The sequence below is a fragment of the Pleurodeles waltl genome, chromosome 1_2, assembly GCF_031143425.1.
Source record: "Pleurodeles waltl isolate 20211129_DDA chromosome 1_2, aPleWal1.hap1.20221129, whole genome shotgun sequence".
NCBI lineage: Eukaryota > Metazoa > Chordata > Amphibia > Caudata > Salamandridae > Pleurodeles > Pleurodeles waltl.
The window spans coordinates 577,632,665-577,776,843 of record NC_090437.1 but is presented as its reverse complement, the minus strand read 5'-3'; positions in this window follow the sequence as shown (position 1 = coordinate 577,776,843).

The window sequence follows — 144,179 nt, the reverse complement described above, 5'->3', positions numbered from 1 at the left end:
TTAAGCAAAAATAAGTACACTTTTTCCTCACATTTCTATGATAGAAAGTTCGGAAATCTGAAAGAAGCCACAAATGTCCTTTCACCCAGCATTTCCCCAAGTCTCCCGATAAAAATGGTACCTCACTTGTGTGGGCAGGCCTAGTGCCCGTGATAGGAAAAGGAAAACTTGGCTGTTTTTTGGAAACTGCCTACCTGTGGAATTTGGCTTGCTCAGCTGGCACCTAGGGAAACCTAGCAAACCTGTAATTTTTTTTAAATGAGACACCTAGGGGAATTCAAAATGGGGTGACTTGTGGGGCTCTCACCAGGTTCTGTTACCCAGAATCCTTTGCAAACCTCAAACTTCTGCAAAAAAACACTTTTTCCTCACATTTTGGTGATAGAAAGTTCCAGAATCTGAGAGGAGCCACACATTTCCTTTCACCCAGCATTCCCACAAGTCTCCCGATAAAAATGGTACCTCATTTGTGTGGGTAGGCCTAGTGCCCGCTACAGGAAATATCCCAAAACACGACATGGGCACATCACATTTTCCTAGGGAAAACTGAGCTGTTTTTTGCAAAGTGCCTACCTGTGGAATTTGGCTTCTAGCTCAGCCGGCACCTAAAGAAACTTAGCAAACTTATACATTTTTGAAAACTAGACACCTAGGGGAATTAAGAATGGGGTGACCTGTGGGGCTCTCACCAGGTTCTGTTACCCAGAATCCTTTGCAAGCTTCAAAAGGTGGCAAAAAAACACTTTTCCTCACATTTCGGTGATGGAAAGTTCTGGAATCTGAGGGGAGCTACAAAATTCTTCCACCCAGCGTTCCCTCCCGGTCTCACAATAAAAATGGTACCTCACTTCTGTGGGTAGGCCTAGTGCCCACTACAGGAAATGCTCCAAAACAAAACATGGTCACATCGCATTTTCACCAAAAAAACTGAGCTGTTTTTTGCAAAGTGCCTACCTGTGGATTTTGGCCTCTAGCTCAGCTAGCACCTAGGGAAACCTAGAAAACCTATACATTTGTGTAAAGTAGACAACTAAGGGAATCCAGAATGAGGTGACTTTTGGGGCTCTCACCAGATTCTATTACCCAGAATCCTTTGCAAACCTCCAAATTTTTCAAAAAACACACTTTTTCCTCACATTTCAGTGATAGAAAGTTCTGGAATCTGAGAGGAGCCACCAATTCCCTTCCACCCAGTATTCCCCCAAGTGTCCCAATAAAAATGTTACCTCACTTGTGTGGGTAGGCCTAGTGACCGCGACAGGAAATGCCCCAAAACAAAACATGGTCACATCACATTTTCCCAAAGAAAACTGAGCTGTTTTTTTGCAAAGTGCCTAGCTGTGGATTTTGGCCTCTAGATCAGCTAGCACCTAGGGAAACCTTGCAAACCTAAACATTTTTGAAAACTAGACTTTTTGGGGAATTCAGAATGGGGAGACTTGTAGGGCTCCCACCAGGTTCTGTTACCCAGAATACTTTGCAAACCTCCACATTTGGCAAACAAAACACTTTTTCCTACATTTTGGTGATGGAAAGTTCTAGAATCTGAGGGGAGCCACATCTTCCCTCTACCCAACGTTCCTCCAGGCCTCCCCCCAAAAAATTATACCTCACTTGTGTGGGTGGTCCAGGTGCTTGCAACATGAAAAGTCCAAAAACTTGTAGAGATTAAGGGGATAACACAGCAAGTTGATAAGCACAATTTTTTCTTTTATACATTTTTAGTCTGACTCTGCTGTGGGGACCCACACTAGTGAAGTATCGTTTTACTTGGGAGACTGAGGGGAATGCTTGGTGGTAGGAAATTTGTGCCGGCGCGGTGATCCTACAAAGAAAAGTGAGGGAAATATGCTTTTTTAAGCAAATGTTGAGGTTTGTAGAGGAGTCTGGGTAAGAAAATGTTGGGGGATACATGCAAGCCACACCTCCCTTGACTCCTCTGGGTGTCTAATTTTAAAAAATGTCTGGGTATGGTAGGTTTCCCTAGATGACAGTCGCACCCAGGACCAAAAACACAGGTGACCCCCCCCGAAAAACAGGTAGTGTTGTAATAGATCATTTTTATGTGTCCACATCCTTCTGTGATGTTCCAAACACTAAAATAGTGAAAATAAATTCACTTAGGTACTGTTAAGAAGACCCTTCACCCACCAACACAGTTGGTGGCATGCTTCATCTTTGGGGACCCACCTGAGACACCTAGCTTGTCACGGGTGTGCTCCGACGCCTGATTGCAGCAGAGCAGGTTTAGTCATTTTTACCTCACAGTCATTTTTACCACACATACTGGTTGGATTTGGCGTGAGTGTGAGTGATGGTTCAGCAGATCAAATTTTATTAACAAGAGATTTCACAAAAAGGAAATTCACTGTTAATAACTGAAAGGCCAAAAAATGGAACCAAGGACGCACAGCTCGTGAGCTGTAAGCTGCGTTAAGGCACCAACTGCTTTACAGTCCATTCACACACCTTTCATATATGACATGCACAAAACCATTCATGCCGCCACCTGTGGGTCCAGCACATTACAACACATGCATCAGCAGACAGCGCCATTTAAGGGCCCATCACTTTCATACACCCAAATTCCTGATACAGCAGTCACACCAGCTGATGGGAGTGTGTGTACTGGCGTTTGGCTGGCAGTGTGTTGCAGTGGTCAACAGCAAGTCACTATTTACACTGACAGCCAAGCGCCACTCCACGCACACTGCCATCACTTTTTTTAAACAAAAAACAGACCACTAGCTAATTACAAATAAGTACAAAACTACAAACTCAAAAGCTCTAACTAAATGCATGACAGTAATGCCAACCGTGAAACTGAACAAAAAATATAAAACAATACAGAACAGGCAGTTTTCACTCATGGTAGTTCCCAATAATTCTTTTGGGTGTGGTAACTTCTAAAACAGCCGGCCACACACAGCCCAGGCTTAGAAGGACAATCAAGTCAGTAGTTCTGAGTCTCTCTCCAGACACCTCTTTGGACACAGTCTCTACATTTCTTAGTGGGAAAGTCTTTTTTGGGAGTGGGAGGAATGTGATCAGGAAAGTGGCGATCTTTCAATCTAGCCACATCCTTCACCACTTCTACTCTCGAAACTCTTGCCTGTTCCACCACAATAAGGCTCTCTAACACTGTCTCCTGAAATTTAACAAATTTCATCCTTGACTCAGGGAAACAATCCTTGAGCACAATAAAAGCATTAAAAGTTGCTAATTGAAACAAATGGATGGCCAACTTTTTATACCAAACGTAAGACTTACGAATATCAGTGTAAGGTTCCAACCTCTGGTCTACTCTATCAACACCACCCATGTGTTTATTGTAGTCTAAAATGCACACAGGTTTGCTCACTTCAGCAACTTGACCCCAAACAGCCACAGATGAAGTACTCTCATCATGATTGGTAGTTCACATGTAGACATCCCTTCTGTCTGCAAATTTCAGAGCTGACAGCTCATCATTTTGCAAGGTGCTGCACTGTCGCCTCTCAAGTTTTTTACAGACAAGCTCCTTTGGGTAGCCTTTCCGGTTAGAGTGGATTGTGCCACATGCAACAGTGTCCACTCTTAACAATTCCTCAAACAACTGCACTCCAGTGTAGAAAGTTATCTACATACAAATGGTGACCTTTGTTAAACAGTCATCTACCAAGTTCTCACACAATGTTCTCACTAACTCCAAAAGTGGGCGGGCAACCAGGGGGGTCAGTACTGGAATCCCTACCAGCGTAGACCCAGAAGTTATACACCTATCCTGTACTACTTTCAGACAACATATACATCTTAATTCCATACTGTGCCCTACTTGCTAGGAATGTACTGCTTAAAAACCAAACACCCCTTGAACAGGACCAAAGACTCATCTACAGATATTTCTTTCCCTGGAACATGAACCTCTGAAAAACGATCTACAAAATGATCAAAGACAGACCTAATCTTGAAAAAGACGGCCACAATCAGGGTGATCTCGTGGCAAGGCTAAAGCATTGTCTACAAAATGCAGCATCCGAAGAAGAAGCAAATACCGATTACGAGCCATGGTTGCAGGATATATAGCCGTTGCCATCAAGGGACTAGTAGGCCAATAAGAAGCCCGCAATGGCTTCCTTATCAACCCCATCAAAAAAAGTCAAACACAGGAACTTTTTCAACTCTTCCAGATTTGTGGGAATCCACTGGGTAACTCTAGACTAAGGCATAAGTCTGGCACCGTTGTCCCTCAAATACTGCTCCGCATACAAATTAGTCTGCTCAACAATCTCTTCCAAAAATACATCGTCCATAAACAACTGAAACAAATTGACAGTCAAAAAGTTTTCTGTATCGACTCTACACCCTGGGAGACCAGTAAAGACAGGCAACTATGGCTGTTCCATGTTTGGGACAATCCAGGTGTCAGGTCTTCCAATCGAATACCTTTCAGCCTCAGGCATCTGCACTAGTGGCACATTAATGTCCTCCTCTAAAACAGGCCCTTCATCTGCACAGAGAGTGGCTTCCTCATCAGAAGATTCCTCTCGGACAGAAAACTCACTGCCAGAATGTCTCACTTCCTCCTCTGCCTCAGATGTAGAGTCAGTATCATAATCAACTCATAAAGCATGGCAACAACCTGCTGAGTGGTCACTCTGCGGCTAGCCATGATCCTTTCTAACAACAAATGGATTGCCAACAACAATCAGCATTGTCTAAAATAAGTAGTAAACAAAGTGTGGCTTTATCACAAATAGTTCTATACTAAAAAACGATACCAATCACTTAGCTAAAAAGGCTACTCACCAGAATCTACTCTGCCCAGACACAGCAATCACCAATAATATCCCACTAAAAAGAAAAAAATGAAAAGCAAATTAGACATAAGGCAACACAAATATGATTGTGCACAAATCTAAGGACAATTTCACACACAATCTTGCATTTAGTACACCACCTACAAACGTGTCATTTATGCATGTCAACAATACTACTTTGGAGTAAATTGCTTTTACTTACCTAAAACATGCAACTATGCAAACCCCAGGTCAACTATTGCCAAAACCTCAGGATCCACAGCAAAGCAAGCAAAAGCTTTGAACTAGAACAAAAAGGAGAAATAAATTGTTATAATCACAAACATTTCACCAGTTGACAAACACCCTGCCACAAAGCATTCACAAATATTTCATGATGCCTAAGTGGCTTCTGCCCCCCTTGGGAGTAGATGGGCCTACAAAAATTAGGGGTGCAGAAATGGGCATCAGTAATGTGCCCCCTTTGGGAGTGACCCTTGCCAAAGGGGCCACCCCTCACACTGAACACACACACACCCAAGATACCTGGGCCTACAAAAATTAGGCCGATCTGCCCCCAAGAGGTGCAGAAATGGCCATCAGTAATGTGTACCCTTTGGGGGTGACCTGTGCCAAAGAGCCCACCCGCCACACTACACACACACACACACACACACCCCTTGCCAAAGGGGGCACCCCAGCACACAAAAAAACAAAGGAGAACAAAAAAAAACCCTGGCATCTTGGTGGCAGATGGGCCTAAAAAAATAGGCTGATCTGCCCACAAGGGGGGCAGAAATGACCAACACTAATGTCCCCCCTTTGTGGGTGGCAACCCTTGCCCAAGGAGTGCCCCCAAAACACAAAAAACAAACAACACAATCCCTGGGGCCAAGGAGAAGGGCTTACCCTTAGGACGTCCTCTCTCCATTCGTGCTGGAAGCAAATGGCTTCCAGCGCATTCCCGGCAGCATTTGATGACGTCGGCGGTCTGTGAGTGTGCTGACATCATCAGATTGCCAGGAGTATCGGGGTGGAAGGGGAAGCGATTCCCCTTCCATCCCTAACAGGGGGTGCAGGTTGGAGGCTCATGGGGTGAACACTAAAGCTCCCCCCGTGGACAGGGTGCAGGACGAGCTGGGCTCGTCCTCAGCACACAGCAGCCGAGGGCGAGCCCACCTCGTCCAAGGCACCCAAGGAGTTAAACAACATAAGACTTATTAACAAACAAGTTAAAAAAGCTGTTGCTTCTTGCATGATTAGATCTCTAGTCACACACAATAATTCACCAGCTTCTATAGCGCACAATTTGACTTAGAAAAGGTTAATTTTGAAAAATAGGAGATTGTGAGTCCTACTAGTAAATTTATCATGGAATATTAAGGTTTAAACTTACCACTATGTCAATCAGTAGTAAAGAAACTAGAATCACTGGAGAAAACAGTTTCACGTACTTCTGGTTTAGAAAAGGCTCTGTAAAAGTTGTAGAATAATTTTGGGATGAAATCTGACCATCAAGGAGGGATTATGAAAAGGGAATGTGATAGACATCATTACATATCCAAACAGAATATTTTGATTACATTTGATCATATTAAAGAGCGTAAAAAAATGGAAGATGCACACTAGGTTTCTCTTGGTAAAAGAACTGAATGCGAAAAAAACAACTGTTTTCTCTCCTTAGCCTATGCTGTTGGGATTCCCAAATCTCAAGCATTAAGGGCCTCATTACAAGCTTGGAGGTCTGTGCACTGCCATGGCGGTGGTCCGACTTCCCTTGGCTTGGTGGTGGGAACACTGTATTAAGACCCTGGGGGCCTATAGTGCAGAGACTGCAGCCGTTCCACTGGCACGGCCAGGCAGAGCAGTTTGACACGATGATGAGGTAGGACAAACAAGCTGGCAGAGCCAGTGTTTCTGCTGGATACATTATGATGTGGCACACTACCAATATGACCATGGCGGTCCAACCACCACATCCCAGCAGGTGGAAACGGAGAGTATGAAGGCAGCAACTCACCTGCAGACCGCGTTAGATGTCCTGTGCTACCCTGGAGACCATCACACATGTTCTGCCTCTGCTGCTGCTCATCGAAGGTGCCCAAAATCCACACTGCTGTGGATGAAACTGACTGTAAGTACACACAAGTACCTCTATACCCTCAACCTTAACAACAGATCTACCCGCTGTCATCCACAGGATATGGGGTTTAGGTTACAGACACCAAGTTCACGTGTCATTCACAAAGAAGGAATGTTGGACAGAGGGTTATTGGTAAGAGCAGGCATGTACCTACACCTCGCAATAGGCCACTAACCCCCAATTTAGTTCCAGTTAGGTCTCAATAAATTAAACCCTGCTTAGCCCTTGGTAGCTTGTTAATCAGCGTTGAGGCTTAACTTAGGAAACATATGTGTAAACCATTCAATATCAAGAAAACACAATGCCTAATACCAATTTATATTGCTAAATTATCATTTTTATTTTTTAAATTATACCAAAACAATTAAAATCAGATAAGCGGAATAGGAGATATGAATTTTCAAAGAACTAATGTTTTCTAGTGCATAGAAGCAACTAACGCTCAAAGGTTAAAAAAGGTCACACTGGACAGGGACAAAGTCCAGAGTTCAGGCCACCCACAAGGCAACACTGTATCATTTACTTTCAGAAGGGTTTCTTGATTCACGAAAGTGGTCCACAGCACCAACCTAGGGTTCAGAGGCTCTGGTTTGCCTCTTGGGGTCTGGGACTAAAACTCTCACAATGGTACCTCTTCAACTTATGGAGTTGCTCCAAATGTCTCCAAACTTCTGGATCTTCTTCCAGAGGTCCTTTTTGTGTCCTTGAAGTGTCCACAACTTGATCCAAGGTTCCAGAAGCTCTGAGTTGCTCCTTGGAGTTGGGACTACAATTCTCAGAATGCACCTGGTCAGAATCCTCAAATGGCCACTGGATGCTGGTCAGCTGGGCTCTTCTTGCAGGACTTAATGCAGGGGACTCTGTGCAGCTCCTTCTTACCTGTAGCTTACAGGGAGTCCACATCTGGAGTTGCAGAAGCAAGGCAAAGTCCTTTTCTTGATGAAGCCCATAGTGTGCAGATAGTGCAGTCCTTGTGATTCAAGTATCCAGGTGCAGGCCAGGGGTCCAGCAGGACAGTACTTCTTATCCAGTAACTTCTTCCAGCAGTGATCAGAGGTGTGGGTACAGCTCTGCCATATTTATCCTTGCTCCTTGGGTGAAAAGCAGGGGGGCGACTGTCAAGTAACAGGCAAGCCACTTCTCCCTTGGATAATCACTTTCTGCGAAGTGTGGAAAAAATCAATCTCAGGGAGCAACAGTCTTCAAAAATCCAACATGGCAGAAACTGAATTTTGGAGGTTAGGTCTGGCTGAGCCCACCCACTGGTGTGGCTAAAAATCCTTAACACACCCTGTCCTGCCCTCTTCTAATCTTACCAAGAGTGCACCTGGTTGTCTGGGTTTGCAGGAAATGGGGGAGGTCCTGAGCTGCTCAAAATGTCCTTTCCTCCTTTGAAGGACAGTTTGGCTGCTCGCCCCTATCCTACTTCACCATCTGCTGAGACAGTTCTCCTCCTCCAGACACTTCCTTTGTGTTCAGCCCAGGCCACTTCACACCTCATCAATTCAGCCTGGCCAGGCTGCCGGAGGCTGGCTGATCAGAGAAAGGCACTAGAGAGCTGAAGTTCGCAACTTTCAGGTAGAGTTTTAAAACTCTTTACCTGAACTAGATATATTAAATCCAACAATGGCAAGTTGTTGGATTTATTATAACAATTAATTCGATACAAAACTCAAGATATCTGTTTCTTATGGGAACTTTGTTAATTAAAATAAAGTCTTCCCATTTTAGCCTATGGAGTCTATTCACTGCAGTGAGGAAAAAACAATCAAATGTATGTAAGGGCCCTGCCTATAGGTATATGGCACCCAACCCTAGGGGCTCTCAGGGCCCACCGTAACTTTAGTTTAAAAGCAGCCAGAAAGGCAGTCCTGCCTTTAAAATGACCCAGGGCACCTCAGCAGTGCACCTATGGGTGAACTACCTATGGTGGGGTCCCTAAACCTACAAGCCCTACCACATACTTGGGATTTATAGGTAAGTTGACATGCCCAATTATAATTAGCCTGAATTGCATGCTCATTTTACACAAAGCACAGGCCTGGGACTGGTTAGCATTACCCAGGTTACCATTAGAGTCAGGAAAACACCAACAAAAAGTAAAGAAATGGGGGCACAAAGTTAGGGGCCTCAGCAATCATCCCTGTTTTCTCACACAGACATATTCACAGTCATTAAATGCCCCTTTTTGGGCAGGTCACGCACACACTACACAAACATACACATTTGCATATCTTAGGCACAGGGAAAGTGAAGTGTACACAACATTGTGTCACACAACAGCAACAACACAGCAACATCCCAACTGACACCCTCACATTGCACACATGCCATGGACTGTCATCATATTCAACTCACATATGTATGGATGAGTAATTTAACACAAACAACCCTTTCATTAAACATCCCTATAATGGACTGACATATTCCCGCATGTTAACACAATGGAAGGACAATGGGATGCACAATAGTCAGAGAGAGACAAATATCCAAAGCTCACTCTGCGAACAATACCTGCAGAATAAGGATGGGGCATCAAAAGCACTCAGGGAAGGGTACTGCCCTGGGACACAATATACTTTGCATAATCCTCTAAAATAAAATTTGCACAGGAACTGGCCATTCAGGATTCTCAGGAAAAAAACAATAGTAGAGCCAAGTGACATGCCCATCTGCATAATGTAGAAGTGCAAATCAAGAAAGCACATACAACAGCAACAACATGGGCCATACATCGAGATGAAATAGCTACAAGGCACACATAGCAAAATGGACAAATGCAAAGTCACATGCAAAGCATGCTAGCACAATGGAACACCCTCCATGTCTGCACAAAACACCTCAAGTTGCCAGATATGAGCTGAGATAAATCTATTATCCATATCCGGGGAACACGTCTAACACCACATGTGCTGACATTGGATAACACAAGATTAAATAATTACCAGACCAAATATAACAAAATGCAGTGATACCACAATTGCATTAATACACCTATATCCATAATGTCAACATCTACCTTTTTCTTGGGTGACACCAGCACTGTCCACAAAGTCAGATATTGCAAACAACAGCAAATGGATCAGCAAGATGGCTGAGAACAGCACAACTGCAGGCAGACAACATTAATTACTCTTGAACAACATAAAGGAAGGAAATGAATTGCAGGAGAAATGTGTACCCAAATAAACAAGAATGTGGGTTCATTAAAGTGAAAATGCATTAGAGCAAAGGCCAATGGACAGTCCATTTTATAGTCTCTCCATAGTACTGTGCCCACACTTGACTCCTATTACTGCCAGGGAACCTCCACAGGAAGGGGCATTAAGTGGGCAGGCAACTACATCAGGGATCATCCTTGGTGAGGAGGTCAGATTTGAGATGGGTAAGTTTGGGTCTGGGAGTGGTGGACTGTTTCTTAGGAGGGGTGGGCTTTTTCTTGGGAGAAGGATTATGTGTGCTTCCAGGGGGAGAAGGTGTGACAGGGGAGGACTTTGATGAGGATGGTATGGGTTGGGATGTGGGTGGGGGCCTCTTGGGTTTGGGAGGGGTATTGGATGTAACAGGGGAAAGAACAAAGTAGAAAAGGAACCTCTCCTGTGGAACACGGGGATGGTCATCAGAATGGGTTGAAGATTTGGATGTTGAGGTAGTGGTCATATGGTGTGTGTGGGTGTAGATGTCTTGGGTGTGTGCATGTCTGAGTTATGCTTTTGCTTGGGTGGTGTCTGTGCATGTGTGAGTATGGGCATTTGCATTTGTGGGGGGACTGGGAGATGGAGGTGCTAGGTGATATGGGAGTGGTGGATGTGTTTGTGTCTGTTGGGGTGGTATCTATAGGTATGCTAGAGGTTGTGGATGTTTGTGTGTCTGTTGGGGTGGTGTCTGCGAGTAGGATGGATGTGGTGAATGTGTGTGTATTTGGTAGGGTGGTGTCTGCAGTATGGAAGATATGGTGAATGTTTGTGTGTCTAGTGGGCTGGTGTCTGTGGTTATAGTAGGTGTGGTAGATGTGTCACTGGCTTTTGTGGTGGTAGCTGTGGGTATGCTGGATTTGATGTGTGGGTTGGAGGTATCTAGGGAAGTGGTGGCTGATGTCATGTTGTCAGGTGTATATTGAGTGCCTTAATGCCACTGTGTCTTGTGGTGTTTGTGTTTATGTGTGCTGCTTGTGTGTGTTGAGGTGGGTGGGTGCAGATGTGTCTGTGTGCTTGGGATAGGTAGAGAAATTGAGAATTTGGACTGGGAAGAGAAATGTGTAGAGGGAAGAATGTGTGTGGGGAGGTGCGTTGCTGCCATAAGTTAGGAGGCCAGAGCCTGAAAAGATCTCTGCAGGCCAGATATGGCACTATGAATGTCTTCCAGGAAAGCTTTGGTCTACTGAAGTTGGCTTGCCAGTCCCTGGATGGCATTCACAATGGCAGTCTGACCCACAGAGATGCTCCTCAGGAGGTCAGTAGCCTCCTGACTCAGGGCCACAGGGGTAACAAGGGCTTAGGTGGAGGTGCTTACAGCAAAGAAGACGCCCACCCTCTTGTGTGAGTGAGCATGGCTGACTGGGTGGGGAGCAACAGAGAGGTTGGTGACAGAACTGGAGGTGGCAGACAAAGATGGTACAGGAGAAGGTCTTGATCGGTCTGCCACCACTAGGGAGTGACCACTGGAGGTTGAGTCTGATGATGAGGATGTAGATCCGATCTCCTCTGTGGCACCCCCCTCACCCTCCGGGCCACTGGGTCTCTCCGTTTTAGTGATGTCTTGACTGGAGGTACCATGATGTCAAGTAGGCCCCAGCAACAAAAATCATCAAAGTGGCTCCTTCATGTACCATAGCATATGTATGTATGCCATCCGAACTGTCAACAGTTGCCCACAGGAAAATCTGGATCACAGACAACTACAATTGCATGGCTTAGGTTGTGCAATCATAGTAACCATTGAACAGGTAGAAGACCACATCACCTCCAGAGCTTTGCCTCATGGAGCATACCTCAGTTACCTGTTCTCATGAAATAGTAGCCCATTGCCAACTTCATTCCCTCACATCCCACACAAGGTCATGAAGACATCTATTTGTCACATATACAATAACACAACAATGTTTAATGATGCTCACAGAAATATGTCACATGCCATGTTACAGAAATCATCCAATTAACACAGGTAGACCACGCATGAAACAGCATTATACACATTTTGTCAAAAGAGAAAGGGACACTTCCTAACATTTAGCCACAAGGAAGTTTGGCAACAGTGTTAGCACACAAATCATGTCAATGGGCATTCCCTACTTACCAAGGGAAAGTGTTGATATGTAGCTGACCCAAATACGAATGTGTGTTCTGTCACATGTATGATGGCCATCTTCACATTACAGACAGTAGTGAGGCACCAGCAACTGTCACACACTGAAGGCAAGCAGATGCCAATAAACTAATTTGACTAGACACATGGCTGAGGACAGTGATCCATCACTTCCTTTCCTTTGGCCTATAAGACTGAGGAGTAGTGGTCTGTAGCATTGAATGTACACTCATAACAACAACACACATTAGTTGATTGATCCATACACACAGCCATGTGTTTTCCCTGGAGATCAATTTGTTTGTGTATTGTACACAGTTGTGTCTTAGGTCACTGGGCCAATAGGAAAAACACATCTTTATGCACTACAGTCTGAACAAGCGGGGGAAGCCTGACCTGCCAGATTGATGAAACTCATCTCACAGCTTGACCAAGGTGGGGACTGAGCCAAGGAGTGCCTGGAGGCATTCAAATTGGTGAAGCAGGACCCACTGCAGTGAACGAGAGGGAGGAGGCCTGAGCTGCCGGACCTGCCGAACTTTATCTCCTTGCTTGCCCAAGGCAGGGACGGAGCCTAAGGTGCCTGGAGGACTTTAAATTGGTGACACAGGACCTGCTGCGTGGGATGTGTGTCAACGAGCAGGGGAGGCCTGATCTGCTGGACCGTCCGAACTTCATCTCCTAGCTTTCCCAAGGCAGAGCCTAGGAGTGCCTGAAGGCATTCAAATTGTTGATGCAGGACCTTCTGTGCGGTACGAGCCAGGAGGGGGTCCATCGGCGCCCATCCTGGCCATTTGTGGCTGGGCTGGGGCCCCCTATTTGTTTTTATTGTTTGATCTCCAGATTTGGTGAGTGCCGATCCTTTTCTTTCTCTTTTTTACCTCTGACTTTGGCAAAGCTGGTTTTAGGGGCAGAATCCAACATAGTCAGACTCAACTTCAGTAAAGGCATGGGAGCAGTCACCAACTGGATGCCTTCAACTCAACGCGAACAAGACAGAATTACTCATCCTAAGCACTCAACCTGATGCGTGGAATGACTCCTGGTGGCCACCCACCCTCGGAAGCCCGCCCACTCCCACAAACCAAGCCTGCAACCTCGGGCTCATCCTGGACTCCAAACTCAACATGGACTGCCAAATCAACTCAGTCACATCCACCTGCTTCCGTACCCAACACCTCCTATGCAAGACTTCAAGTAGATCCCTCTCGAACACAGAAAGACCGCTACACACGCCCTCATTACCAGTAGACTGGACTACGGCAACACGCTCTACGCTGGGATGAACATTAAACTCATCCGCAAACTACAGAACATACAGAACGCTGCCGTCAGATTGGTCCTCGACCTGCCTCGACACTGCCACATCTCTCAACACCTGCGCACACTACACTGGCTTTCCATAGAGAAAAGAATCACCTTCAAGATCCTCACCCACATACACAAGGCTCTCCACAACACCAGAAGAGCCTACCTGAACAGGCGACGCAGCTTCCACATACCCCACAGGACCCTACGCTCAGCCCAGCTCTCTCTTGCAAAAGTACCTCGCATCAGGAAAGCAAGAACAGGGGGTCGCTCTTTCTCCACAGCCACAGCTTGGAATGCCCTTCCGCTCCACCTCAAATGAACTAACCCTCTCCTCAACTCTACGAAGCAGCTGAAGACATGGCTTTTCGAAGAACCACCTCACTGATGGACACTACATGCCCCCCCTAAGCGCCTTGAGACCCTTGCAGGTAAGTCGTTGTGCTTAACAAGCACCTGATTGATGGATTGATTGGCCTTGGGCTGACATTGCAGTGATATCCAGGGGCTATTTATGATGAGAAAGAAAAGAGTTAGCCACCAGGGATTTGACCGTTGGCAACAAGGAGCCTATTGGCACTACCCTTGACTCCTCTATAGCTTGAACTGTGGAAGTCATCTCTAAAGAGATAGTCTTCGATGAGAGACGGCTCTCTCTTGAAATGAGTGAGCTCCAAAGAGTGTCCCCAATGTTTGATGATCCCATCAATATGCCCCCTAATGATTCAATAGCTTTCATCTCGCAGGCGGTTCAATCTAAGTCCCTTTGGCAGGAAAGTGCCAATGCCCTGACAAAGAGTGTAACAGAGCGTGTTTCAGGTACAGCATCAGGAGTTTATTCTAAAATCCCCAGCTCTTTTAGCCCGCCGTCTAAAAGGAAAAGATTATTGAAAAGTTCTGGGGAAAAAACAGCTGGATCAGGATCCACAGTGCACCCTATCCCTGTTTGCTCATATGGAAGTTTTGCACATGTCAGGATCATTTGTTGTGCGTGGGAAAATTTCTGGGTCACTTTAAAGAGTTGGTGGAATCCTGCCTGGCCATTTGAAAGATAAATTACATTATTTGGAGACTGCGATTTCTATATTGGCCTCCAAATTGGATGTTCGACATGGTCTTTCACATGACTCAAATTTACTTTGTTTCACTGATCCCTCGGGTCCTTTGTCTGAAAAGGTAGTACCTCGGTTTGTATTTTCAGCCCCTCAAGAGGGATCATCCCCTCCTTCCAGTCAGCCCACCCCCTTTGGACATGGGAAACCCGTCCTCTTGCATTTATCATCAAGTACCTATTGAGACAGTTGAGTCTGTTGTGGCTCCACCTATTTAAGAATGTTTCCAACTGCAATAGTGGGGAGATCATTAAGAGGGTTTTGCCTGCCACAGAGGACTTAAGGGTCGCTAATACACAGATTGCTCCAATTTCTCACCTGGAGCTTTCAACCTATTGTGCTCCCTATGTTGCTGTTCTTATCAATGTACGTTTGCTATCACCTGATGTATGTGAATCCACTGCTCAGTTAAAAAATAAGGTTATGTGTTGGCTGGGCAAAAAGTGTGACTTTCTTTTTAAAGATTTTGATGATATTTTACTTATTAGGCTGATTGGGTGGGTGGGATGGTCAGTTAAGATCGGGGTGGGGCATTGTATGGTTGTTAACTGTAGATTCCCAGGGTTGGCCGACCACTTTATTTCTTCCTGTTGTGTAGGTTCTTTTTCTAGCAAAGTGTAGGAGGCTGGCCCGGCTTGTAGTGGGTACCAGAGGTACTTACACCTTGTGCCAGGTCCAATTATCCCTTATTAGTGTAGAAGAGGTGTTTCTAGCAGCTTAGGCTGATAGAAGGTAGCTATGGCAAAGCAGTTTAGGCTGAACTAGGAGACATGCAAAGCTCCTACTATACCACTTATATCATATGCACAATATCATAAGAAAGCACAATACACAGAGTTACTGAAAATAAAGGTACTTTATTTTTATGACAATATGCCAAAAGTATCTCAGTGAGTATCCTCAGTAAGAAGGTAAGTTATATACACAAGTTATATGTACACAAACCAAAATTAGGTAAGTAAGAGCAAGGAAAGTAATGCAAACAGTGTAGAATTACAATAAGTTGCAATAGGCAAGCATAGGTATAGGGGCAACACAAACCATATACTCCAAAAGTGGAATGCGAACTACAAATGGACCCCAGACCTATGTGAGCTTGTGGAGGGTCGCTGGGACTGTAAAAAAACAGTGAGGGTTAGGAAAATACCCCACCCCAAGACCCTGAAAAGTAGGAGTAAAGTGCACCTACTACCCCCAGAGAGCACAGAAGTCGTGATAGGGGGATTCTGCAGGATGAACAAACACCAGCGGTGCACTGACAACGGATTTCCGGACCTGAGTACCTGTAAGACAAGGGGACCAAGTCCAATAGTCGCGACAGTGTCCAGGGGGGACAGGAGCCCAGGAAACCCCAGATGAGGGTGCAAGGAAGCTGCCACCAGTTGGAAGAAGCTTGGAGTTCTACAAGAAAAAAGAGGACTAGGAACTTCTCCTGTAGAAGATGGATGTCCCACGTTGCAATGAAGCTTGCTGAGGTATTCCCACGCAGAAATACCGCAAACAAGCTTTGCTAGCTGCAAGGGTCGCGGTAGAGGTTTTTGGGTGCTGCTGAGGTCCAGGAAGGACCAGGATATCGCCTTTTGGAGGAGAAGACAGAGGGGGTGCTCAGCAACTCAGTGAGCCCTCACAGAAGCAGGCAGCACCCGCAGAAGTACCCCAATAGGCACTTAAAAGAAGAGTGAACCAGAGTCCACGTGAAGTCACAAAAGGGGGTCCCATGATGTCAGAGGACAACTCAGAAGGTTGTGCACTGCAAGACAGAGTGCTGGGGACCCAGGCTAGGCTGTGCATGAAGGAAATCCTGGAAGAGTGCACAGAAGCCGGAGCAGCTGCAAATCACACAGTACACAGCTTTGCAGTCTAGCGTGGGGAGGCAAGGACTTACCTCCACCAAACTTGGACTGAAGAGTCACTGGACTGTGGGAGTCACTTGAACAGAGTTGCTGTGTTCCATGGACCACACTCATCAGGATGAGAGGGGACCCAGAGGACCAGTGATGCAGTCTTTTGGTGCCTGCGTTACAGGGGGAAGATTCCATTGATTCACGGGAGATTTCTTTGGAGCTTCTGGTTCAGGGTGAAGGCAGGCTACACCCAGAGCTTGCACCACCTGGAAACATTCGAGAAAGCCGGTAGGATTAGGCGCTACAATGTTGGTGGTAGTCGTCTCACTACTTTGTTGTGGTTTTGCAGGTGTCGTGGAGCAGTCAGCGGTCGATCCTTTGGTAGAAGGTGAAGAGGGAGATGCAGAGGAACTCTGGTGAGCTCTTGCATTCATTATCTGACGAATTCCCCAAAGCAGAGACCCTAAATAGCCAGAAAAGGAGGTTTGGCTACCAAGTTAGGAGGATTGGCTACCAAGAGAGGTAAGAGCCTATCAGAAGGAGCCTCTGGCGTCACCTGCTGGCACTGGCCACTCAGAGCAGTCCAGTGTGCCCCCAACACCTCTGTTTCCAAGATGGCAGAGGTCTGGGACACACTGGAGGAGCACTGGGCACCTCCCTTGGGATGTACTGGTCAGGGGAGTGGTCACTCCCCTTTCCTTTGTCCAGTTTCGCGCCAGAGCAGGGCTGGGGGATCCCTGAACTGGTGTAGACTGGCTTATGCAGAGATGGGCACCATCTGTGCCCATCAAAGCATTTCCAGAGGCTGGGGAAGGCTACTCCTCCCCAGCCCTTCACACCTATTTCCAAAGGGAGAGGGTGTAACACCCTCTCTCAGAGGAAATCCTTTGTTCTGCCTTCCTGGGCCAGGGCTACCTGGACCCCAAGAGGGCAGAAACCTGTCTGAGGGGTTGGCAGCAGCAGCAGGTGCAGTGGAGACCCCAGAAAGGCAGTTTGGCAGTACCCGGGTTCTGTGCTAGAGACCCAAGGGATCATGGAATTGTCACCCCAATACCAGAATGGTATTGGGGTGACAATTCCATGATCTTAGACATGTTACATGGCCATGTTCGGAGTTACCATTATGACGTTATACATAGGTAGTGACCTATGTATAGTGCACGCGTGTAATGGTATCCCCGCACTCACAAAGTCTGGAGAATTTGCCCTGAACGATGTGGGGGCACCTTGGCTAGTGCCAGGGTGCCCACACACTAAGTAACTTTGCACCCAACCTTCACCAGGTGAAGGTTAGACATATAGGTGACTTATAAGTTACTTATGTGCAGTGGTAAATGGCTGTGAAATAACGTGGACGTTATTTCACGCAGGCTGCAGTGGAAGGCCTGTGTAAGAATTATCAGAGCTCCCTATGGGTGGCAAAAGAAATGCTGCAGCCAATAGGGATCTCCTGGAACCCCAATACCCTGGGTACCTCAGTACCATATACAAGGGAATTATATGGGTGTACCAGTATGCCAATGTGAATTGGTCAATTTAGTCACTAGCCTGTTAGTGACAAATTTGGAAATCAGAGAGAGCATAATCACTGAGGTTCTGGTTAGCAGAGCCTCCGTGAGACAGTTAGGCATCACACAGGGAACACATACAGGGCACATACTATGAGCACTGGGGCCCTGCCTGGCAGGGTCCCAGTGACACATGGACTAAAACAACATACTTACAGTGAAATATGGGGGTAACATGCCAGACATGATGGTACTTTCCTACACAAAGCACTTAGGTTAATTCCTCTGAGGTTTTTTTACAGGCACATGTTCCAACAACATGTTATATGCCCACGAGGGCTCCCTAGATTACATTGTGCCCAAACTCCTTGTAGTCTTAGCAATAGATTTTCTGTTCTGGTCAGTCTGGCTAAAAATGATTGACTGATCAGTCCAGTCTGTTGTCCTGCACAAGATGCTTTTGATCCCGCATGTACAAAGGGGCCCCTGTAATCCCAATCTTTAAAATTGGTTCTAAATAAGGATTATTTGTTTATTTTATCCTTTATTTCTTGGAATATTGCAGAGAATGATACCAAGCTGCAGGATGAAATATGAGAGGAGTATATCTCTGCCTTTGATCTGATCCCGTTACAGGAGACCTGGTCAGAGGATGAAGCGGAATGGGATGGGTTTCAGAGGTTTGCAGTCCCTGCAGTTCCATTCCCCGGTCATAGGTCAAAAGGTGGGCTTGTGACGCTTGTCCTCATTTCCAAGGTTTTCAGTGCTTACCATGTCAAGCGTGACCACACGGGCATTTTATTAGTTTGGGTGTTTTTTCCTAAAAAAAAATTATGTTCCTATTGACATTTTTCATAAAGCGGTATGGGAGTCAGGATGTCAAATTACAGCATTTTTTTCTACCCTCCATATTTTGAAAGCTAGATTGGCACCTATCTCAAATGAATTCCATATTATTATGGCTGGGGATTTTAATGCTAAAATTGGTGCCTACCCTACACTAGGTAGTTCCTTTGAGAGGGAGGATTGTCTTGAGACTTTTAACGTATCTTTGGAAAAAAGGAGTGAGATGGTGATTGGTGCTCTGTTAAACCTGGAATCGATTAACACTTCTGAATTGCTGCCGGAATTAGGTGTTTGGACCCCTACTTTTGTGGGAAGGGGTTCTGGCATGCTGATTGATAACCTCTTTGTGACAGCATCAGTGAGTCAATTTGTTCACCAAGGTGGGGTCCAAAAGCAGGACTGTAGTGATCACAAACCTCTTGTTCTGACCCTTGATCTCACGTTAAATAGGCCCTTGCATGTTATTTTGGGTCTTACTTGCTTGGAAACCAGAGATCAAGGGCTTAAGGTCCTGGCCTCAGGTTTTTGAAGCTTTGGTGAAATGTAATTTTAATCTGATTATTAGGACCCTCCTGATAAAAAATCCCCCTGCCACAGAGGTTATTGATGCTTTGGACAGCTTAAATGTCTCTATTAGATTTAGAATAAACTCTGCTGGCAGACCACCCAGCAAAACCCGGGGTCATTGGTTTAATAAATCTTGACATGTTGCTAAGAATATCCTGCATAAGGAGCTTAAAACTTTGCCTAGAGTTAAGGAAAGTGTCATTTTGGGCAGGTCCCAGTACTAGCTTGCTCTAAAAACTAGAAAGTTGGAATTAAAAAAACTGATGTGGAACAACTTAGTGTTTGCCTGTTGCACAAAAAAAATTGTTTATTTTGGAGTATTGTCAATAAGAGAAAACTCTCTACAGGAACCTCTGAGGGGATAGGGTGTAGTATTCCACCCAATATCTGGGTCGAACATTTCCAAAGTATTTATTCATACGAGTCTACTAAGGTGGCAGAGGTGGTTATGGATAACTCTGCCCAAAGCTTGTCCATTAGGTTTAGCCTGGAAGAGGTGGTGCCATCATCTAAGAGAGTCCAGTTAACAAAGCCCCAGGGCCAGATGGCATCCCAATCGATTTATACAAAGAAAACTTGCACTTTTGGGCTCCTATTATTGTGAATATTCTCAATGCAGCAATTGAGACTGGGATTCCTGCCTTCTAGAAGTCTGCCTGCATAGTGTCCGTAGTTAAAAAAGGGAATTATAGTGAACCTAAATGTTATCATCCTATCTCACTGCTAGACTCATTGATGAAGATCGCATTGTCTTGCAACGAATAGAGAGTTGGATGGAGGAACAAGATTTATTGGATAGGGTCCAATATGGTTTTAGGAACAGTGCCTATATCTGTTATTGCTTATCAGTAAATACACAATTGCTAAAAAAAGACACTCTTTACTTGCCATTCATGGATCTTAGTAGCGCTTTCGACAGGATACATTTTGCCAAGCTCTGGTGGGTGCTTTCTAAGATGAGTTTTCAAAGCCCTATTGTTGATCTTTTGCATGGGCTCCAACATGGAACAAAGACAACTACAAGGTACTAACTTTTTCACCCTATATAGAGGGGGCGGCAGCAATGTATTGTTGCCCCAATGTTATTCTTACTCTATATTAATGGTTTGCATGACTTCCTTGTGGTGAGATGTAAGGACACCCCTAAAATATTATGGAAAGAGTGTGCCATTCCTGGTTTACCCCGATGACGCAGTGCTTCTGGCACCTACCATGAATGTGTAACGATTTGAAATGAACACCTTTGTGGAGTTCATGACTGGTTTAGATCTGGAAGTCACTATTGCAAAAACCCATTGCATGGTCTGTGGGAAGCCCCAGAGTAAAGTGGGCTCTTTATCTATTAGCGATCAAGTAATCAGCTGTGTGCATGAATTTCCTTACCTTGGAGTAACTTTTGATGATAAAGGTTTGTGGGCCCCCTGTATTTCTAGATGTTGTTTACACTTTCTTTCAGCGGTGGGTGCCAATTTTGAGTTTTCCTCCAGGGTAGGAAATAAGGGCCATATGTACGAACACATTTTCCAATTGACACAGAATGGGAAAAACCCTTTGCTACATCTGGCCCTAAGGGGGTCATTCTAAGTCTGGCGGGCGGCGGAGGCCGCCCGCCAGACTTCCCCCACCAAAATACCGCTCCGCGGTCGAAAGACCGCTGAGGGTATTTTGGGATTTGCCCTGGGCTGGCGGCCGACCGCCAAAAGGCCGCCCGCCAGCCCAGGGCAAATCAACCTTCCCACGAGGACGCCGGCTCAGAATTGAGCCGGCGGAGTGGGAAGGTGCGACGGGTGCAGTGGCACCCGTCACGTATTTCAGTGTCTGCAAAGCAGACACTGAAATACAGAGTGGGGCCCTCTTACGGGGGCCCCTGCAGTGCCCATGCCATTGGCATGGGCACTGCAGGGGCCCCGCGGCACCCCCTACCGCCATCCTGTTCCTGGCGGGAGACCCGCCAGGAACAGGATGGCGGTAGGGGGTGTCAGAATCCCCATGGCGGCGGAGCGCGCTCCGCCGCAATGGAGGATTCTCAAGGGCAGTGGGAAACCGGCGGGAGACTGCCGGTTTTCCAAATCTGACCGCGGCCAAAGCGCCGCGGTCAGAATGCCCTGCGGGGCACCGCCGGCCTGTCGGCGGTGCTCCCGCCGACCCTGGCCCCGGCGGTCTCAGACCGCCGGGGTCAGAATCAGGGCCTAAGTCTGTTGTTCCTTTACTAGAGGTTTACAGGCAATAATGCCTCATGGTATTATTGCACGGGCCCTGATTTGGGGTTATCATGGTTGTGTGTTGCCCCAGAAAGAAGAGGACCGGTTTTGTAGAAGGTTGGTGTATTTTGGGCCCAACAGCCCAGCGTTCTGTTTGCATGAGGAGTTGGGCTCAGGTTATGTGGAAGATAGTATTAAGATTGCTCCATCACACTTATGGATTTTCATATGGACAAATGAGTCTGCTTTACTTAATAGGAAAGCGATTCTCAATTGTTTGAGGAATGCCATTCCCTGGTTAGGCTATATAAAAAATATTGCTTCTGATCTGGGCCACCCAGATATTTTTTGTTCTCTGCACCTCTTAAGACGTGCAGATAAATGATGGGTCAAGGTTGAGTTTAATTATCTTGCTGCAGGCAAAAGGGAAACTGTGGAATCGATGAAGCTGACTGTGTGGGTTTTTGTTTTGATGAAGCTGTATCCTGGGACTGAGCCTTATCTAGCTATGGGTAATAGGTTGTGGGAAAGGGCGCTCATTGCTAGATTTTGTCTTGGTTCAATTAGATGCAATCTGGGTTTCCCTACAGGCCAGTATGATCCTAAGAGTATTTTTAAATGCCCGTGTGATGGTGTTTCTTCACAGACCCCTGCTCCATTTTATCTTTTTTTGTGAGTTTTATGGCCCTTTTAGATGTCGGTTTTTATTGCCCATTGTTATGACCAAGGGTTTTTTACAATGTCTCCCAGCTTTGTATTACTTGCTGATGAATTAGTTTGCTGTTGTGTTGGATCTTTCCTCAAATGTGCAATAAGTTGGAGAAATCACACAGCTTTCTAATTGCTCTTATGTTGTTTTAACCTTGGTTTTATGATCTTTTACTTATTATGTGTTGGATTTTAATGTGTTTTATGGTTGTATGTACAAAGGGGCCACTGTAATCCCTGTAATTTGTATAACTGGATAAAGTAAAGTAAGAAACGGTATGCATTACATCACATATCTACACAAACAGTCACTCATCAACTGTGTCACACATGGCTCATCCCTAATCATCAGGGGAGATGTCAGAACCTAACACATTAACTTTGTAATGTGACAGGCAGGAAAATGACCTGTACTCAGCCCCTTGTGACTGCGGTGCTCCCCTCAAATGCCCGTCAAGTTCTGGGGACACCACTGTCAGGATGCAAGGCATTATGGGGGTCATGGTCCTATGTGTGCTTCACCCACAATGAGAGGAAAGCCCCAGCTGGACCTCCGCGATCTTCAATGCCCAGCATCTCAGAGCCTACTACATCTTGCAATAGTGTGCGCTCTGCCGGTTGTGGACCTCCAGGGTCTGTACCTTCCGGGCGCTGGCTCTCCATATCTCCTTCTTCTTATGGGCATTTACCTGCATGGATGCAAGAGACAAATCCCAGGTTTTGGCACAAATAGTTGAATAACACATGTCAGAAACACCACACTAGAAATGGTCAATTTGTCGATACACAAGCTAATAAGTATAAGGACCTAACTACAGATGTTTGCATCCATCTGCAGACTGAACAGCTACCCTGCTCATGGCCTATAAGGACTAAGGACTAAGCAAGCCTACTGACATCAAGTAGTCTGAACTTGAGCAACATGTACTGTGATGTGACCACAATAAAACACTACAGACATATATGGCTTCTAAAGGGAAAACTCCTTAGGCCTGAATGGACCAATACATTCACACTCTGTGAGAGTGACTCACTGCATAGAGTCCCTATAGGCAACATCCATAGTATAACTTCAGCATTATACGTTGGTGACAATGAAGGGGCTGGGGTGGTGGGCACAGAAAGTGCCTTCCCAGTGCATTTGTTGACCTGTGGCCTAACCAATGCAGACTCATGCCACTTCAGGGGATGGTTTCTGTGGTATGTACCTGTACCACAGAACACTCCTTTGGACATATGTGTCTATCCTACATAGATGGCATCCAACATACAAAGGTAAGCAATGTACAATTTCTGTTATGTGACCAAGGTACTGACTCACTTATCATGGCCTCCCAGGAATCAACACACTATCTGCTCTGTTGGACTGTCATTCATATAATCAGCCTGTACTGTAAAATTATGACTTATGTGAAGGTGGCAACAGAGTTGTGAGAGTAAGGGACATGTCATGAGTCAAAGACACACATTGCAAATTATGCAAAATGCACATGTGGATTAGTTCTGGGATGATCCTCAGTACTCATTCCTAATCTAGTCAATCGGGTGAGCCATTCAGGGCAAGTTTTACCACTAGACCATCATACTGTCCACATGCCAGGATCTGCCGGTGAACAGGGAGTGGGCACAGTGCCACAGTTGCATAGCCACAGTAACTTTTCAACAGCCTGGACTAGGCCCCACACTGTGAGGTACATGTGACAGGGCCTGGTCTCTGGAGGCCGAGCATACAGATCCTACATGTCACTCACATTTCCATCACTTCCATGCATGACAGTACATCATGTGGTCTTCAGCAATTTGGCATGTGGTTTGTGTGGCAACCCGAAGGGCAGAGAGGGTTGGGATATGGCTTCCAGACAACAGTTTGGCAAGGCTAGATATGGGTTCTATTATCTATGGTTCTATAAACATTGCTTACAAGATCCTCAAATTACTCATACAAGATGCATACACAGCTCATGCTGTCATGCGCATACATGTTGTCCGACAATTGCAACAATCATGAAGAAAGAGATGTCATTAGATGACAGTTAAGTATCCTTGCCTTGTAATGTGCGTCCAATACGAGGAGAATCAAGGACCACAAAAAACCTCATACAACACACTGTGAATGAACACAACAAATAGTGCTTGTCACCAATGCCTGCACAATCTACATCCCATTCATGCCACACAAACTGCAACAACAGGCACACAAGAAGTCTAACTGGCACACATGGGCACATTGTAGCCTGTGAGGAGGGAAAGGATGGTGTTAAACAGACTCAATTGTCCCAATGAGGTTCTTACCTGATCCTCTGGTGAGCCATAGAGCTGTCCATTCATGGGAAGGACCTCACTAACAAGCTTCTCCAGCTCCTCTGGAGAGGAGGAAGGGGCCCTATCACCTGTTGGACGTGGCATGTTTGATCCAAGGGGTGGCACACAGCAGCTCAGGTAGTGGAGGTGTTGCTGGCATCAGTGTCAGGAATGAATTTGCACAACATGGTGGTCAGCTCTACCATGTATGCGATCATCACTGCCGAAGGCCACAGACATTGAGCTGCAATTACCACATGCAACATTAGCCTATGGCTATGTCCACCATGGGTGGACCCCCCTACTACACAGGTGACTTCCGCTGGTGGTCCCAGGTGTTTCCTAATGTCCAGTAGAGTAGATCGGGCATCTGCCATTGTGTAGTTGCCAGCTGTGATGTGTACTGGGTGTCATGTCTATCCAGTGTGAAATGCTTTGCCACATGATATTATTGGCATGCATCATGTATGTTGCTGTGGACACACTGACTAATGATACAAATCCTGCCTTGTCACACATAGGTACCCTGGGAGAGGGAGGGTGCCACAACCTCCTGTCTACCGTCTACTGCCAAACCTTCAGAACATGGAGCAATGGTATATATGTATGTTATAATGCCTGGATAAGCAAACAATAGTGGACTTTTGCTATCAGTTGGTGCCAGATCTGATGGCAGCTATTAGTCATCCAGCTTGCATACCACACCTTGTACAAGTGATGTCAGTATTGCACTTCCTGGCCACAGGGTCTTTCCAACATACAGTGGCCCTGTCTGCTGATATGTCCCAATTTATGTTCCGTCTGGTACTGAAAGATTTCCTCTAAGCAATGGTGAAACACATTGACAGCTATATCCAGTTCCCCCAGTGTGAGGATTTAGTCAATGTTGAAACTGACTTTTATGGTTTTGCCCACATCCCACATGTGGTGGGGGCCATTGATTGCGCACACGTTGCCTTGGTGCCACAGCAGGCCACTGAACAAGTCTATCACAACAGAAAGAACTTCCATTCCATCAACAAGCAAATTGACTGTTTGGCAAATCTCTACATCTCACATGTGTATGCCCATTATCGGGGATCAGCACATGATTCCTTCATAATGTGGAACAGCACCATACCCCAGCTGATGTCACAGCTGTATCCAGAGAAGGCCTGGTTGGTGGGTAAGTCACATCTGTCCTGATTGTGTGTGAGCAATGTCAGGTACTACAATCATGAAGTGAGGTACTACCCAGGGGAAGTCCGCTTCAACGAGGTGCACGGAAGAACACTGAGGTCAGTTGAGCGGTATTTTGGGCTCCTGAAGGCCAGATTTCACTGACTGGAGAGGACTGGTGGCGCCCTCCTCTACTCACACAGGAAAGTGTGTCAGATCACTGTGGCATACTGCATGCTCCACAACATCGACCTGCGGAGGAATATGTTGTGAGAATTTTCAGAGTTAAGTGTTTCCGATACAGTTAAGGAGCTAATACTCTATAGTAATCAGCCAAAGTCTGATTGATAAGATAGCTTTTGGCATATCCTCACCTTGATGATGTTGCTTTGTTTGTGTCAGATTTCTTGCAATGTACTTTCTTTTCCAGATGCTTGCTAGGTGAAATGTGTCATATGTATGGTTTGAAGTCTATAATTCTTGTTTTGCTCATTGTACAGGTACCTTCACCTTTGACATCTTCATGTTGGCATTTCAGAGTTGTGACATTGGCAGGTATCTGATGATGTTCTGACATACGAAGTAGACATGGATGGTTCCAGGAAATATAGGTCAAAGAGTTTGAGGGTATGATGCCTGGCCAAGACAGCTTGCACAGTGTTTGGGTGGAAGGTCAGAAATTCCCATTGGACTTGCTTTGTGTGCGGTGGTGGGTCGATTGCATCATGTGTGTCATCATTTGGGAATACAATATGGAGTCCTAGCTGACAACCAAGTTAGGTTTCCTTCACATTGGCTAAATACTCTTTTTGTTTGACATGTATGTAGCTGTAGATGACATATATTGGTGTCATACCACCAGATGCATGGGCATTGGATTATGATGACCCTGTGATCAGGAACTGTTAGACTGACATCTGTCTATATCTTGGTTTATGTGATGTTGGATTACTTTGTTGTGGTATGAGATAAGTGTCATGCTGCTGACATAAACCACATTAATGTTCATCTATTCTACAGGACAATGTCTGACAAATCTCTTCCTACAGTGGACTGGAGGTCTGTATATGTCACCATTTTCATTTAATCAGTATGAGTCAATCATTTGTGCTTTTCAATAGTCCAGACAGACTGACAGCCTATATGCTGCACACTGTAATACAAGTTTTCGTTTGAACAGACACTTGCATGTATGTGTTTGTTTGGGAGGGGTTTAATCCTGAGCTACACAGTATGCATGCAACATATCCCATCTTGGACAAGTAGCTTGGATCATTATTGTATGGTTCACATGGTTTGACATTTCTACATGGATAAATATGAAATCAGAATCAGCAAACAAAGAGTCAGAGAAGGGTGATTTTGTTGTGCAGCTATCACTGACAGAAAATATATGTGACACAATGTGAGAATCTGGCCTGGTTTGTAGTGGGTACCAGAGGTACTTACACCTTATACCAGGACCAGTGAGCCACCTTAATGAAATGTAGGCAGTGTCTAGAAGCTTAGGCTGTCAAGGGGTAGCTGTAGCAGAGCAGCCAAGACTGAGCTAGTAGACATGCAAAGCTATTGCAATACCACTATACTCACACAGTACTTATACACAATAAAAGACAATACTCAGTGTTACCAAAAATAAAGGTGCTTTATTTTAGTGACACAAGGCCAAAAATATCTTAGAGGCAATACTACTTCTGGAGGTAAGTATTATACACAATAGATACACTAGTAACCAAAATCAGGTAAGAAAACTGTCATAGAACAGTGCAAACAGTGAAAAACACAATTGATTGGAATGGGCCTACAGGCAACACAAACCATATACTAAAATAGTGGAATGCAAAAGTCGGATTCCCCCCAGGGCAAGTGTAGTGTGTAGAGGGGTGCTGCAAGTGTAAGAAAACACCAAAGATAAGTAAAGTACCCCACCCCAGAGCCCAGGAAAACAGGAGTAAGGTTCAGCAAGTTTCCTCAGAACACACTAGAAGTCGTGGTGAAGGATTATGGAAGAACCAAGCAAGACTGCAAGAAACCAACAATGGATTCCTGGACCTGAAGACCTGTGGAGAGAGGGCACCAAGTCCAGAAGTCGATGAAGAGTCCAGGAAGAACAGGAACCCCTACCAACATGGGTGAAGGTGCAAAAGTGGATTCTCCGGTTAGAAGAAAAGTACAGAAATGCACCAAAGGAAACAGCTGTGGATTCCTGCTTGGTGCAAGAGATGTCCCACGTCATGTTGTTGGATGCAGGCTGTTTGTGCCGCTGGAATCTGCAAACACGCATTGGTTCATGCAAGAACATGTTTTTTATCAAAGAGGCGCTGCCCGGACCCAGGAGGGACCTGGGGGTCTCAACACAGACTGAGGCGACAGAGGGGGCTCTCAGCACTTCAGAGTGCCCTCAGAAGATCAGGCCGCACCCACAGGATTCCCAGGACATGGGGACAAAGGAGTGTCAAAGTGCAGGCATCACAGCACTACACAAAGGGATCCCACGCCGCTGGAGAACAACTCAGGGAACTGAGCGTCACAGGATATAGTGCTGGGGACCTGAGCTACCCTGTGCACAAAGTACTTTTGGAAGAAGTGCACAGAAGTCCAAGAAGCTGTAGAAGACGCAATGCACAGGGGTACTGTCTGGCACGGGGAGGAAACCTCTTACCTCCACCAAATTTGTACAGCTGGACCTTTGGACAGTCAGGATCACTTCAGTCCACCACCTGTATTCCCGGGATCATGCTCGTCAACAGGAGAGGAGTCCCAGAGTACTGGTGGTCATTGCAGAGAGGTGCCTGCTGAAGCAGGGAAGTCACTCTGTCACTCCACGGGAAACTCCTTTGGTTCTTCTGGTGCAGGGTGAAGACAGGCAGTCCTCAGAGTGTGCACAACCTGGAAACTTTTGCAGTTGCTGGCTAGAGCTGAAGTTGCAGGTCACAGTAGCCTTCCTGGATACTTTGTTGCAGTTACAGTGGGTCCTGGAGCAGTCTGTGGTTGATCCGATGGTCAGAAGCTGAAGCAGAGGATGCAGAGTAGTGGTGGAGTCTTGCAAACCGAATCTGAGGAAACACCCAGAGGAGAGACCCTAAATATCCCGCAGAGGGGGATTGGCAACCTACCCAAGTATGCACCTCTCAGGAAGGGTCCCTGACATCACATGCTGGCACTGGCCACTCAGATGTTCCCAGAGGGTCGCCACACCTTGGAATCCAAGATGGCTAACCCCAGGGACACGCTGGAGGAGCTCTGGGCACCATACCCAGAATGTTGATGGACAGGGGAGTGGTCGCTCCCATTTTCTTTGTCCAGTTTTGTGCCAGAGCAGGGACTGGGGGGTCCCTGAACTGGTGAGACTGGATGATGCAAGGAGGGCACTGTTTGTACCCTTCAAAGCATTTCCAGAGTCTCTGGGAGGTTACCCCTCCCATGCCTGTTACACCTATTTCCAATGGAAAAGGGGTTAACACCTCTTTCCTATAGGAAATGCATTGTTTTGCCTTCCTGAAATTGAGCTGCAGAAACCTGTCTGTGAGGTGGCAGCAGCTGTGGCTGCAGTGGAATCCTCAGAGAGCTGGTTTGTCAGTACTAGGGGCCTATAGTGTAGCCCCCAGGGTGCATGGAATTGGCCCCCCAATATCGGATTTGGATTGGGGGTTCAATTTCACAATCTTAGACACCTCACATGGCCATATTCGAAGTTACCTTTGTGAAGCTACATACATGTATTGGCATGTATGTAGTGCATGCTTATAATGGTATCCCAGCACTCACGAAGTCTGGGAATCTGGTCCTGGACAACGTAGAGGCACCTATGCTAGTACAAGGGTGCCCTCGCACATAGTAACTTTGCACCTAGCCTTCAGTAATTGAAGGTCAGATATATAGGTGACTTATAAGTTACCTGGTGCAGAGAAAATGGTTTTGAAATAGTGTGTGCACTATTTCACTAAGGCAGCAGTGGCAGTACTGGAGGAGTGTTTGTATGAGCTCCTTATGGGTGGCAAAAGAAATGCTGCAGCCCATAAGGATCTCCTGGAACCCCAATGCCCTGGGTACCCAGGCACCATATACTAGGGACTTATAAGGCGGATCCAGTTTGTCAATCTGAATTGGAATATGGAGTCACAAAACCATAGTGACAAAAGTGGTAAACAGAGAGAGCATAAGCACTGGAGTTCTGGTTAGCAGAACTCCAGTGACACAGTCAAGCCTGCTGACAGTACATATGGGCCACAAACTATGAGCACTGGAGTCCTGACTAGCAGGATCCCAGTGAGACAGTCAAGACACACTGACAAACACTGGCAAACAGGTCAAAGATTGGGGTAACCATGTTAGAAGAAAGCCCCCTTCCTTCATATGACTTAACAAAAATTCAAATGTAAAGGGGTCAGTCATGGTGAATGAAGTCATTGGAGTAGATGCCACACCATTGGGAGTACAAAGTCCAAAGTACTACTCCCATTGGAAATTGAAAGTGGTTCATGGTCAGACCAGAGTGAATGTGTAGCACACAAAAGAGGTCCTTAAGGAAGAAGATTACTACTTGCAGTGGTGGGTGTCTTGCTATCCACACCTCCTGGATAATTTGCTGGACTTCCCCACTTGTGTGAGGGGGTCTGCTGCTACAGAGGCAGGGGAGTCTAGGCCTAGGTGTTCCTCTGGAAGAGCCCCACTTCCAGTGGCTGGCACCAATGCTGCTGTATGAAGGTCTGCACGTCGCCTCACACCTTTGACTGGAACACTTGAAAGAGCACCTGGTCTTCTGCTGGTTCTGGACTGACCAAGATAAAGGCAACCCTTTTTAGTAGCCACGGTGCTGCTTGACAGGAAAATGCCTGAACAAACCATACCCTCCAGAAGGAGTCCCAAAGGAAAACAACAAAAAATGCGGGAAAAACATCTACACAGGAACTCTGGCAAAAGAGGAAAAAAACAAATAATGAAAAAAGAGAAAAAATGGAATAACTAAAAATACTCAACTAGAACTGGAGAGAAAACACAAAGAAACAGGAGCGAGGATCACCACCAAGCAGAAATGTTTGCTGCGCAAAGAAGACCAGGACTGAAGGACTTATATACCAGGAGACAGGAAGTGACAAAACAGGAAAAAAGAGTGACACCATTTTGGCCTAATAGAAAAGAATAGGAAAAAAATAGCAGTATAAAAGAAAAGGGCATTCTGGGAAAAAGAACACTAAGAGGACAATATGGAGACCAGAATAAAGAAAAGGCAAAGTGAAAAGAGAAAAATAATATAAGAGAAGAAAAAAAGAGGAGTCCTGCCCACCAGGTAAGGAAAGAAACATTTCAGGGAAACATGTGAAATGGCGGCGCACCCGGGAGCACGAAATGTGCTTTCTGGAACGTGCCACCAAAAAGGAAATACAAAGATGCGGGCCGCGGTAATGCCGGTGCTCCGATACTAAGAGTGGCGGCCCTACCACGGTTTGTAAAAGGGAAGCTATGGTAAAGCGTGGCATCACATGCTGTGCCTCCTGTTGATTGGCCAAAGGAAGAGGTAGATGTGTGTTGAAAAGCGGTGTTCAGGATGGAATGTATGTCCCTCAACACCCATGTTAGGGAGGCTATGTTGTTATTGTGAGCCTCAAACTATTCCGACATGTCTCAATACATGGTCCCTCTGTAGCTGCTTGATTTCCCAGAGTTCAGTCAACATCTGTCCCATCATGCCTTGGGACTCCTGATAGACCCCCAATATGTGGTTGATTGTGTCCTGGCCCAGAGAAGCCCCAGTGGCTTCACCCTTCTGGCCACAGCACCCTACCCCCAAAGGTCTGTGTCCTTGCCACAAGGTGCCCCCTACAACTTGATACTGGACCCTCATAGTCTGAACTGTTGCGTTGTACCTCAGGATCGAGGACTGGGGGGTACAAGATGGTAGACACTGTGCTCAGAACACAGGTTGGTGGGCAAATGGTTGCCTGTGATGTTGTAGCAACAGTGATGGGTGGTGACATTGTGGGCACAGTGAGACTCACTGTTGCCGTCTGAACAGGTTGCCCAGATGGGCCAGAGCCATCCTCCAATTCCAGATGTCCAAGAGTGTTGTCATCAATGAGGGCTTCATCCATGGGGGTAGTGGCAGTCTGTTCAATGGCCTCGGTGTGCTCAATAGCAGATCCACCAGTTGATGTAAAACATACATTGTTACTGTTTGCATTTTTACATCTACCGCCAAAGGTTAAGAGTTACAGTAACTAGAGAGATTGTACAAAGTTATGTTGTAGTTAAATCAGTTGGAGCAAATAACCGTGGTATTGGGTGTGTTGATATGACGTGTGAAGTATTCTAAGTCATCTAGACTTGAGCACCTGCTGAGATGTGCAGATCAGTTGCACTTGGGAGGAGGGCCTGAAACTGGTGTCTTGCCACCAGCGAAGCCAACACAGTGGAGAGACAACATATTGCTTTGACCATTTGGAGGTCTAGTTAAGTGGGATGCAGTCAGACCTAGGGCTTGGTTGCATATGTGACTGGAATCATTAAGTGCACAGTGCTGGGTCAATGTGTCTGCTGCCAATCTGGTGATGCATCTTGAGACCATAGGAATACCTCTTGCACACACTGGGTAAGCTGTCTATCCTCTCCTCTAAAGTTTCATCTTGGGTTAGCAAGTCAGGATTAAGCTATGTAAACAGAAACATCTATGACTTGAGCATGATCTGTGTTTGCTCACTCCCAGGTGAGAACACTATATTTGTGAGTTGACAAACATATGTATTGGGGCATGAGATCACTGTGTCAAACAGTGGTCTTTGTACCAAAGAATACTGTGCTGGTGGTTGGATTTGCTGAAACAGGGTCTGAGGAGAGTAACAGTTAGGTACTACACACACTAGAGAAATGTTATCCCCTGGGTGAGTACACTTTATTTGAGAGTTCACAAACAGAACTGGGGCATGTGACCACTGTGCTGGTGGTTGGAGTAGCAAAAACAGGGCCTGCTGGGAGTTGCAGTCAGGTCACTCCCTGTACTACATAGCCTAAACCCTAGACACGTTTATGGCTTCTTATACCTCGTGTGCAATGTAAAATGATCTGACAGTCTGCACTGGGATGAGTGGTACTATAAAATTAGTAAGTAAAATAATAGTGGGTGCCATTTAAATCATCATTTGTGTAGTTGGCCATAGAGACAAATAAATCTTGCAGTCCTACAGAGCAAGCACATCTCTTACATAGGGAGCTCAACAAAGTTAAAACCCTGCCTCCAATAGTTGCTCTAGGTACTTGTGAAGTGATAACAAGCTGTGTGCTATTGCTCGCTTCCACTGTATTGGCTTTTAGGTGTTAGCCTCCATATACCTGCCAGCCAGAATGATACTTAAACAACAGAAGGGCTGATGACCCTTTAACTCACACTTTTGTTTTGGGCCAAGCTGGATTTTTATTTTTAATATGTTTATTGATTTTTCACATTAAAGAAAAAACAATGCTGCAGCATGGGAAAAACAATATAGTCACCCATGGTCCCCCAGAACAGACAGTATATCATGATGATCTAACTGTAAACATCTTATACAATGGGGACAAAATATAGCAGGAAACAAAGCAACAATGCAAAGGAAATGTAACTGTAACTGCTGCTGTAACTATCCAGTCTGCCATGAAGTTAGTGGTGTACACCTACCGTAATTACTAAGGGCCACTGATGAACCTCAGGCCTAATAGGTACTGCAAAGGAGTACTATAGGTGCTACAATGCTGCCACGAGTGGTGGGGCACTGCCTCTCAGGGACCAATTCAGGGAGGCAGCGTGGGGGGGGGCCTCCTTATATATTGTTGACCAGGTAGGTGCTTGCTCTATTAAGGACCCATTACTGACTGAAAGCATTTCTGAAGCAAGTCTAACTAATTTCTAAATAATTAGCTGAAGAAATGGGGTTATTGGTTGAGGGGGTGGAAGCCCCACTCAGGCAACAATCAGACTCCTTGTCAGAGTGAATCACAAAAAAGTCATCAAATTAACCTATGCTGAACCTTCTGGTACCTTAGCGCAAAGTAGTTAGGCTTATCTTAGAGGCAATGTGTGAAGTATTTTTGCTGCAGCCAATCAGTAATAAAATAAAAACACAACACAGGAAAAGTCCCAAACCAATTTAGAAAAATAGCATAATTTTAATTAATGAACTGAAACCAGAACAACAGAAGTCCAATCAGTAAAACCAGAGATATTGAATTTTACAGTATTTAGTGACTATAACGCCTATAAGTACAAAGCAACACTCACGATCATCCGGTCGTGGTAGATCAGGGGAAAATAACAAATTCAGGCCAACAGCGATGGAGCGCGGGTCAGATACAGGGTCAAGGTTAGTTTTACTAAAATGTTACCTTCTCAAGTCTGTTGATAATAGTTCCGTTCACGTTGGAAGAGACCCCGAATAGGAGGCTTTTGGCATGATGATCATTGCTGTACAGTGAACATCTGGTCATCGCTGGAGCTTTATGTTTGTGATCATTGCAGGCTGTTGTAGCTTTAACACAAAGGGGGTCATTCCAACCCTGGCGGATGACCACGGAAGCACCGCCAACAGGCTGGCGGTGCTTCATTTGGGATTCCGACCACGGCTGTAAAGCTGCGGTCGCCCAGCCGGGTCCAGCGGTTTCCCGCCGGATTTTCCCCGGCTGGGAGAATCCTCCATGGCGGCGCTGCAAGCAGCGCCGCCATGGGGATTCCGACCCCCTTCCCGCCAGCCTGTTTCTGGCGGTTTTTACCGCCAGGAAAAGGATGGCTGGAACGGGTGTCGTGGGGCCCCTAGGGGCCCCTGCACTGCCCATGCCACTGGTATGGGCAGTGCAGGGGCCCCCTAACAGGGCCCCAGCATGATTTCCACTGTCTGCCTAGCAGACAGTGGAAATCGCGACGGGTGCAACTGCACCCGTCGCACCCCTTCAACTACGGCCGGCTCCATTCGGAGCCGGCTTCTGTGTTGCAGGGCCTTTCCCACTGGGCCGGCGGGCGCTCCCTTGGCGGGTGCCTGCCGGCCCAGTGCGAAATTCTGAATGGCCCCCGCGGTCTTCTGACCGCGGAGCGGTCATTTGACGGGGTTAGTTTGGCGGGCGGCAACCCCCGCCCGCCAAACTTGGAATGACCCCCAAAGTGTCTCACATTGGTAGCTGTTGCTGATGGTTGCTGTCAGCTAGAAAAGCCAGTTTCAACAGAGCTTCTCATTGGCAGCAGAGTTTTAATGTCAACAGGCCCGTTCACTGTCATAAGGAACCCAAACTAGATGATTTTTACCTTTTTTGTAGAGGAGCTTTAACTGATGCCAGCCATGGGTCCAGGACTTGGGGGATACCTCTTGAGGAACAGGACTCACTCCAGCAGAGGCCAGCGGTGGGGCTCAGGCAGGTCCTGGCAAATCCAATTTCAGCTGATGAGGTAGGCAAATGCAGGGAGGCCTCTGAAGCTTGTTCCACTGTAGCTCACACAGGTCAGATAGCTGACCCTTGGAGTCTCTCTGGTTAGCCCAGGATCAAGGTAACGCTGTTCTTAAAGTAGTGGCAGTCCTCTGACAGCAGGGCAGTCCTTTTTCTGAATCTTCCACAGATCTAGCAGTGTTGTGAGGAGTAGCTCTGGAGATCCAATATATACACCAGGTGCCAGCATTTGTGTAAGGGTACTCCCTGACATAACCCCACAGCTAGTTCCGGAAAGTTCTTCTTCTTCCCTTGATCAAGGCTCCAAATTATCTGGGGTAACACAAGGCAGGGCAGGACAGGTGTCAGGTTCCTTTGTGTGTGCCTTACTTAAAGCCCTTTAAAGTGCAAGTGAGGCTGACCACAACTCCTACCAAGCCATCCTGCCAGCATGCCCATCCTAGCCACATCTAAGACCCCATTGTATTACTATCTGGAACAAATACACAAGCCCCAGCAGCAGAGCCCTTCACAGTTGTGTGGCCCAGCACACTGACAGAGGGCACAATTGATTGGGACAGTAAAATCCAAGGGCCAGATGTATCAAAGGGTTTTACCCATTCTGTGTCTATGGGAAAATGCATTGGTACATATGGCCCCAAGTTCTTAAAAGTGTAATTTTCAAAATATTAACTTAAAATCCAACCTCTTTATTAAATATGATTTAAAATTGCAATTCATTTGAGTGTAAACAGTGTATCTCTATCTGTCCCAATTTTCTAAATTTAGTAGGGTAACCCTGTGTTAGACAATGGGGGTGGTAGGCCTTACAAACAATAAATAATGACTTTAGGAGTTTTTCGCTGCTAAGACATGTGAAACTTACGTAAACATGTTCTACTTTTAAAATACCCCTAAGCCTCATTTGTCTCACTGTCTGGAAGCAATACACAAGCCCTAATAGCAGAGCCCTTCACAGTCATGTGACCCAGGACAATGGAAAAGATACAGTTGGTTGGGACAAGAAAATGGCAACTTTCTAAAAGTGTTAATTTCAAAATTGTAACTAAAAATCAGGTTAAAGTGAATGTTAAATTACAAATCATTTGAGTATAAATAGCATATCTTTATCTGCTCCCAATTTAAATTTAGCACTTATTAAATGCAATAAGGTAACCTTGTGTTAATCAATGGGAGAGATAGACCTTCACTGCGAAGCCATGTAAAACATGGCCAAACATAGAATACTTTCCAAATAAAGTCCATTCTGTCGTCTGAGCCTTTAGGACCTATGTGAGGGGTGACATAAGTATTAACAAGAACAATATAGACCTGGCAAAGGGTTTATTTTGCTAGGTTGAAACTGCCTACAGACCCAGATTTGGTGCAAAGTGCTGAATGCACCTCTGGTGGATCATTTACTGGACAAGGGAGGACTGGACAACACTGGTGTAACCTACTTTATACAATGGGCAAATTCCTGGTGTGGTCCTTGTGTACTCTCTTTTTTATTGACATTCTTAGATGGACTTTTTTGGGTATACATTTGAGTGTATTTATAGTTCTCCGTGTATATATGAAAGAGCAACGTACATAAACTTTTTTTTTTAACTTTATTTAAAAGGGCAATGTATATACCATTGCAGCTGATTTGTCCCCTTTTTCTTCCTTATTCCTTACTCATTTTCCTCCTTTTCTTTTCTGCCCTGTCCATTTTTTCTCTTACCCTGTTTCCTGTTTTACCTTTGCTTTTTCTCCCCCCCTCTTAATTTTGTGAGTGATTTGTTGACTTGTTGTACGTCACACAATTTTGCAGTTGGTTGAAATTCATTGTGAAGTCCATTGTTATGTCATTTTTTTGAGCTCCTTGACCCTGGCATTTTCACTTTAGTTGGCCGCCGTAATTCTCCCAAGTTTTTATGTGACCATTATTCCTTGGTTGCCTCTCGTGTGGTAGATTGACTCATTAGGACAAATTATTGTTACACTGTAATTGCAGTATACTATTCTGGTGTTGGCTACACAGATTGGGATTATCCGTATTCCTTGTCAAGGGTGTATCATATGTAGTTTGCCAGTACCTGAACTCCCTTTTCATGGGTCTCGAGCGAGGTCACCTGACCTCCTTTCTATTTATTGCTACGTTAACCGGTGCACTCGCTCTTTTTCCCTCTGGACCCGGTGTTACTCTGCCTTCTTCTCCGTGCCCTGATACATCACTTAGCCACAATTTCCACCAGCATGCTTGTAAGTAAGTAATACGTTGGATAGCCCCCTTTGTAGTTGATTTTGTGTACATTAGTTTTGATCCTGCATTTCTGTTCCATACAGCTCCAGTGTTTTGCTGCATAATTTTAATTGGTTTGCATAGCAGTTGGTCCCCCGGCGTGGTAAGATTAACAGTACCCCTTACCCTTTATCTCTCTAGACTTTTTTGCAGTACGGGAGCCATGTACACTGCTCATGCAATTTTCATTCTATTTTAGATAGTTGATGTCTGCTTTGATTGCCCTACTGGGTTCTTGGAGGCCTTCAGGCCTGGAAGCTCTGGTGGAAACTGGCCTTGGTTAGTTATTCTTTTAGTTTTTCCACTGTGTGCCTTGCATGAATATTTTATTCAGCAGCTGTTTTGCATGATTCACCTTTTCACAGTTACACTGGTTTACCAGAAGTTCTTACATACTCATTCCTATTTGTCTGTGTATTGCATGCGATATCTGGTATTGGCAGTGGTTGTTTCCGGTGCAGGAAATTCTAAGATGTGCATGTGCAGCCTCATCCTTATTATTGGTTTCTTCTGATGTTTTCTTCTGAAATATTCTCACTTAAAATAGTTTTTCCTTGTCCCTTCCCTCCTCTCTCTTCTTTTTTGTTCCTTCCCTTATACATACAGGCTTTGGCTACTCAAGCAGTAACCCTTCAAGTCTCTCAGGCACATTCTCATGTCCTGATGGTGATCCTGGTATTATGTGTGGGATTGAAACGTCATTGACAAAAGTACCATAGCTCAAAATGTTATAAATTACTTTATGGATATGAGCACGGGTACCACATGTGTGATTTCATCTGTATACTATTCATGTCACGTTGAATTTGTCTAAGGACAGTTTTTTTTATGCTTGGTTTCCCACTGCATTGTTTTTTATTATTTTTTGATTTAATAAATGCACAAATTATTCTAAGGCATCCCTCAAAATTCGCTCATAGACTTCAATGTAACTCTATGATTATTATGTGTAATATTCTTTCCTCAGGGAACATTGTTCCTTTAAAGCTACAGAGGCTGCAGTGGCAGAACTAAAACATATTTGATAGGGGATGGGACAATGGGAGCTGCCATCCAGTAGTGGCATTTGATTTACAGGCTCTGGGTACTGGTAGTACTATTTACTGGTATCTCACAAGTGAATTAAATTGATGATTAGGTGTAGTCCAATGTTACTAAGTTTGAACGTGAGGGCACAAGCACCTTAGCTCTGATTAGTAGTGGTAAGGTGTACAGAGTCGTAAAGCCAACAAAAACAAATTTAGCAAATAGAAATGGTAAAGGTAAAATGTTTGAGGAATACATGCTAAGGATGTAGGGTCTAACATTAGCAATATCAGGTTCATTATGTCCACTGTGATATTTGTCACTGAAAAAAACTATAAGAATTGTGCAGAAAGATGTTTACATCTTTGTGTGTGGCCAAACGACCACCAGGGAATCATTCTGTCTCTAGTTTCACATTTTCTGTTCAACATTACACTGCAGGTGTAGTCAGTCACATACCCCCTACCTAGGTACCTATGTGGTAAAGCACAATAGGGCCTGCTTAGTACCTCCATTTTAGAATGCACATTTCAACTTAGCATTTCTTTTTTTATGGTGACCTTTTATGTGACTTTCTACTTGTGATAATGTTCGGAGAAATCACTGTACATGCAGCATATTTATTTAAAGTTTTGCTGCCATGAAGTCTGCACGCTCTGTCCAAGGCTAGGCATACAGAATGCAATGCCTTAGTATTGCGATTGTCCATGGAGACTGCTCCTCGCTTACAGACATATCATCGCATTGTTTCTGTACCTCTGACACAGTGCAGCACAACTGGTGCTTGCCTTCCTCTGCGCCACTGTTAGAAATTAAGTCTTTGGTTGGCAGTCAGGTTACCTCTGTCCAAGCAAGGACCCTCACTCTAGTCAGGGCAAAGTAGAAACACACCTAGTTAACCCACACTCACCCCCGTGGTGGCTTGAAACGAGCAGGTAGGCTTAACTTAAAAGCAACGTTTAAAGTATTTGTACCAACACACACAGTAATACAATGAAAACACTACAAAATGGACACCACACCAGTTTAGAAAAACAGGCAATATTTATCTAAATCAAACAAGACCAAAATGACAAAAATCCAACATATACAAGTCATGATATGACTTACTCCATAGAAAACAATGGAAATGATGATTTTGCACAAAGTACCTGGTTTGCGTCTTCAATTAAGCCGCACAGATGAGCAGCGATGCGTCGATGCGTCGATGCCTTCCTCGCAAAGGAGGCCATGTGTTGTTTCTTCTCCGGTCGGATTGGCGTTGCATCGTTTTTCTCCCTCACAAGAGAGCAATGCTTCGATTTCCAGATGGGGCACCTCGAATCTTCTCAGAGTCGGGATGACTTTGATGCCCAGGGACGAGCCATGGAAATTCTGTTTGCACGGTGTTAGAAAATGGCACTGCATGGGGTTTGCGTCATTATCAGCAGCCGCAAGCAGATGTTGCACATGTTTCTCCAGTCACGAAGCATTGATCTCCCAGCTGCAATGCAGGTGGAGCATGGATTTTAGCTGCGAATCCTGTGGTGCATCGTTTATCAGCCGTGTTGCAGATGGTGTGTAGAAACTTTCCCCACACTGCGCTCTGTGTGTGGATTTTCAACTCATGTTCTCCCAACTTCACCTTTCAAGGGCCCAGGGACTGCATAGGGTACCACTTGGCAGGGCGGGAGTCTCAGCAGAGAGTCCAGGTGATGGCGGAGGAAGTCTTTGATGGCCCTGAGACTTCAAAACTGGAGGCAAACTCAGTTCAAGCCCTTCGAAATTCTTCACAAGCAGAAACATACCACAAAGTCTGTCTTTGTCCTCTTTCACAGGCAGAAGCAGCAACTTCAGGATAGCCCAACAAAGCACAGTCACTGGCAGGGGCCGCACTTCTCCTCAGCTCTTCAGCCCTTCTTCCTGGCAGAGGTTCCTCTTAGTTCCAGAAATGATGTAATTTTCAGGGGTTTTGGGTCCAATACGTATACACCTTTCTGCTTTTGAAGTAGGCATACTTCAAAGGAAAGTCTCTGTTATTCACAAGATCCTGTCTTGCCCAAGCCAGGCTCCAGACACAGACCAAGGGGTTGGAGACTGCACTGAGAGGGCAGGCATAGACCATTCAGGTGTGAGTGACCACTCCTCCCTCCACTCTAGCACAGATGGCTTATCAGGATCTGCAGGCTATACCCCAGCTCCCTTTGTATCACTGTATAAAGGGGACCCACAAACAGCCTAACTGTCAAACAGACAGAGAAAAGGAATCCACAAACAGGCAGAGTCAAAGAAGGGTTTAAGCAAGAAAATACCTACTTTCTAAAAGTGGCATTTTCAAACTAACAATCTAAACAACAACTTCACTACAATATGTATTTTTAAATTATGAGTTCAGAGACACCAAACTCCACTTTCTATCTGCTCTCAAAGGGAATCTGCACTTTCATAATATTTAAAGGCAGCCCCCATGTTAACCTATGAGAGTGATAGGCCTTGCAACAGTGAAGACTGAATTTAGCAGGATTTCACTGTTAGGACATGTAACTCACATCAGTACATGTCCCACCTTTAACATACACTGCACCCTGCCCATGGGGCTACATAGGTCCTACCTTAGAGGTGTGTTACATGTATAAAAAGGGAAGGTTTAGGCCTGGCAAGTGGGTACACTTGCCAAGTCGAACCGGCAGTTTAAAACTGCACACACAGACACTGCAGTGGCAGGTCAGAGCCATGTTTACAGGGCTACTAATGTGGGTGGCACAACCAGTGCTGCAGGACCACTAGTAGCATTTGATTTACAGTCCCTGGCACTTCTAGTGCACTTTACTAGGGACTTACTAGTAAATCAAATATGTCAAACATGGATAGCCATTTACGCATACATTTTATACAGGAGCACCTGCACGTTAACACTGGTTATCAGTGGTAAAGTGCCCAGAGTATCAAAAACAGCAGAAACAGAGTCCAGCACACATCAACAACCTGGGAGGCAGAGGCAAAAAGGTAAGGGAGAACACGCCAAGGATGCCAAGTCTAACAGCCACATTCAGCAGAGGAGCACTTGTGCTAGGTTTATCCTGGAACATGGTGCACTGTGGCCGAAATTAACCCTTACTGACTGTGATGTTGACTCTGACCTCTACCCTCCATAGGGCAATAGCCTGCACTAACCAGACCAGCCTTTTTGGCTTCCTGGTACATCTTACCCATGTATTGGGAGTTAGACTAACCCAATTGATCTGGCAGAGTGTACTCCTGCTTTGCTCTGAATAGTGTAGGTAGTAACAGATAGGAGTTTACCAACATAATACCATTGCCATGGTTGAATTGTTTATCTTCTTCACCATTTTCGTGACTCTGGTTACCATGCTCTGATTGGTTTGCCTAATAATTCCAGCTCATGTTTTTTATGCAAGAATATGACTATTGCAACCAATGTTTGAAGTGACATTTTCTCATCTTTCTTGTGTTTTATCGTGGGTGCCCAGAGTGACAATGAATATGTAGATCCATTTCCACGATTTCCTTGAGAATTTGAGTAGTCATGTTCAAGGTTGTAGATACCATCTGGAACCCTTCTATGGTTAAGGGCTCAGGTGGGACACTGTGGGCTAGCTAAGAACTGTGTCAATATTTCCTATATGATTGAGTCTCTATACGCTGACGTTTGCGTTGGCCAGATACACAGTCTTACTTAATTCATAGGAATCTAGGAACCGTATAACACCTACTATTATTTTTGCTGTAAAGTAATAACCTCAATAGAATTAAAACAGGACACTTGAGCAGCATGTCGCATGATTTGCATTGCCTATGGCGAATCCTACTATCTTTCTCGAAACTATCCCTTCCTCTCTCATCTGTACCTGCACAAATCTGTTTCTCTCATGAGCAACCAAGCTAGGCAGTGTTCCTTGCATGACTTGTGCACCTGGCAGCTGAAACCATAAACATTCAGGTCGTATTTTATTTATATTACGTTCATACAATTTGCGCAGGTGACACAATGGAAAGCAGGATATTTTCCTATGAAAGATAGCTCAGTGCGAGGCTGAATCATCCACCGCCTTCCTGCCGACCCTTCTTTCGCACTCGCAAATCAAACTTCAAAAGAATAAAATCAATGCGTGCCGGATGAAGACGGCATTTGAGTTTTCGAACATTGCGTCCGGCTAATTCTTTACCCTCGAAAGACAATGTTGTAAAAGGACGGCGCCCTTATTCACATTAATAACACATTGTCTCCATGTTTGTTGTCTCCATTCTTCTTGGTGGCAAGTTATCTTTCAAAGTCGAGTGCTGCTCGCTTTATGGGGCTCGACACGGTGTGGTCATGCCCACAGTAGCAAGGCTCTGCAGTCTCCTCCTGGCATATAACCTACACATTAAGGCCAACCTCGTGAGGTAAATGTTTGTGCTGGCTTTGAGAACATATTCCTCATTAGCCAGATTTGGATTTACCTTCAGCAGCTGTACTCTTCGAAATAGGAAGTACGCCTCGGGCGCTGATTCCGTCGCAGCCCATTTTGATTCTGAAAGCTGCTGCCGAGCACTTTGCATTTCTGGTGGCGAGGTGACATTTCCTCACTGAGGAGGTTTGATATGCTACAGTGGCAGCGGAGAACAGCACAACACAGCATAATGAGGTTACTTCTAAAGAAAAGGGCTAATCTCATTAAAAATGGATGGAAGGGTACGCTAGCGTTCAGGGCTAAATGGCTGCCTATTTAGCAGAATAACATGCAGAGCTGGCATTTACATTCATGTGATTAGCAAAGCAGCTGATCCACATCAGCCTGACATCTCAAAACAGTAAACACCACACGCACCAGAGTATCTGCTGCACATTCACACCTCGGCGATGTTCTGTACATTAAGGAGACGCTGCAGTAATAACAGTATGACTGAGCCTAGATGATACTCGTGCAGCACCGGACATGGCGAGAATGCAGCACAGTGCCTTGTAATCAGTGTCACAACAACAGGAGGGCAGGGATCATATAAATACTAGAATGAGGAAGGCTAACTAGAGTAATGAAGATTACCAGTAATTAATTGGCACACCACCTCATCAAACCTATCTTGTCCCGGTCCTTTATAAATGAGGATATGGCAAAGCAAGCAACTAGCGCCATGATAACCACGAAAAACACACCAAACTCCATTGTAATGCAGCACAACTATTTTAATGAAGAACCCAGCATTGGGGGAGAGCATCAGTCAGGAATGATTCCCTTTAGCCCTAAAATCCAAGGGCCACTGATTCTTCAGATCCAAACGATAACAGGAGACATGTTGGGAGAAGCTGACCAAGTAGCCCTGTAGGTGCAGCCCTGTAAATGCACTCAGTTGAGGTTCCCACCAGCTTCCATCCTTCACGCTGCCAATCCACGAGTGAACAGCCAATGTACTGATCCTACCAAGGAAACACCTGGAAAGCAAAAGCAACAGAGACCACTGTCTTCATCCAGTGATTCAAGGTGGAGCTAGATGCCTTACACCCCTGTTTAAAAAGATATTCTCTGAGGCGGAAGTGCACAGAATGGGAATATTAGGGGGCATTTTAAGAGCCCCTAGCGCCTCTTTGTCCCAAATTAGTGTCATTTTATTTGACTCTAATGCGGCCCAACGAGGCCCAAATCCCAGCTCTATATTTACAAAGTGCCGCAATCCTTGCATTGTGCCACTTTATAACCATTTGCGCTACTTCATGCCTGTGCCAGGCATAATGTATGCAAAGGGGGTGCTGAAAAAATGGCACAAAGAACTCTAACAGATTTCTCTGCATCATTTTTTCCAGGATTTTTAACTTGTTAGGCCTGACAGCCTTAGTAGGGTCACCCCTAACTTTTTGCCTGCCTCCCTCCACTTTCTAGACACTGTTTTTCCTGGTTTTAGGACTCTGCACACTTTACCACTGCTAACCATTGCTAAAGTGCATATGCTCTCTCCCTTAAAACATGGTGACATTGGCTCATACCCAACTGGCTTATTTAATTTACTTATAAGTCCCTATTAAAGAGCACTACATGTGCCCAGGGCCTGTAGATTAAATGCTACTAGTGGGCCGCCTGCAGCACCGGTTGTGCCACCCAGATAAGTATCCCCTTAACAATGTTTTTAAGCCTGCCATTGCAAGGTCCTTGTGTGCAGTTTCACTGCCAATTCGACTTGACATTTAAAAGTACTTGCCAAGCCTTAAACTCCCCTTTTTCTACATATAAGTCACCCCTAAGGTAGGCCCTAGCTAACCCATAGGGCAGGGTGCAATGTAGGGAAAAGGCAGGACTTGTATCTGTGTAGTTTATATGTCCTGGTAGTGTAAAACTTCTAAATTCATTTTATACTGCTGCGAAGCCCACTCCTTTCATAGGCTAACATTAGTGCTACCCTCATATACTGTTTGAGTGGTAAATTCTGATCTGAAAGGAGTGACCAGGTCATATTTAGTATGACCAGAATGGTGATATAAAATCCTGCTGACTGGTGAAGTTGGATTTAATATTACTGTTTTAGAAATGCCACTTTTAGAAAGCATTTCTTTGCACTTAAATTCTTCTGTGCCTTACAATCCACGTCTGGCTGGGTTAGTTGACAACTCCCTTGTGCATTTCACTCAGACAACCCCCAGGCACAGGATGCTCAGTCACACCTACACACATCTGCACACTGAATGGGTCTTCCTGGGCTGGGAGTTTGGAGGGCTTGACACTTACTTGTCAAAGGGACTGTGGCCTGCCCTCACGCAATGGACTGCCAAATCCCCTACTGGGAACCAGTCAGATTCCTGAGCAGGATTTGCTGGGGATGGGAGAAAATACTTGAACATGAAACCCCTCTTATCAATCAAAAAGCCAACAGTTAAAGATACTGAATGGAAACAGGACACACAAGTACAGTGCAGCTGGCAGGAGTCCTGGGGAAATATCCATACTATAACTGGAGTCATTTGCATAACTTGAGGAAATCATCAGATACAAGTCCAGAGCACGGTGACCAAACCCATATACTTAGAAGAATAAGAGCTTTCTCATGGGACCAAGAACCCTTGGGAAGACAGAAATCCAATCATTGCTGCTTGTATTATGTAACCACCATAGGTCCAGGGAGGGACAGAGGAAATATTTTTCCTGAGTATGCAAGAAGAAGCCACCATTGTATAGTGCAATGGATGCTGGTAGAGACTGGTATCAAAAAGTTAAAACTGTGGGTAAAATGGAGTCAATGTGAGAGGAGAGAGGAGATGCTAGACTAGAGGACTGAAGAGAATACGAAACCATGGCACCGGAAAACAAGAGATTGTAAAAAAGAGAACACAGACTCACAAGATGTTTGCAGCAGGAGCCACAAAGTGTCCAACCAAGATCCCTCACTATGACTCTCATTATGCCATCCTGTACCTGGAAAAATAGATGTCTTTCATTTAACTAGTGCCATGTGGTGCTGAGAGGAGGTATTATCGTATAATTAAGAAAGGATTGGAACAAAGCAGAAAAACAAAGGAATTGTCTTTTTCTATTGAAGAAGATATATTTGAAACAGCACAGCACAGAGATCTTTAGAGAAGATAGCAGGTCTATGAAATTGGTTTATGCATGCTGAAAGATGGAGTTATATTCATAATGACCAGTATTTGGAGACAGTGTTACTGAAAGGAACTGATAATGGTAGAATCAAGTTTAAATGAGAAATATCTCTGATCTGGATTTTCATAAAAATCTGTTCTAATATTTTGCTAGTTTAGTTAAGTGGAGAACAGTCCTCTTAGAGTGCTCTTTATGTTTCGGCTTCCAGTCAGGCATACCTTACCAACATTGGTAGTTTGACAAAATATCTCTGACAACAATATTCCAAAAACAAATTGAAGGCGTAATTGTCAACCTGATATTATTTGTAAGCATTGTCGATAATACTGATAACAGAAATACAAAAGACCACAATGTCATAAAAATGGGTAAGCATATTGCATGTTAACAATTGCACACTAAATTAACTTTTAATTATATTAACTTTAAAAATAGTATTACAGTTAAAAAATATATACTTCTGATAAAATATATAGAAGAAAACTATAACGTGCAAACATATTTTTTTTTTGCCCTTTCAGCTCTTCATGGGCTATCAGGGACCACGTGGGAATCCTCAACGCCTCCCCCGCAGTCCCTCACTATTTTTTTTAATTTATTTTGTAATACAACCTTATATGCAATCAGAGACTGCAGAGGAAGCCTCAAGCCCCCCCCCCCCCCAGTCTCATTGCTCCAACAAGCAGACAGATGTTTTCAACAGCAGCTGCATGGTTGCTGGAGCAAAGCTTTCATCTCTGATCCCTACATTCATATCTGTATGCAAGGAACAGAGATAAAAAGTCAACTTTTTGACAGCGGGACCTGATTGACAGGTCCCTCTGTGAAAAACCAGACACTGTTTGCAGTGACTTGTTTGCAGGTGTGTAAGCTGCAGCCAAGCCACAGGAAACAGCTATGTCCCGGGGCGGGCACCCCTGAAAATAGCAGGAGCTGGCCCTGGGATTGGCGGTCTCCTAAGCCATCAGATGCTCCATAGGTGGGCCATGTGAACCCCCATCCAATGAGAATGGCTCCGGGGAGGTGGTGGTCCCCAGGGCCTGGGGGTACGAAACGGACCCCCATCAGTTTTTTAGTGTAGCCCCTGGAAGGTGGTGATCCCCGGGGCTTTGCTGGGGCCACGTGACCCCGTGCACTGAATATTTACAAAACCCCGGGAAGGTGGTGATCCCTGGGGTGTGGGGGAGGCACAAAAGATAAATGCCCCTGGAGGTGGTGGTCCCTGGGGCTGTGGAGAGGGCCACACCTCCCCCGCACAAAATGACATAAATACCCCAGTGAGGAGGTGGTCCCCATGGCTGCGGCGGGGCCAAGTGGCCACCCTGCATTTACTTTCATTAATGCCCGGGGAGGTGGCAGTACCCGTGGCAATGGGGACTGCTACCTTCCCTGCACTCCCCATGCCTAAATAATTGCCCCTGGGTTTGGCCCACCCGGGAGCTCCAAATTGATGAAGGGCGGAAGTCCGCCCTTCCTTTTAAAAAAAAAATTGCCACAGATTTGCAAACCCATTGCAATTCTGCAGCACAAATTTCAACAACAAATATTTTCAGTCCCTGTGGGCGGAGGGGGGGTGGGGGGTGCTTTGGGACCCCAGCACCAGAGCTAAGGGTTTAGCGTGTCCGTAACATGGCCCCTATTGTATTTTTTTTTTTCTGGGACACGGCTGAATCTGAGTCCCAACATGGCTGCCAACACCTACTTGTCTAAGTGTCAGCCAATCAGATCTCAGCATGAGATCAGGAGGCATCACAAATCCTTTGTGTTCCTATATAAACAAATTTAAATTCCCTTTAACGTCTCTAAAACAACTGAACAGATTTACGCCAAATAACAAAAAGGTTCTTTCTGAGCCAAGAGCTACCTTTCTGACAAATTTGATGTAATTCCACCCAGTGGTTTTTGAGCTATCGCTGTTCAATTTCTCCTATGCGAATCAACATTGGAAAAACACTCTAAATTTCACCCCCCCAATTTATCTTAGCCCCCGCTTGATGGATCACCGCACAACTTTCCACACAGCAGCTCACTTCACTGTCCAATTGTTTTTGAAAATTTTGTGAAGATTCGTCAAGCGCCATCAAAGATGTACGCAAGCAAAAAACTGATTTTCCTAGGAGCCAGATCTACAAACTATTTTACCGGTCGCAAAGGACCCATGTTAAATGCATTTTGCCATCTACAACATGCAAAATGTGACTCAGTAACTTGTTTACCTAATCACATTTTCATTTTGCGATTTGGTAATAGGAAGGGACATGTTTAGGGTGTCCATTCCTAATACCAAATCACACTGGCATGTATGAATGTTTTGTGACCATGAACGCAGTCGCAAAACATTCTCAGTTACCACCAACTTCAAATTAGTGGTAACCCATTCACAAACAGTAAGGGGTCCCCAGAGGACCCCTTTGTGAATGTCTGTAAAAGCATTTTTTAAGAGCAGAGATTGGTCCCAGCTTTCATTTTCTTTTTTAAAATGCATCCCGTTTTCTTCTAAGGAAAATGGGCTACATTTCAAAACAAAAGGACTTCTTTATTTAAAAACAGTCACAGGCATGGTGGTCTGCTCTCCCCAGCAGCCCACCATCCCTGAGAGTGCAGCCATTCCCAACGGGGTCTCAAATTGCGACCTACCTTATGAATATTAATGAGGGAGTTCATTTACGACCCATTGAGAATTGCAAACAGTGTGCTTGACACTGTTATACATTTTGTGTTGCCACTCACAATTTGCAATTCCCAAACGGATCGCAAATTGTGAGTCGCAAAAGAAAAAGTCATATATCTGGCCCTTGTTCATAACTTTAACTACCCAGTGGCAACTGCGTACGTGTATATATACATATATATATAGAGAAAGAGAAAGAGAGAGAGAGACATACATATATATGTATCTATATTTATATATCTCTATATATATATATATATATATATATATATATATATATATATGTTGATATATATATATATATATATACATATATATATATATATATATATATATATATACACACATTCTTTTAAAAATAACGTCACATTTTATGAATTGTTAAAAACAAATACACAAATTGAACATTTAAAATTATATTTAACCCCTTCCCCACCAAGCACGTAATGGATACATCCGTGGCTGCAGTGTTGAGGCGCCACAGACATAACCATTAGATCCTGGGACCGGCCCTCGGGGGAAGCGCGAGCGCTCCTCCCGAGGGACCCAGGTCAGGGTTGGAAGGGGGATCGCTTCCTCTTCAACCCAGCCCCCCGAATGACATCATCAAACGATTGCACACTGACATTATCAGAGGGTGCCAGATGCACTGGAAGCCATTTGCTTCCAATGCATTGAGAACAACGAAGGTAAGTTCCTCCTCCGGGTGGGGGAGCTTGCTAAAAAAGATGCTTTGGGGGAAGGAAAGCCTTTCCCTTAATGCCTCTTTCAGCATTCCTGCTGCCTGACCGCAATGCGATTGGGCATCAGGAATGCCCACTACACAGCAGGGAACTTTTTTATGTGTGTGTGTTTACAGTGTGGGGGAGCGGCCCCTTGGGCAAGGGTCACTCCCCTTGGGGGACCAATACATTTATCGCCATTTCTACCCCCCTTGGGGGCATATTGCCCTTTTAGTTTTAGGCCACCTTGGGGGAGAAGCCACTAGAAACCAGGGATTGATTTTGAGTCTGTTTTTTTAATGTTGGGGGCGGCCCCTTGGGCAAGGGTCACCCCCAAGAGGCAAAAAGCACTATTATGCAGTTCTGCCCCCCTTGGGGGCAGATAGGCCTATTTTCTCTCAGCCCATCTGCCCCCAAGGGGGGCAGAGTCCACTTAGCGCCAGGGATCATGTGTGTGTGCTTTGTGTAGGGGGTGGCCCCTTGGGCAAGGGTCACCCCCCAAAAGGGGGCAATATATTCTATGCCATTTCTGCCCCCTTTGGGCAGAAGCCATACAGATGCCAGGGATTTCTTTTTTCTTTCCTTTGTGTTTTTGTGTTGGGGGCACCCCCTTTGACAAGGGTCACCCCCCAAATGGGGCAAAGCACTGTTGGGTAGTTCTGCCAGATTAGCCTATTTGTTTTAGGCTCATCTGCCCCCCAAGGGGTGCAGAATCCACTTAGATCCTTGGATCATGTGTGTGTGCATGCTTTGTGTGGGGGTGGCCCCTTGGGCAAGGATCGCCCCCCAGAGGGGGCAATATATTCTATGCCATTTCATTGTTTAGGCCCATCTGCCCCCAAGGGGGGCAAAGAACACTAGGGAAATTATAGAAATGTTTAGTGGTGGGGTGTTTGTCAACTGGCGAAGTATTTGCAACAGTTTATTTCTCCTTTTTGTTCTAGCTCAAAGCTTTTGCTTCCTTTGGTGTGGCTTGTTGCGGTTTTGGCAGTGGTTGTCCTGCAGTTTGCGTAGTTGCATGTTTTAGGTAAGTAATTAGATTTACTCCAAAGGAGTATTGTTGCCATGCATGAATGACATGTTTCTAAGTGGTGTACTAAATGCAGGATTGTGTGTGAACTTGTCCTTAGATTTATGCACAATGATATTTGTGTTGTCTTGTGTCTAATTTACTTTTCTTTTTTCTTTTTAGTGGGACATCTTTGGTGATTGCTGTGGCTGTGCAGAGTAGTTGCTGGTGAGTCAAGCTTTTTCAGGCAAGTGAGTTTTATAGTTTTTGAGTTTATAACTCTTAGTGATAAAGCTACACTTTTTTTATTACTTATCTTACACAGTGCTGGTTGTTGATGCTCAATTTGTCCAGTTACTTTTTGAAGGAAGGATCATGGCTAGCCATAGGATGACCACTCAGCTGGTTGTTGGTGTGGTTTTTGAGTCATCTTCTGACCATGATTATGAGACTGACTCTGCATCTGAGGCAGAGGAGGAAGTGCAAGATTCTGGAAGTGAATTTTCTGTCCGAGAGGAATGATCTGTTGATGAAGCCAGTCTCAGTGCAGATGAAGGGCCTGTTTTAGAGGAGGACACTGATGTGACAATAGTGCAACAGCCTGGGCCTGAAAGGCTTCCCATTGGAAGACCTGACATGTGGGTTGCACGAAACATGGAGCAGCCACAGTTGCCTGCCTTTACTGGTTTTCCAGAGTGTAGAGTAAATACAGAAAACGTTTTGCTTGTCAACTTCTTTGAGTTGTTTATGGACGTTGTATTTTTGGAAGCGATTGTTGAGCAGACTAATTTGCATGCAGAGCAGTATTTGAGGGACAACGCTGCCAGACTTAGGCCACACTCTAGAGCTAGCCAGTGGATTCCCACAAATCTGGAAGAGTTGAAAAAGGTCTTGGGTTTAACTTTCTTGATGGGGCTGTTAAGGAAGCCCTCACTGGCTTCACATTGGTCTAATAGTCCCTTGATGGAAACTGCTATATTTCCTGCAATCATGAGTCGTAACCGGTATTAGCTTTTTCTTCGGATGTTGCATTTTGTAGAGGATGCTTTAGCCTTGCCACAAGATCACCCTCATTCTAACTGTCTTTTTAAGATCAGACCTGTCCTTGATCATTTTGTAGATCGTTTTTCAGAGATCTATTTTCCAGACAACAAAATATCTGTAGATGAATCTTTGGTCCTGTTCAAGGGTCATTTGGTTTTTAGGCAATACATTCCTAGCAAGAGGGCACGTTATGGAATTAAATTGTATATGCTGTCTGAAAGTAGTACAGGATATGTTTATAATTTCTGGTCTACACTGGTAGGGATTCCAGTATTGACCCCCCTGGTTGTCCGTCTACTTTCGGAGTTAGTGAGAAAATTGTGTGGGACCTTGGTAGACAACTGTTTAACAAAGATCACTATATATATGTAGATAACTTATACACTGGAGTTCAGGTATTCAAGGAATTGTTCCGAGTGGACACTGTTGCTTGCGGCACAATCTGCTCTAATTGGAAAGGCTATCCAATAGAGCTTGTCTGTAAAATTCTTGAGAAGGGACAGTTCAGTGCCTTGCGGAATGAGGAGCTGCTAGCTCAGAAATTTGTAGACAGGACGGATGTATACATGCTACCTACAATCCATGATGAGAGTACTTCACCTGTGGCTATTTGGGGTCAAGTTGCTGAAGTGCGCAACCCTGTGTGCATTTTAGACTATGCTAGCGCACCTGGGCCGTAATAAGTAAACTTATAAAGGGACGTGTATAGGTCGATGAACCTTTTGATTTGCATACAGTAACCTAGCTACGGTGAGACCAATGTTCACAATAATCAATAAACAAATCAATAACCTTTAGGCAAATCATTAATCAGCAGTTAATAGCATGACACCATGACCTTTCAGTCATGAATAACCACAACTCAATGTACGTTTAGCAATTTTATTCCCTGTTAGCTACAATACTAATTCATAAGATTAATTCAAACTTTATTCAAATCAATTCAAGATTAATTCATCAGTGTCCACCAGTAACATAATCTAATCAAAACTTGTGACAAAATCCATTCTAAAACAATTGCGTAAATCAGCATATGAATTAAAGGTGAGTACATCAACATGAATAGCAGAGTTCAGCAAATCAGTCCGTCAATCATTCGTCATTGTATAAATCAAAGTCTTAGAATAGGAACTTTACCTAACCCAGATTAGCATAAACATGTGGAACTTCATGCGAAAACAGTTTAGAACATGAATTTGGAAAACATCTAGCTAAGAGAAAAACTATTAGACAGCGCAGTTGGTACCTAAAACGGAAAGGCACAAAAGGTCAATCAGTCACATTGTCATAGCTACCTATCCATGGTATGGATCAGCAACAAAGTCAGTCTTTGCTTTCAGGTCATCAGTCGATCAGCATTGCATCAGGCTTTCAACAGCATGAGCCCAATGACAGAATCTCAAATCTCTTCGATCTCGTAGTCTCTCTCCAGACATCTGCACCTAACATCTCCCTCCATCAATCTGAAGTATTCTCCGTTTGTCACGACATTATATCAAAGCCACCCAGACTTTCCTGCAGTTCCTAATTGGTCAATTAATCACCAGTTATAACTCTACCTAATAGTTTTAATTTTTCAAATCTACGAACTCTAATATTACACAGTACTCAGGATGTCGATTGGTTCACTTTATGATGTTCTCATCATCCGGCTCGTCAGGTATCGAAAATGTTGCATCTTCTTCTCTAGTCAGTGTCTCTATTGTTCAAGTCCTGGGAAAGTACACTCTGAATACTTTACACAGTCCTTGATACAAATTTGATTCCATCATCTCCTGTCCGTCGGTTCTTCGCAGAGGATTTTAGCTAAGCAGATTTTATTAAAACAACAAACAGTTCATGGTCAGTTCAGCACATCAGCATTTTTACATTGAACGTTAATATTAATCTTCTGCACAAGGCCTGGCAAAAATAAGCCACAACTTTGGCTAAGTTAAGCTCTACAATATAATGCAAAACATATGTTATATCTCTATGACATACTACTACATTATTTTTATACATTTTCAATGTTCCACATGTTTTAGTCACTTTTGAATATAATTTTGGTAGCCACTCTTCGAGGGCACATTTTCAAAACATGCACATTATTTTTCTATGTTAATCATTTTCTACAATTTTCATTATTCATAATATGTGGGGTGGCATTTGGCTGGCGGTGTGTGTGGGGTGTCCCTTGGCTGGCGGTGTGCATGGGATGGCGCTTGGCTGGCAGTGTGCGTGGGATGGCGCTTGGCTGGCAGTGTGTGTGGGATGGCGCTTGGCTGGCGGTATGCCAGGGGTGGCGCTTGGCTGGCGGTGCCAGCCAAACGCCACTCCACACACTCCCATCAGCTGGTGTGTTTGCTGTATCAGGCATCTGGGCGTATGAAAGTGATGGGACCTTGAATGGTGCTGTCTGTTGATGTGAGTGTTGTAATGTGCTGGGCCCGCTGATGGCGGCATGATTGGTCTTGTGCATGTCTTGTATGAAAGGTGTGTGAATGGGCTGTAAAGCAGTTAGGGCCAGATGTACGAAACCTTTTGCATGCCGCAAACAGCGACTTTCGCTGTTTGCGACATGCAAAAAGCACATCGTGATGCTCATTCCCATTTTGCGGGTCGGTAACCTGGTTACCGACTCGCAAAATGGGAATGCGAGTCGCAAATAGGAAGGGGTGTTCCCCTTCCTATTTGCGATTCGCATCGGCGATGCAGAATTGCTTTGCGACCGCAAAGCAATTTGCAGTTACCACCAGTGTCACACTGGTGGTAACCCATTCGCAAAAGGAAAGGGGTCCCCATGGGACCCCTTCCCCTTTGTGAATGGCCCTGAAAACATTATGGACCACTGCCTGCTCTGAAAAAATGAAACAAAAACGTTTCATTTTTTTGTTTGTATTGCAACTTGTTTTCCTTTAAGGAAAACGGGCTGCAATACAAAAAAAACTGCTTTATTTAAAAGCAGTCACAGACATAGTGGTCTGCTGTCTCCAGCATGCCACCGTCCCTGTGATTGCTGCGAATTGCAAGGGGTCACAAATTGCGACCCACCTCATAAATATTGGGGACACCATCCAGCATTCGGGTTTGTGACTCGGAATTTTGTACATCTGGCCCTTTTTACCTTGACACAGCTTTACAGCTCACAAGCTGTGAGTCATTGGTTCAGTTTTTTGGCCTTTCAGTTATTAACAGTAAATTTCACTGTGTTTGGGGGGAACCTATGTTTTTGTTCACTGGTGCGGCCTTCATCTAGGGAAACCTACCAAACCCAGACATTTTTTTAAACTAGACACCCCAAGAATTCTAAGGAGGTGTGGCTTGTGTGGATCCCCCAATATTTTCTTCCCATTCTCCTCTGCAAACCTCAAAATTGCTTCAAAAAGCATATTTTCCTCACCTTTCTTTGTAAGATCATCACTCCATCACAAATTTCCTACCACCCAGCATTCTCCTCAGTCTCCCAAGTAAAATTATACCTCACTTGTGTGGGTCCCTGTTAGAAATTGGGTCTTTGGTTGGCAATCAGGTTACCCCCTGTCCAAGCAAGGACCCTTACTCTAGTCAGGGTAAGTCACACACAATCCAAATTATCCTATGCCCACCCTCTGGTAGCTTGGCACAGAGCAGTCAGGCTTAACTTAGAAGGCAATCTGTAAAGTATTTGTGCAACAAATCATACACATAGCACCACAAACATATACCACACAGTGTTAGAAAAATATATAATATTTATCTGGATAAATGCAGGTCAAAACGATTAAAGATGCAATAAGTAAATGTTGAGATACCAGTGAAAAGTGATATAAAGGCCCTCATTACAACATTGGCGGTAAAAGCCGCTTACCGCCGCGCAGAAGACCGTCAACACACCGCCGCGGAAACCCGCCACAGCAATTATGACCCACATTTCGGAATCTGCCAAAATTCAGACACCCACACAAGTCCGCCACACCAAACATCAGTGATAAACTGGCAAAAACAAAACCGACACCATCACGCCAACAGAAATACACCCACACTATCACGACACACGAATCCACGCGGCGGTCTTTCAACCACGGTATTCCATTGGCGGTACACACCGCCGCGCTCAAAATACACACACATTTACAAAACACAGTCACATTGGACAATTCAAAATACACACACCTGATACACATACACAGACCACTCCCAAACACCCATTACAATATAAAACACACACCCACATCACCCACAAACCCCTACGACAAAAAATCTTGAAAGAAGGCCAGAGAGAGACATCACCAGCAAGAACAACAGCATCTACATGCACACAATACCATCACCCACAGAACTTCCACGCACCTCACACAACACACCACTACATATCAGCACACTTATCACCACACACATCACCCCACACATCACTTACACCACCCCATGGCACGGCAAAGACACCCCAGGTTCTCGGAGGAGGAGCTCAGGGTCATGGTGGAGGAAATCGTCCGGGTAGAGCCACAGCTATTCGGATCACAGGTGCAGCACATCTCCATTGCAAGGAAGATGGAGCTATGGCGCAGAATAGTGGATAGGGTCAACGCAGTGGGACAGCACCCAAGAAATCGGGAGGACATCAGGAAGAGGTGGAACGACCTACGGGGGAAGGTGCGTTCCGTGGTCTCAAGACACCACCAGGCAGTTCAGCAGACTGGCGGCGGACCCCCACCTCCTCACCCACAACTAACAACATGGGAGGAGCAGGTCTTGGCGATTCTGCATCCTGAGGGCCTCGCAGGAGTAGGCGGAGGAATGAACTCTGGTAAGTCAAATCTTAACTATTACATCCCCCACCCTACCTGCATGCTATCACATACCCCCACCCTCACCCCCAGCACCCCAACTCCTCACATATGTCCCAACATCACAAACCACCCATCCCAACACCAAGCCCTGCATGCAACAACAGAGCATGGACACCCATCACTAAAGCATGCACACTGCACATACCCATACAACCCCCTTAACCACCATCACACAAGCTCCGACACAGGAATGCAAGCACTGGGGAAACACGCTCACCCACCCATTGCACACCATGACACATACAGATGTAATAACCATCCTTTTATACCCCTGCAGGACCCCTACCCGATGTGACCGGACTGGAGGGTCCACACATGTCCACACCACCAACAGAAGAGGCCCACAGTGATGACAGCACCTCTGTCAAACTGGATCTAGATGAACAGCCCGGCCCATCGGGGACCTCTGGACAGTCGGTTCCTCTCACACCTGCACAGGTCATCACAGACCTTCCCCCCTTTGGAAACACCAGCACAGCACCCACCCAGCGGCCCCATACCTCCGTCCCCAGGACACGTCAATCAGCTGTGTGTCCACCACTACAGGGAACCCAGGATAACCCACCACCCCAACAACAACAGGGACCTGGGGGCAGTGGTAGTGGACACACGGTCCAGGGGACGGAGGCCCAAGAACACAGGGAAACTGGGAGGGCTGCTGTGCGACAGGGGGCGGACAGGCCAAGGGAACCCACTCTCCACGAGGCCCTCTCCTCCATCATGGGAGCCCACCACCACTCCCAGGAGACGATGGCAACAGTACTGGCCAAGTTTCAGGAGACCCAGCGCCTGCAGGAGGAACAGTATATGGGCTTCAGGGAGGAACTCAGAACCATCAGCTCCACCCTGGGTACCATCGTAGGGGTGCTGAAGGAACTTGTGAACACCAGGAGGGACACTGTGGCACTACAAGGGGCCCCTGACACTAGCATGGATGATGAACTGCCCACCACCTCCTCCGGCGCTAGTTGACAGGACGCCCCGCCACAGGACCACCACACCAGCACCCCACCCCCTGCAGAGGAAGGACCACCCCACAAACAGTCCCTGAGATCCAGGACAAAGACAGAGCACGATGCCAAGACCCCCGCCAAGAAATGAGACCACCCTGATTGCCATCTTACTGTCCCACTTTGTCACCCTGTCCATACTTAAACTGCCCAACCTCCACTTCCTATGCCCATTGGGACAATGCACCTGTGAGACTAATAGACTGAACTCTGCCATGGACATTCCTCCGCCATCATCCCTCACCATGTCACTACCCCCTCCAATATTGAGCACTTAAATAAATACACTTAAAACACAAAAAAATCTGCAGTCTTTCTGTTATTTTGAAATAGTGTATTAGCAATTACAGTGACAAAATGCTCTTTCAATTGTAATGTTAACATACCTATGTCACACAGTCCAAGTCCCAGAGGAATCAAAGCAGATGTCATACAGTGGGACCCACATCTGTGAAATCGTAAGGGAAAGTGACAACTCTGTGACCATACACTGGGTGAAAACGACAGACAGTAGAGAGGTAGTAGTGTTTAAGTACATGTATTAGGCAGGTCTGTACTCTTACCTGTGTTTCACTGGAAATGTTGCTGGATCACTGAGTCCCTGTTGTTCATGTCTTCTTCCTCTGCTTCCTCGTCTTCACTATCCACAGGCTCCACAGCAGCAACAGCACCGCCATCTGGACCATCCTCCTGCAGAAAAGGCACCTGTCGTCGCAATGCCAAGTTATGAAGCATACAGCAGGCCACGATGATCTGGCACACCTTCTTTGGTGAGTAGAAGAGTAATCCACCTGTCATATGGAGGCACCGGAACCTGGCCTTCAGGAGGCCGAAGGTCCGCTCGATCACCCTCCTAGTTCGCCCATGGGCCTCATTGTAGCGTTCCTCTGCCCTTGTCCTGGGATTCCTCACTGGGGTCAGTAGCCATGACAGGTTGGGGTAACCAGAGTCACCTGCAAATGGCGAGGGACAAGTATTAGACACACACTAACCTGTGCAGAATAGTGGACAGGGTCAACGCAGTGGGACAGCACCCAAGAAATCGGGAGGACATCAGGAAGAGGTGGAACGACCTACGGGGGAAGGTGCGTTCCGTGGTCTCAAGACACCACCAGGCGGTTCAGCGGACTGGCGGCGGAACCCCACCTCCTCACCCACAACTAACAACATGGGAGGAGCAGGTCTTGGCGATTCTGCATCCTGAGGGCCTCGCAGGAGTAGGTGGAGGAATGGACTCTGGTAAGTCAAATCTTAACTATTACATCCCCCACCCTACCTGCATGCTATCACATACCCCCACCCTCACCCCCAGCACCCCAACTCCTCACATATGTCCCAACATCACAAACCACCCATCCCAACACCAAGCCCTGCATGCAACAACAGAGCATGGACACCCATCACTAAAGCATGCACACTGCACATACCCATACAACCCCCTTAACCACCATCACACAAGCTCCGACACAGGAATGCAAGCACTGGGGAAACACGCTCACCCACCCATTGCACACCATGACACATACAGATGTAATAACCATCCTTTTATACCCCTGCAGGACCCCTACCCGATGTGACCGGACTGGAGGGTCCACACATGTCACACTACCAACAGAAGAGGCCCACAGTGATGACAGCACCTCTGTCAAACTGGATCTAGATGAACAGCCCGGCCCATCGGGGACCTCTGGACAGTCGGTTCCCCTCACACCTGCACAGGTCATCACAGACCTTCCCCCCTTTGGAAACACCAGCACAGCACCCACCCAGCGGCCCCATACCTCCGTCCCCAGGACACGTCAATCAGCTGTGTGTCCACCACTACAGGGAACCCAGGATAACCCACCACCCCAACAACAACAGGGACCTGGGGGCAGTGGTAGTGGACACACGGTCCAGGGGACGGAGGCCCAAGAACACAGGGAAACTGGGAGGGCTGCTGTGCGACAGGGGGCGGACAGGCCAAGGGAACCCACTCTCCACGAGGCCCTCTCCTCCATCATGGGAGCCTACCACCACTCCCAGGAGACGATGGCAACAGTACTGGCCAAGTTTCAGGAGACCCAGCGCCTGCAGGAGGAACAGTATATGGGCTTCAGGGAGGAACTCAGAACCATCAGCTCCACCCTGGGTACCATCGTAGGGGTGCTGAAGGAACTTGTGAACACCAGGAGGGACACTGTGGCACTACAAGGGGCCCCTGACACTAGCATGGATGATGAACTGCCCACCAACTCCTCCGGCGCTAGTTGACAGGATGCCCCGCCACAGGACCACCACACCAGCACCACCCCCTGTAGAGGGAGGACCACCCCACAAACAGTCCCTGAGATCCAGGACAAAGACAGAGCACGATGCCAAGACCCCCGCCAAGAAATGAGACCACCCTGATTGCCATCTTACTGTCCCACTTTGTCACCCTGTCCATACTTAAACTGCCCAACCTCCACTTCCTATGCCCATTGGGACAATGCACCTGTGAGACTAATAGACTGAACTCTGCCATGGACATTCCTCCGCCATCATCCCTCACCATGTCACTACCCCCTCCAATATTGAGCACTTAAATAAATACACTTAAAACACAAAAAAATCTGCAGTCTTTCTGTTATTTTGAAATAGTGTATTAGCAATTACAGTGACAAAATGCTCTTTCAATTGTAATGTTAACATACCTATGTCACACAGTCCAAGTACCAGAGGAATCAAAGCAGATGTCATACAGTGGGACCCACATCTGTGAAATCGTAAGGGAAAGTGACAACTCTGTGACCATACACTGGGTGAAAACGACAGACAGTAGAGAGGTAGTAGTGTTTAAGTACATGTATTAGGCAGGTCTGTACTCTTACCTGTGTTTCACTGGAAATGTTGCTGGATCACTGAGTCCCTGTTGTTCATGTCTTCTTCCTCTGCTTCCTCGTCTTCACTATCCACAGGCTCCACAGCAGCAACAGCACCGCCATCTGGACCATCCTCCTGCAGAAAAGGCACCTGTCGTCGCAATGCCAAGTTATGAAGCATACAGCAGGCCACGATGATCTGGCACACCTTCTTTGGTGAGTAGAAGAGTAATCCACCTGTCATATGGAGGCACCGGAACCTGGCCTTCAGGAGGCCGAAGGTCCGCTCGATCACCCTCCTAGTTCGCCCATGGGCCTCATTGTAGCGTTCCTCTGCCCTTGTCCTGGGATTCCTCACTGGGGTCAGTAGCCATGACAGGTTGGGGTAACCAGAGTCACCTGCAAATGGCGAGGGACAAGTATTAGACACACACTAACCTGTGCAGAATAGTGGACAGGGTCAACGCAGTGGGACAGCACCCAAGAAATCGGGAGGACATCAGGAAGAGGTGGAACGACCTACGGGGGAAGGTGCGTTCCGTGGTCTCAAGACACCACCAGGCGGTTCAGCGGACTGGCGGCGGACCCCCACCTCCTCACCCACAACTAACAACATGGGAGGAGCAGGTCTTGGCGATTCTGCATCCTGAGGGCCTCGCAGGAGTAGGTGGAGGAATGGACTCTGGTAAGTCAAATCTTAACTATTACATCCCCCACCCTACCTGCATGCTATCACATACCCCCACCCTCACCCCCAGCACCCCAACTCCTCACATATGTCCCAACATCACAAACCACCCATCCCAACACCAAGCCCTGCATGCAACAACAGAGCATGGACACCCATCACTAAAGCATGCACACTGCACATACCCATACAACCCCCTTAACCACCATCACACAAGCTCCGACACAGGAATGCAAGCACTGGGGAAACACGCTCACCCACCCATTGCACACCATGACACATACAGATGTAATAACCATCCTTTTATACCCCTGCAGGACCCCTACCCGATGTGACCGGACTGGAGGGTCCACATATGTCCACACTACCAACAGAAGAGGCCCACAGTGATGACAGCACCTCTGTCAAACTGGATCTAGATGAACAGCCCGGCCCATCGGGGACCTCTGGACAGTCGGTTCCCCTCACACCTGCACAGGTCATCACAGACCTTCCCCCCTTTGGAAACACCAGCACAGCACCCACCCAGCGGGCCCATACCTCCGTCCCCAGGACACGTCAATCAGCTGTGTGTCCACCACTACAGGGAACCCAGGATAACCCACCACCCCAACAACAACAGGGACCTGGGGGCAGTGGTAGTGGACACACGGTCCAGGGGACGGAGGCCCAGGAACACAGGGGAATTGGGAGGGCTGCTGTGCGACAGGTGGCGGACAGGCCAAGGGAACCCACTCTCCACGAGGCCCTCTCCTCCATCATGGGAGCCTACCACCACTCCCAGGAGATGATGGCAACGGTACTGGCCAAGTTTCAGGAGACCCAGCGCCTGCAGGAGGAACAGTATATGGGCTTCAGGGCGGAACTCAGAACCATCAGCTCCACCCTGGGCACCATCGTAGGGGTGCTGAAGGAACTTGTGAACACCAAGAGGGACACTGTGGCACTACAAGGGGCCCCTGACACTAGCTTGGATGATGAACTGCCCACCACCTCCTCCGGCGCTAGTTGACAGGACGCCCCGCCACAGGACCACCACACCAGCACCCCACCCCCTGCAGAGGGAGGACTACCCCACAAACAGTCCCTGAGATCCAGGACAAAGACAGAGCACAATGCCAAGACCCCTGCCAAGAAATGAGACCACCCTGATTGCCATCTTACTGTCCCACTTTGTCCCCCTGTCCATACTTAAACTACCCAACCTCCACTTCCTATGCCCATTGGGGCAATGCACCTGTGAGACTAATAGACTGAACTCTGTCATGGACATTCCTCCGCCATCATCCCTCACCATTTCACTACCCCCTCCAATATTGAGCACTTAAATAAATACACTTAAAACACAAAACAATCTGCAGTCTTTCTGTTATTTTGAAATAGTGTATTAGCAATTACAGTGACAAAATGCTCTTTCAATTGTAATGTCAACATACCTATGTCACACAGTCCAAGTCCCAGAGGAATCAAAGCAGATGTCATACAGTGGGACCCACATCTGTGAAACCGTAAGGGAAAGTGACAACTCTGTGACCATACACTGGGTGAAAACGACAGACAGTAGAGAGGTAGTAGTGTTTAAGTACATGTATTAGGCAGGTCTGTACTCTTACCTGTGTCTCACTGGAAATGTTGCTGGATCACTGAGTCCCTGTTGTTCATGTCTTCTTCCTCTACTTCCTCGTCTTCACTATCCACAGGATCCACAGCTGCAACAACACCGCCATCTGGACCATCCTCCTGCAGAAAAGGCATCTGTCGTCGCAATGCCAAGTTATGAAGCATACAGCAGGCCACGATGATCTGGCACACCTTCTTTGGTGAGTAGAAGAGGAATCCACCTGTCATATGGAGGCCCCGGAACCTGGCCTTCAGGAGGCCGAAGGTCCGCTTGATCACCCTCCTAGTTCGCCCATGGGCCTCATTGTAGCGCTCCTCTGCCCTTGTCCTGGGATTCCTCACTGGGGTCAGTAGCCATGACAGGTTGGGGTAACCAGAGTCACCTGCAAATGGCGAGGGACAAGTATTAGACACACACTAACCTGCATGGTAACCCCAGACAACCATTCCCACTGTCTTGCTTCCAGGTGCTCACCTAATAGCCACACACGGTGCCTCTGGAGTTGACCCATCACATAAGGGATGCTGCTATTCTGCAGGATGTAGGCGTCATGCACTGAGCCAGGGAACTTGGCATTCACATGGGAGATGTACTGGTCTGCCAAACATACCATCTGTACATTCATAGAATGATAACTCTTCCGGTTTCTGTACACCTGTTCACTCCTGTGGGGGGGGGACCAACGCCACATGGGTCCCATCAATGGCACCTATAATGTTGGGGATATGTCCCAGGGCATAGAAATCACCTTTCACTGTAGGCAAATCCTCCACCTGAAGGAACACGATGTAGCTCTGCATGTGTTTCAGAAGGGCAGACAACACTCTGGACAATATGTTGGAAAACATAGACTGGGACAACCCTGATGCGATGGCCACTGTTGTTTGAAATGACCCACTTGCTAGGAAATGGAGCACTGACAGCACCTGCACTTGAAGGGGGATTCCTGTGGGATGGCGGATTGCTGACATCAGGTCTGGCTCCAACTGGGTACACAGTTCCTGGATTGTGGCACGAACGAGCCTGTATGTGATTATGACATGTCGCTCCTCCATTGTCGACAGGTCCACCAACGGTCGGTACACCGGAGGATGCCGCCATCTCCTCACATGTCCCAGCGGACGGTGCTTATGAAGGACAACAGCGAGCACAGAGTCAAACAACTCAGAGGTACGTACCCACAGTTTACACAGAAAACCAATCATACACAAAAGGTGGCCTGTATGTGTGTTCAGTTTAGGCCTAGGTATGTGTGACGCAGTTGGAAATGAAGCCATGTGGGCCCCTAAAATGGCGGCTGCCTGACCTCTAAAGTGGAACAATTGGATGTGAGGTAACTGTGCTGGCGTTGTACACCGTCGCAGTAGGCGGTCGAAGACCGCGGCGCAATGCTGCATTGGTTAACATTGGGCCCTATGGGTCCCAGGAGTCAATGACGATGTGCGCCGGCGGTGACGGTACGCACCGCAGTGGACGTGACCGCCATTTTCTATCTGTTCAATCACTCGATACCTGATCTTCGACAGGAGAGGACCTACACTGCAAGTGCTGCTGTGACCTCGGTCTGGAAGAGACAATGGCTCGAGTGTCTGGGGAAAGGGCCCCTGCCTTCACATCGGAAGAGTTGGAGAAGCTTGTGGATGGGGTCCTCCCCCGGTTGAGGTACTGGGTTTTTCAGAACCGGTACTGATCCGGTAACCCAGCGGTGCCAGGGTACACCCAAAGACCTCGGGTACTTTCCTGATTCAGACTACAGAAACTCAGAGTCTTCTAGGTGAAGTCAAAGATCGAATTTATTGGCTGCAACCAATTGACAAGTGTCCTAGAAGTACAACAGCACGATTTGTATGTTCTCAGGAGACTGTGTTTTAATGCAAAGTCAGGTTTCCTTATATACAGTTTTTTAAGCTTCAGGCAAACATTCTTGACATTTTGGTTGGTCATTCACATGTTTTCACTACAAAGGAAAAAACAGTGTCATGATGAAACCTTATATTTCATGTCATCCAACCCATAATAAATTACCCGGCAAGGCCTAGTATTTTACATCAGATAAGTGTGGACCCCTAATAAAAACGGGCACCTCCCCCTCGTAAAGTAAGAAGAAGAAAAGAGAAGGTGCAGGTGTGAGCAAGTTAGGCAGGGTGTGTGAGCGATAATAAGGGTTTTATGGCCTGGTGTGCCTTGATGCTATCTGATTCGGCCACTGGGAGAGGGACTGACCAAACAGGTTTGGCCTGAGGCAATGGTTCCAGCTTGCCCAGGTCAGAGAAAAGTCAATCAAGGTGTACGTGTCCTTGGAATCAAATCTGACTGTATTATAAGCCTATGTGAGGGCAACTTTTAAAAATGGCTGCCGTGTATAAAATGGGAGCCACGAGTGCAGGACGAAAATGGCGATTTCGAGGGGAAAACGCTGCTGGAATTGAGCGAAAATGCTCATACTTAGGGTACTAGTCATTATCGGTCTTTTGATACTAAAATCGTACTGCTGTGGCAAAGTAAATTACATGGGTCCAGAATTTTTAGAACCACAAACCCTCCTTTTGCCCTTACATAGGTAATAAACCTATTCTCATGCTAATCTGAGTCCAGGTCTATGTTTATAAGGCCATGGAGATGTTGCTGGAGCAAAATTCTAGTACTTGGTAACTCTCTCTGGACAGGTCTCCTCGAACATGAAGTAGCACAAAAGGCCACATATGGCAGGACAAAATAAGGAATACCTCTATCTGCAGTAGGTGGCATAAGATCACACACCCAACAATTAGTGATGTTCACTACTAACTAGTGTTGATGCAGAAGCTGTACAAAAGAATTGCTTACAAATTCTGATCTTCTGACCTTCTCATGTTCAGGAAAAGGGTGAAAAGAGTGCAAAGAAACAATAGTAGGAAAAGACATAGGTTGGGAAGTGGGTGCAGAAGTCAATTGAGTAGAGAAAAACAATCCCACCCATAAATGACAACGTCATGTTTAAAAGACACTAGAAAACACGTTATTAAGAACATATAGACAACGGGAGAAAGTAGTGACCACTATTTACAAATGAAATAATAATTTTTCACAACCCTAACCAAAAAGCAAATCCTAAAATTATCTAGTAACATTTTTAGTGCTCCTCTGCATTTCAGTAATTTTTGTATGTTCAGGTGGAACAGTGGTGACTCTCATCAATGCTCTAAGGTGAAAAGGGGGTACTCTTTCCACAGAAAATTGACTTTATTCTGCTTTTACTAAACAGAATAGTACTTTAAAACAATGCCAGCAAAACAATCAGTCTCCTAACACCTAGTCTATACAATCACACGGAAACCTCTTGTGAAACCAACTATGCCCAGAGTCCGTTCAAAAAGCCTCTCTGGCAGGCTTCTATTGTCCATCAAATTTTCTTTTGTTGTTTTCTTTCGCATGGGCCTCTCAATTCAGGCCTCTTTGTGAGAAAAGTACTGCTTAGTTGGAGTGCCCTCCTGGCAAACACCCACAGCTCACTCGAAAGTCTCAATGTCTTAAAGCAATGCACCAGTGTCTCTCCTCTGTGGCAGACACTACAAACAATGTGCTCTTCATTGATCAAGGGCACAAATCATCTCGTGCAGACGCAAGCACCATTAATTGGGAAATAGCTCAAGCTCAGCAGCACTTTCAGACTCCAACACTCATTATTTAGTGTCAGAGGACGCTCAAGCTGCTCTTTCATGGGCACCACAATATAGTGCCTTTTTCCAAACTTGAAATCTCCGGTGCACTGCCCTTCTTCCGTTGGAGCAAAGAAAAGGGGGTGTGTGGCCAAAACTCAGGCCAAGGGGCTCAAGGGATTGCACACTGTCAGAGGTTACCAGCACATGACAGGTAGAGAAATGAAACCTCAAAACAGCTCTGCCATCAACAACAGGAATCCTTCTCTTTAGTTCTTTTACACTGAAACTTTGGTTTTGTGATGTCCAACGCCGTCTGATGGAGCAAGTACGATATCATGCGCTGGCGATCGCTGTCCAGCTTTGCTACTTCTTGGGTGCTGAGACTGTAGGGCCAAGACGTCCGTCTTTCATCTGTAGCTGTCACTGATGGGAATTAGGCTTAAATCAATGTCCTGCAGGTTATTATGACTTGATACCCGCAGAATCTAGTGACGTAGGAAGTGTGCCACAGCTGTTAGTTTCCTTCAATTTAGTACAAAAACAGTTCATGGTTTTTAACAAGGGGACTGCAAGCAGGTGGTCTGCAATCTTCAAAGGAGTAGCCATACACCATGGGCATAAAATACAAAGACAAAGGCAGAAGGGCAAAACAGGGTCTGTAGCATCTTTAATTCAGTTCTCTCCATTATTCTCTGCCATCTATAGCTACATGAGAATTCTATCTGAATGGATTTCCTCACACAGTGGCATTGTCTAATGGGGTAAACACATATTTGCCTCAATGATTAAGTCTAGGTGTTCCTCCTTACCTTAGAACATCTCAATAGAGAAATCACATGATACCGATTACCAGGGACATGTAGAAACCTTCCTTTAAAAACTGTGCATCAGGTGCACTATGCAATACACAGGCTAATAGTCAAATGTGCAAACAAAAAGACAAGAACTAGAGGGTCCTGATATTTGCATGATTAGGACACATCTGATCCCACAAAAAATTAAAGTAGCAGGAACAGAAGGGAACCGAAAACCAAATTAAAATAGACATTGAAAATTCGTCATGTTCAAAAAGGTAAACATAAGATATCTCCTATTGAGATGGAAAACTTGTCTTACTATAATATTGAGTCAGTTAACCAGTCTATCGCTACCCTGACAGTCAGGCTGGAAAACATTGAAGCAGGCAAATTCTTGAAAACCAGTCTGGTCATACCAAAGGGAATTATACATAACATGGGGGTCCCTGGTACATCACTGCAGTCTGGAAATGTGAACCTGAACAATACATCAATAATAATAAAAGGGCTGACTGGTGAAAGGAATTCGAAAAAGAGAAATGGGACTAGGACATAGCTAAAATCTCAATAACTAAGCATGGTGCAACATTGGTCAGGGGAAGTAACCAAAGAAAAAATCTATAGAAAGAACAAAAAAAATTATTTGGGTGATAGTCAGGCATGTGACACAACACCAAGAGTACGGGTGATACACAAAGGCCAAAGTTACACAAATTTTAACTCTACAGTTGGCGACTACACCATATACGGTACTCCTAGCTAATGTTTCAGTTCCTTCTTCAGGAAAAAATGAAAACCTGGTTTTCTTTTAAGGAACGAAAGCCATATGCTACTTAGGAAACAGAACATCATTAACTAATGTAATATAGAAATTAGGCCACCTTGAGTCACAGATCTATAATTTCATCCTTAGGTCCAATCAAGGATACATAAATGTAGGGCTGCCTGTTCCCTTAAGGGAAGGGGCAGTAACGTGACTAACTGCAGGTGACACACTTTGATCCTGTATATCTCTTTTTATTTTCCTTCAATACCATTATAGCCAAATAGACGTTCACTGGTGAAGTGTTGTCTTTTATGTTCACAGCATGAAATATCATTATCTGTGGAATTTAGTAACCAGAACAAGTTCAACCAACTGTTGGGTAGCGATGGGCATCGTCATGACCATCCCCTCACAACACAGGGGAGCTTGTAATAGTATCAAAAGCAGTAACAAACATGCAAAAAACAAATAAAAAATAATAAAAACGCACAAAACGTCAAGCCATCAGATATACTTGCTGTGTATCAAGCACAAAAAGCATAGACAAAACAATAGCATGTGTGAATAAGCGGTGACACACAACACCATGTCATGTACTTTATGCACTGTAAACCTGCAGCCCAAAACCCTATATTTGGGCCTGTTTCATTTGTCAGGTTTAAAATCCTTACCCTCTTTTTGACAGTAGATCACCAGGCAATGGAAATCTGCTGTCAAATATAACTTTACTGTTTCTCTTCTAACATACAGGACCAGCAAGAACAATTCATGATAGGACCAAATACATGAAAATAAATTTCCATTACTTAACTGTTACCCTCTTGTCAGTTACTTCGCAACATCAAGCCACCTTAGTTTTACCTTTCTAAAAGTAAAAATTGTTACGCTGACACTCCATATTAATTTGGCACCTACAATTTCCACTGTGAAAAATAAGTCTTAATTGGCAAATCGTTCTCATTGTGGCATGTAGCCTTCAAAATTTTTAAAAAAAGGGCTGCATCTTATTTTCTGTCTAAGACTTAATGCAACACTTCGTTTTCTGTCAAATAAAAGCAACTAGCAGGCATCATTTTATTTTTTTAGAGCGGAGACACAAATGTATCAGTTCTGCAGAGCATTTAACATGATGTTGGGACATTCGAAGAAACCCCTTTTTTTTTATATTTTCCCTTTGGAATTAAGTTCTTTAATTGTATTGATGTTCTTCTGGAGAAACCAGAAATCCCACTTTTAGAGGCCCTAGGGTCATTCTGCATTTCACAGAGACAAGGCCCTAAGTTAAAAGGTCACAGGTGTCAACATGACAGCCTCCTCCATTGTTTATGGGAAAACTAAAGATAGCATCTCAGCAGCGTGACTTGAGCCAGCCTCTGTAGCTCTCCTAGCTTCTGCCACTCTGAATCTGTCAAAGACAGTAGGCCTTCCTATTTTCCTTCTAACCTGCAAAAATTCACTCTATTTAAACAAAAACAAAAATTCCTTTTTAGGCGCTAAAAAAATTATCTCTATTTCCAGATTATTAAACTACATTTACTGTGAATAATTCACAAACCTTAATAACACACATACCAGTTGTTAGAAAAAATGCTTGTTGCAATCCCATGCAATGGTACATATTTCATCAACCTCGAATGAATGAACGTCTCAGCAGGCCCAGCTGAAGTTAGAACCTTCAACCTTGATATTAAAACAAGCCTTTGTACTGGCACATTGACTCATTGAATCATAAGAAGGCACAACCTGCAAATATATATCAAACCTAAATGTATGCATTTACTGAAGCCTGAGACACTTTAAAAAGTACTCTGAATGAAAGAAAATGCAGTTTAAACAGTGCTTTTGCCCAAAATCGACTTTGATATTTTAGGCATTAAAAAATCAATATCCTACAATTTTCTTGCATAATATGCATTACCAGAATGTCTATTACACAATCCATGAGTCAGCCATTGAAAATATTAACTTATACTTTATAGAAATGAGCTTGTTTGCTCCTGCGCCAAGGGAAAATTGCACATACAAATGTCATTTTAGCGGTGCAACATAACTTAAATTAAATTTTAATGTTAGGAGGTCATAGTATAGGTATTAAGCTTTATAAATATTAAAAAACGATTTTGAAAGGCACTTATTTTTTAAATAATTTTTCCATAATTAATAATTTTCTTTTAAAAAAAAAATAAGAACCCAATTATTCTTTTTTTTTTTTTGATAATTCCACATATAAAAGCAAGCTGCATCCCTTGCCTATTATTTGGGATACATTAACTCACAAGCCTAAGCGCATAAGCCTAACTTGAAATGCGTCACATTTTTGCGCCACTTTCATTTAAAAGGAAGGTTATGCAAAATTCCACCCATGTTTAACTGGGAAAGTGCTGGCTGAATTGAAAATAGATAATTTCGTTTTTTTTGGGGGGGGCCCTATTTATATCTGTTGAATGTGTTTTCTAATTTATTAAGCATTCAACGGCAGTTTTGTATATGTGCACAATTGCTCATTCTATAAATTAAAGAGCAACATATAGCTATGTTAGCACATCACATGGTTAATTTCTGGATTTTTTCTAAGTTTCTACTTAATATTAATTAACCAACATTTTACTTAACAAACTGAAATCATCAAGAAGACCCACAAACACACATTGAGCTCATTTCAGATATAAACAGAAAACACTCAGGACACACAATACAGCGCGCTTTAGCCATTTTTCATAAATAGCGCCGTCGCAATTTACTTACAGAACCGTTAGCAGATCCTAGTTGTAAGTCATATTTACAAGAAAAAAAAAAACTTTTCTCAATTATTTCCGAGAATAGCGGACCCATACTTTATTAAACGTGATGGGGCCTACTCCGTGCTTCACATATAGTTCAAAGGTTGGAGTTCCAATCGGAGGAACCGGACATGAGTCCTCCAACCGGGAGTCGCTTTTACAACCAAGACAAAACAAATTTCCAAGTCTGCTAAGACCAGGCATCTTCGCTCACTAGTCTAGCTTCAAACTTCAAAGGATTATCGTTTACGATAGTCTCGTGAATACACGAGTCCTTCGGCTTTGGTACTTGCAAGTTCCAAATCAAAGTGATCCCAAAGGGATACCAAACCAAATGTCCAATTAAGGACCAAACCAAGTGTCCAACTAAGGACCAAACCAAGTGTCCAACTAAGGACCAAACCAAGTGTCCAACTAAGGACTGGGAGACGCTCCACTTATACTTAACTGAAAATATCAATGACGTCACCAGAAGACTCGTCTTATCGTTTCGCTCTACCAAAAATCAAGGGTCCAAATCAGGGCGATAGCCAGGGCAGCAGTCCTTCATAGCCGTCGGGAAGCGGCGAACCTCGCAACAAAGACTTTCGGACCACGTCGACATGCAGGGGTCGATGAAGTGGCGGCCTTCCTCCAGAATTTTCACACGAAGCTCCCCACGGACCTCAGGCTTGGACCGGTACCGCTGGTATCGCCCCACGTTGGGCGCCAACTGAGGTACTGGGTTTTTCAGAACCGGTACTGATCCGGTAACCCAGCGGTGCCAGGGTACACCCAAAGACCTCGGGTACTTTCCTGATTCAGACTACAGAAACTCAGAGTCTTCTAGGTGAAGTCAAAGATCGAATTTATTGGCTGCAACCAATTGACAAGTGTCCTAGAAGTACAACAGCACGATTTGTATGTTCTCAGGAGACTGTGTTTCAATGCAAAGTCAGGTTTCCTTATATACAGTTTTTTAAGCTTCAGGCAAACATTCTTGACATTTTGGTTGGTCATTCACATGTTTTCACTACAAAGGAAAAAACTGTGTCATGATGAAACCTTATATTTCATGTCATCCAACCCATAATAAATTACCCGGCAAGGCCTAGTATTTTACATCAGATAAGTGTGGACCCCTAATAAAAACGGGCACCTCCCCCTCGTAAAGTAAGAAGAAGAAAAGAGCAGGTGCAGGTGTGAGCAAGTTAGGCAGGGTGTGTGAGCGATAATAAGGGTTTTATGGCCTGGTGTGCCTTGATGCTATCTGATTCGGCCACTGGGAGAGGGACTGACCAAACAGGTTTGGCCTGAGGCAATGGTTCCAGCTTGCCCAGGTCAGAGAAAAGTCAATCAAGGTGTACGTGTCCTTGGAATCAAATCTGACTGTATTATAAGCCTATGTGAGGGCAACTTTTAAAAATGGCTGCCGTGTATAAAATGGGAGCCACGAGTGCAGGATGAAAATGGCGATTTCGAGGTGAAAACGCTGCTGGAATTGAGCGAAAATGCTCATGCTTAGTGTACTAGTCATTATCGGTCTTTTGATACTAAAATCGTACTGCTGTGGCAAAGTAAATTACATCGGTCCAGAATTTTTAGAACCACACGGTACATGCTACTTTACGGTCCTCCAGACAAACAGGTAAATACACTGTGAGCATGCTGTATGGGCTATGACTGTGTGGAGTGGGGTGGATGAAAGATGGGGGGAGATTTAGGCGTGCATGAAACGACAGTGAGTGCATGTGCATCATGGCAAGGGTAGGGATGGGGGCCAATCACTTTGACGGTGCAGTTGGTAATAACTACTCTTTTTCCCCTGTACATTTCATGTAGGTCAGCGCCCACCAGAAAAATTATATTTGGCGTGCCATCGCCAAGGACGTACGGACCCTGGGGGTCTACCACAGACATAGCACCCACTGCCCTAAAAGATGGGAGGACATTCGCCGCTGGAGCAAGAAGACGGCGGAGGCTCACCTGGGGATGGCCTCCCAACGTGGGAGGGGTGCCCGTCACACCATGACCCCCTTGATGTTCCGGATCCTGGCGGTGGCGTACCCGGAGTTGGATGGGCGCATGAGGGCATAACAGCAGACACAAGGGGGTGAGTACACTCTCATTCTGCTGACTTTGCACGCAGTGGAGTTGTCTGGGTGGGGGAGGTGGGCTGTGGGTTTCCCTAGGCCAGGGCGAGTTCCGTAGGCAAGGCCCCTCCGTAAGGCAGGCCATGTGGCACCCCAGCCCACCTCTGTAGAGTGCCAAGTACACCTAGTCATGCCCCTGTGTTATCTATGTGTGCAGATGTCGTCCGTAGCCTTGTAGGCCATTTCCCAGGAATTGAACAGTGGAGCCCAAGAGCGCTGCGTAGTGCAGGGGGCTTCTGTGTCTGTCGTGTCTGCCAACGGTAGCGGTAATGCATGCACTCAACATGTCTCTCTTCTGTCTTCCCCCCCTTTTTGTGGTCTCCCTGTTCTTGTGTGCATTAGCATCATCAGGCGGAGGAGCAGTGGCACCGGAGCAGGAGGGAGCTGCATCCCACATGGCCCTGGAGGGCGACACTACGGAGTCTGAATCCACCAGTGGGACGGAGGGCGAGGGGAGCTCCACGGCGGGGACAGGAGCTGAGACCAGCGACACAGACTCGTCCTCTGATGGGAGCTCCCTTGTGGTGGCGGCAACATTTGTGCCCCCGCATCTACAAGTAAGGCCGCCACCCCCCCTACCAGCACCGCCCTCCCAGCAGCCCCTCAGGCTTTGCCCCGTGCCCGCTCACGCAGGAGAGTGGGCATCACCTTCGCCCCAGGCACCTCAGGCCCTGCCCCAGTCACCCCCTGCTGCCCTCAGTGAGGAGGCCATTGACCTCCTTGGATCCCTCACTGTTGGGCAGTCTACCATTTTGAATGCCATCCAGGGTGTAGAGAGGCAGTTGCAACAAACTAATGCATTCCTGGAGGGCATTCATTCTGGTCAGGCCCTTCACCAAGCTTTTCAGACTCTGGCCTCAGCACTGATGGCAGCCATTGTCCCCGTCTCTAGCCTCCCCCCTCCAACTTCCTCCACCCAGACCCAATCCCCTCTACCTCAGCCCATCCCAAGCACACCTACAGACCAACATGCACACACGTCAACACCCAAGGGTAGTTCAGGCAAACATAAGCACCACACATCCCACAGGCATTCACACAAGCATCACACACATGCAGACACACCCACATCCACTGCCTCCACTGTGTGTCCCCTCCTGCTCGTCTCCCTCCTCCCTCCCAGTGACGTCTACACTCACACCTGCATGCACTACCTTTACAGCCACTATGTCCCTCTCCAGCACACCCACCACCAAACCCGTTCACGTGCAGTCACCACCCCCACTACCATTCACACGTCCCCTGTGTCCTTTCCCAGTGTGTCTGTGATGCCCCCTCCCAAGATACACGCAGGCACACACCCACCCAACAGCCATCCACCTCACGACAGCCTCCAGCGCATGCACCTTCACCCAAAGTCACCAAACGTACACCTCCTACAACCACCACCTCTTCCTCCACTCCCAAACCCCCTCCAGCTACCCGTCCCAGTGTGTCCCAAAAGCTTTTCCTGTCCACCCTTGACCTCTTTCCCACACCTCCCCCACCCCGTCCATCTCATAGGTCCAGAACTAGCACCTCAGCCACTAAATCACCGGGACCAGTGGTGCCTGTTGTCACAGGTATGTGGAGTGCACCGGCCACCAGGCCACTGTAGAGACTTGAGAGACTGTGGCTTTACACTCCCCAGGATGGTACAGTGGGCAACCCACCCACTATAGAGACTTGAGAGACTGTGGCTTTGCAGTCCCCAGGATAAAGCAGCAGGTAAACCACCCACTGTAGAGACTTGAGAGACTGTGGCTTTGCACTCCCCAGGATGCAGCAGTGGGCAACCCACCCACTAGAGACTTGAGAGACTGTGGCTTTGCACTCCCCAGGATGCAGCAGTGGGCAACCCACCCACTGTAGAGACTTGAGAGACTGTGGCTTTGCACTCCCCAGGAGGGTACAGTGGGCAACCAACCGACTGTAGAGACTTGAGAGACTGTGGCTTTGCACTCCCCAGGATGGTACAGTGGGCAACAAACCCACTGTAGAGACTTGAGAGACTGTGGCTTTACACTCCCCAGGATGGTACAGTGGGCAACCCACCCACTATAGAGACTTGAGAGACTGTGGCTTTGCACTCCCCAGGATGGTACAGTGGGCAACCCACCCACTGTAGAGACTTGAGAGACTGTGGCTTTGCACTCCCCAGGATGCAGCAGTGGGCAACCCACCCACTGTAGAGACTTGAGAGACTGTGGCTTTGCACTCCCCAGGATGCAGCAGTGGGCAACCCACCCACTGTAGAGACTTGAGAGACTGTGGCTTTGCACTCCCCAGGAGGGTACAGTGGGCAACCCACCCACTGTAGAGACTTGAGAGACTGTGGCTTTGCATTCCCCAGGATAAAGCAGTGGGCAAACCACCCACTGTAGAGACTTGAGAGACTGTGGCTTTGCACTCCCCAGGATGCAGCAGTGGGCATCCCACTCACTGTAGAGACTTGAGAGACTGTGGCTTTGCACTCCCCAGGATGGTACAGTGGGCAACCCACCCACTGTAGAGACTTGAGAGACTGTGGCTTTGCACTCCCCAGGATGGTACAGTGGGCAACCCACCCACTGTAGAGACTTGAGAGACTGTGGCTTTGCACTCCCCAGGATACATCATTGGGCATGGAGGTCACTCGTGGATCTGGCGTTGTGCACTCATCCGGCTGAGGTGCCCCCCCTACCTTCCCCCCTGAGGTGCCTGTTGTATTCCTATCTGATGCCCCTGCAGTGTTCTCTCCGTCATGTTCGGGTATCTTGTGTGGGCCTCGCCCATGCATTTTGGGCCCAGTGGTCCACGGACTATGAATGGTGCTATACCTGGACTACTATTCGTGGTGTATATTTTGTTAATAGTGTATATATGTATATTTTTGCTTACAGAATTTTGATATATTACAATGGTTACACTCATTTCCTTTTGTCTTTGCATTTTTCCAGGGGGGTTGGTGGGTGTAACTGTAATGTTTAGATATGCATTGGTGTGTGTGTTGTACTGGGTGGGGGTGGGGTGGGGGTGGGGGTGTTGCGTGTGTGTGTGTCCCTGTTTTTTGCCTCCCCCCTCCCCTGTGTCGTAGGTGCAGTACTCACCGTGGTCTTCGCCGCCGGCGTTGGTGCTCCTGGTGCAGGAGCAGGAAGACTAGCGCAGGAAGGATATGGAGTTCCGGCTTCATGGTGTCGTCATTCCTCTTGGAGTGTGTAGAGGTGAGCGTTTTCCCTTCGAAATGCCTGTTTCTGCTGTGTTTTTATCCACGTTGAATCCGCACCGGAAAAGGTGGAAGATTGGCCTATCATAATAGTGTGGGCGGTACATTGTCTCCCGCCTGTCTGTTGGCGGTGAGCGCTGCGCTGTTTGTTTGTACCGCCGTGGCGGTCGGAGTGTTAAAGTGGCTGTCTTTGTTGGCGGTTTCCGCCACGGTCGCAATTCCAAAATTTTTACCGCTGGCCTGTTGGCAGTCTTGCCGCCGCTTTAGCACCGTCCGCCAGGGTTTTAATGACCACCTTTGTGTTTTGGGGTATTTTCTGTCCCGGGCACTAGGCCTACCCACACAAGTGAGGTACCATTTTTATTGGGAGACCTGGGGAAATGCTGGGTGGAAGGAAATTTGTGGTTCCTCTCAGATTCCAGAACTTTCTGTCACCAAAATGTGAGGAAAACATGTTTTTTGGGCCAAATTGTGAGGTTAGCAAAGGATACTGAATAACAGAACCTGGTGTGAGCCTCAAAAGTCACCCCATTCCGTATTCCCCTAGTTGTCTAGTTTTTAAAAAAGCACAGGTTTTGTAGGTTTCTCTCGGTGCTGGCTGAACTAGAGGCCAAAATCTACAGCTAGGGCCTTTGCAAAAAACACGTCAGATTTCAATGTAAAAATGTGAAGTGTCCATGTTGTGTTTCCTGTCGTGAGCATTGGACCTACCCACGCAAGTGTTATTGCCCCTTGTCTTTCTCTACATTTTTTCCTTCCAAATGTAAGACAATGTTTAAAAAAGACATCTATTTGAGAAATGCTCTGTAGTTCACATGTTAGTATGGGCACCCCGGAATTCATAGATGTGAAAATAACCACTACTTCTCAACACCTTATCTTCTTTTTCACTGTTTATATTTCAGCAAATGAATGGCTGTATACCCGGTACAGAATGGAAACCCATTGCAAGGTGCAGCTCATTTATTGACTCGGGGTACCCAGGGTTCTTGATGAACCTACAAGCCATATATATCCCCGCAACCAAAAGAGTCCAGCAGACGTAAACATATATTGCTTTCTAAAACGTGGTAAAAAATGGCTATTTTTTTTCCTCAATTTCAATATTTTTTTATTTACAAATATATTAAAGCTATAAAATGACTTAGTAGACAAAAATATAAACATATTATAATTAATTGATACATATATATATACAAATTATTAAAACCAATTAAATGACTAACACATTATTTTAAGAAAACAATAAATATTTTAAACATGTATTAAGATATATTCGAAAATGTTGATTAAATATCTAATTAAATAGATAGTTTATACTTATGAAAAGTTCATAATCAATTAAAAATATAGATTTAATGTACTTTCCACAGTATTTCAGCACAAGCTTAATAACCCATCAAAAAAACATCAAACACATTTAATATAAAATATAAAAAACACAACTAAATAATGAGAAAACAAAATTATGTGCACCTATGTTAAAAAAATAAAAACGTCTAAAAAATGATATTCTTAACCTGTATATTCTGTCTTAAGCTACATTTGACATCACAATATTGTTGGTGCAATACTTGTGTCTCACTGTACTTTTACACAATATTCCGTCTGAATACCTCAAATTTACTTCACACTGTGCTACAATGATAACATTGACCAGGAAAATCAGGAGTAGTTAATCTCCTAAACCTGCCACTGACACTTGATACCACTGACCAGATTTAAATAAATTCTTGGTCAAAACAATTTCAAGTCATACGAAGTGTCCTGAAGTGATTGGACTCCTTTATGACAGATAGTTCTCAAACTGTACAATTAGGTAGTTTTTCCCCCATCTCTAATAAGACGAGGGAGCTGTCTTAAAAGAGTCAAACCTGTCCCTGCTACTATTAAACCTTGATGTACTACCACTCACAGAGATTTTGAACACATTGAAAGTGACATCCTCTGTGCTGATAGCACACAACTGATTATTAGCTTCCAAGAGGATCCACATCACACCACTTTGTGAGTTTGAGGCACTTTATGTATAATCTCCAATTGGATTGTGGAAAGTGAATTCCTTATATTTAACTTGTCAAATCGAAAGGTCTCTCCATTGTTAATATACATAACCTATGGGACTACTCTGTATGGACCAGCTCTTTTGGGATCTGCACCCAGCCTGCTTGAATGTTTGTTATCTCAGAGTTACCTTAGACTCCAATCTGAATAGTGATATGGAGATTAATAAAGTGATAAATCATGCATTTCTTTTAGATCAGGGGTTTAGAATTGAAATGCCTTTCTTACCCTTTTCCTGTAAAATCACAGTTGCCTCTCTTTCATCCCATCGAGATTTAAATATGGCAAGTCCATTTACTTTGGCCTCCCAAAGAAAGAGTAGATCTGAAACAAATACAAAATGCTCTGGTCAGAACAATCTTTATACTAAAATTGTTTGCCTCTCTGCTCCATACCTTTGTCAGCTCCACCAGCTCGCAGTAAGAAAGTGCATTATGTTTAAAACTTGCTGCTTAATGAACAAAATCTACAATGGCAGGGCTTCAAGCTTTCTAATTGCAAAATTCTAGAAATACATTGCTGAAAGAACGCTAAAATTGTACTCTAAAACAAGCTTTGTAGTCCCTCACCAAATACATCAATTGATCGGTAGTCTTTAAAGTTCAGGGCGCTGTCCTATGGGTTGAAATCCATCCCTCATCTGCTAACATTTAGGAAAGCCAAAAACTTTCCTGTTCATCTAGTTTGCTGCCATCAAGTGCCAGAACCAGGGTACTACACTAGAGTGTCAGTGCCCTGCATTTAATATACCTCTGAATAAAAATGATGACACTATTAATGCACACACTAAGTAATCTGTGCTTCTTGCTATGTCCATCACATACATTATCAACAAAAACTTACCCCTCACACAATCACTGTGGTCAATAATAGTTCATCATCAATACTACTCATGTATACAGAACTAATAGCAGTAGAGGTATCAGATATGATTCAAGCATTGAGACCGGCTATACTTATACAGAGAGGACAAAACAATACTAGTATACCTTGTAAACACATAGGGCCTCATTACGAGTTTGGAGGTTGGACCGCCAGACTGTCATAGTGGCGGTTGCTAAAAGACCACCATGTTGGCGGTCATACAGATCACTGTATTACAAATTACAGAGGCAAGACCGACAAAAGCCAGTCACAAAAACCAACACCAGCAGTACTTTGGAGGGCAGGAAATAGACAGTCTAACCACTGGCACTGGAAGCCCATCAACCAACCACCTAACCTATCACAAGTACAAAGTTGCAGTGATGGTCAGCTAATGCGTTCCGCCAATGGCAGTCTGAACCATGGTGGTTCACGGTCAACAAAGTAATACACAACACCACATTGGATGGATTTGAAAACAACACAGCTGGCACACATTGCCACACCTGACACACCGGCAAAGCACTCTATAAAACACACCCCTTCAAACACCACAATCCTTTGCATCTACAACACAACACACTGTAGCCAGAACACATTATCAATAAAGGTAAAACCAGAGAATAGGCACCCCTCCAATATTGACTAAGCATATATCCCACACCCTCAAAACACTTCTATCACATCTATTTGCACCTCTCTAATCCATTTAATCCCTGTCACCTGTTTAATTCCCACCACCTATCAATTTTGTTATTATCTCCACCATGTCACCCCAGAAAAATCCCCGTTTCAAAGAAGATAAGTTGAGTCATGATGAACAAAATCATTAGAGTAGAGCCACATCTATTTGGAGCCCAGATTCAGCACACTACTATCACCAGGAAAATGGAAATGTGGCAATGCATAGTCGACAGAGTGAGTGCTGTAGGCCCCACTCTGCACACAAGGGATGACATCAGGAAGAGGTGGACATTCTCAGGGGCAAGGTCCATTCCATGGTATCCAGGCACCAGCTGCATGTCCAGAAGTCTGGCAGTGATCCCCGGCCTCCTCCTTTACAACTCACATCTTGGGAGGAGAAGGTCTGGGCCATCCTGCATCCTGAGGTCTTGACAGAAAAACCTGGGAGAGTAGAGTCTGGTAAGTCATAACACAAAAATAGCATCTAAATGTATTGTCATGCATGCTCACTGATCACTGTTTGCCAGCTTCACTGTCAACCCACTCAAAAGCCCAGTGTCCACCTGTCTATAGACCCCTGTGTGTGGCCTCCAACATGTGCACTAGACTCATCTAGAGCAACAACATCTCTGTATAGTGCGTATATAGGGAGTGCACTACAATTCATAGCAGGCACTGTTCTACTATTACAAAAACCTGAACTGTGTATCCTACTCACAGTTACCTCGTTTGTTAACTCCCCATTGGAATGTACACACCTGAGAGGAGGGCATCTGTATAGTGTGTGGGTAGGACAGGCACTGACAGGGATGCTAAGGCCAGGAGGCACTGCTACTGTCACTACACTCAGCCACAACAGTGTACTCTGCTCCAATGACCCTTCTCCTTCTATTCAGGTTTTGAACTGTACCCAGCTGAGAGGATGAACTATATATACAGTGCGTAGTACTTAGAATAATATGACTATAGATCCCAGTAGGGCCAGTCCTTGTAACTCCAATAACCAGGCTAGTGTCCATATGACATTGTGCATCAGTCTGTTAACTCACAAATTAAGTTTACCCACCTGGGAGGGGCCAAGATATAGATCATGGGACACTCTGTGATTTAGTTACCACCTAGATCCATCTGGAACAGTTAGGCAAAGATTAAAATATTTGGACAGAAACGACAGCTCAACCTGTGTGCCAAAACAAAATTGAGACAGATCAAAGGCCCCAAGATGCATCATATGAATGGTATTGGCAGCAGACACATTCACAATGCACTGACCACATGATGACAACTATCACATATTTAACAAAGTTCTCGGTTTGCCTACATAACAGTCAACTAGATCTTAAAATAACCTAAACCACATCCTGCCCAGTCACTGTTTAGCCTGCACTGCTAGTAATGAATAAGTCTATAACCATTGTTCCAAGCACTAATAAACTCAGACATTCTGAAGCTAGTTGACTGAAATGGAATTGATATGCTACTCAAATGTCAGGTCAATACAACTGATAGCATGTGTACCTGTCACATAAGGGAAATCTGCAAATACGATGTGTACATGGCCTTAGCCAAATGTCACTGTTTACTACTGGAGGTAGATTTCACAATACAACCTTTGAAATTGTATCTCTCATATCAACAGGTCTAGCTGCCACTGCGAATATCAAGCTCACTGAAGAGATTGTCACTACCCCATGGATGAAGCCCTCAGTGAGAGCACCACTCCTGGAAAGCTGGACGTTGATGGTTCGGGCCCATCCGGGCAACCTAATCAAACTAGACCAGTGAGCTTCACTGTGACCACATTGACTCCTCCTAGCCCTGTTGCTTCAATATCTCAGGCAGCCAGTCACCCCCAAACCTGTGTCACAAAGATAGTTTCAAACCTCTTGTAACTCCCAGTCCAGGATCCAGAGTCACAGCAAAACACTTCTGACAATGATGGTCCTAGAACCAGTGGGAGGGGGCAAGTTGTGCCAAGGATGCAGGCATGTGGTGTTAGGGTGTGTGGTAGGGATGGTGTGGGCCTGCAGCATGAGGCTGTGAGGATGGTCCTGGACAGGACACCATCAGCCAAGTCTTGGGAGCCTACCAACAATATCAAGGTGTGATGGGCCAGGTACTTGCCGAACTCTGAGATGAAGCACCTGCAGCAGGACTTCCATCGGGAAGCCATGGAAAAGTGAGAGGGCTCCAATACCATCTTGGCCTCTAGAACAGAGGTGTTCAAGAAGATCAGTAGTACCCTAATCAGTGACCACGAGCAGCACCACACCTCTTCCTTTGGCCAAGCAACACCAACACCTTTAACATCTGTGGCAGTCACTGGAAGGGGGGGCTGTCAGGGGAAGGACCAGCCTCAGACACCTATGCCTCTGTAGCAGCAGATCCCCCCCACAAATGGAGACATCCACCCAAGACTCCAGGAGGTGCGGATGACAAGACATCAACTACTGTCAGCAAGTGACATCTTCCTGAAGGAACTCCTTTGTGTGCCACAGATGCACTCTGTTTTACTGTTCTTAGCCACTTTCCATTTTCCATGGTAGTAAGACACAGGACTTTGGCTTCAAATCTTATGGCATCTACTAATTTGATTTCATCCACCATGACTGATCCTATCACTTTATTTTTTTGTTGAGTCTCACAATTATTTCCTGTACATATGTAAATAAACACACCTATCACAAAAACACTGCCTACTCCCATGTTTTCAACATTTTGAGATGTTGAATTGTAAACCCATTTGATGCACATAAGGAAGACATAAGATGGTAATGGAAGGAGGGATATATCTCAGATAGCGTCATGTTGAGGAGAATTTGCACAATGACACAAGTGTCTGGTTACACCAAACATTATATTGCACAGTACAGCACTTAGGTTGTTAAAATATCTGGACTATCTTAGCCAAGAATGGCAGAACCATCTTTAGTCAAGCTAGATATCCCTAATGTACTGTCTTCTAGACCACAGTAGAAAGGGCTTTGTCGGACCTTGTCCCGTAGAACAGATTAGCGGATGTTTTCACTAGCATGACCCTTATCATATGCCAAAACCATGCCTGCCAACTTAACATATGCCATGGCACAGACAGAGAGCAGTACAACAGTCCCTGATCATAGGTTCATTCTGCTGTGCTCTAACATAGCTTAGGTAGCAATCGCATATAGGCCCTCATTACAACCCTGGCGGTCAGTGATAAAGCGGTGGTAATACTGCCAACAGGCCGGTGGTGAAAAAAATTGAATTATGACCATGGCGGAAACTGCCAACACAAACAGCCACTTTAACACTCCGACAGCCACGGCGGTAGCAACAAGCACCGCAGCAGTAACCGCCAGCAGCCAGGTGGAAGACAATGTACCACCTACCCTATCAAAACAAGCCAATCCACCAGCTTTTCTGGGGCGGTACCAAAGCCATCAAAAGCCCAGCGAAAACAGTACACAGAAGGGAAACAACTCACCTCTGGACACTCAAGGAAGAACCACGACACCATGGAGCCCGAACTACATGTGTTTCCCATGCTGGTATACCTCGTCCTACACCAGGAACAAAAACGGCGGCAAAGACGACCACGGTAAGTACTGCACCTAGAACAGAAGGGAGGGGGGGAGGAAAAAGAGAGTGACACTCACACGCAACACCCCCTCCCCCACCCCGTCACCATACACAAGAACAGATGCAACAACATTACAAATCCACCCTGTAATCCTCAGGAATAACACGAGGACAAAAGGAAGTGAGTAAAGTCAGTGTAATAATATAAAGTTCAATAAATACATCCTCAAAGCACAAAACAGTATCTACAACATATACAAATGGAGGGACACTGCCCAGTCCAAATTGTCCGTGGCCCACAGGGCCATATCACATAGGCCAAGGCCCCAGATGACTCCTGCCTCAATACCAACTCGACTGCATCTTCCTCCTGCTAACCAGACTTCTGCTTCACCAGTCCTCTGGGTCCCCTCTCATCGTGACGAGCATGGTCCTTGGAAGACAGGAGCTAAATCCAAGTGACCCCGACAGTCCTGTAGTCCATCTGTCCAAATTTGGTGGAGGTAAGTCCTTGTCTCCCCACGCTAGACAGTAATCCTGTGTACTGCAGTTACTAGGGCTTCTGTGCACTTTTGCAAGGAATCCTTTGTGCACAGCACAGCACAGGTCCCCAGCACTCCGTCCTGCATTGCTCAACTCTCTTAGTTGACCACCGGCTTCATGGGACCCTCCTTTGTAGTGTTGAGAGTACCACCGTGCTTAGTTTTCTTGAACCCATGTTCAAGTACTTCTGTGGGTGCTGCCTGCTTCTGCATGAGCTCTACATGTTGCTGAGCACTCCCTCTGTCTCCTCCTCCAAGGGAAGACCTCCTGGTCCTTTCTGGGCAGCACCCATTTTCTTTAACTGTGACCTTTGGAGCTAGCAAGACTTGTTTGCAGTCTTTTTGCGTGGAAATAACTCTGCATCCTCCAGCACACCGTGGACATCTTCTGTGCAAAGGAGAAGTTCCTGGTATCTTCCGTTGTTGAAGAATCTTCAGCTTCTTCCACCCAGCGGCAGCCATTTTGTACCTTCATCTGAGGGTTTAGTGGGCTCCTGCACCCCTTGGACACTTTTGTGACTCTTGGGCTTGGTCCCCTTCCTTTACAGGTCCTCAGGTCCAGGAATCCATCTTCAGTGCTTTGCAGTCAATTGTGGTCTTTGCAGAATATCCTATCACGACTTTAGTGTATTTCTGGGGAAGTAGGGTACCTTTACTCCTACCTTTCAGGGTCTTGGGGTGGGGTATTGTTACACTTGACATGCCTTAGGGTGGTCACCCCTAACTTTTTGCCTGCCTCCCTCCACTTTTTGGACTCTGTTTTTGCTGCCTATTTATACTCTGCGCACTTTACCACTGCTAACCAGTGCTAAAGTGCATATGCTCCCTCCCTTTAAACATGGTAACTTTGGATCATACCCAATTGGACTATTTAATCTACTTTTAAGTCTCTAGTAATGTGCACTGTATGTGCCTAGGGCCTGTAGATTAAATGCTACTAGTGGGCCTGCAGCACTGGTTGTGCCACCCACTCAAGTAGCCCCTTTACCTTGTCCCAGGCCTGCCATTGCAAGGCCTGTGTGTGCAGTTTCACTGCCAATTCGACCTGGCATTTAAAAGTACTTGCCAAGCCTAAAACCCCCCTTTTTCTACACATAAGTTACCTCTAATGTGTGCCCTAGGTAACCCCTAGAGCAGGCTGCGGTGTGGGTAAAAGGCAGGACATGTACCTGTGTAGTTTACATATCCTGGTATTGTAAAACTCCTAAATTCGTTTTTACACTACTGTGAGACCTGCTCCTTTCATAAGCTAACATTGGGGCTGCCCTCATACATTATTGAAGTGGTATCTGCTGATCTGAAAGGAGCAGGAAGGTCATATTTAGTATGGCCAGAATGGTAATAGAAAAATCCTGCTGACTGGTGAAGTTGGATTTAATATTACAATTCTAGAAATGCCACTTTTAAAAAGTGAGCATTTCTTTGCACTCAAATCTTTCTGTGCCTTACAATCCACATCTGGCTGGTTTTAGTTGACAGCTCCTTGTGCTTTCACTCAGACACACCCCAAACACAGGGTACTCAGCCTCACTTGTATACATCTGCATTTTGAATGGGTCTTCCTGGGATGGGAGGGTGGAGGGCCTGCTCTGACACAAAGGACTGCCAAACCCCCTCCTGGGACCCTGGCAGACAGGACAGAACTGAAAGGGGACCTGGTGCACTTCTAAGCCACTCTTTGAAGTCTCCCCCACTTTAAAGGCACATTTGGGTATAAAACAGGGCCTCTGCCCTACCACATCAGACACTTGCTGGAGAAGAAACCTGAACCAGAACCTGCATCCTACCAAGAAGAACTGCCTGGCTGCTCAAAGGACTCACCTGACTGCTTTCTACAAAGGACTGCTGCCTTGCTGTTGGCCTGCTGCCTTGCTGAACTCTTGTCCTGCTGCAAAAGTGCTTTCCAAGGGCTTGGATAGAGCTTGCCCCCTGTTCCCTGAAGTCTCAGGACCAAAAAGACTTCTCTTTTTCAACTGGACTCCTTGTGCGCCGAATAATTTGACGGACAGCTTGCTCCGTGGTGAAAAATTCACTGCACGCCGTTCCGGAAAGACGCTGCTCGATGCGACGTCTGCGATGCTACCGGAACTTCGACGCACGGCCTTGCCTGGACAACGCTGACGGACTTCCAGAGAGGAAATTGACACAACGCCTGCTGTGAGGAAGAAAATTCCACACACAGCCCACCGGAATGACGTGCAGCCGGATAACAAGCTTAGGATTCCACGCACAGACCCTGGGACATCTGGTAATCCCGCGACCCACAGAAGGAGACGGCCCGCGTGCCGGAAAATGACGCACGTCGTCCCCGAGTGAAAAATAACAACGCAAGTCCGTGTGTGAAGGGGCGAAACCGACGCACACACCATTTTTCTTCCCAGAGAACGACGCACATCTCCCTGAGTGGAAAATAATGATGCAAGTCCGTGTTTGAAGGGGCGAAACCGACGCACACACAATTTTTCCACGCATCTCCTCCTCTGCAGCCCTCTGCGGAGATTTTCCACTCCAAACCAGGTGCTTTGGGGCATATTTGTACTCCGTTTGCGCCCAATTTGTGTGGTTTTTTTCGACGCAAACTCGACGCAAAACTAACTCCATATTTATACTTTGGCGTTAGACGCGTCTAGCGCCAAAGTTCATGGAGTTAGCGTCATTTTTTTGCGTGAACACCTTCCTTGCGTTAATGAGATGCAAGGTAGGCGTTCCCGTCTTAAAAAATGACTCCCAGGCATGTGCGTGGTATTTATACTCCCGGGCAAAAATCACGCCCGGGAGTGGGCGGGGCAAAAAACCCCGCATTTGCGCCTCTTTTTAACGCCTGGGTCAGGGCAGGCGTTAAGGGACCTGTGGGCTCAGACTGAGCCCAGAGGTGCCCTCCCCTCCCCCCAGGGACACCCCCTGCCACCCTTGCCCACCCCAGAAGGACACCCAAGGATGGAGGGACCCACCCCAGGGAAGAAAAGGTAAGTTGTGGTAAGTATTTTTTTTTTTTTTTTTGTGGCATAGGGGGGCCTGATTTATTTGTGCCCCCCTACATGCCACTATGCCCAATGACCATGCCCAGGGGACAAAAGTCACCTGGGCATAGCCATTGGGCAAGGGGGCATGACTCCTGTCTTTGCTAAGACAGGAGTCATGTTAATGGCGCCTGGGCGCCCAAAACAAATGGCGCAAATCGGGTTAAGACGATTTTTTTGCCTCAGCCTGACTTGCCCCATTTTGGGACGCCCAAACGCCATTTTTCCCTACGCCAGCGCTGCCTGGTGTACGTCGTTTTTTTTCACGCACACCTGGCAGCGCCAGTCGGCTAACGCCGGCTAACGCCATTCAATAAATACGGCGCCCGCATGGCGCTTCAGAATGACGTTAGCCGGCGCTAATTTTTTTGCCGCAAAACTGCGTTAGCGCAGTTTTGCGTCAAAAAGTATAAATATGGGCCTTCGTTTGCTTTTTAAAGGCTAAAGACACTTTGGGGGTCATTACGACATTGGCGGTAAAAGCCGCTTACTGCCGTGCAGAACACCGCAAACACGCCGCCTCGGCCGCGGAATTCCGCCACAGCTATTCTGACCCACATCTCGAAATCCTACAAAATTCAGACAGCCACACAAGTCTGCCACACCAAAGGTCAGTGATAAACTGGCGAACCACCGTCACACCAACATTAATACGCCCGCGCTATCAAGACCCACAAATCCATGCAGCGGTCTTTCAACCGCGGTATTCCATTGGCGGTACACACCGCAACGCTCAAAATACACACACTTCTACAAAACACCGCCACATTGGACAATTCGAAATACACACACCTGATACACATACACACACCACTCCCTCACACTGAATACAATATAAAACACACATCCACATCACCCACAAACCCCTACGACCACTATTACAGAGATAAGGCCAGAGAGAGACACCACCATCCACAAACTAGCATCCACAGGCACTCAACACCATCACCCACACAACTTCCACGCACGCACAAAACACCACACACCACTACATATCACCACACTTATCACCACACACACCACCCCACACATCACCCACACCACCCCATTGCACGGCAAAGACACCCCAGGTTCTCGGAGGAGGAGCTCAGGGTCATGGTGGAGGAAATCGTCCAGGTAGAGCCACAGCTATTTGGAGCACAGGTGCAGCACACCTCAATTGCAAGGAAGATGGAGCTATGGCGAAGAATAGTCAACAGGGTCAACGCAGTGGGACAGCACCCAAGAAATCGGGACGACATCAGGAAGAGGTGGAATGACCTACGGGGGCAGGTGCGTTCCGTGGTCTCAAGACACCACCAGGCGGTTCAGCGGACTGGCAGCGGACCCCTACCTCCTCACCCACAACTAACAACATGGGAGGAGCAGGTCTTGGCGATTCTGCATCCTGAGGGCCTCGCAGGAGTCGGTGGAGGAATGGACTCTGGTAAGACAAATCTTAACTATTACATCCCCCACCATACCTGCATGCCATCACATACCCCCACCCTCACCCCCATCACTCCAACTCCTCACAAATGTCCCAATATCACAAACCACCCACTCCAACACCAAGCCCTGCATGCAACACCAAAGCACGGACACCCATCACTAAAGCATGGCCACTGCACATACCCATACACCCCCCTAAACCATCATCACACAAGCCCCCACACAGGAATGCAAGCACTGGGGTACACGGTCACCCACCCATTGCACACCATGACACACACAGATGCAATAATCATGCTTTTCCACCCCTGCAGGACCACTACCCAACATCACCAGACAGGAGGGTCCAGATATCTCCACCCCACCCACAGAAGAGGCCCACAGTGATGACAGCAGCTTTGTCCAACTGGATCTAGATGACCAGCCCGGACCATCGTGGGCCTCAGGACAGTCGGTTCCCCTCACACAGGCACAGGCCTCCACAGACCTTCCACCCTCTGGTAACACCAGCACAGCACCCACCCAGCGGGCCCATACCTCAGTCCCCAGGACACGTCAATCAGCTGTGTGTCCACCACTACAGGGAACCCAGGATAACCCACCACCCCTACAACAACATGGACCTGGGGGCAGTGGTAGTGGGCACACGGTCCAGGGGACGGAGGCCCAGGAACACAGGGGAACTGGGAGGGCTGCTGTGCGACAGGGGGCAGACAGGCCAAGGGAACCCACTCTCCACGAAGCCCTCTCCTCCATCATGGGAGCATACCACAATTCCCAGGAGACGATGGCAACGGTACTGGCCAAGCTTCAGGAGACCCAGCGCATGCAGGAGGAACAGTATTTGGGGTTCAGGGAGGAACTCAGAACCATCAGCACCGCCCTGGGCACCATTGTAGGGGTGCTGAAGGAAATACTCAACACCAGGAGGGACACTGTGGCACTCCAAGGGGCCCCTGACACTAGCATGGACGATGAACTGCCCACCACCTCCCCCGGCGCTAGTGGACAGGAGGCACCGCCACAGGACCACCACACCAGCACCCCACCCTCTGCAGATGGAGAACCACCCCGCAAGCGGTCCATGAGATCCACGAACAAGACAGAGCATGATGCCAAGACCCCCGCCAAGAAATGAGACCACCCTGATTGTCAACCCACTGTCCCACTTTGTCACCCTGTCCATATTGGAACTGCCCCAGCTCCACTTCCTATGCCCATATGGGCAATGCACCTATGAGACAAATAGACTGGACTCTACCATGGACACTCCTCCGCCATCACCCCTCACCATTTAACTTCCCCCTCCAATATTTTGTATGTAAATAAACACACCTAAAGCACCAAAAGATCTGGAGTCTGTCTGTGATTTTGAAATAGTGTATTTGCAATTACAGTGACAAACTTTCCAGGAAATACTAATGTGAACATACCTATGTCACACAGGTCTAGTCCATGAGGAATCTAAGCAGATGACACACGTTGGGACCCACACCTGTGAAACCGTAAGGGAAAGTGACAACTCAGTGACCATACACTGTGTGAAATCGACAGACAGGAGAGAGGTAGAAGTGTAAAAGTACTTGTAGTAGGAAGGAATGTATTCTCACCTGTGCTTCACTGGAAATATTGCTGGATGACAGAGTCCCTGTTGTCAATGTCTTCTTCCTCTGCTTCCTCCTCATCACTGTCCACAGGCTCCACAGCTGCCACAACACCGCCATCTGGACAATCCTCCTGCAGAAAAGGCACCTGTCATCGCAAAGCCAAGTTATGAAGCATACAGCAGGCCATGATGATCTGGCACATCTTCTTTGGTGAGTAGAATAGGGATCCACCTGTCATATGGAGGCACCTAACCCTGGCCTTCAGGAGGCCGAAGGTGCGTTCGATGACCCTCCTAGTCCGCCCATGTGCCTCATTGTAGCGTTCCTCTGCCCTTGTCCTGGGATTCCTCACTGAGGTCAGTAGCCATGACAGGTTGGGGTAACCAGAGTCACCTAATAGCCACACCTGGTGCCTCTGTAGTTGACCCATCACATAAGGGATGCTGCTATTCCGCATGATGTAGGCATCATGCACAGAGCCAGGGAACATGGCATTCACATGGGAGATGTACTGGTCTGCCAAACATACCATCTGTACATTCATGGAATGATACCTCTTCGGGTTCCTGTACACCTGTTCACTCCTGTGGGGGGGGACCAAAGCCACATGGGTCCCATCAATGGCACCTATGATGTTGGGGATATGTCCAAGGGCATAGAAGTCACCTTTCACTGTAGGCAAGTCCATCACCTGAGGGGAAACGATGTAGCTCCGCATGTGTTTCAGCAGGGCAGACAACACTCTGGACAATACGTTGGAAAACATAGGCTGGGACATCCCTGATGCCATGGCCACAGTTGTTTGAAAAGACCCACTTGCAAGGAAATGGAGCTCTGATAGCACCTGCACTTGAGTGGGGATTCCTGTGGGATGGCGTATTGCTGACATCAGGTCTGGCTCCAACTGGGTACACAGTTCCTGGATTGTGGCACGGTCAAACCTGTAGGTGATGATCACATTTCTTTCCTCCATTGTCGACAGGTCCACCAGTGGTTGGTACATCGGAGGATTCCGCCATCTCTTCACATGTCCCAGCGGACGGTGCCTAGGAAGGACAACAGCGAGCACAGAGTCAAACAAGTCAGAGGTATGTACCCACAGTCTACACAGAACACGATTCATTCAGAAAATCTGGCCTGTATGTGTGTTGAGAGTAGGCCTAGGTATGTGTGACGCAGTTGGTAAGTAGGCCATGTGGGCCCCTGAAATGGCGGCTGCCTGACCTCTAAAGCGGGACAATGGGATGTGAGGTAACTGCGCTGGCATTGTACAACGTCGCGGTAGGCGATCGAAGACCGCGGCCCAACGCTGCATTGGTTAACATTGGACCCTATGGGTCCCAGGAGCCAATGGCGATGTACGCCGGCGGTGATGGTACGCACCGCCGCGGACGTAACCGCCGCGGACGTGACCGCCATTTTCTATCTGTTGAATCACTCGATACCTCGACAGGAGAGGACCTACACTGCAAGTGCTGCTGTGACCTCGGTCTGGAAGAGACAATGGCTTGTGCGTCTGGGGAAAGGGCCCCTGCCTTCACATCGGAGGAGTTGGAGAAGCTCGTGGACAGGGTCCTCCCCCAGTACACGCTACTCTACGGTCCTCCAGACCAACAGGTAAGTACACAGAGAGCATGCTGTATTGGCTATGCCTGTGTGGAGAGGGCTGGTTGTAAGAAGGAAGGGGGCAGAGCTCTGTGTGCATGAAAGACGGTGGGTGCATGTGCCACATGGCAAGGGTAGGGATGGGGGCCACTCACCTTGACGGTGCAGTTGTTAATGACTTCTCTTCTTCCCCTGTATATTTCATGTAGGTCAGCACCCACCAGAAGAAGGATATTTGGCGTGCCATCGCCAAGGATTTCCGGACCCTGGGGGTCCACCACAGAAGGAGCACCCACTGCCGGAAGACATGGGAGGAAATTCGCCACTGGAGCAAGAAGACGGCGGAGGCTCAGCTGGGGATGGCCTCCCAACGTGGGAGGGGTGCCCGTCGAACCATGACCCCCCTGATGTTCCGGATCCTGGCGATGGCCTACCCGGAGTTGGACGGGTGCTTGAGGGCATCACAGCAGACACAAGGGGGTGAGTACACTCTCATTCTGCTGACTTTGAGTGCAGTGGAGGGGTCCGGGTGGGGGAGGAGGGCTGTGGGTTCCCCTAGGCCAGGGCGAGTTCCGTAGGCTAGGCCCCTTCGTAAGGCATGGTCCTGTGGCCCCCCACCCCACCTCTGTAGAGTGCCAAGTACAGCTATTCATGCACCTGTGTCATCTATGTGTGCAGATGTAGTCCATAGCCTTGTAGGCCATTTCCCAGGAATTGCACTGTAGAGCCCAACAGCGCGACGTATTGCAGGGGGCTGCTGTGTCTGGCTTGTCCATCAACGGTAGCAGTAATCCATGCACTCAACCTGTCTTTCTTCTGTCCCCCCCTTTTTTTGAGGTCTCCCTGTTCTTGTGTGCATTAGCATCATCAGGCGGAGGTGCAGTGGCACCGGAGCACGAGGGAGCTGCATCCCACATGGGCATGTAGGCCCACACTATGGACTCTGAATACACCATTGGGACGGAGTGGGAGGGGAGCACCACGGCGGTCACAGGATCTGCAACCAGTGACACAGACTCGTCCTCCGATGAGAGCTCCCTTGTGGTGGCGGCAACATCTGTGCCCCCCAGTTCAACAGGTACAGCTGCCACCCCCCCACCAGCACCGCCCTTCCAGCAGCCCCTCAGCCTTCGCCCCATGCCCGCTCACTCAGGAGGGTGGGCATCACCTTTGCCCCAGGCACCTCAGCCCCTGCCCCTGTCACCTCTGCTGCCCTCAGTGAGGTGGCCATTGACCTCCTCAGGTCCCTCACTGTTGGGCAGTCTACCATTTTGAATGCCATCCACGGTGTAGAAAGGGAGTTGCAACACACAAATGCATTCCTGGAGGGCATTCATTCCGGTCAGGCTGCCCTTCATCGAACCGTTCAAACTCTGGCCTCAGCACTGATGGCAGCCATTGTCCCTGTGTCTAGCCTCCCCCTCCAACTTCCTCCACCCAGACCCAATCCCCTGTACCTCTGCCTATCACAAGCACACCATCAGACCAGCCTGCACACACCTCACCACACAAGGGAAGCTCAGACAAACATAAGCACCACACATCCCACTGGCACTCACCCAAGCATCACACACATACAGACACACCAACATCCACTGCCTCCACTGTGTCCCCCTCCTCGTCGTCTCCCTCCTCCCTCCCAGTCTCATCTACACTCACACCTGCATGCACTACCACTACAGCCACTACGTCCCTCACCAGCACACCCACCACCACACCCCGCTCACGTGCACTCACCTCCCCCACTACCATTCACACGTCCCCTGTGTCCTCTCCCAGTGTGTCTGTGACGCCCCTCCGAAGATACACAAACGCAGGCACACACCCACCCAACAGCCATCCACCTCACGACAGCCTCCAGCGCATGCACCTGCACCCAAATCCACAAAAGTTACACCTCCTACAACCTACCACCTCTTCCTCCACTCCCAAACCCCCTCCAGCAACCCGTCCCAGTGTCTCCAAACAACTTTTCATGTCCACCCTTAACCCATTTCCCACCACCCCTCCCGTTCAACTCCTAGGTCCTGTACTAGCACCTCAGCCACAAAATCACTGGGACCAGTGGTGCCTGTTGTCACAGGTATGTGGAGTGCACCGGCCACCAGGCCAGCCAGTGTATCACGGAGCCAGAGCACAGCCAGTCCCCCCCTGTGAAGCACCAGAAGTTGGCCAGTGCCCGGCGGGAGAGGGGGAAGACTCCAGCCACTAAGGCCGCTCACAGGGGTCCCGGGGGGAGTGTGGACTCAGGTGTGACTCCTCCCAAGGTGGGGAAGGGGCAGAAGAAACCTGCAAAGTCTGGGAGGACCAGCACGGCAGAGAAGACCGCCATCATCCCGGCTGGCCGGGAGGCCACCGCCAGCCCCATCGTCGCTGTCCAGGAGGACCCCGCCAGCCACAGCCCAGCTGACGGAGGGCCCCACCAGCCACAGCCCAGCTGCCCAATGAAGGACCGCCAAGTCAACCACCGCTGAACAGGGCAAGGATCGCTGAACAGGGCAAGCACCGCTGAACAGGGCAAGGACCGCCAAGTCAAGCACCGCTGAACAGGCCAAGCACCGCTGAACAGGGCAAGGACAGCCAAGTCAAGCACCGCTGAACAGGGCAAGCACTGCTGAACAGGGCAAGAACCGCCAAGTCAAGCACCGCTGAACAGGGCAAGCACCGCTGAACAGGGCAAGGACTGCCAAGTCAAGCACCGCTGAACAGGGCAAGCACCGCTGAACATGGCAAGGACAGCCAAGTCAAGCACTGCTAGCCCATGAGCGGCAGGGGCAGTGACGCAACAGGGACCATCACGGGTTGAGTGATGCACTCTGGGCACCAGTCCCCCTCCAGAACCAGTGGAGACATGCATCCACTCCATCTGTCCGGCACAGGATGAAGCACTCTGGGCACCAGTCCCCCTCCGGAACCAGTGGAGACATGCATCCACTCCGTCTGTCCTGCACAGGATGAAGCACTCTGGGCACCAGTCCACTTCCAGAACCGGTGGAGACATGCATCCACTCCGTCTGTCCTGCACAGGATGAAGCACTCTGGGCACCAGTCCCCCTCCAGAACCGGTGGAGACATGCATCCACTCCATCTGTCCTGCACAGGATAAAGCACTCTGGGCACCAGTCCCCCTCCAGAACCAGTAGAGACTGTTATCCACTTGAGAGACTGTGGCTTTGCACTTCCCAGGATACAACAGTGGGCAACCCACCCACTGTAGAGACCTAAGAGACGGTGGCTTTGCACTCCCCAGGATGCAGCAGTGGGCAAACCACCCACTGGAGAGATTTGAGAGACTGTGGCTTTGCACTCCCCAGGATACAGCAGTGGGCAAACCACCCACTGTAGAGACTTGAGAGACTGTGGTTTTGTACTCCCCAGGATGGTACAGTGGGCAAACCACCCACTGTAGAGACTTGAGAGACTGTGGCTTTGCACTCCCCAGGATACATCACTGGGCATGGAGCCCCCTCGTGGATCTGGCGTCATGCACTCATCCGGCTGAGGTGCCCCCCCTTCCCATCCCCCTGAGGTGCCTGTTGTATTTCTATCTGATGCCCCTGCAGTGTTCTCTCCATCATGTTCGGGTATCTTGTGTGAGCCTCGCCCATGCATTTTGGGCCCAGTGGTCCACGGACTATGAATGGTGCATTACCTGGACTACTATTCGTGGTGTATATTTTGTTAATAGTGTATATATGCATATTTTTGCTTACTTTATTTTGATATATTACAATGGTTACACTCATTTCCTTTTGTCTTTGCATTCTTCCGGGGAGGATAGGGGGTGTTACTGTAATGTTTGGATATGCATTGGTGTGTGTGTTGAAGTGGGTGAGGGTGGGGGTGGGGGTTGGGGTGTTGCGTGTGTGTGTCCCTGTTATTTTGCCTTCCCCCTTCCCTATGTCGTAGGTGCAGTACTCACCCTGGTCTTCGCCGCCGGCGTTGGTGCTCCTGGTACAGGAGCAGGAAGACTAGTGCAGGAAGAATATGGAGTTCCGGCTCTATGGTGTCGTAGTTCCTCGTGGAGTGTTTAGAGGTGAGCGTTTTCCCTTCGAAATGCCTGTTTCCGCCGTGTTTTTATCCGCGGTGAATCTGCCCCGGAAAAGGTGGCGGATTGGCCTGTCATAATAGTGTGGACGGTACATTGTCTCCCGCCTGTCTGTTGGCGGTGACCACCGCGCTGTTTGTCTGTACCGCCGTGGCGGTCGGAGTGTTAAAGTGGCTGTCTTTGTTGGCGGTTTCCACCACGGTCGTAATTCACATTTTTTTACCGCCGGCCTGTTGGCGGTCTTACCGCCGCTTTAACACCGTCCGCCAGGGTTGTAATGACCACCTTCATATCACTTTTCAGTGATATCTTTACAAATTCATATTGCATCTTTTATCGTTTTGACCTGCAAATATCCAGATAAATATTATATATTTTTCTAAACACTGTGTGGTGTATTTATGTGGTGCTATATTGTGTTATTGTATGATTTATTGCACAAATACTTTACACACTGCCTTCTAAGTTAAGCCTGACTGCACAGTGCCAAGCTACCAGAGGGTGGGCACAGGATAATTTGGATTGTGTGTGGCTTACCCTGACTAGAGTGAGGGTCCTTGCTTGGACAGGGGGTAACCTGACTGCCAACCAAAGACCCCATTTCTAACAGGTATCTTGGACATCCTTAGTGTTTTCTTACGCTCCCAGCGACCCTCTACACACTACACTAGGCCAGGGGTCCCTAAGTGGTTCGCAGTCCACTTTCTTAGTATATGGTTTGTGTTGCCCATAGGCCTATTGCATCCTATTGTATTCTACAGTGTGTGCACTACTTTTCTAACTGTTTACTTACCTAATTTTGGTTTGTGTGTATATTTTGTGTATTTTACTTACCTCCTAAGGGATTATATCCTCTGAGATATTTCTGACACATTGTCACTAAAATAAAGTACCTTTATTTTTAGTAACTCTGAGTATTGTGATTCTTATGATATTGTGCTATATGATATAAGTGGTATAGAAGGAGCTTTGCATGTCTCCCAGTTCAGCCTAAGCTGGTCTGCTACAGCTACCTATATCAGCCTACGCTGCTCTGCTACAGCTACCTCTATCAGCCTAAGCTGCTAGAACACTACTAATCTACTAATAAGGGATAACTGGACCTGGCACAAAGTGTAAGTACCATCAGGCCAGGCCAGCCTCCTACATTGGTGGTGCAGCGGTGGGATAAGTACTTGTAACTGCTTTACCACTTTGTCATTGGTGCTTTTCATAAGAAAAATATATACCAAATACTTAAAAATATACAGAGTTAACCTAACTTAAAAGCTTAACTTTCTTTCTACAAACTTTCTAAAAAGTTTCTAAAAAGTTTTGAAAAGTTTTGAAAAGTTTGAAAAGTTTTTCTCTTTTCTTCAAAAAGTTTCTAAACTTTTTTCTCTCTGTCCTAAACCCTTTCTTACAACTATGTCTGCAGTAAAGCTCACTCCCACAGTTGTTCAGGCAACCTATGTTAGTTTAAACTTTAAAAGTTTGAGGGATCTCTGCATAGAAAGAGGTTTAAGCATTGGAAAGAACCCTACCAAAGATCTTCTCTTTGGCCTTCTCCTAGAAAGTGACCAGAACCAGTCTGACCCATCCCAGGAACAGGAGGCATAGGAGGGGGGTACCCAACAAGAATCAGGGGAGGGCCCTGAGGACTCTGGGGAGGGTTCACCAAAGACCTGCCAGCTAACAGGCCACCCAGTGACACTGGTAGTGGGAGGTGGTCACACACTAGTAGGGCACCTTTCACTCCAAAAGGCCAGGTAACTAGAGTCCAGCCAGTTAGAGACAGGTCCAACTCTGCCAATTCCCACATTTCCTCTGTATCTCAGAATTCCCAAGCCTCCCACCCTGAGGTTAACACCCTAGAGAGGGAACTCAGAAAGCTGAGGTTGGAAGAGGCCAGACTAAAGCTGAGACAGCAGCAGTTGGCCTTAGACATGGAATCTCTAGATGTGGAGAGGGAAAGGCAAAAGTTGGGGTAAATTCCCCATGGTGGCAGCAGCAGTATTCTTGATAGTAATCCTGTACGAGAACAAGATTCTAGGAACCTGCATAAGATAGCCCCCCTTACCAGGAGGGGGATGACATTAACAAATGGTTTGCTGCACTCGAGAGGGCCTGTATGGTACAGTTGGTCCCTCAAAGGCAGTGGGCTGCTATCTTGTGGCTATCTTTCACTGGTAAGGGTAGGGAGAGGCTCCTTACTGTCAGGGAAAGTAATGATAATAATGACAAAGTTTTGAAGAATGCACTCTTAGATGGATTTGGCTTAACCACTGAACAATACAGGATAAAGTTCAGAGATACCAGAAAAGAGTTCTCTCAAGACTGGACACACTTTTTAGACTGTTCAGTGAAGGCCTTGGAGGGATGGTTACAAGGCAGTAAGGTGACTGACTATGAAAGCCTGTATAATCTAATCCTGAGAGAACATATTTTTAATACTTGTGTGTCTGACTTGCTGCATCAGTACTTGGTAGACTCAGATTTGACCTCTCCCCAAGAACTGGGAAAGAAGGCGGACAAATGGGTCAGAACAAGAGTGAACAGAAAAGTTCATACAGGTGGTGACAAGAATGACAAGAAGAAGGATGGTAAGTCTTCTGACAAGGGTGGGGACAAAGATAAAAAACATTCTGAGTCTTCATCAGGCCCACAAAAATCCTCTGGGGGTGGTGTGTCCAAATCCTCTTCCAACAATCAAAAGAAGCCATTGTATTATTTATGTAAAAGTAAAGGCCATTGGGCAAGTGATTCCACCTGCCCAAAGAAAAACACCAAGGCTCCCACTACCACAACCCCAACTGTGTCCTCCAGTGCCCCTAGTAATAGCAGTGGTGGTGGGAAGTCTACTACAAATAGCCAATCAAAGGGTGTAGCTGAGCTCACCATTGGTAGTGTAGTTGGGGTTGGTCTTGTTAGGGAGACCACAGAGGCTGTTTTAGTCTCTGATGGTGGTATTGACTTTGCCACCTTGGTTGCTTGTCCCCTTAATATGGGTAAGTACAAGCAACTTCCCCCAGTAAATGGTGTTGAGGTTGAGGTCTACAGGGATACAGTAGCCAGAGTCACTATGGTGATTGAGGAACTGGTTCACCCTGATCAACACCTACTTGGTCAGCAGAACCAAGTGACTGATGCTCATAACAACACTCTTAGCCACCCCAGGGCTGTTGTGAATCTCAACTTGGGGGAGGTTACTGTTCCAAAGAAAGTTGTGGTAACCACTGATTTACCTGTAGACTGCTTACTAGGCAATGATTTGGAGACATCAGCTTGGGCTGAAGTAGAGTTGGAGGCTCATGCAGCAATGCTGGGCATTCCAAAGCATATCTTTGCTTTGACAGGGCCGCAGGCCCAGAATCAAAGAGGACAGGGAAGCTTGGATCCTGGAACAATGGACCAAGTGCTCCCAAAAGCTAGGGGTAGAAAGGGTAAATCTTTGCCCACTATCCCTCCCTCTCCAGAAGATTCCCCTTTAGAGGAAGAGGAATCATCTCCCTGTGCAGAACCTACACCAGATGAGCGGCAGCAGACACTGCTGAGCTTTTGGGTGCAGGGGGGCCTGCTAGGGAAGAGCTGACTGTGGCACAGCTGACCTGTCTCACACTAGAGGGTTTAAGACAGCAAGCTGTCAAACAGCAGAATGGGGATGTCACTGATAACCATAAGGTCTATTGGGAAGATAACCTCCTTTATACTGATTCAAGGGACCCTATACCTGGAGCTGCCAGGAGATTGGTTATCCCTTTGCAGAATCATGAGTTTCTTCTAACCTTGGCACATGACATTCCTTTGGCTGGGCATTTGGGCCAGAGCAAAACTTGGGACAGACTTGTTCAATTGTTTCACTGGCCTCACATGTCAGAGGACACTAAGGAGTTTTGTCGCTCCTGTGTGACCTGCCAAGCCAGTGAGAAGACTTGTGCCACACCTAATTCCCCCTTAGTTCTACTCCCAGTGTTTGGGGCGCCCTTTGAAAGGGTAGGGGTTGACATAGTTGGTCCCCTTGACCCTCCAACAGCTTTAGGCAATAGGTCTATCCTTGTGGTAGTGGACCATGCCACTAGGTATCCTGAAGCAATTCCCTTAAGGACCACTACAGCTCCTGCAGTGGCAAAGGCCCTCCTGGGAATCTTTTCCAGAGTTGGCTTCCCTAAAGAAGTGGTGTCAGACAGAGGTAGTAACTTCATGTCTGCATACCTCAAAGCTATATGGAAGCAGTGTTGTGTAACATATAAGTTCACTACTCCTTATCGTCCAAAGACAAATGGTCTGGTTGAGAGGTGTAATAAAACTCTCAAAGGTATGATCTTGGGACTCCCTGAAAAACTCAGAAGGAGATAGGATGTCCTGTTGCCATGCCTCATTTTTGCTTATAGGGAGGTACCCCAAAAAGGAGTGGGCTTTAGCCCCTTTGCACTCCTCTTTGGGCACCCTGTAAGAAGTCCCCTTGCACTTGTGAAGGAGGGTTGGGAACAACCTTTAAAAGCTCCAAAGCAAGACATTGTGGACTATGTACTTGGCCTAAGATCCAGAATGGCTGAGTACATGAAAAAGGCCAGTAAAAACCTTCAGGCCAGCCAAGAGCTCCAAAAGTAATGGCATGACCAGAAGCATGTCCTGACCCAGTACCACCCAGGACAGAAGTTGTGGGTATTGGAGCCTGTGGCCCCAAGAACACTCCAGGACAAATGGAGTGGACTCCATCTCATTGTTAAAAAGAAAGGTGAGGTTATCTATTTGGTAGACCTGGGCACTGCCAGGAGTCCCCTTAGGGTGCTCCATGTCAATCGCCTAAAACCCTACTATGACAGGGCTGATTTAACCCTGCTCATGGCAACTGATGAGGGGCAGGAATAAGAGAGAGACCCTCTCCCTGACCTCTTCTCCACCACTGAAGCTCATGGCTTAGTGGAGGGAGTGGTGCTTGCAGAGTGCCTTACTGCTGAGCAGAAGGACAACTGTATAAATCTCCTAGGCCAATTCTCTGACCTCTTCTCACTGATACCAGGTACAACTACCTGGTGTGAGCATCCAATCAACACTGGAGACAGTTTACCTGTCAAAAGTAAGATTTATAGGCAGCCTGACCAGGGGTGGTGCCCAGAGCTCCTCCAATGTGTCCCAGACCTCTGCCAAGCCATACAGTAATCCTGTGCACTGCGTGAACTGCGGCTGCTGGGGCTTCTGTGCACTTTTGCAAGGAATCCTTCATGCACAGCACAGTCCAGATCCCCAGCACTCCGTCCTGCATTGCTCAACTCAGTGAGTTGACCACCAGCTTTGTGGGACCCTTCTTTGTAGTGTTGAGAAAACGATCACGCTCAATTTTCTTGAACCCGTGTTCAAGTACTTCTGTGGATGTTGCCTGCTTCTGCGTGGGCTCTCTGTGTTGCTGAGCACCCCCTCTGTCTCCTCCAAGGGGCAGGCTTCTGGTCCTTCCTGGGCCCGGGCAGCACCCATTTTCTTCAACTGTGACCTTTGCAGCTAGCAAGGCTTGTTTGCAGTCTTTCTGCATGAAAGCAACTCTGCATCCTCCAGCACGCCGTGGACATCTTCTGTGCAAAGAAGAAGTTCCTGGCATCTTCTGTTGTTGCAGATTCTTCAGCTTCTTCCACCCAGAGGCAGCCATTTTGCACCTTGATCTGGGGTTTAGTGGGCTGCTGCCCCCCTGGACACTTTCGTGACTCTTGGACTTGGTCCCCTTCCTTTACAGGTCCTCAGGTCCAGGAATCCATCTTCAGTGCTTTGCAGTCAGTTGTGGTCTTTGCAGAATCTCCTATTACGACTTTAGTGTATTTCTGGGGAAGTAGGGTAACTTTACTCCTACTTTTCAGGGTCTTGGGGTGGGGTATCTTGGACACCCTTGGTGGTTTTTTACGCTCCCAGCGCCCCTCTACACACTACACTAGGGGGGTTATTCTAACTTTGGAGGAGTGTTAATCCATCCCAAAAGTGACGGTAAAGTGACGGATATACCACCAGCCGTATTACGAGTTCCATAGGATATAATGGACTCGTAATAAGGCTGGTGGTAAATCCGTCACTTTTCCGTCACTTTTGGGACGGATTAACACCTCCTCCAAAGTTAGAATAACCCCCTAGGTCATGGGTCCCTAAGTGGTTCGCATTCCACTTTCTTAGTATATGGTTTGTGTTGCCCCAGGGCCTATTGCATCCTATTGTGTTCTACAGTGTTTGCACTACTTTTCTAACTGTTTACTTACTTGATTTTTGTTTGTGTGTATATGTTGTGTATTTTACTTACCTCCTAAGGGAGTATATACTCTGAGATACTTTTGGCATATTGTCACTAAAATAAAACCTTTATTTTTAGTAACTCTGAGTATTGTGTTTTCTTATGATATAGTGCTAAGTGATATAAGTGGTATAGTAGGAACTTTGCATGTCTCCTAGTTCAGACCAAGCTGTTCTTCTATAGCTACCTCTAACAGCCTAAGCTGCTAGAACACCACTAATCTACTAACAAGGGATAACTGGAAATGGCACAAGGTGTAAGTACCATCAGGTACCCACTATAAGCCAGGCCAGCCTCCTACAATTTGTTTGTTGCAAATACCCTGCCAGACCGTGGATGGCATTCCGTATGGTTGACTGCCCCAAAGAGATGTATCGCAGGAGGTCAATAGCCTCCTCACTGAGGGCAGCAGGGCTGACTGGGGCAGGGCCTGAGGTGCCTGGGGCGAAGGAGATGCCCACCCTCCTGGTTGAGCGGGCACGGGAAACACACTGAGGGGCTGCTGGGAGGGCGGTGCTGGTACCGGGGTGGCGGCTGTACCTGTGGTTGGGGTGGCCACGGAGGTGTGCGCCACCGCAAGGGAGTTTCCATCGGGGGAGGTGTCGCTGTTCGAACTGTCCCCTTCAGTCTCTGCCGTGGTGCTCCCCTCGCCCTCTGTCCCACTGGTGCCCTCACCGTCGGTGGATTCGGCCTCATGGGCCATTTGGGATGCAGCTCCCTCGGTCTCCTGTGCCTCTGCTCCTCCGCCATATGATGCTAATGCACACAAGTGCAGGGTGACAAAACTAAAAGAGGAGGTAAGAGATAGGGGATACACTTGGTCAATGCCAGCAACTACACCACCATTGGTGTACACAACACACAGGGAACAGCCCTATGCACTGGGCCATGCACTACCAGTTGCAATGCTAGTCCCCAGGCCATGGAGTACAAATGCCTAACGCCAATAGCAGCACACCTGAAACCCGCAGGACCCTGCCTAGTAGGAGATGCCCACTAGCATATTTGGGGTTGGAGTGCATCAGGCCCTGTCCATCATGGAACCTACCCTACCATGTTCGTCCTGGCCTAGGGGCACCCACAGACCCACATTCCCCACTCAGATAACAGCTCAACACCCGTTATTTGCTAAATCTGAAATTGTACTCACCCCCTTGTGGCTGCTGTGATGTCTTCAAGCGCCCATCCAACTCCGGATAGGCCACCACCAGGATGCAGAACATCAGAGGAGTCAGGGTACAATGGGCACCCCTTCTTCGTTGGGAGGCCATCCCTGGTTGGGCCTCCGCCGTCTTCCTTGCCTAGCGGCGCAGGTCCTCCCACCATTTGTGACAGTGGGTGGTCCACCTGTTAAAGACCCCATGGTCCGCACTTCCTTAGCGATGGCACGCCAAATACCCTTTTTCTGATGGGTGCTGACCATCAGAAAAAGATGCATAGAAAAAGGTATTCGTCATACCGTCCGGCCTCTTACACTCATGGCCCACCATATCCCTCCCATCCTCTTACGCACAGACATTGACCACCAGACATGCAGCACTCCGCCCAGGACCCCTCAGTCACCCCCCCCTACACGAGGTTTACACACACAGCACTCCTTGCATTCATGCCCCATGCATTGTGCTCACAGTGTACTCACCTATAAGTCTGGAGGACCATTAAGTAAACGGTACTCGGGTAGGACCCCATCCACCAGTCTCTCCAACTCCTCCGAAGTGAAGGCAGGGACCCTTTCCCCAGACACTCAAACCACGGTCACAGGTCAGAGCAGCACTTTCAGTGTAGGTCCTCTCCTGTTGAAGGTCAGATAGCAAGTGAGTGAACAGACAGAAAATGGTGGTTACGTTCGCTGCGGTGCGTAGCGTCACCACCGGCGTACATCACCATTGCCTACTGGAACTCATAGGGCTCAATGATAACCAATGAGGTGTTGCACATCATTGGTGCTATTGATGATACACATATTGCCTTTGTCCCCCCCATAGAAATGAACAGGGGTTCAGAAATCGAAAAAGCTTTCACTCTACGAATGTGCAGATAGTGTGCCTGGCGGACCAGTACATCTGCCATGTCAATGCTAAGTATCCTGGGTCTGTGCATAATGCCTATATCCTGAGGAATAGCAGCATCCCATATGTGCTAGCTCAACTCCGGAGGCACCGGGTGTGGCTAATAGGTGAGCCCATGGTCCCCACCCAGTTGATGTTGGTATATGGGTGTGGGGTTGGCCCTAAGGGTGAGTGTCTGGCTAAATGGTATCCCTCGGTATTTGCAGGTGACTCTGGTTACCCCAACCTGTCATGGCTACTGACCCCAGTGAGGAATGCCAGGACAAAGGCGGAGGAACGTTACAATGAGGCACATGGGTGAACAAGGAGAATCATTGAACGCACCTTTGGTCTCCTGAAGGCCAGGTTCAGGTGCCTCCACCTGACAGGTGGATCCCTGTGCTACTCACCCAAGAAGGTCCGCCAGATCATCGTTGCATGTTGCACAACCTGGCCTTGAGACACCAGGTGCCTTTTCTGCAGGAGGATGAGGCTGGAGATGGTCGTGTGGCAGTGGTGGAGCCTGTGGACAGTGACAAAGAGGAGGCAGAGGAAGGGGATGTGGACAACAGAATGACTATAATACTATAGTACTTCCAGTGACACAGGTAAGACACTGTAATCTCACCTTCCATTGCTGTTTTGTGAAGTGAATTTTTTCTGCCTGGCTGCTGTTCCCACTACAGAGCCCACTTATTGTACCCTTTAACATGTCTATTTGCAGATATTTGTGCCCTCCAGTGGCTCCTGGTGTATTGACAGCAGCACATTACAGGGCATAACTATGTTTACATCACTGTACTGTCTATTTGCAATGTCTACAGATCCTTAAATCATTTGACATACTCGATACATGTTTATTCCAAGGGTGTTTATTTCAGTGCTGAGAGGTAAATGGGGATGTGCAATGGGCTTGGTTGATGGTGGAGGAGAGTCCGTGGTAGAGTACAGTCTATTGGTATCACAGGTGCATTGTCCAAGGGTGCATAGGAAGTGGAGCAATGGCAGTTCAAAGTGAACAGGGTGACAGTGTGGGACAGAAGGGTAACATTCAGGGGAGTCTTATTTCCTGGCGGGGGTCTTGGCAATGTTCTCTGGCTTTTGCCTGGATCGCAGGGACCATTTGCGTGGTGGTTCTCCTACAGCAGGGTGTGGGGTGAGGGTGGCCTGTTGTTCCTATGGTGGGGCCTCCTGTCCACTGTTGTTGGCAGAAGTGGAAGGCTGTTGATCGGTGTGGCTAGTGTCAGGGGCCCGTTGGTGGGCCACTGCCTCCTTCATGGTGTTGGCCATGTCTGTCAGCACCCCTGCAATGGTGACCAGGGTGGTGTGAATGTCCTTCAGGTCCTCCCTGATCCCCAGGTACTGTCCCTCCTGCAGCCGCTGGGTCTCCTGCAATTTGGCCAGTATCTGGCCAATCATCTCCTGGGAATTGTGGTATGCTCCCAGGATCCCTGCAAGTGCCTCATGGAGGGTTGGTTTCCTCAGCCTGTCCTCCCCCTGTCGCACAGCAGTCCTCCCAGCTTTCCTGTTGTCCTGTGCCTCTGTCCACTGAACCGTGTGCCCACTGCCACTGACCCCAGGTCCCTGATCATCCTGTGTTTTTGGGGTTGCCTGGGGTCCCTGTAGTGGTGGACACACTGCTAATTGACGTGTCCTGGGGACAGTGGGATGGGCACGCTGGGTGGGTGCTGTGGTGGTGTTTCCTGACGGGGAGGCTCTGTGGTGGTATGGGACTGTGGCTGGGTAACCGACTGTCCAGAGATCCCGTATAGGCCAGGTTGGTCATCCATATCCTGATGTGCAGAGCTGCTGTCATCACTGTGGGCCTCTTCTGTGGGTGTACTGGATGTTGCTGGCACCTCCTCTCCGATGACATTGTGTGGGGGTCCTGTATGTATGTAAATGCAGTGTTATTGTTTCTGTGTGTGACATATGGTGCATGGGTGTGTTTCCCTCTATGGTTGTTATTACCAAGGCAGCTGTGGCTTGTGTGAGTTGTGATTTGGTTGACTAAGTGCCAATTCACGCACTGCTGCTGCGCGTCATTTCTCCAGCTCAGTGCGTCGATTATTTGGTCATGTTACAGGCGAGCATCGATTTTTAGCCAGAGGCATGGCAATTTCCCAGCCGCAGATCGGAGTTGCGTCGATCTTTTCCCTGCACAGCGTTCTATGTTTGGATTTCTTCCTCTTAGGCTGCCAGTGTCTCCTTTCAGGGTCCCAGGAACTGGATGGGCACCACAGGGCAGAGTAGGTGTCTCTCCAGAGACTCCAGGTGCTGGCAGAGAGAAGTCTTTGCTGTCCCTGAGACTTCAAACAACAGGAAGCAAGCTCTAAATCAAGCCCGTGGAGATCTTCACAAGCAGGAAGGCACACAAAGTCCAGTCTTTGCTCTCTTACTCTGGCAGAAGCAGCAACTGCAGGATAGCTCCACAAAGCACAGTCACAGGTAGTGAGCTCTTCTACCTCAGCTTTTCAGCTCTTCTCCAGGCAGAGGTTCCTCTTGGTTTCCAGAAGTGTTCTAAAGTCTGTGGTTTTTGGTGCCCTTCTTCTACCTAATTTCTCCTTTAAAGTAGGCCTACTGCAAAGCAAAGTCTCTCTTGAATGTGAAATCCTGCCTTGCCCAGGCCAGGCCCCAGACACTCACCAGGGGGTTGGAGACTGCATTGTGTGAGGGCAGGCACAGCCCTTTCAGTTGTAATTGACCACTCCTCCCCTCCGTCCTAGCACAGATATACAAAATACACACACATCTCCAAAACACTGCCACATTGGACAATTCAAAATACAGACACCTGATACACATACAAACAACACTCCCACACACCCAACACAATATAAAACACACACCCACATCACCCACAAACCTCTACGACAAAATTTTTTAGTTGAAGGCGACAGAGAGAGCACAGCAATAGACAACCCCACCACACAGAGGCACACAACACCATCACCCACACAACATCCACGCACAAAACACCACATACTACTACACTCACCACACTCATCAACACATACACCACCCCACACATCACACACACCACCCCATGTCACGCCAAAGACACCCCCGCTTCTCCGAGGAGGAGCTCAGGATCATGGTGGAGAAAATCGTCCGGGTAGAGCCACAGCTATTTGGCTCACAGGTACAGCACACATCAATAGCTAGGAAGATGGAACTATGGCAAAGAATAATCGACAGGGTCAACGCTGTGGGACAGCACCCAAGAAATAGGGAGGACATCAGGAAGATGTGGAACGACCTACGGGGGAAGGTGCGTTCAACGATATCCAGGCACCACATCGCGGTACAGCGGACTGGCGGCGGACCACCACCTCCTCCCCCTCAACTAACAACATGGGAGGAGCAAGTCTTGTCCATCTTGCATCCTGAGGGCCTCGGAGGAGTCGTTGGAGGAACGGACACTGGTAAGTCAAATCTTAACTATCATAACCCCCACCCTACCTGCATGATATCACACACCCCCACCATCACACCCTCCCCCTATCACCCAAAATCTTCACCTATCTACCCATTACACCAACCAGCCATCCCAAACCCAAGCCCTGCATGACATAACTAAGCATCGACACCCATCACCAAAGCATGCCCACTGCACAGACCCAGAATACCCCCCAACCATCAGCACACAAGCCCCCCCACAGGAATGCCTGCACTGGGGTTCACGCACACCCAACCATTGCACACCATGAAACACACACATGCAATAATCATGTAGCCCCGCAGGAACCCGAAGGAACGTCACCACACCAGAGGGTCCAGACAACACCACTCCACCCCCAGAAGAGGCCCACAGTGACGATAGCAGCTCTGCCCCACTGGATCTTGATGACCAGCCCGGACCATCGTGGGCCTCGGGACAGTCGGTTCCCCTTGCCCAGCCACAGCCCAACACCGAGCTGCCACCCTCTGGTAACACCAGCACAGAACCCACCCAGCGGGCCCAAACCTCCCGACCCAAGACAGGTCAATCAGCTGTGTGTCCACCACTACAGGGCACCCAGGGTAACCCACCACCCCAACAACAACAGGGGCCTGGGGGCAGTGGTAGTGGGCACACGGTCCAGGGGACGGAGGCACAGGAATATAGGGTAACTGGGAGGGCTGCTGTGCGACACAGGGAGGGCAGGCCAAGGGAACCCACTCTCAACGAGGCCCTCTCCTCCATCATGGGAGCCTACCATCACTCCCAGGAGACGATGGCCACGGTCCTGGACAAGTTGCAGGAGACCCTGCGTCTGCAGGAGGAACAATATTTGGGGTTCAGGGAGGAGCTCAGGACCATCGGCTCCGCCCTGGGCACCCTCGTAGGGGTGCTGACGGACATTCAAAAGACCTTGAGGGACACCGTGGCACTCCAAGGAGCCCCTGACACTAGGCAGGACGACGAACTGCCCACCACCTCCGCCGGCGCTAGTGGACAGGACGTCCCGCCACAGGACCACCACACCAGCACCCCACCCCCTGCAGACGGACAACCACCACGCAAGCGGACACTGAGATCCAGGAACAGGACAGAGCAAGATGGCAAGACCCCTGCCAGGAAATAAGACCACCCTGATAGTCCTCCCACTGTCCCACTTTGTTACCCTGCCCAAATCGGAACTGGGCCAGCTCCACTTCCAATGCCCAGATGTGCAATGTACCTGTGAGACTAATAGACTGGACTCTGCCATGGACATTCCTCCACCATCACCCATCACCATTTTACAACCCCCCTTAATTTTTGTACACTTAAATAAACACCCTTCAAACACCCAAAAAAATTGAGTCAGTCAATGATTTGTAAATCTGTATAATCAATTACAGTTGCATAATGGGTTACCCATTGGAAGGCTAACATACCTATGTCACACATCACAAGCCCCTCAAGGATGCAAACAGTTGACACGTAGGTTACCACACTTGTGAAACTGAAATGGAAGGGGACAACTCAGTTAACAAATAGTGAGTGAAATTGAGGTACAGGATAGAGGTAGATGTGTGAAAGTGAATGTAAAGGTAAAATAGAAAATGTGCTCACCTGTGTGTCACTGGAAATATTGCTGTATGACTGACTCCCTGTTGTCGTTTTCGTCTTCCTCAGCTTCATCCTCATCACTGTCCACAGGCTCCACAGGCTCCACAGCTGCTACAACACCGTCATCTGGATCATCCTCCTGCAGAAAAGGCACCTGGCGTCGCAAAGCCAAGTTATGAAGCAGGGAGCAGGCGATGATGATGTCGCACACCTTCTTCGGTGAGTAGAATAGGGATCCACCTGTCATATGGAGGCACCTGAACCTGGCCTTAAGAAGGCCGAAGGTGCGCTCGATAACCCTCCTAGTCCGCCCATGGGCATTATTGTACTGTTCCTCTGCCCTGGTCCTGGGTTTCCTCACTGGGGTCAATAGCCAGGAAAGTTTGGTGTAACCAGAGTCCCCCAATAGCCATACACGGTGCCTCTGGAGTTCACCCATCATATCAGGGATGCTGCTATTGCGCAGGATGTAGGCGTCATGCACAGAGCCAGGGATCATAGCATTTACCTGGGAGATGTACTGGTCTGCCAAGCAGACCATCTGGACATTCATAGAATGATAACTCTTCCTGTTCCTGTACACCTGTTCACTCCTGCGGGGGGGACCAGAGCTACATGGGTCCCATCAATGGCACCTATGACGTTGGGGATATGTCCAAGGGCATAGAAGTCACCTTTCACTGTAGGCAAATCCTCCACCTCAGGGAAAATGATGTATCTCCTTACGTGTTTCAGCAGGGCAGACAACACTCTGGACAAAACGTTGTAAAACATAGGCTGGGACATCCCTGATGCCATGGCCACTGTTGTTTGAAATGACCCACTTGCAAGGAAATGGAGCACTGACAGCACCTGCACGTCAGGGGGGATTCCAGTCGGATGGCGGAATGGTGAAATCAGCTCTGGCTCCAACTGGGTACACAGTTCCTGGATTGTGGCACCGTCAAACCTGTAGGTCGCGATTAAATGTCGCTCCTCCATTGTCAACAGGTCCACCAGCGGTCGGTACACTGGCGGATTCCGGCATCTTCTCATATGTCCCAGCTGACGGTGCCTACGAAGAACAACAGCGAAGAAACAGTCACAATTCTTCCAGGTATGTACCCACAGTCACACACAAGACTACCCCAGACAATAAACCCTTCCTGTATGTGTGCTGAGTGTAGGCCTCAGTATATGTGACACAGTTGAAAATGAATCCATGTGGGCCCCTGAAATGGCGGCTGTCTGACCTCTAAACTGGGACAATGGGATTGTGGGGTAACAGCGCTGGCGTTGCACACCGTCGCAGTAGGTGGACGTAGAGCGCAGCGCAATGCTGCATTGGTTAACAATGGACCCTATGGGTCCCAGGAGCCAATAAACAGGTGCGCCGGCGGTGATGATGCGCCCCGCCGCGGACGTCACCGCCATTTTCTATCTGTTCAATCCCTAGATACCTGACCTTCAACAGGAGAGGACCTACACTGCTAGTGCTGCTGTGACCTCGGTCTGGAAGCGACGGTGGCTGCTGCGTCTGGGGAAAGGGCCCCTGCCTTCACATCAGAGGAGTTGGAGAAACTTGTGGATGGGGTCCTCCCCCAGTACACGCTACTCTACTGTCCTCCAGACCAACAAGTTAGTACACAGGGAGCACATTGTAGGGGCTAGGCCTGGGTGGAGAGGGCTGGTTGGAAGAGGGAAGGGGGTAGAAGTCAGACTACAGTAAAGCATGGGAATAAATGGGCCACATGGTCAGAGTATGGAGGGGGCCACCCACATTGATGGTGCAATTGGTAATGACTGTTCCTCTTCCCTTGTGCATGTCATGTAGGTCAGCACCCACCAGAAGAGGACATTTGGCATGCCATCGCCAAGGAGGTCCGGACCCTGGGGGCCCACCAGAGACGGGGCACCCACTGCCGTAAGAGATGGGAGGACATTCGCCGCTGCAGCAAGAAGACGGCGGAGGCTCAGCTGGGGATGGCCTCCCAACGTGGGAGGGGTGCCCGTCGTAACATGACCCCCCTGATGTTCCGGATCCTGGCGGTGGCCTACCTAGAGTTGGATGGGCGCTTAAGGACATCACAGCAGACAAATGGGGGTGAGTACAACCTCATTCTGTGGACTTTGCGTGCAGTGGAGGTGTCTGGGTGGGGGAGGTGGGCTGTGGGTGTCCGTAGGCCAGGGCGAGTTAGTTAGGCAAGGCCCCTCCGTAATGTAGGCCATGTGGCACTCTACCCCACCTCAGAAAACTAGCAAGTTGAGGTATAGTTGCCCCTGTGTCATCCATGTGCGCAGATTTCCAGCATTGCCATGTAGCCCATATCCATGAAATTGCATTTGCCGAGGGCAGGAGCGCGGCGTTGTGCATGGGGCTACTGCGTCTGTCTTGTCCGCCAACGGTAGCGGTATGCCATGTACTAAAACTCTCTTACTTCTGTCTCCCCCCCTTTTCCTGCTCTCCCTGTCCGTTTGTACATCAGCATCATGAGGCGGAGGTACAGTGGCACCGGAGCACAAGGGAGCTGCATCCCACATGGCCATGGAGGACCACACCACAGACTCTGAATACACCAGTGGGACGGAGGGCGAGGGGAGCTTCACGTCGGCCACCGGATCACCAACCAGCGACACAGACTCGTCCGCCGATGTGAGGTCCCCTGTGGTGGTGGCACCATCTGTGCGCCCCACTTCTACAGGTATAGCCGCCACCCCCCCTATCAGCACCGCCCTCCCAGCAGCCCCTCAGTGTACGCCCCGTGCCCGCTCACCCAGGAGGGTGGGCATCACCTTCGCCTCTGGCACCTCAGGCCCTGCCCCAGTCACCCCTGCTGCCCTCAGTGAGGAGGCCGTTGACCTCCTCAGGTCACTCACTGTTGGGCAGTCTACCATTGTGAATGCCATCCAGGGCGTAGAAAGGGAGTTGCAACACGGTAATGCATTCTTGGAGGGCATTCATTCTGGTCAGGCTGCCCTTCAGCGAACCCTGCAATCTCTGGCCTCAGCACTGATGACAGCAATTGTCCCTGTGTCCAGCCTCCCCCCTCCAACTTCCTCCACCCAGACCCAATCCCCTGTATCCCAGCCCATCCCAAGCACACCTACAGACCAGCATGCAGACAAGTCAACACACCCAAGTAGCTCAAGCAAACATAGGCACCACCCACACCACAAGCACTCACACAAGCATCACACCCATACAGACACAGCAACATCCACTGTCTCCACTGTGCCCCCCTCCTCCTCTTCTCCCTCCTCCCTCCCAGTCTCGTCTACACACACACCTGCATGCACCACATCTACAGGCACTAGGATTCGCACCAGGACACCCAGCACCACACGCCGCTCACCTGCACTCACCACCTCCACTGCCATTTACACGTCCCCTGTGTCCTCTCCCAGTGTGTCTGTGACGCCTCCTCCCAAAGTACCCAAACACCGGCAATCACTCACCCAACATCCATCCACTTCACGACAGCCTCCAGTACCTGCACCTGCACCCAAAACAGCTAAAGTGACACCTCCTACAACCACCTCCTCTTCCTCCACTCCCAGACCCCCACCAGCTACCCATCCCAGTGTTCGTCAGAAACTGTCCCTCTGTCAAATTGACCTTTTTGCCCCCCCCCCCCTCCAATCAGTCCCGTCGTAGCGCCTCAGCCAAAAAGCCTCCAGGACCAGTGGTGCCTGTTCAAGGTTTTTGGAGTGTGCCGTCCACCAGGGCAGGCAGTAGGACCCGGAGCCAAGGCACAGGCAGCCCACCCCCTGTAAAGGCTCCGAAATTGGAGAGTGGACGACAGGACCGTGGCTAGACTCCTGGTGGGACAACAAGTGAAATGGGATCGAAGGCGATTGGTGAGTCAGCTGTAACTCCAAAAAAGGTGGGGAAGGTCCAGAGGAAGTCTGCCCAGCCTGTTGTGAGTGTCACAGCAGAGAAGTGCGCCATCATTTCCTGCGGTCCAGACACAACCGCCAGCACCGTCGTCACTGGTCCAGAGTCCACCGCCAGAGTCACAGCCCAGGAGGGCTCAAGTATCGTCACTGGTCCAGAGACCACCGCCAGAGTCACAGCCCAGGAGGGCACAGGTATCGTCACTGGTCCAGAGACCACCGCCAGAGTCACAGCCCAGGAGGGCTCAAGTATCCTCACTGGTCCAGAGACCACCGCCAGAGTCACAGCCCAGGAGGGCACAAGTATCGTCACTGGTCCAGAGACCACCGCCGGAGTCACAGCCCAGGCGGGGCCAGGATGCCACAGCCCCGCTGGGCAATGATGGAATGTCATGCCACACACCAATGTCCAGTGTGGAAATCGTCATGCCACACACCAATGTCCAGTGTGGAAATCTTCATGCCACACACCAATGTCCAGTGTGGAAGTCGTCATGCCACACACCAATGTCCAGTGTGGAAATCGTAATGCCACACACCAATGTCCAGTGTGGAAATCATCATGCCACACACCAATGTCAGTGTAGAAATCGTCATGCCACACACCAATGTCCGTATCAGAACCGCCATGTCAAAGCACAGCTGAACAGTCCTGAAACGCCATGTCAAAGCACCGCTGAAGAGGGCAAAGACCACCATGTCAAAGCACCGCTGAACAGTCCTGAAACGCCATGTCATAGCACCGCTGAAGAGGGCAAAGACCGCCATGTCAAAGCACCGCTGAAGAGGGCAAAGACCGCCATGGTATAGCACCGCTGAAGAGGGCAAAGACCGCCATGTCAAAGCACCGCTGAACAGTCCGGAAACGCCATGTCATAGCATCGCTGAAGAGGGCAAAGACCGCCATGTCAAAGCACTGCTGAAGAGGGTAAAGACCGCCATGTCAAAGCACCGCTGAACAGTCCTGAAACGCCATGTCATAGCACCGCTGACGAGGGCAAAGACCGCCATGTCAAAGCACCGCTGAAGAGGGCAAAGACCGCCATGTCAAAGCACCGCTGAACAGTGCTGAAACGCCATGTCATAGCACCGCTGAAGAGGGCAAAGACCGCCATGTCAAAGCACCGCTGAAGAGGGCAAAGACCGCCATGTCAAAGCACCGCTGAACAGTCCGGAAACGCCATGTCATAGCACCGCTGAAGAGGGCAAAGACCGCCATGTCAAAGCACTGCTGAACTGTCCTGAAACGCCATGTCATAGCACCGCTGAAGAGGGCAAAGACCGCCATGTCAAAGCACCGCTGAACAGTCCTGAAACGCCATGTCATAGCACCGCTGAAGAGGTCAAAGACCGCCATGTCATAGCACCGCTGAAGAGGGCAATGCACCGGGTAGGAATGAATGGCCCACCACATCAGGCATCCTTATCCCATGAGCAGCTGGGACAGTGACAGGACACTACCATTCACGGGGAGACTCATCCAGTCTGGGCACCAGTCACCCCCCAGAACCAGTATGGACCTGCATCAACTTGAGAGACTGTGGCTTTGCACTCCCCAGGATGTGACAGTGGGCAACCCACCCACTGTATAGACTTGAGAGACTGTGGCTTTGTACTCCCCAGGATGTGACAGTGGGCAACCCACCCACTGTATAGACTTGAGAGACTGTGGCTTTGCACTCCCCAGGATGTGACAGTGGGCAACCCACCCACTTGGGAGACTTGAGAGACTGTGGCTTTGCACTCCCCAGGATGTGACAGTGGGCAACCCACCCACTGTATAGACTTGAGAGACTGTGGCTTTGCACTCCCCAGGATACATCAATGGGCATGGAGCCCCGTTGTGGATCTGGCTTTGCGTTTATGTGGCTGAGGTGCCCCCCCTTCCCTTCCCCCTGAGGTGCCTGTAGTGTTTCTATCTGATGCCCCGGCAGTGTTCTCTCCGATTTTGTTCAGGTATCTATTGTGGGCCTCGCCCATGCATTTTTGGACTGTTTGTGCACCGACATTGTTGTGTACATATCTGCACTACTTCTCGGATTGTATATATGTAAATAAGAGTGATTTTAGTATACATATATTTGTTTATTTTTGTATGACATGTATATTGGCACATTACAAAGTTTGTCCGAAATTCCCATTGTCTTTGCATTCTTCCGGGGGAATTGTGGGTTGTTACTGTGATGTTTGTGACTGCATTGGTGTGTATGTTGTAATATGCGAGGGTGGGGGTGTTTGGTGGGTGTCCCCCTAACTTTTGCCTCCTCCCTCCCCCGTGTCGTAGGTGCTGTACTCAACGGTATCTTCTGCGCCTACGTCGCTGTTGGTCGTGAAGGAGCAGAAAGACAAGGGCAGGTAGTATATGGAGTTCGGGGTCCATGGAGTCGTCGTTCCTCGTGGGATATGTTAAGGTGAGCGTTTTCCCATAGCAAAAGCTGTTTCCGCCGTGTTTTTATCCACGGTGAATCCGCCCCGGAAAAGGTGTCGGATTGGCCTGTTGTGATACTGTGGGCGGTACATTGTCTCCCGCCTGTCTGTTGGCGGTGACCGCCGCGCTGCTTGTCTGTACCGGCGTGGCGGGCGAAGTGTTAAAGTGGCTGTTTTTGTTGGCGGTTTCCGCCAGGGTCATAATTCCCTTTTTTTGTCCGTCTGACTGTTTGCGGTATTACCGCATCTTTAACACCGTCCGCCAGGGTTGTAATGACCCCCTATATGTCCTACCTTAACCATACACTACACCCTGCCCTTGGGGCTACCTAGGGCCTACCTTAGGGGTGTCTTACATGTAAGAAAAGGGAAGGTTTAGGCCTGGCAAGTGGGTACACTTACCAATTCGAATTTATAGTTAAAACTGCACACACAGACACTGCAATGGCATGTCTGAGACATGAGCTTCTTATGTGGGTGGCACAGCCAGTACTGCGGGCCCACTAGTAGCATTTGATTTACAGGCCCAGGTCACCTCTAGTGCACTGTACTAGGGACTTACTAATAAATCAAAAACGCCAATCATGGGTAAGCCAATTGCATACACATTCTGTAAAGGAGCACTTACACTTTAGCACTGTGTAGCAGTGGTAAAGTGCCCAGAGTAACAAAAACAGCAAAATCCGAGTCCAGCACACATCAACAACCTGGGAAACAGAGGCAAAAAGTGAAGGGAGACCATGCCAAGGATGAAAAGTCTAACAGTCAGTGAGTGTGTGTTGTATGTGTCGTGTACCTGCTGTCCTTGGCGTATCCCCCCATGATGTGTTTGCTGGCACTACTAGCTGATTTTGGAGGTAATGATAGAGGTAAGTATGTGTACTTATGGTTGATGGCATCCACGTCAAAGTTGATTTTGTTGTCTTTCGACGAGCAGCAGCAGCGGCATGATGTTTGTAAATGGCTCCATGGTGGCCTGGACGTGTAAAGCTGCCTGCAGGTGAGTGTCTTCCTTTATACTGTTCATTTCCTCCAGCTTGTACATGGTGGTTGGACTGCCTCAGTGACATTGGTGGTGTGCAGCCTCATAATGGTTCAGCTGGAAACACTGTCTCCATCGGCCTGTTTGTGCTTCCTTGTGACCGTGGCGGTCTGTGCTGCCTGGCAGTGCTGGTGGACCGGTGGCGGTCTTCTGTTGGTACGATCGTCAAACTCCTAATACAGCTGTCCGGTCCATTAGACCGCTGGCAGTCTTACCGCCACCGCCAACATGGCGCTCACCGGGACCACTAAACTCGTAATCAGACCCTCAATATTAAAAATAATATGTTGGGCTTTTTTTTACCACATCCACTGAAGGAAAATGTGCATTAAACAATTTCATAATTATACACCATAGTCCAATTGTTGACAATGAGTTGACGTTTCAATTTCATTAAATTATCTGGACCATCATCAGGACTTGTCGCGTTAGCCTGTTTACAGTTCTTTTCTCACTGCAAAAAGAAGCTTTTGGCAAAATCATTACATTACCCTAGCATCAGTTTCAATTACATTGTACAAAGTATTACAAAATCATATACTTCACACATCAGTAATGTGTTGGGAATATACAATTCAAACAGTTTGTCTATCTACATAGCATAGTAGCCAAAGAATAAACAATGACATATCTAACATCTAGTTATCAACAAAAAATACAGACTAGCAGAACATCTAACAAATATCTTCACTCCCATGGGATCAAGTGCAAGGGACATTCCGGATAGTCAGTATACTGACTGTCCCAAAAACACTGGTATTTAAAAGCGTGTGCCCATATTTATACTTTTTGATGCAAAACTACGCAAACGCCGTTCTGTGTCAAAAAGTATAGCGCCGGCTGTCATCATTCCAGAGCGCTAGCCAGGTGCTACATTTATAGAATACCGCAAGCCAGTACGAAAGGTGGCTTGAGGCAAAAAAATACCTTTAACCAGCCTAGCATCATTTCCTGACGCAAAACCATCCATACCACATGACTCCTGTCTTATAAAACACAGGAGTCCTGCCCACCACCTCATTGGCCAGCACAGGGGACAAGGGTACCCTGGGCATGGCCATTGCACCCAGTGCCATGTAGGTGGGCCCATTTCAGGGCCCCACTGGCACTTAGAATATATTTTTTAAATACTTACCTCTACTTACCCTACTTACCTGGGATGGGGTCCCCAGCATCCTCCAGTGTCCCTCTGTTGTGGGTGGGGTTGTTCCTGGGGCTTAAAGTGGGCACCTGTGGGCTCTTTCCATGGTGTTTGACCATGGAAATGAGTCCAGAGGTCCCCTAACGCCTTGCCTGACCCAGGTGTTAAATAATGGCACTAAGCAGTCTAAGCACCATTATTTAGGCCCACCTACACCTGTGCACCTTTTTTGCATTGGAGGATAAATAAGGCGCTAGGGGCTTTGAGTAACTTTTTAGACGGGAACACCTACCTTGCATCTCATTAATGCAAGGTGGTTTCACGCATACAGAAAATGATTTTAACTCCAATATTTTGAGGCTAGATGGGTCTAGCATAAAAATATAAATATGGAGTTAAGTTTGTGCTGAATTTGAGTAAAAAAAATAACACTAATTCTGTGCAAACAAAGTATAAATTTGCCCCTTGGTATTTAAAATATTTGTCCGTCTACGTTAGACCACAGTTACTTAAAATATACTTCTCAATATGCCTAAAAAATTATGAGTGGTATACTAAACACCTTAGTAACCCTCAGGAAAAGTCATAGAAAGCACTTACAAAAGCGGGCCAGATGAAAAAAGGTAGTAAACTTCCAACTTCAGGTGTCATACACACGGTGATGTCATTGGCCAGTGAAATACATTCTGATCAATCTCAGGTTGTGTACTACCATGACACAAAGCTTCAAATGAGAGTCCACAGTTTTTACATAAGGAGGCCCACAACACGGCTGGAAATAAAGGAGTAGGATAAACAGCCAGCTGATTTAGGCAATCACAAAATAAGAGTTTAAGAAGATGAAACAAGATGCCAAATTACTCCCAATAATGAATTGGAATGATGCCGACCTATGATGAAAAATTGGCAGCTGAATTACATTTCATGTGAAGTAAGAGTCTCTTTGATCAGTCACTCTACAATACAAATAAAATTAATCAATATTGTTGCCAAATTAAGCAAACCAAAAAGAAGTAGCTGTACACCTATCATACTATTCTAACTAATGCGGCTTCATGGCTGCTTCTGTTCAAGCAGGCAGAACCAGCCTTCGACATTTTTATAAGCTCACACCAATATAATTGTCTCATTTTAGTAATCAACAACACCCGCAATGATGGAGAAGTAACTAAAAGTGTTCCCACCCTTGCTCTCTTATGATATACTGTGCCTGGCACACTGAAAGAAAGTACAAATAAAGGTCACCATTTTGTGAGAACAGTCCCAACTGCAGTGGACACCATATTGTTGAAATCACAATTGTAAACAGATTAAAATAAGAGTGAAATACATGGCCCCACTTCTTTGAGGCTACACAGACCTTATAAGATCACACATATCCAATAGGCTTTTTCTACTAGTTAGAATAAAGAACGACTACCACAGGTGCCGTCACTTGCCCCAAGATTGTATAAAGGGCCTAGCAATAGGTGTGACACACGAACTGGCCATCTTGTAGAAATTGCATTAGCAACATCCGTAGCACCAGAGTTACATCAATTCCTTAAGAAGAGATGCAAAATAGAACAATAAACATTCATCGTATTCACCCAGGATGTCAAGCACAAAAGCTGGCATTGTCATATCAAAAGATAAACCTAGCATGTTCCCATGATATCATATTTGACTGAGGGCAATCAGTCCTATATCCATGAAGGAGACTTAGGTCCTCATTCCGAGTTTGGCAGTCCTTTGGCCGGCCAACCCCCAGTAGCGGTCAGGCATCCACAATCCTGGCAGTCCGACTGGCAGATTATGATCCTGATAGTTTGACTGCGAGGAGACTGCCACCTCTGCCGGGATCAGGGATGTCAACAAGTTGGCAGCTCTCAAAGGCATGGACAGTGAAGTAATCAAGGAGGCCGGTAAGCGCAAGTCTTCTTTATTTTACAACAGTAAAATAACTCCAATCAACAGTCTCCAAGCGCCCCCAAATACCGCCGCTCCGTTCAACCGTCCTCACCGTTGTCCCTCTCCTCGGCGTTTCCCTCGCGCCGCCGTCCAAACGCCTAGCAACCCCTTCACCTTCGGGGTTCTAGTCGCGAGGCCGTGCGCGAGGGTACGCACGTAAATACAACATTGAGTTTTTTTTTTTTTTTTTCATAATATTAACAAACCTCCCCCTCAAACAAAAACAAAAGAACTAAGACATTAAAAAAACATTAACATTGATTCAGTTTGCAGAAAAATCATGCAGTATGCAGAGTTATAACACGTTCCGTCAATGACACAGTTTCCAAGGTAACTTACGTACTCTAACACTCCTGCGTAACACAGGACCCTCATTTCCACTCTTATTCACGTCCGATCTTAACATTGACTCTCGCTTGGTGACAGCCTGAGGATCCCAGTTCCTTTTCAGTTTTACCACCTTGGATTTGTTCCACCACTTGTTGCCTTGGACCCTCACTGCATTGCCCAAAACACGTTCAACACACACCGGTTCGGAAAATTTTGCTTTAACTTTCTTGACAAACGTTGGCAGTTTTATCACTACCCAATCACCTTCCACCAACAATGACTCTTTAGCCCCTTTCTTATTGTCAAAATATCTCTTTTGTGTAAACTGCTTGTCTTCCACATTGGCCTTGATAACATCAGCACGCTCTCCAACTAGCATTTGTTCAAAAAACTTAGACATCCACCCAGGTTTGATTTGGGTATTGGGCTTTCTCCCTTTCAAAGCTTCAAAAGGAGATACCCCAGTGGTAGAATGAGGAGTTGTTCTATAAAACCAAAGCATAGCTTGTACAGATGCCAACACATCACACCCATTCTTCAGAACCCACCTGATACAGTCCCCCACCACACAACTGAATCTCTCCACCAAACCGTTTGTTTGAGGTTGATAGAGGGAACATCTCAGGTGTTTGACTGAACCTTGGTTCAGAAATGCTTTAAACTCATCAGACACGAACTGAACACCATTGTCCGAAATAATTTCTTCTGGAAAGCCCTCATTCATAAACACTTCTCTTAAAAAGGTGACTAAAGATCTAGCATTAGGCTCCTGTACAAATTTGACATAAGGCCACTTCGAGAAATAATCCACTACTACATATGCATACCGTAGTCTGGAATTAAGTAAGTGAAAGGGTCCCACCATATCCACCCCCAACTTCCGCCACGGACCTCCAGAACACGGAATAGGCATAAGGGGTGGCGTGGCAGTTTTCAGACTCTTGTCAGAATTTGAACATATCTCACAATTTTTTACCAAATGCTCAATTTCACTGTCCATACGTGGCCACCAAAAGTTGTCACGTATTCGTCTTTTGGTCATAGTGGTGCCCAAATGACCTTCATGCGCCTTCTTCACTATTAAACTCCTCAATTCCTCCGGAGGAATGAGTTTATCATTTCTCAAGAGAATGCCCTCCTCAATTGTAAGTTCATCTGAAATTTTCCAGAATGGCTGGCTCGCCAACGTCAAGTCTTTCTCATAAGGCCATCCTTCAGCAATGAACCTCATTACAGCACACAACTCATTATCTCCAGCCAACTTTTCCTTCCACTCTGTCTCAGAGCAAACACAGACTTGGTCAACCTCAACCGTTGCAATCATACAACATTCATCGTCAACCATCTCATCCGTCGTTGAGCTCAACTGCCTGGGAAATCTCGACAAATAGTCTGCTCTTATATTCCTTCCGCCAGGAATATGCATGACCTCAAAATCATATTGCATGAGCCTAGCTACTAATCTAGCAATTCTAGGTGTGCCTGTCTTATCATTAGTTCCTTTTAAAATTGATACCAAAGGCTTGTGATCCGTCTTTAATTCAAAATGCCTCCCCCACACATAGCTGCAGAATTTTTCGATGGCCCAGACACAGGCCAGCAACTCCTTTTCAATTACGGAGTAATGCACCTCTGGCGCCCTTAAAACTCTGGACGCGAAACCAATGGTGTTTTCATCACCCCCAACAGTTTGAGTCAACACAGCCCCCAATCCAATATTGCTGGCATCAACTGTTAGGCAACATTGAAACCTTTGGTCATACGGTTTTAACACTTTGGCTTGAGTTAAGTGGACTTTGATATCTTCAAACGCTCGTTCACACTCAGCACTCCACTCAAAACTGGTCTTATCCTTCAATAGATTTGACAAGACTCTAACCCGACTAGCATACTCCGGTATGAACCGGGAGTAAAACTCACACATGCCTAAAAACGCTTTCACCCCAGCTTTGTCAGTAGGCGGAGGTGCTGCCTTAATAGCATCAATTAGACCAGGTTTCGGGCTAACACCCTCCTGACTAATCACATGACCCAAATATTCCACAGAGGATTTCATGAATTGGCACTTTTCCCTTCTAAGAACAATGCCATGATCCTTGAATTTCTGCAACACCTGTCTGAGGGTCTTGTTATGTGTCTGTAGATCAGGGGCGTGAATTAAGACATCGTCCTGAAACACCATTACATTGGAAATACCTTTCAACAATGTGCACATAATCCTTTGAAACACTGAGGCTGCAGAAGCCAACCCGAAAGGCATGCGGCAAAACTGGAAAACACCACAAGGCGATACAAATGCTGTCAAATACCTGGAATCGGGATCCAGCTCCACCTGATGATATGCACTGGCCAAATCTAACTTCGTAAACACCTTCGCGCCTTTAATGGTAGACAACATTTGCGTTATATTAGGTAAGGGATGAGAGTCCACCCATATCTCCCTGTTTAACGCTCTCAGGTCCACACAAATCCTCAACTCTCCATTCTTTTTCTTCGCTACGACCAGTGGAGAAAGCCACAAAGAGGATTCAATGGGTTCTATGATCCCCTTGTTCTGTAAACTTTCTAATTCTCTTTCCAGATCTTCTCTCACACTGAAAGGCACCGACCTAATCTTATGCTTGACAGGGGTAGCATGCAATTTTACTTTTATCTTATGTTTAAAACCTTTCAGCTTTCCCAATTCTCCTGAAAAAACTTTGGGAAACTCGTTGAGTAGACCTTCAATCACATCCGTTTCTCTAATCACTGCAACCTGTTCCAATGTACCTGGTCGCAACACCATACCAAACAAACCCTGATGGAACCAACCTAAGATGTTCAAACCTTTAGCCGCTACATAAATTTTCCCATGTATACGTCTCCCCCTAAACTCAAGTATATCCTCAAAAAAACCTTGAAGCTCATTCTTCCTCCCTTCATAAGACACTGGAGCCCTGTCTGGTGGCTCCAGAGTGCGATCTTTCCAATTCTGGTTGAACAAGTCGAGAGTAATCATGGTGATCCTAGCCCCTGAGTCCACCAGCAAACGCAAGGACTTGTTTCCAAATCTAACACACACATACGGATCCACACAGTTATCGGGATCCCCAGACTTAACCACACCACTATCAACAACTAAAACCATATCCTGAACCTCTCCCATGAGGTGTTCAACTGCTTCTTCATTCTCATCCATCACTGTCACAACAGATTCACGTTTGCCACCTTGACACACTTTAGCAAAATGCCCAACCTTGCCACAATTCCTGCATTGGATATTCCAAGCAGGACAAGCCTTAAACCCTTTTTGATGAGGCATATTTCCACATCTAAAGCAAACATTTTTTTGTTTGAAAAAAACATTAGAATTAGCAAACTTAATGTTCTTCTGTCCACTTGTTTTAACTACTGGTTTTTTATCTTCTCTGTTGGTGACGGCGTTGACCCTGGTAGCTCCTGTCTGTTCAATTTCTCTGGACGACTTGATCGCCGATTCGATGCTCTTTGCAATTTTTATGGTTTCAGTCAATGTTGGATTGTCCAATGATAACAATTTCTGTCTGATAGACTTGTCTGTCCCTTGGCAAATAAATTGGTCTCTGATGAGTTGATCACCCAGCGCTTCAAACTGACATTCCGCAGCCAGAAGACGCAACGCCGAAATGTAAGTGTCAACATCTTCGCCAGAACGTTGTTCTCTCTTAAAAAACTTGTGCCTGGCCACCACCAAGCTAGGAGGAGCATCAAACCTGACGCTCATTTTCTTCACAGCTATTTGGTACTCATCCATTTCACCATCGGCCAATTGCAAGTCCAGTAGGTACTTAAAAATAGCCCTCCCTTCAAAACCAATGGAATGCAGGAAAAGAAATTTTTTGCGTTCAGGCCTGTACCGTGATGCCCCTATCGCCCCTAAGTACGTCTCGAAGGCATCGTACCACTGCTTCCATACTATATGTGGTTCGCCAGGGCTCTCTAGAAATGGTGGTGGAGGGAGAACAGATTGCATGTTGGACCCAAAAATAAATTGCTAAAGAAATATTCCTAGAAACAGGAACAAAAATTGTGACCCCCTTTTCTTGTAAACGTTTTTGTATGTTGAATATAAATAAATAATCCAACCAGCCCTTATTGCTTCCTAGCTAGTTGAATCATGAATAAATAACTCCTCAAATACCTTCTAAATGACCATTATGCGTATACCGAGAGTATAGGTGTTCCTTTCCTTTTTAACTTTTTAGCAAACTTGTTTCTGAATGTACAATGGAGGCGTTGCAGACCCAAATCCTTCTTCATCAAAGGTTCGTCTTCAATTATGTAACCTCTCCACATCAACACACAAAAAGGCCATTTCTATATCTGGTTGGCGTAACACAGGAAGAAGAAACTCCTCCCACGGGGTGGAGTAAGCCAGATCCAAAATAAGCCTGCTGTCTTCGTGTATATCCTCCATGATCGTGCTGGCATACGAATAAGGCGTTGGGGACAAAGTTGAAAATAGCTGTTAAACAGCTGATGCGTGGGCTCGCTGTGCCTGGAGACCGGACCATCCTCGTCGCCAAAATGAAGTAATCAAGGAGGCCGGTAAGCGCAAGTCTTCTTTATTTTACAACAGTAAAATAACTCCAATCAACAGTCTCCAAGCGCCCCCAAATACCGCCGCTCCGTCCAACCGTCCTCACCGTCGTCCCTCTCCTCGGCGTTTCCCTCGCGCCGCCGTCCAAACGCCTAGCAACCCCTTCACCTTCGGGGTTCTAGTCACGAGGCCGTGCGCGAGGGTACGCACGTAAATACAACAGACAGCCACGGCAGTGTCGAGTTAAGCACCTCCATGCTGATCACAACTTTGCTTTCTGACAGCCTTTCCATGGAGGAGTCCATGCCATGAAAAGGCTGGTGTAAAAGCAGTGTTGGGGGACACAGAGGGGGCCCCGCACTTCCCAGGACTGCCAGTACCCTCCGGATGCCCACTGTCTGCTATGGCAGACAGTGTGCATTCCAAGGGTGCTGTGTGAGACAGCATTGGAGGGAGGGAGCTGACCAATGCTGCTGCACTGTTTCCACCGGGCTGACTGGTGGAAATGTTCTAATACGACATTCCTGCTGGTCAGCCTGGTAGAAACATCGTAATACGATGGTGGTGAGGCCGCACGCTTGACAGCCGCCTCACCACCACCATATTGGAGTTGTGGCAGTTCAACCACCCAACCCAAAATCAGCCCCTTTTTCAACAATGTTATTTCTACTGTAAACAATTAAGATGGGTGTGAATATCCCACTACCTCACAAGGTATGTATTATTATGGGAGGCCAAAATGTATTAACATATGCTAGGGAAAGGCGTATGTTCACTCTAGAGCAACCCTCCACCAATACCCCTACTGTGAATAGTTCTAAATATGAGAGTGGTATTGATGCTACATCTTTCTCAACTATAGTCATTCCTTCATTGGTTATTTTGGGCTAATGATGTTCATATGACGCCTTCACCTGGAGTTGGGTAGGGTAAACCCTAATATGTTGTGAAACAATAAATGGCGATGTATGACAGAACTGTGTTCTTGAAAATTTTGCAATAGTGCAGGAAAGTAGCTGAGAATAGGAGAAAACCAGAGAAGAGACAATGGCTCAAACATTAACACCATCAGTCAAGCAGTTTATGCAAGGAAACCCAGGAACCAAAACCGCAAATGAATAGAAGTAGAGGGTGAACATAAGAGGTGTAATTCAGTGTAGCCTAATCACACAGAATTGAGCGAGAGTATGCAGAATTCCATTTAAAGAGTAATTCTCCATTTAGCACTATTTTGCTATCGCAAAAATGCCTCCTTGTGTGCAAAATTGACCTGAGGATGCATTTTAAGCCAAGAAATAGCTCTAACTGCAACAGAGCATGAATAGTGAGTGCGAACAGCCCCTTGCCACAGTAAATGACCACTTGAGGTTCGAATTTCCCCTAATTTACTCCCTGCATTTAACGCTAGTTCCTTAGCACAAAGCACCCTCTTCTCCAAAATAGTTGCGAGGATGCATTTTGCGCTAACAAAATAGCTCTAAATGCAACAGAACATAAACAATATTGTGAGCAGTCACTCTAGCTTGTTAAATGTGTTCTTGCAGTAGGAATATTTCCCCAAAAATATTCTTAATTATGCAAGCAGGAATAATTTTGTTATTAAAGAGAAATGCAGAATTACTGACATTTCTCTGATTACTACAGAATAATTAGGATTCAGCTCAAGCCTATCTAGAACAGGTCTATGGCATTTATGGATGGGAAGGTGTAAATCTTCACCACGTAGGTCAACATAATCCAAGACAAACTGTTTTTATCATGAAAGAATACATCTAACAAAAAACTGCCCTCTAGACCAACACTCTGAAGAAAATCAGTGCCATGACACCGACAAGTAAGACTTGTGTTGAGGTAGAGATATGCTGGTATGGCTGGAAGAGTCACAACAAATTCTGGCTCAAAACAGAAAGGCTACACAGGGTAAGAAGTGGAGGGTCAGACATCCACAAATTCCTCACTGCAACACAGGAATGGGTGGCTGCTGCTATAGCACTGGAATAGTTAAGCAGACTTCAAGGACAGGAGACAGCTCACCACGTCTTGTGTTAAAAAAAGGCTTACAAGATATTGACAACCGACTCGTTCAAGCAGAAAACGTCTCTCATCGAGGCGTCCTCCACACAGCCTAGTATCCTGCACCTGAAAATAATGCAGAATTGCAGAAAGTGACATTTCTAAAACCTTTACAAATTTAGCAGAATGCTAAATTTGGGAATGTTAGGAATTTTACTAATGTGATTTCAATTTTATCCCGGCCTATTACAATATTAATAATACTAACATGGACGCAGTGCTGTTGCTTACAGATTGCATCTCTTTTCAAATCATTCTGATTACTTAGGTGCTTTAGCAGATTCCCAATAGGTTTTGAATATAGAGTAAGCCACAAGCATAAATTAATATGGCAATTGATCTATTGTCATCAGTGTATCAAAATAGGTGGTTTTGGGAAACAATTCTTTTGGACAAGGTACTAAATAATTAAATGAGGAAACAATAGACTGACAAGAAACATAAAACGATGGGCAATTAAAATTTATAGGGCCTGAGTTAGGAAAAGTGGTGCTGCATCCACTGCAATGCCACTTTTCCTGTACCCCTTAGCGACCCCCTAATTCCACCATGTGTGCCCCATATTTAATATATGCTGCACTATGGCGTTAGTTAGAGAACTTGTGTCAAAATGTTTTATGCTAGTTTGGCGCTCTGCAGGATTCGCGCAAAAACTGTTGATGCTAATCCTGCAAAGCATATTGAGGCCCATTATATACAATGCTGTGCCTCCTTTTAACGCCTGCTCTGTGCAGGCATTAAAAATGCCGTAAAAATGGTGCAAATAAATCTTTTAGACTTGTTTGCGACATATTTGTAGGCCCCCTAGTGGGGGAATGCCCAACTTGCATACATTATGCCTGGCACAGGCATAATGTGGAGCAAATGGTTATAAAGTAGCAAAATGCATGCATTTCCCCACTTTGTAAATCTGGTGTGCCGATTGTGGCCTCGTTGAGCCACATCAACATAAAAAAAATTATGCTAATGTGGCACAAGGAGGCACTAGGGGCCAGATGTAGGTATATTCCAATTTGTGACTTGCAAATTGTGAGTCAGAGGGACTCGCAATTGGCAAGTCGCAAATTGGAATGTAGGATGGTGTCCCTGACACCATCTGCGACTCGCAAGGGGGTCGCAAAGGCGCACCTCATTAATATTAATGAGGTGGGTCGCAATTTGCGACCCCCTTGAGACTCGCGCCACTCACAGGGACGGTGGCCTGCTGGAGACAGCACACCACCATGTCTGTGACTGCTTTTAAATAAAGCAGTTTTTATTTTTTTTTATTTTTTAATGCAGCCCGTTTGCCTTAAAGGAAAACGAGATGCATTACAAAACTAAGAAATTAAACGTTTTTGTTTCATTTTTGCAAAGCAGGCAGTGGTCCATAGGACCACTGCCTGCTCTGGAAAACTGTTTTTATTTACATTCACAAAGGGGAAGGGGTCCCATGGGGACCCCTTCCCTTTTGCAAATGGGTGCTAACTGCGAATGCGGCCGTGTTCGCGGTCACAAAGCAATCTGGCATTGCACTGCGACTGGCAATTAGGAAGGGGACTCCCCGTCTTAATTGGGACTCGCACACCCATTTTGTGATTCGGTAACCAGGTTACCGAATCGCAAAACGGGTTTTGTGCATTGCCAAGTGCAGTTTGCATGTCGCAAACAGCGAAATTCGCTGTTTGCGACGTGCAAACTGTTTGCTACATCTGGCCCTAGGTACTCTTAAATCTGGGCCATATTTCCTATGTCCGTGTTGGAGAATGGAACATCGAAGCAGTCTAAAGAAATACTTAACTGAAATGTACAGAAATGATATTAAATCATTAATCCAAGAGCAGACTGCCTAAAATATCATCCAACAATACAAAAGAGAGGGGCTAAAGAAATACGGGAGGTTCGGAAACAAAGTCCTGGTCCTGTGTATAGTGCTTCCATCAAACATGTAAATCAAAAAATATACACAGTTCTATTACCAGAGTATGCGCCTATAATTCACAGGTTCCTGGGAGTTCAAATATTTGAAGCAAGAGCCCTCACTCACCATCCGGTGACATGCTTCATCAAAGGGATGTGCTCCTCGTCAGGCCGGCACTGCAATGCCTGACAGGCCGCAAAGGGGGGCTCTTTGCTGGAGATCTTTTAAGATGGTAACCAGCCGGTCAAAAAGTATACTGGTACAGGATTGGTATGAGAGAAAATACTGTTAAAAATGACTAGAGGTAAAACATAATTTATTGCGATATCCGACCTCTGTCATGATTAAAAACAAGAGTGTGGGGAGAAGATAAAATAAGGTCTAAACTCCCCCAAAAAATGTGTCTCAGGTTATCACTAAGTCCCTAGTCTTGGAGTATAGTGACAGTAGGTACAGGATCCCCTGTTCTACTCTTAAATCGTGGTCAACATGTTTCTCGCTTAGTAGTCTAAATAATCTGGCACGATTCTTCAGGACCAATACACCTACCTAATCCTTAAGTATCAAACATTCAATTGTGTGCACGGTGTCAACACATCAAAGCCGCATACTCGGGAGATCTCCCTTACGTGATGTGCATCAAAAAACAGTGAGGGAAAACATTTTTGGGATATATACACAAAGGCAAATATGCCACACGTGCTTACCCTCCTCATATTAGTGGATGGGCCCCATCGGGGAAAGCATGATGCTTGCGTGGTCCAATATGGCCTAAGTATATAGATATGAAACAGAAAGTTATTAGATTAGGAGCATCTATCATGTTAATTATAGGTTTAGCCAGCAGCATACTCTAGGAAGTAAGATTCCTGTAATGAGTAGATTGTACATCCCAAGATATTTCTTAAAGTGTATCTGGACAAAACAGTGTTATTGTTGTCAGCCAAGTATGAATGTAATAGGCCCAGCTTCCAATGGAAAACTTGCAATAGGTTGAAAAAGTATCTATAAATGTGTAAATATATATATGGTATCTACCCCCAAAGAAAGGGTCAGGAAAATATCTAATATAATTATGTAAGTGATATTCAAACATCGCCCTAGCTAAGACAAACATGCTTCTAAAAAGCAGTCTGGCACACCGAGCGGTTTAGTATGTACAAACTGTGTCAAACAAGCATGTAGAGAGAGGTAAATCTATGAACAAGAAGAAAACAGGAGAAAAAAGAACGTACGCCTAGCGATACCTTCCTCATGATGTAAAGCGCATTTAGTTAATATTTACGGGACCTAGTACGAAGGTACTAAAGGAGGGAAGTCAAATATTTCTCATTTCGATAAGTCACCGTAGAGTGGCATGCAGCGCGTCAAGATGCTAATAACGGAACCGTGCACTGCGGTCCCGAAAGCGCGCGTAAGAGTGAAAACTCTGAAATCCACCGGGTTGTAGAAAGTGAGCCCGGCTGTAAGAAATGCTTAAAGTTAAGCAATAAAGACGTATCTCACTACTTACTTGGAATAGTCCACGATAGGCTGCTAAACCTACACCAGCTCGTAGCTCCCAGTACTGTGGGGCTCGGTTGGTAGGCGGAGCTTAAAAGGAAGGGGAAATCATGAACAGCGTGGAAGGACTAATACGTCTAAACCTACTTGGAGGGGGGTAGAAACAAAAAAAATACAATGAAAAGGTAGAGGCCATATTTGAAGGGAAAATAACCCCAGTGTACCCAATAGTTCCTAAAGGGAAGAGAGTACAAATATAATGGTAAGCTGCATGGCAATCACCCCTATCCCAAAAATTATATTCATATATTAATAGTTGGAGTAATGTCACAGAGACCAGAGTAAAACTAAAAGGCATCTTAGTCTGTGCCTCATTCTCATGGGAATCGAGAACAAATGCAGGATATCGAAAGTCACCGGGAACAACAAGGAGATAAACCTATCTGTGGATGAAATTGGTCCAAGGAATATCATCGTTGAGACCCACCTGGTGTGTTTTCAATCTGAAAACCCAACGCTGTTCTTTCTCAATAGCTGGGTAGCACAGTCTCTATAGTCTTTAATGGTTTCCAAGATGATCCATCTCAGGTCATTGGGGGTGTGGTTCTTTTCGATATAGTGATTTGTCAATTTTGTAGAAGACCTAAGGCGCTTGATGGTGCTGCGGTGTTCATTAATTCGTGCTTTGGCCATTCTAGTGGTCATGCCAATGTATCGTAAATTGCAAGGACACGTAATCATGTATATACAGTACGACAGTTAGTATATTTTCTAAAACTGCCATTTCTTTGATTCACCTAAGTACAAATTCTTGAGTACTGGTGGTTAGAGAGCAAACATTGCATCCACCACAAGGGTGATGCCCCCTGACTCCCAGCCAATGTCGTGTGTTAGTGGAGTTAGGGTACCCATGAGGCGCCGGTCTAGTGTGTACCACTAGATCCTTGATGTTCTGGGTTCTTTTAAAAGCAAAAAGGGGACGTTCTAGGGATTCCCCAGCACTGTTAAGAATAGGCCAGTGTCTCTGAATGATCTTCTTGATACGATTACTTAAAGGAGTAAAGGTCGTCACACAAGTCAGTCTAGACTGTTGATCATGCATTGTGTTTGTTAGTAAAGTCTCTCTGGAAATGTTACTTGCTAGTTTCCTGGCCCATCTAATGATGGGCTTGGGATAGTTACGTTCTTTCAATTTACCACATAAAACCCCTGCTTGTGCATGAAAGTCAGCTGACTAAGAGCAGTTTCATCTGATTCTCAAAAATTGACCGAAAAGAAGGTTAGTTCTTAAGGCCTTAGGGTGGTGGCTGTCATAAAGTAGAAGGCTATTCCTATCTGTCGGTTTATGGAACACTGAAGAATGTAAAACACCGTTTAGCAGAGTGATACGTAAATCAAGGAAAGACACCTCTTTATCAGAGAAGTTGGCGCTAAAATGTAGATGGATATCCAAAGTATTAACCCACTGGGTGAAAGCTTGTGCCTGTTCTGCATCACCCTTCCATACAACTAAGATGTCATCTATATAGCGCTGCCACAGTCTGATATTGGAAAAGAAGGGTTGTGAAGGAGTCAATATATGGCGCTGTTCAAAGGTGTACATGTACAGGCAGGCTAGACTCGGCGCAAAGGTGCTTCCCATGGAAGTACCTTGTATTTGATGATAGAATTGGTCTTCAAATTGGAAAAAATTATCTTTAAGAGCCAGGCTAGCACACTGCATAATGAAGCTGATTGGGGTGTTAAAGGTCCAGGTTCTAGACTGGAGGATCTCTTCTACTGCAGTTAGGGTGGCCTCCTGTGGTATGTTGGTGTACAGTGCTTCAACATCAAGGCATATCAACATGTCTGTGGTGCCTGTGTTGTTAATGTCTTCTAATAAGATCAAGGTGTCTTTAGTGTCTTTGAAAAAAGTCGAGGTCTTTTGGACAATAGGTTGAAAAAAGAAATCACAGAATTTGGAAAGGGGTTCCAAAAGGGATCCTATCCCTGATACAATCGGATGACAAGGAGGGGGGTGCCTTTTGGGATCTTTGGGAGACAGTAAAAATAGGGTATTTTAGGATTGTTAGTATCTAAGAACTCTGCTTCTTGTTGAGTGATCCAACCAGCTAACTCCGCTTCAGTAATCATCTCACTAATCGTGCGTTGCAAGCGACAGGTAGGGTCGGTAAATATAGGTTCATAGTATTTGCTGTCACTAAGTAATCTGAGACACTCTTGTCTGTAGAATGCGGTGTCAAGCACTACAATAGCGCCTCCTTTGTCTGCGGGCTTGATGGTGATATCCGGGTTGTGGGATAAAGAGTGGATCGCTGCCCTTTCCAATCTTGATATATTCTGAAAAGGATGTGAGGATCCAGATGTTTGACTTCATGACGCACTGCCTTTTCAAAGGTGAGTACTTCTATCGGGACCGCAGTAGAGGGAGGCATAAAAGTAGATGGATTCCTCAAATTTTTGTCACCCCTTAGGTTAGGTGGAGGGCGGTCTTTGAAGAAAAAGTGTAACCGGACCTTCCGGAACAGGGCTGTAATCTCACAGTTCAATCGGAACTGTTCTTCCTTGGGGGTTGGTACAAAGCCCAATCCTTTCTCGAGAACTGCCAATTCTGATGGAGAGAGAAGAGTACCCGATAGATTGACAACTAAGGTTTCTTTTGTGGTATCACACTGCGACTCCTGGTTATCATTTGTGGTTCTTCCTGCGCCCAATGAACGCTTCTGCCTCTTCTTCTGTTTTTGCCTCTGTCCCGGCCTCTTCCTAAAAAAGGATTTTAGTTGTAGTGTGGCTGGGGTTGAAAAAAAGGGGGAAATGGAGCTTGTTGCCAAGGTGGTATTTGTTGGTAAGGGAACGGCGGGTTGAAAGGTATCGGGGAGCATAACAATTCTGATTAGATCTATGTCCCTCATCACTGCTCCATTCATCCGAACTTGAACTGTAGTGAGATGCCCGTGGTTTACATTGAGGGACATCAGAATCATCTGAGGTCTCAGGGACTCCTTCACATTGATAGTCATCCTTAGTGTATGGATAGACCTTCTCTCTACTGAATTTCTTGATGTCTTTTTGTAATTTATTGATCTTTTGTCGTGTTAAATATTCTTTGGTCTCATTAAGTTCCAGGTTAATCTCTGCAAGGAGGGATTTGAACTGCGAGAGTTGAACCGTGGTCTTAATGGATGTTTCCATGATAGAAATTTGAATGGTGATAGAATCTGCCAAACGTTTTGAGGTATTAATGATCAAAACCAACCAGTCACGAATGCACTTCCATGAAACCTGTGCCCAATCATTCTGGAATTGTAAATCATGTAAGAAAATTCTAGGGACATTTGTGACAATCAAACCATTGGGTGAGATGTTAGCCCTAAGATACTCTGTCATGATAGTGCCATGTAGAACAGTTTTGATCAGTTCTTTTTACAAAGCTGATAGTTTTGCCCAGTCTTCCTTAGAGCCACCAGAAGGACCACTGCTGTCATTTCCTAGTATAGATGGGGTCTGTAAAATGGCTTGTACCATATTCTCGTCGAAACTGAGACCTTGTAAGTCTGCCATAATCACCACTAGATATATTTTATATGGGTGAACTCAACTGCCACGCAGCCCAACAGCTGCACAAAATCATCCAACAATACAAAAGAGAGGGGCTAAAGAAATACAGGAGGTTTGGAAACAAAGTCCTGGTCCTGTGCATAGTGCTCCCATCAAACATGTAAATCAAAAAATATACACAGTTCCATTACCAGAGTATGCGCCTATAATTCACAGCTTCCTGGGAGTTCAAATATTTGAAGCAAGAGCCCTCACTCACCATCCGGTGACATGCTTCATCATAGGGATGTGCTCCTCGTCAGGCCGGCACTGCAATGCCTGACAGGCCCCACAGGGGGGCTCTTTGCCGGAGATCTTTTAAGATGGTAACCAGCCGGTCAAAACGTATACTGGTACAGGATTGGTATGAGAGAAAATACTGTTAAAAATGACTAGAGGTAAAACATAATTTATTGCGATATCCGACCTCTGTCATGATTAAAAACAAGAGTGTGGGGAGAAAATAAAATAAGGTCTAAACTCCCCCAAAAAATGTGTCTCAGGTTATCACTAAGTCCCTAGTCTTGGAGTATAGTGACAGTAGGTACAGGATACCCTGTACTACTCTTAAATCGTGGCCAACATGTTTCTCGCTTAGTAGTCTAAATGATCTGGCACAATTCTTCAGGACCAATACACCTACCTAATCCTTAAAAAATATCACCCATATTCGGGGAAGTCATATTTAGCAGGAACCTAGAATATAGGACAGAGAAAACACGATTTGTAAGCAAGTATCAAACATTCAATTGTGTGCATGGTGTCAACACATCAAAGCTGCATACTCATGAGATCTCCCTTATGTGATGTGCATCAAAAAACAGTGAGGGATTTTTTTTTTTTATATACACACAGAGGCAAATACACCACACGTGCTTACCCTCCTCATATTAGTGGATGGGCCCCATCGGGGAAAGCGCGATGCTTGCGTGGTCTAATATGGTCTAAGTATATAGATATGAAACATCTAATAACTTTCTGTTTGTTGTACAAGTCGCAATGCAGCATAAAGAGCACCAAGTCCTCTCTTTCTCCACATGAACATTTGTCTGGAATCCTGGGGCTTCTTCTGCTCTTTATAGCACTCAATAACAGGCAGCCACCACTTGCCAATTCAGAGTTTTATTTGTCTCTGATTCTCCAGCAGGACTAGATGTTGTTGTGTTTTCTGTGATGGATCGAACAAGCCAATGGAACATGTGGGATGCAAATTACTTAAAGCGACTAACCAGCCAGGGTAGTGAATGTACTAATCAACAAAATATAAGAGAATTTGAACCAGGACATATCTGTTCTTTTAGCAATGTGCAAGGCATTGTGGGCATCATTTAAAAGAATCTGACATATCGGCATTGTGCCATCAGATTTCTTGCACTGCCGTAAAATCCCCTAATGATGCTATGAATGCACTGTATTTACAATGCAGAGCTCCATGGCACACATTTTCACAGACGCATCAGAAATACGGACACATCTGTTGTTTCTAAACTCACACATTGCTGGAGTAGTGTCATAAAAATGAAGCTGTTCCAGCAATGCAAGGAGGCTCCCATTGGAAAAAACACTTGGGTCAATTTTAAGCCGGCTTTGAGCATTCAGTAAAGTTCTCATGCAGTGAAGTTGCAGAATGACGCAGTGAAATGTAAATTTCACTGCGTCAGTTTTGTGTGTTTTTTTGCCTGGGAACGCCGACCCTGCATACATTATTCCTGGCGCAGGTATAATCTGAGGCAGGGCTTGCAAACTGAGATATTGGGTCTAATATGTCAGTTTGTAAATCTGGAGCAGTGTAGTTCACTGCTAGTGCCACCTCTGTGTAAAAAAAATGATGCAGCCGTCGTGCAAACGGCTCGTAAATGAGGCCCTCGGTGTTTTAATACAGTGGTCTTCAAACTTTTTAATGATGCGCCACCCCACCAGGTGATAAAACAAATTATTGGGGCCCCCTTCGAATGTTTCACAATTAATATATTAAGTTGGCAATGTTTGAATGTGTCTACACTTATTTAAATATTGCAGTTAAGTTGTCATGGTTTTAAAAATTAACTCAAATACATGATGCCAAGCATGCTATTCTGGTCAGGCAGGCCTCACTAAAATGTAAAAGTATTCACAGCGTGATTATTAGAAGTAGGGCTAGGGGTTTTGAAGAGTATTTGGAGTTCCTTCCCTTTTGACACATAAGCCCAGCTTTGATATAATTGACAACACGTTAGTGATGGCCCATTACAGAGCGGTTTACTGCTGCTTATTTTTTTCAGCTGAAACCAAAGCACTGTTATGAGCATAATGTTTATTTTGGCCAGAGCCTGGTGCCACTCCTGGGATTACTTGAGGCCCCCAGTTTGAAGACACCTGCTTTAATGCATCCTCTGTCATGGAGGTCCCACAGTTTGCTACAGCTATCCTTTCCACATCTGTAGGAAAATGTTCTAGCAATAAATGAAAATAATTTAGGATATTAAAAATGTAATGCTGAATACTAGCATTCTTAAAGTAGCTGAAGAATGGACTATATTATTTTATTAGGTCTCCCCAGAGCTTGAATCTAATGGCCTTAGGGGGGTGATTGATTCTTAACAATAAAATATGTGTCTGGAATCCCTTTTAAATTCAACACATGCCCATGAAGGAATTACTGAATTCTGTGTTTCCATCTGGTGTTGCCAATTGTGTAACCTGACCAGTGGAGGGAGCCCAGAAATATATGCATGAAAATCGGGCAAAAGTAATCGTCATTAGATGCTGTATTGTAATGTGTAGGAAGAGTTATAGGCGCTGTACTAGACAGTTGTTGATTTTGTCTGAACAAGAAGACACATTTCACCGGTCAAGACTTAACAAAACTCAGCCCAACAACATATACAAATTCAGATTATGTGTCATGTCACAGCCCCTTGCACTGTAAACTGAAATATTGTAACCCCCAAGAGTATGCTCTGTGATGTACATGACATGGAATTACAAACTCACTATAATGATGATGGCCACTGGCAATTACTAGACTGACTACAGCCCATCCTGTCCTTTTGCATCCTAAAATTAGAACATGTCTAATACTGTAATCTCCCAAACACAAATGTGTACTATAGAGCAACACTTCTGTTTAGTTGGTATCATAACAAAAACAATGTGGTGCAAGAGCTAGATGTCTCCTTGGAATAGGTCACTCCATGTTGTTGCTTGATGACATTGCTGGTGCACCACCATGCAGATATTATGGATTATGGGAACATCAGCCAAACTACATCCATGCCTGCAATATCCAAGGATGCAACCACAAAGATAAGCCATTCATGCTGTCCCTTGACATATACCGCAAACGTTATACTTTAGGATTAGGGTGTCATAGTCACATATGATGGGGTAGCAGCTATTCCTTCCAATGTCCGAGACATTGAAATAAACTTGAAGCTCTTGAGAGCTACGAGTGAGCACATAAAGCACACAAAAAAGTTACTTGACAGACATGGCACCTAACTAGACTTTAAAGAAGTCATTCTAGACAATTTCCTATTAATGCCATCCCAGGCTGTCCATTGCAGTGAAAAAGATTCCTCTTGCAGTTTGTGTAAACATCTATAATGTTTATTAATCTGACCCATGAGAACTTGCAAACATAAAGTAAACTAACATGAATATAAAACAGAAATGGTAGGATCAAGTTATTCTGTCTTAGAGGAAGAACAAGATCTACAAAGATCAACAAAAAAAAAACTAGTGCACTTTTGCTAAGAATTGCACAATTACATGGAATTTTAAGGTAGCTCATAATTATAAAAAGATAATGTGATTATTATAATGAAAATGTCCTTTCCATTCCTCCTTACTTTCAGTGTAATGGTTTCCCTTTATTTAAGATTTCTAGGCAGTATGTTATTTTAATGCTGCCTTGAGTTTGTTAAAAAAGGTATTTTGGGGACTGCTGTACTGTACCACTAATGACTATGAGTCCGCTGGACAATAAGCCTTATCATTATTTTAGGCCATATCTGAAGTGCACAGTTCATTTTAGTCATAAATTGAGTTTGAAGGTACAGGTTGGATTAGGTTATGTTTAGTAAATTTTTGTTTTGTGCTTTATAGCCCTGATTCACAAAGGGAAACACACTTTTTTGCAAGTTTACAACTTTTAGGTATTCACAAAGAACATACAGAGTTTTATGGCTATGCACTCCCTATACATATTTTTGTGGAGATTATAGATTCTCCAGGTGCAGAGCTCTGCAACTAGTTTGTGAATGCGGAAAAGTAGGAAACTTAAACAAACGTGTAAGATTACACTTGTGAATCAGGCACTTTGTGTACACTCTCTGATTTGAGCATAATTGTGTTTGCAGATTAAACTGTAAATTCATATTTTTTAAAAATGTGCCCTAGGGGCATTGAATTGGAAAATATGATATCTTAGAAAGACCATCCACATGTTTGCTAGACAAAAAAAAACATCAATGTCCAAATAGAAAAATCTTAAAGTTGCATTGACTCTGCTCTTCTTCGCATAGCTGATGTATTATAAGATATGAGCAGCTTCTCTCTTTTGGGTTTTAAGGTGAGTAGAGACATAACAGTGCTTGTCATTCTAACTATTAAACAGTGGTTACAGGTATGACAGTGTCATTTGCATGTTCCAGTGAATGAGTGATATACTTTGATTTCCCATTATTTTCCACAATATGACTATGTTCAAACCATCTGTTATTTCAGACCTAAGACTTAGGTAAAGGTGTGCTTTACAGATACACATTTAATGTTGTGTCATGTTTTGATATGTTAAGTACATAGTGGCACATACAATCAATGTGCCACACCTTTCATTGAGTTTAGAAGTAAAGAAGTTCTAAACTCCTTACATGATTATCCTATGAGCCTGTGTTACAGTTGGGACCCATGTTATCATTATCCTCATGACGTTGTTCACAAAAAATCTTGATGAAGTGACGAAGGAATAAATATTTGGACTTAAGAATACCAAAACACTGTTGAATGATACCTGATGTCCTAATTTGTGCTGAGGTGTAGGTTTCTTCATCTTTACTTTTTCAATCTGGAAAAAATGTGACATTAGCTGTGGTCTCAAGGCATAACTCTGTTCACTTCTATTGGGGAATTAAAAAAAAAAATTGAATAATGTCACAGTGCCTGACGATATATGAGTTATAATTCCACCCTGCTACTTAGCTATGGCATTTGTGAAATTGTGGTTGGCATCACATATTGCTTGCACATTTATTGAGTGTGGTTGTGTTTCTAGATATGTGTGCCATATCAGTGGAGGAGAACATTGTGACATGTGGCATTAAATGCACTTGACACAGAAGAGGTTGGCCATAACATGGAAGCAAGTTGTCTCTTCTTGTGAACTGAGGTGCTGTTGTGTAATGGTCATGATTGCCTCTGACACACAGGGCTAAAATGCAGATACTACATTTCATGGCAATTGGCTATTTCAGCACTTGTGTTTTGGAAGGAGCCTGATGTCACTAGACACAGTATCACAAGTAATTTTACATGGGCAGGCATTGCCTTAAAACTGCATGCATTTAGCTCAAAGGTAGGTTCAATTTGTTCAAGGATATCAGGTACTCTATTGGAATCAGAACTAAAGTAATGAACAAGGAGAGCTTGATCTCTGCCTGCTTAAGAGAATACCGAAGGAAGAGTTTAGTTTAGTGCACAAAAGACAATACATGGAGTTGGGGTGGTGCATCATCAGGTAGAAACTGTGGACTGGACGAAGTTAGAATAGACTTGGAGTTGGATAGTCAAACTAAACTGGGTAATGCCTGCAAAGACCAAACTACTCAGACGATACATACACTGAACTATAAACCGGAAGTAAAGGTGAGAGTACAAATGTATGTACAATATACAAACTAGTGTAAATATTATTTTGTATGCTCCTAGGAAAATGTTCTCTTAACAAGAGGAAAATGTTGTCCAAAAGTACTCTCACAGAGTCTGGGAAGACGGCAAACAGCTCTGAGTGAGTCTCTGTGCCAGAGGCATCAAGGGCCTGATTTATGAAAAGTTAGCGCCACCTTTACGTCATTTTTTGATGCAAAAGCAGGGCAAACTTACTTGTATGTTGTAAGTTTGCCCCGCTTTTGTGTCAAAAAATGACGCAAAGACAGTGCTAACTTTTCATAAATCAGGGCCCAAGTCTCATAATCTGATAGCCACCCCTGGTAATAATAATCAAGATTTCTGCACAACCATTAAAGAGGGAAAAAATGAATAAATTAAGAACACTGAAATCAGGGCTGAAGGAAATGGAGGACTGGATTCAAAGAACGAGGACAGGGCTGCAGAACTAGAAACCCTAAAATCTAAAACAGGGAAACTGTAGACTAATAGAGATAGGACTTGAAAAAGAGTACAGGGTAGGAAATTATATTTCAAGACAAATAATCTGCACATCAACAATGGCAGGAGAGGGAGTGTCCAGAAAAAACTAGAATCCCTGTTGAAGGAAGGGACAGAGAGGCAGGAACAGCACAGAACAGAAACTTGAAAGATAAAGTAACAAAGCAGGAAACAGGAGCAAGGAATACAGAGAAACAAAGGTCCAAGCATCAAGGAGAAAGGTGGTAATCAGAGGAAAAACAGCACCAGATCAGGTGTTCATCATCAACCAGGTGCTGAGAATCAGGGAAGCATCAATGAAGGGAAGGCTGCAAAGTAACTCTGAGAAGGTAGGACTAAGGAAGACAGCAGGCACACACAGGGGAACAGGCAAACTAGGGATGGAATGGGAATAAAGGTGAAAGTATGACCGGTCTAAAAAGCAAGACTGAATGACTCAATATTTTTGTAGGAGTCAGGGCCATTGATGCAGAATGGGGAGCTGCCACCAGGACATCAGGAACTACTTGTACCACAAAGCAGCAGGATGGCAAATTGAAACATGGGACAGGAATGTTATGTGGAGCAAACATGCAGTTTGCTGGAGAGTGTTCTAACATGGCCAGGTCGAAAGGCATCATCTCACATGTCCTACATGGACACTCCCAAACAGTGCCCCCTCACTTCGTTGAATATTTCCCTGGCTAACCTTCTACTGCGGCCATTATGGCCACCTTCAGCATTACCAGCCCCTTCCAGCTTCTTACAATCATCATTCTGATTTTTCTTCAGAGTTGGGACGTAGGCTTCAGGGGTATTATTATTTTTTTTTAATTGCACAAAATGTTTACATCGTCTCTCATCTAAACAATTTCTGATGCAATGATCATGGCCACTCATTTATCTGTATAATTTTAGGAGGTTTAGGTTAGTGTTGATAGCTGTGTTAGGAGCAGTTTCTGCCTTGTAACAACTATTCTGCGTGCATTGCTGGGTACGTCATGCAACTCTGTATAATACTTTTTGGCCAGGATCTTGGGTCAACTTTTGGACCGAAAAAGATTTTGCTTCACAACGTTGATTAAAACTATTGTTTGCATCATTCACATGACTTTAATTTGTATTAGTGTCCATACTGCAACTTAGTAAATCTTGACCTTAGGCTTAAGTTAGGCTTTGGTTAGTAACAGAAACCCCTCTGATATGTGTAAAAAATGTTATATCTGAATGCTAATCACTGATTGAATTTCAGCCACTCTCATAGATGTTTTGTGAATAACTTTTAGAAGTTTAACACTTCTTTTAATAATTGGTGGATTTTTTTACCATTCAAATGATTGCAGACATTACGATAGCAACTCCATGTTCTTTAGTTTTTCCTAATGTGTACTAGGTTCTACCCAAGACACATTGTGATAGGTAAGAAGGTTTTGGATATTGGGTCATAAGCAGAGCATGTTTCTTTTAGTGATACTGCATTGTGAATTTGGGTTTTTCAATTGCTGATGATGCAGCCTATTCTGGTTGGCTGTGGCAGGGCCCCAGCCAGGCAGAACCTACCACTACTGTCAGCATTGGGTGATTACATTCACTGTATAACCTGTGCTCACTCTTAGTTAGCTTGGCACTGAATAGTCAGGCTTATCACAGAGGCAATGTGTAAAGCATTGGCACATCACTCTCATACAATAAATACACTGAATGTCACAAAAGAGACTTCACATGTGTGGTAGGTAAACGTTTGTATTCAACACACTAATTAAAACAACATAGGCATCATGACTTGTGGGCATAAATCACACTTGGTAACATTACTAGCAGTACTAAATCCAACCAGGTTAGAATGTCATCAGTAGCATGCACACTTGGGAGGCATCCTACTTTACCCCCCAGCACCCTTATGCATTATGATAGGTTGTCAGAACTAGGTCCACCCTGGCAATTAATATGATGGAATACCACTTAGTTATAGGATGCCCCACAGATCACAATGACACCAGGAATATATACACAGAGATAATGACAACACTTGTAGAAGCACCATGGGCCAGGGCAGCACCGGTATCACCAATGTCAAACGTAGTATCTAGTTGGCAAGAACTCAACGTTTAAATCAGCACCACCAGCCAGCAGTCTTCACACAAGCACTCCCACAAGCACACCTTCACTCAGCACCGCCACGCAGTGCTACAGATATCAGGCAGGTCCGTATGGAGCACACTTACACACACACACACGCACACAGCACTGTTATGCAGTGCAACTGATACCCTGCAGGTCAATTGATAGCACAAAGCAGCCCCCGTGGCCCAAACAGTCCTCCACCTTCCGTCTCACCGAGACTGTCCCACACCCACAGATTAGGAAGAGATCACCCTCCCAAGATAAGGCTCTCTTGGCCAGAGTCATACTTAGTTGAGGTCCCAGGGAAAGGTGGTGGGGGGTAGTAGGTCTGATTAGGAGGCAGTTGACAAACAAAAGGGGGTTGGCCACCACTTAGGAAGTTCACCCACAGGATTTGAACCAGAAGCAGCTGAGGGCAATAGCTTGTTCAATTAAAGGAATCAATAACGTGCTTTCCAGCACAAGTCCAGTTCCGCGAAGCCCGTGGGGGAAAAAGGGTCATGTAGTCTCGAGACCCACTTCAGATCACTGTTGGAAGTGTTCCTTTAGCCCACCCAGGCCCGGTCGGGGCAATACTACCTGGCACATAATGTCATCAGGAGTCAGGTGAGAAGAGCGCAGGAAGTTTGCGTCACAGATGGTCCAAAAGGATATTTGATGCGGGGGAGACTGTAACAGAGGAACCTTTTGGAAGGGAAAGGTGCCCTGCCGGTACACATTAATCAGAGTTGCATCCCGGCAATTCAGGCACAACATCTGGTGCGCAATGAACCAAGTCATACCAGACAATTTCAGTTTCACAAACAACGAGTTGCAAATTGTGTGCCTCCCTGGAAGTGAGGCACCGCCAACTGGTGCGCATTAATACAGGTCGCACGAGACAGTTCTGATCATGTCTGAAGAGGAGTTACCAATGGTGTGCCTTCTGGGAAATGAGGCACAGTGCCCGGTGCACTCTGACCAGCACCAGATATATGTAAGTGAGAAACCCACTTATTCAGTGTTGGGTTCACATTCAGACAGATCCGCTGGGCGAGGACTGCAGGTTCCTGCCCATCCTAGCCTTGACTTATTAGTGAGGGTGTAATCATGAGACATACAAGAATTGTCAGAGCTCCAACAAGTCCCCAAAATTCTCTTCCTTATTTCTGGTTATCATCTTTTTCTCCAGCACCTTAAAAAATACCACAGACCTTTTCCAGGCATGTCAGCTGGGGTAAGCGGTTGAGACCAAACCTTACAAATTTCCCTTTTTGAAAGTAAGATTGAGTAGAAAAACAGTTTATGTTGCTTTGAGTATGAGGATCCCCAAAATAAATTTGAACGGGTCTGGCTTACCTCTGTGATAGTTCCTGTGGAGTTGGAAATAGTCTTACCCACTTCAGACCAGAATTTCTCCAGATTAGGGAAGGTAGCCAGCATATGCACATTGTCAGCTTCCTCGTGGCCACATCTCTTAAACTTTGATTCCTCAGTCCCCCTAAATCTCTATAATATATTCTGTGGAGAGTGAAGAAGTCATTTCTTCTTAATGCAGCAGGTTTAACCACTGAGTAAAGTGTAGATAGCGATACTTGCCATATCATTTCCAGCTCCGGACTGGGCAAGTCTCTGTCCCGTTCATGATGTGAAAGTTTCATCTTCTTCTCTGTGACTGCCAAAAGTGGTTGATACCAATGTGCCACTTCCTTCTTTGCTACACAAGGATCATTGAGTTCTATTTCCATCTTTACTGACTCGGTAACAGAACAATCATGGCTCTTAAGTCAAGCATTCTCTTGGTAAATTTTAAATCTGGAGAGAGATCTCTTTGTTCTACTGTTCCAGTAGTCCCAGAACAGTCTTGACCCATCATTCACCAGCTGGCCCCAGTTCCTAAGTCCGCTTTGCCTCAAAGGTGTCACTAAACTATCAAGCAGGCACTCTGGTGTCCCTGTAAAGTCCCATATAGGAGACAGTTTGCTATAGTGGCCAATACCTAAGAATGATCTAACCTCATGCCAGGTTTTGGCTGCTGCCTTCAAGCATTTCAGCCTAACCTTTTTAAAGAATTTAGGTGTCCCAAACGTATATGAAAAGCCCTCTTCTGGCAGCCCTGACAGCATTGCACTGAACATTACTCCCACTGCCAACTCTTCTGGGCAAATAGGGAGGATTCTATTATTTTTTAGCTGGAAAGTCCAGCAGCAGAGCTGTAAATCTGGGAGCCCCAACCCTCCTGTCCCAAGTCTCCTTAACAGTTTTTACCCGAGAAAGTTGAATCCCCCTGCTAACACAGATAAAATATGTTATTTTCCCTTGTGTTCTCAGGAGAGCCTTCTTGTAAACTTCTAATGGAATGTTATCGAACAAGAATGTAAATTTGGGTAGGATTGACATCTTCACTAAGTTGATCAAGCCATACATGGTGAGGGGGAGTTTCTGCCATCTTTTTAGGAGCCCATCTATTTCATGCTCTAGCCTTTTAAGGTTTACTGCCACTATTTTCCCAAACTCCTGGGTGATCTTTAAACCTGAATACCTCAGTTCTGCTACCCTCATTGTCTCACTAGAATTCTGGTTCCACAACATTATCTCTGTTTTTCCTCATAGCTAGAGAATCTACCAACGGTTTCCCCCTCAGTCATAAGATGTGGAAGAGCTGCAACAATGTCTGTGGTGTAAACCATTAAATCATCAGCATGCAGGGCAATCTTCCTAAAATAGGTGCCAACTACAAATGGTTTTATTCCCTCGTACAACCTTAAACTTTGAGCAAGTGGCTCCAAATAATGATTAAAAAGGATAGATGAAAG